Genomic DNA, 144,179 nt, shown 5'->3' with positions numbered 1-144,179 from the left:
GAGTGGTTGTTGAGCATGACGAGGACGAGAGAGGATAGTCTTAGCTAGTCCCATGATTATTGGGGGGTCTCGCTAAGACCTCTTAGTGAAGGGTTTTGTCCATGCTAGTCTCATTAATGTTAGTCCCAGCATTGAACAAACACAGTATTGGACTAACAGCTAGTCCAGTCCAGTCCAATCCCACTTAATGAGGGCAAACAAACGCCCCCTTAAAGAATCAATTGGATTGCAATCATTAACCCTACCTTATTCGCATTTTAAAATCTTTTTTTTCCTTTAATAACATACTACCCTCATTGGCATTGCAAAATTGTCTTTGGTTGATCTTACTCCATTTTTATCCAATACAACAATGAGTTAGTCATAATAATTAGGTTATAAACCTCAAGTTATGCGATTCAAACTTAAGATTTTTCACTTATAAGTATAGATATGTTATTAGACTGTAATATGCTAGTGACAGTCGATATCATTTTAGATTCTTCATGACAAAGAATACGAGAGAATGAAAAATCATTATGCACGACACATGGCTAATATAAAAATCACTAAGGCCAACTGAACGATAATTAAGATACTTACATCTAGCATCTTGTATCAAATAATTGTATTCTTTAGCTCTACTTTCTTACTTATCGATCCCTCAACCAGTGGTGAAGTCAAAGATTGTCGGCGGAGCGGGGGGGGGGGATTTAAAAGAGTGCGAGGTTACAAAAAATAGAGACAACTAAATTCTTTTTAGATGGTAGACAATATTAATGTCATTCATAATTTATCAATACAAACAAGCTACAATTGTTGCCTCAATGCTTCATGTCATGAAAATGTCGCATAACAAACTCATTATCAATAAAAGTAAATACATCTCTCTCAAATTAAACAACCAACAATCAATAATCATATATATTAAACAAAAATTCAGCTAGCTAATCAAACAACAATTCAACTAATCAATAATCAATCCAATTTTTTAGATTGTCAATTAGGGATTTAAATTTGAAATATTAGAGTTTTACCTCAAAAATTACGGTGGCCAGATGTGAGCCTGGTGGCTGATGACTAGTGGTTGGGGCAAAGGTGGGTTGCAACGAAGTGTGCTGGTAGACTGGCAATGGATGTGGTTTGTGGACCTAGTTGGCTGCTGTTTCCAAGTTTCAAATGGCTACTTGCTTTTGTCTGAGTACCAATTTTCTATTCGTGTGGTTGTGTAATGCCACCATCATCATGTTTTGGAGCAGTGGGCGAAGTTCGAGCGACTTTGATGAGATTGACCATACTTGTTCCGCAAGACACAAGAACCTGATAAAACATGGAATCAACCAAGTTTCCTATATTCTTGGAGTTCCTTCGATTTAGGAATTGGTGTGCACCACAAGTAATCACACTCCTAAGAGGATGCAATAAATACCCCTAGATATCATGTGGGATTCTCCCGACTTAGTACATGATTCTATCCTAAAAAGGTCTATCTCCTAACTGGTATAAATACACCATTCTAGGGCTCGTCTATGGTAACGCAATCATCACATTCTAATTTTCTTGCCCACTGCTTGAATCTTATACTTGCTTACTAACTTGACTATCGGAAAGCCTTTGGTTGGCACACCCTTAGTCTTAGGCTTGCTCATAGTTGTTTGCTCTTTTATAGGTTATTCAAATTTATGCATCTCCACCACCTTATCGGTGCACGAATTTAGTTCCAATAGTAACATTTCAGGATTCTTGCACACATGATATGATGGCCCATCATGATTACTGTCTTAATGGTATGACCTACAAGATTGCACACTTGAATCCAAACATCTCCACTACTTCACATCGGTAACATAATTGGATTGACGCTTGTATAAGAATTCTGAACAGTAAGATATTCTGATCTACTTCGAAAGTCATGGTCCTTGGGTAACTATCCATCCTCAAGCAGAATGCCTTTTCAAAAGCATAGTTAGTGGCATTGGTGGACCTTGAACTTTACTATGCTAAGTAAGGTAGATTGGAATACTAGTACCTTAGAAGTCCAATCATGGATGCAATGACTCCAATTGGATTAAGCTGCTTAAAGACCAACAGTGGCACCACACCCTATTGACTCTGGAATGGTTGGCGAGACCCGTAGATTTGTAGCAAGCAGTGTTTTGAAAAACTCGCCTCAGGGTGTGCCTAGGCGGCTGGGTTTTAGCCTCTGTTTTGTGGGGGTGGGTGTAGGGCAGCGTTGAGGTGCGCCTAGGGCGTTTTTTCCCTCCAAAATCCATGTTTGTTTCTAAAATGCAAGAGACTATCTCCAAATCTGACGTGATAAAGTCTAACTCTAACTCTTTTCTATTTTTTTTTAAATTGTTGCCCATTCAGATTCCGCCACCTAGCATTTTTGATTTGCCAAGTTTTATTTCTCGTCCAATGCCCTATAACTACTCCACTCAGCCTTTATTTTCCTTTAACTTCCCTATAATAATTGCTCCGCTATTTCCTTTTTAATCCCTTATAATTGCTCCACTCAGTCTTTATTTCATTTTAAATTCCCCTGTAATTGTGACATTCATCTTTTATTTTCCTTGAAATTCTCTATAATTGTGGTCACTCACCCTTATTTCTCTTGAAGTTCTCTATCATTGCTTACAATAAAATAAATAATACATAACATTTTAAGACATTTTGACATAGTTTCTAAGTACAATTAGACTTAGTAATAAAGAAGATGATATAATCTTTGATTTAGTTATAATTATATCTGTTTACAAAGAATTATATACATATATATATATATATATATATATATATATATATATATATATATATAAATTTTAGATACCATGAGGCGAGGTGGGGCTATCCATGGGATGCCTCGCCTACGCCTTCGCCTTTTAATACATTGGTAGCAAGACACGGAAACCTAATTCGTTCGGGGATTAGATTGGTTTCCTATATTCTTGGAGATTCCTACAATTTAGGGATTAATGTGCGCCGCAAAATCACATTCTTAAAAGGAAGTAAGATCTTATGCTAGATATCCTATAGGATTCTCTTGGTTGAATGCGGATTTTATATCCTAAAAGCACTCTCTCCCAACTAGTATAAATACCCAACTTAGGACTCGTCAATAATATTTTCATCGCATACTTTGCTCTCTAGCCACTATTTGAGTTTGAATATTTTATATTAACTTGGCCATAGGAGACCCTGTGGTCGGTACGACACTGGTACCTTAGGTTAACTACAATCGTTTGTTCTTGTCTGTAGGTGGGCATTCACGGACAATTCCTTCATTCACGATGGTACATAGATTTGATTCCAATAGTACTTCAGAAGGAGTCATTTTTCCTTACAAACAAATCACAGTCTGACATGTACATAAAATAAAAACTTTAATTAGTTACTATATATGTTATTCAGTCATAAATTCACGGTTAGAGAGGAACGACTCCATCTAGATGTAGATTGCAAACATTAAGGATTTGGGTAGAACGTGCTGACCGCCACTACAGCATCCCAAACCGTTAAAAAGTCCAACATAACTTTGTATTAGCGAATGATTCAAAAAGCCACTATGACGATAAGTCTGTTCCATAAAAGTTTGTCTCGCAAACAGTTGGTAATGCCGAACACACACGGTTGGAAATTCGTTGGTCGCTTGTATAATTGCAAAAGTGGATGTAGACTGCAGAGAGTTGGAAATTCCCAAAACATGTCCACTTTTATATCTCATAAATGTTTATACCAACAATCTCTTCACTGTTCTTGATGAAGATGGATTGTCTAAATGTCCGCTACTTACCATGCATTTATTCCAATCATGTGGCAAGACACATGCAGCATGTTCACGAAATGCGTACGGTGACTGTTACGTCTACATTTACCATTTCAACTTCACCAAAGAACATGTCAATAGTGTAAAGTTATGCTTGCATATCTCCTCAAGAGACTATCTTTGTTGAGCTGCCGCGTCAGATGTCTTCCGACGAGAACGGAAACCCAGATTCCATGGGACAGCTTGTGTACAAAGCAGCTTGATTTTCTCCTTTTTCCTCAGTCATTGTCGTTCATAAGATGAAATAACAGTAGTAATAGAACCTGAATTGTATCATTGGATGACCGTACAACTTAACAAAAAGGTCGAACAATAAATCGATCTTTCAATTCAAATACTTTGATAACATACACGAATTCAATACGAAAAGTTTTGGATATCGATTAAGTTACAAGTGTTTCATTTCTCCATATGTAAGTTCACTATAAACCTCGTTTATTTCTAGTAATTACATGCCCTCATAGCTCCCAGCAAATACATGGTTGAGGCTGGTTGTACCACTTATTGGTGATCTGAACTACTCTGTACTGACTTTATTGGCCCCCGTCATATGAACATGCATCTCTAGGGCTCAAGGACTTTAAATATGAAAATAGAAAATATTGTTCTAAATCGCAAGAACCCGAATGCTTCACCCAGCTTCCAGATAATCCAGCTTATTTGGAAAACTCACCCGCAGGCAGCTTCTGATGTTATCTCTATCACTTTGCTTGAAGAAGAACTGAGGAGAAGGGGGCCATGTTATAAGTGCCTTCAATGCCCGGGACGCCATCAGGCACAATGTCATTGGGAGACTCCAGATTCGTGTCAACCTGCAATCCACAGGACTTCTATTCAGTTGAGTTTAGAAATGGATGATAATGGTACATGAGGGATGATAATCAAAAGCAAAAACTAATTGAAGTGGCAATCTATGACTAAGATTATCTAAGGTCTATATATAGTAAAAATGCAGGGTTTTTTTATGAACACCGTCTAGAAAACAAAGGATTATGCAGAAGTGGGAATAAAACCAACCACACGAAACCATCTCCTCTTTACTGGTGGTGCCGGTATTGGAACTGTAATAAAACAGTCATGAGCATTGAATGCCAAATAGATGTCGCCTTCACTACTCTCATGAAACCTGCAAAACAAAAGTTTCAGTATATATGTTTCTGATGCATTTAACAGTCTTGAACTTTGACCTTGAAGGTTAAAGTTTCTATAAAGAGAAATAAAAATTGAATAAGAAAAAACAGAAAACGGAAAATGCTATACATCAAGCCATAGAAACAAGTCGAAGATCGTGCTGTTAGCAGAGAGGAAAAAATAAGGGAAAATCAGATGCTTTTCTAGGTGGTAAGTATCTAACTTAACAGCACATGCTCAAAAGTACAAAACCGCATTAAGGACCAACAGCCATCAAACGTAAGGACACCTTGAAGCAAGACACGATCACTTAAGAAAATTACTCATCCACTTTGTTTTCTAACTCAATAAGCAAGATCGTGATTCCAAGGCCAAATCGCACAATGAAAATACCATGCCACTCCCCTCATGAAATATCTTGAAAGAAAAATCAAACTTACGGTACCATCTATCTGTACTTTACAAAGAAGATAGGCATAAGTCCTTACGTAAATGCAAGGAATTTGCTCTCATAGTTGTCCCAGTTGTCTTCATGCCATGTCACATCATGCTACACAAATAATTGTTCAATGAGTCTTCCAAGGAAGTAATCTTTTAAGTTAAAATTAAAGCATGAATGCATAAGAAATAAAACAAAAAGAAAAGGAGAGTACCTTCTCAAGAAAAGCTTCACGACCAAATACACGATGTGCTCGTCTAAACTTTATTGCCTCCTTGAAAAACCTGAAGTGATTGTTGTTCCGTGCCTCCAACTGCCATGCCAAAAAGATTATTTCATGCCAGTCATAGATTAAAGTTGAACAAAAGCCAAACAAAACAATTTACTAGTTTCCAAAAAAAAAAAAAAAAAAACAAAACAAAACAATTTACCTGTCCCCACTGGAAATGGTTAAGAGCAGTATCATGTCCATAACTGTTGTTATTTCCATGTCGAGTATGCCCATATTCATCCCCCATCAGCATCATTGGGGTTCCCTGGTCAAGTGCATTCAGAAGCTTACATCAGCACTAAATGCGCTCAAGTGACAATATTGCAAATTAAGTATTTTAAAGATATAAATGCTGCTAGACCCGAAAACGAATTGTCTAGCAAGAGTACATGATCATACCAGAGGTTTAAGTCTATTTACTGCCAATCAACAGGCAGAAAAAAGGCCCCAGGTAGGACCCCGTTACAAGGGGCATAATAATTTTCAAAGCTTCCAGATTCGGAAAATATAAAGTTAAATCTGAATTTTGAGACCATGTATCTGAACTTAACAAGTCTAAAATAGTTCAAATGGACAAAATAGTGCGTGCATAAATGACACGTGAAGTTAGATTTTGAATAAACTTACCTGGGATATCATTAATGCCAAATGAAAATTTTTCATTTGGCGGGAGCGTATAGCTTTAATAGTAGAATCATCAGTTTCTCCTGTCCAATAAATGGAAAAATTGAAATTTCAACACATGCAAGAAACACAAACAAAGGTATACACAAACTAAAGCCGCAAGGACAAATTATAATATAATTTTTCAATTAAGCAGTACCCATTTATACACGACAATTGTAATTACAATTAAATATAATTTGTCATCTACACTAACTTCCTAAATGCCATGGTAGTTTAAGTTTTCGTCATTGTAATTACAATGATAGTACTAGAGGACTGCCATGTCCCATTTGCACGAGTAAGTTCATCTCCTCTTACAGAATATATGTGCAATACTCGAAATTGCACCTACACCATACTTATTTACTTTGTGGTTTTACATAACATGGAAATGGAAAGTTCACTAAACACCAAATCGAATGCCTTGATAGACCAAAGACAAAAGAGATAGGACATGAACTTTTATTTTTCAGCTGTAGTATTGGTACTAATAACCACCCCCTCCCAGGCCTTCCCAATACACTGACTAATACAATGCTAGCTTGAAATTGAAAATGATGGATCCATTTTGATACCCTGTGGCCTTGACTACAAATGTTCTGTCCTGCCAATACACTAAAGCTGGAATAATAACAAAATATATCAAGGAGAAAGCACCGAAGTTAGCCCTACCTTCATGACCACAATTCCAGCTCAAATTATCATTACTTCCATCATTTCCTCCTTCTCCATTAGCCTCGTTGTGCTACAAAATCAACAATGAAGGGACATAGTGGATGATGTAGCCTTAAATGAACCAAAAACACAAAAAAAACAAAATGATGTATTAACTGTTGAAGTACCTTGAAATTGTATGAAACAAGATCATATAGAGTGAACCCATCATGCGCAATAATAAAATTAACACTGTGATAGGGTTTGCGCTTATTCACCTGTGGAATAAGTGAAAATAGTGAGAAAATGTAACGAGACCTTGCATTAAATCCAAACAAATTCACAGATTTTGAACAAGAGCGAGTAAAATAATACAAATCCAGATTAAGATGTTGCTAAGTTGACCATACAACAACAACAACAACAACAACAACAAACCCTTATCCTAAAACAAAAGAAATAATAATTGTAGTTTAAGGTTGTGAAATCAGATACTCTACATCTTTCTATTATTCCAGATGATAGAATAAAACCATAAACTTAAAAAAGAGTTTTGGGGTATTGTAGAAACGAGAAAGGAAAAAAAACACATTCAATCATTTTAAGCATGAGCATGAGGGTACTTTGGTTGCATCACAATAAAAAGTTTCAGTAAGGAGGGTGATGAGACCAGATGCAATCAAGATAGTTTGTGGAGAAAAAGATCATTTTCAGAACAGAAAGATGTGTGGCTGCCTCAATATGAAATATAAGGCATTCCATTCTTTTGATTGTAATGGGGTATCACCAGAGACGATAAATCTTGGGGGATAAGTTTTTGATCCCAATAATGAACCCATCTCCATGTTCAATTTCATTGAATTTTAAGCTGGGGGCAAATCATCCCAGTTGAAATTCAAAACACAGAATAGAAAGCTTAACAAGTTTGCATGGCAAACATCAAGAATACCGAATTGATGGTTACAAAGAAAAGGAAATGATAGTAAACGGCAAACAGTAGTTAATGCAATAGTATTGATGAAAATACTTACTTTGTAAAGGTCAGCAGACCCAGAAACACGAGTTGCAAAACTTCCCTTCATACCAGAGTCGCCCTGTATAAAGGAAATTCAATGAAAAAAAATCTAAAAATATAAATAAATAGGTACATGTTTTGCGTATGTGTGTGTGGTTCTATGTAATTTACAATCCAAATGTTTCTTTAGCTTCCCTAAACACCACAATAAAATACAAGAAAGTGGTGCTAAGATGCTACAAATAATAACAACGATAAAAAGTTAAAATCATGCCAAGAAAAAGAGGGAGAGAAACATAAATGCAACGCTAAAGAAAAGGGATCATGGAAGTCAAAAGAAATAATGACTAACAGCATTGTATACTAAAAATTTATTCCATTGCATCAGTTTATGGAAAAGCTTCAGAAAGCATCCACCAATATAAATAGATGAACCCGTTCAATCTTATGCAAACCATTCCTTATCAAATTCAGCCTCTTTTGGATTCAATTGAGAGGAAATCCCTTTGATTTATAATCCATACACATACTTCAGTATTTGCTCTTATATCAGTTCTTGTACTTTGCACTAAAGTTAACAACGCGGATAAGCTATAGACCATCTAAGGCAAGTGTTGTTTCATGGGAATACCTTTATAAATCTCCTTAGATCATCACGATATTTCCCATTCCATTCAGCCCACCTGCATTAAAGGGATCTCATAAGTAACAGAGGAGAGCCATCCAAACTTTCGCAGGCATAGAAAGATCTTTACAAACAAATTGGTGCATAACTAAAGTTGATAATATCAGGTGCCTTATACTACTAGATACTTCATGGAACAGGCTTGCCATTTACCAGGATTTATAACATTGATGATGGGAAAAAAGAAGCTATAACTTCTTCAAAGGAAAAGGTATAAGGCCGAGTGCGCTTCAAAAGGGCAAAGGTAACATCAGAATCTCACAAATTAACATACTTTGTGACTCTCATTGATAAAGCTATAATTTTCAATCATCTATTTTTAGTATATCCCCGCAAAGAAACTTTGTCTGCAAAGCACTGATATTGGTTCATAGGTCCGGAATGTTAAAATTAATCTCTTGTATTGATTATGTTATTGTAACTAGGAATAGGATAAATGAGAGCTCCAACAAATTAATCCCTTCATAATGAGATGTATCGGATGGTTGCAAAGTCCTTCGTCCTAGACTCCTAGTGGATGCTTGCTTTAGCTACGAAAAAGTGTGTGTAACGTGTATTGGTGGAAAAGTGTTAAAGAAAACATCAAACACCAAAAGGGAGTGCAACGAAAATGTAACCAAGTTGGGACTTACTCTAATGAGAGCATAACCTCTGAAAAACTGTGAGGGCCAAAAGAGAAAAAGAGTGCCCACCATGTGAAAGAAACAAATTAGGACTTCCCAAGAAGAAGCCAACCTCTGAGTTCTTATATTGTGAGGGAGAGAACAATACGTCTCTACCAATATTGAAATATAACAACAACAACAAAGCCTTTTCCCACTAAGTGGGGAAAACAGCGACCCTTGCTCATTTATCACTGTGCTCGGGCCACACAACGCGCCACTTACTGGTGACGCCCTAGCTTTAGCTCGATTTCGTTTTGGATTCATTTTCATAAGGATTCGACGTAACTTAGGAGTGCCGGTTGTCTACTACCTGACGCCCTCCCCCTCCTCCTTTATCCGGGCTTGGGACCGGCAATGTAAGATAAAACCCTTAATCTTGTGCACTGGGTACGACCTTTTTTTTTTTTCCTTGTCAAAGTTCCAACTAGAAACCCACATTTAAAATCATCTGTTTGCTTTTCATTGTTTCTTTCTTGTGGCTGCAATACCACACTTGTTAATAATAATCTAAAATGCATACAGCCGATCCCTGACATACTCACGGATATGATAATGTTCGACATCTCTTGGATACAGTACATAGTAGATACAACTTGGCTAACAAAGAACAACGCCTTGAAAGTCCAAGATTAAACCTTTTGATGCAAGTCTATGTACAAGGGCTTGTTTATCCAGAGAGGAAACTTTGTGATAGTCTAGGAGTTGGTCGATTAAAGAAACAAATAAGCAAGTTAAACAACCAATCTGGTAGTAATCGTATCCAGTTTTTCTAAAAGTCTTAAGCTCTTTGATGTCTGTTACTAAAAGTACAGGTTTCAGACACGTACTCCTCTGCAAGCATTACAATGAATCTGTAATTTCCTATCAACCAGCCAGTAGAACCACATGTTTAATTGATGCATCAGTAATTGGTTATTTCCTAAACTTCAATTCAAAATTATCATGTTTTTAAGTTTAACTTTTACGCATATTTCTGATATTTCCACCAACATCAATATTTGCATCCTTAACCAAACAATAGAAACACCCCATGCACAACTCGTAACAATACAGACCAAGAAGTGGTCCTTAAATACAATGTGAAGCACGACAAGGAAAAAAAACATAATCCAGAAGCAAAAGACTCAGCTATTGATGGAGACAATGAATTGTTACATTTTCCTGGCAAGTCAGCTTTATTCACAAAGAAACAGAAATAAAATTAGAGGGTGTAACATAGTCTCCTCTTTTTTCTTTGAGAATAAAGTACTTTTATTTGTAGATATCTCAGGTTAACAGTGTCTCCAACATAACTATGATGAGGTGTACATTTGTAACATGAATTACCTGTCCCAATTTGGAAATCTTCCAACAAGATAAAGGCCTCCACAATCCCAAGGTTCGGAAATGATTTTACATCTTGATAGGATAGCATCTTTTGCAATAGCCTGGTCCAACAAACAAGGCTAAGTCAATCCTCACACAACTAAGTTTCTAGAACTCCACTCAATAACTAGAAGGCAAATCTACATAGAAAAGCACATATAATTATGCCCATAGCAATGGCCACAAACTTGTAACTATAAAAGTAACAACACATATTTTTAGGAATTCATAATAACAAAGATATTGATTTAAAACTAGATATATGAAGAGAACTTCCATATGGGTGTATTTGCAGATAACTTACCCTAATAACTGGTGGTGCATCAAGAGGAGTTCCATCTGTTCCCCGACAAAGAACACTGGCAAGGTCAAATCTAAACCCATCTACATGATATTCAACAACCCTGAAAATTTTTAAAAACGATAAAGTATGAAGCTTGATATGAACTACCTATTCAGTATATAAATCAATGAATAAAGACCATTTATGAGACAATGGATATTATATTAGTCAATTATGTAGACAATTTTAAACTCTTATATTGGAAATTCTAAGTTAGGGCTGCATGCTCTAATACTAACATGACACCAGAACAGGCAATTTTTATTGTCCGGCCCAATATGGTCACACATGCTCAACATCACCCAATTTTTTACATCTACTTGTTTGGTTGAGTCTAGCCACACGGACCGGGGCTTAATGAGAATATAAAATCCCAAATCGGGAATTCTAAGTCTTGCACCACAATATACAAACTCTTGGGCTTATTGCCAATTGGTTTTGGATTGGCTGACTTAAGTTCAACAATATTAAATTAAATTATGGGTCGGTCATTTTCGGCTAAATATTAATTCTTTGCCTGAATCATGGGAGAAGGTATAATTCCATGAAAGTACTAAGGAAAAAGAAGGTATTAGGGAGTAGGAAGGGGCTAAAGCCATAGACTTTTATGTCATATATGACATTTGGATAAGTTTATAAGTGTTACATGATAAAAGACATCACAAATACAATTAGGACATTTTTAACCAGATGAATAGAAATGACAACAGATTGAAGGTGGCTACACAATAGGTTAAAAAACATATACGTTGCAATCCTTTGTTCTTAAAAAACAAAAGAAGATAAATTAGTACTCTATGAATTGTGACCTTACCAATGTCTTAAGCTGTCAAGAATGAGCTCCATGACAACAGGATGGTTACAGTTTAATGTGTTCCCTGAAAACCAACAGAAAACAAAATCTTAGAACCTCACATGTTAACAATAATAGTTTTAACCTTTATTCAAGCACAAAGTCAAATCCTGTTTTGCATCCAAAATCCAGCAGTACAGTCCATAAATTTCGTCACTTTCAAAGTTTGCTTCGGTTTAGTGAAATACATATACTTGCCCTTCGTTGACATAACCATCCCATATGTATATAATGTATCACATCCATAGTATAAAACATTCCATACACCTTAACTTGATAAAAAGGCACCGTCAGAATATCCATCAATTGCAGATGAGACAGATAATTAATAAAAGAGAGTAGAAAGTTCATTTAATATATATCTCTATAGCAGCAGCAAGAGACAATTTACAGGTAAGAAGACAGTTAGAAAAGACATTTGAATTACCGCAGCCAGAGTAGTTCAGTAATTGGCCATTGTTGTTCATGTCCAGCATGTAGTAAACCTGTAGGCGTAGGACGCATCATTTATAAAGAATATCTGATATAATGAATACAATAACTTATTTTAAAATAGATGTCCAGTATTTTAAAGTTGTACATCCTGCCACAGCCAGAAATTTATTCGACAAGGGAACCATGTAGGTAAACTCCGAATTAGAAAATGTAGGTACACTCCAAAATTCAGAACCCTAAACAGTTGTAGCCTATCCTTATTAGCAAAATTCTAGCTTAGATTAGATGCACGATATTTATAAAGACTAAAAAGAATCAGTTCGCTCTTATATAGTTGACTAAATTCCAGTCTTTTAGACCTAGGAGGTGCAAGGAAATTTTTTCTCTATTTGATGGCAGTAAAATATAGTTTATCTCAGCCATAATTCCAACCGTTTGGGGATTAAAATTTAAAACATATGGTTTGGGGATTAAAACATATGGTCAGTTCATGAAATAATGTAACTTAAATAGTGTAACAGAAGTGTGACATCACCTTATTATCTATGCCACGAAATGAAGTTGTATAGGGGTTTGCATCGTCAGCTTCATTAGTATGATTGTAGACAACATCCAAAATGACCTGTCCAAAAGGATAAAGTTTCACTACTGCAATAACAGGAAAATTGCAGAAAAGACATAATTTACCTCTATCCCAGCACCATGCAAGGCTTTAACCATTTGTTTAAATTCCTGAGAAGCTTTAACGGGTCCTCCACCAGCACTTGCATAGCGGCTCATAGGAGCAAAGAAATTTATTGTCGAGTAGCCCCAGGTATTTATCTTCAAAGCAAAAGAAGCCATATACACACATTGGTAAACAAATTAGATCGCTTGCCAGGCTGACGGTTAATGCTTACAGGCTTTAAAATTCAGAAAAAGAAAAATACACAACAATTATTCAATGTTCAATTTATTGGAGTTCCTTACGTACAAACAACAACCAAACCTTATCCCACTAAGTGGGGTCGGCTGATTGGAGTTCATCATGTAAATCACAAAAAATAATCAAAATATCATCTTGTTGAAACATCTTGGATATCAAGTTTTAATTTCAGAACCACCCAGGGTATCCTACTTATCAGTCACTAGCATCTCTTCGTGACAGTGATAACATCCAGATTTTCATCTCCGACTATGAAGAGAAGTTAAAAGGAAAGCTACAGCAATGTATATATTATAAACTTCAGTAAACAAATGAAGAGAAGTTGATTTAAATACCATGTGATCTCTAGGATTTGGTCGCCTCTGAAACTCAAACTCATCAAATTCGAAGACAGGCAGCAATTCCACTGCATTGATACCAAGCTCTCGAAGGTGTGGAATCTAAAGATAAAATGGAGAGGAAATATCAGAGAAGTTCATCAACAGTTGAAATTGAAATATGAACCATCCATAGCATCTTCCTGAAAACAATTAAAGAGCGATCATTCTACTTAATGAATGATAAAAGGATAAGTCTAAGCACGTAAGGCAGTATATGTTGTCATTATTCATGATCTGTCTTTAACTTGCCACGCTTTATTGCATGTAAGAAAGCACTAGATGTATTCACATTGCAAATCAATTCTTTAAGCAAATTAGAACTAAGGGCCCCTTAGACAATTTCTTCTGAGGGCATAAAGGTTCACTAGTCTTGTCTCCTGGAAATCGTGCCCAGCAAGAACAACTTGGCAAAAAATTTAACTTTTATTAGACATACTTATGGTCAATTGGGCATCACTTCAAACAAATATAGAGCTCAAACAAAAAATCAAAGTTATTTTATTAAAAGTGAGGCAGCAGATAAAAACCTGAGATACTGTCTTTTCAAAAGAAAACAGGTCGTACCCAGTGCACAAGGCTCCCGCTTTAGGCAGGGTCTGGGAGAGGTGAATGTCGGCTAGCCTTACCCCCATTTATGGAAAAAAAAGATTTAAGATATCATTATACATGTCTCCATAGGTATCTCCTTACCATAACTTAGTTATAGTTTTCTGGTCAACGTTATCTATGGAAGCATGGCTTGGAATAAAAGGAAATAATCGAAATTTCAAAAAACAAAGCAAAATGTCATTGAATCAAGGTAAGGAAGGATACAGGGTGCATTCAGATAATTGATTCGGATATTGTACTTTGTATAAAGAGATGCTATTATATGGATAGATTGTCATTCGTCATGTTATAATCAATTAATACCTTCTCGATCATACCAAGGTAGCTACCACGAATATCTGGATCCAAACCACTGGATTCATCAGCTGTATATGCACGAACATTCATTTCATATATAACAAGATCCTTCTGAAAAAACGGCAGAATACATACAGGTTAAGATGTGATGCAATGTATTGAAGTCTACATTTAACTCAGAAACAAGATGGAGCATAAAATGATTAGTTGCGTAAAAAAAGAAAATAATTCAAAATTTGAAAATTAAATCATATCAACTATGAGCATATAAATAATACAGATATTAATAAAAATGTATTCAGTTATGATTTGCTCATAAACCATAAGTTGTGATGTTGAGGGGAGAAAGAGAGAGGAACTATCAAACTTGCATCTGATTGAACAAATCTATCAAGACAACAATTTATCATGTTCTCTGCATAACTTATTTACCTCAGGTATATTTGGGAGCTTGTAGTTTTCTCCCCAGTCAAAAGGCAAGCTATCAAAATCATAAGTTCCAAGAAATTTAGATAACTTTTTCGTGGTGTCTCCAAACATCCGACGGCCTTCAACTAGCTTTGCATAAGGATCTACAAGCACAATGCTGCTATCAAATCGATGTCCCTGATGCCAACCTTGTGGCCCATCCATACGATAACCATAAAGAACATTGCTCCGGGGCAAATCCTGGGAAGAAATGATTTCATTATCATGAGTCATAGTTCATGAAGACTACGCGAAGAGATATATTCTCATAGGAGAGAGACAGAGACAGAGACAGAGACAGAGACAAAGAAAGAGAGTAGTGTGTGTTCAAGCATAGAACTAATGCCATCATTAAATCAAGGACAGCTCAAAGACAGGTGGTGCTTTGAGTAACCTATATCAAAAATTACCTTGATGCATATGTGCCAAATGTCACCAGTCTTGTTAACATTAGGATCCAAAGGCAGCTCCATCATTCCACCATCCAGCCCTCCAAGCCTTTCCCTGACAAAAATTATATTTATCAAAAGTTGGTCTACAGAAGATGTCCATCTAGTAACAGCAATTAATAAATTGAATTTTAAACCAACAGGCATAAATCAATGAAACTTTTTAGAAAGACAGACATTTTTATAGGAAACATAACTTTTACTAAAAGAGAAAGAATAAATATCTCCAAAAAGGCTGCAGACGACTTCTATGATCCATCTACATCAACACTACAGTCTGTCCTTAAAAAAGAAATTAACTTCCATTCAGATCAAAGTCCCTCTAATCAAAGTTACATTCAGAAGATGTTAAAAATCTACTTTTTTCAGTTTCCTACACGCAAAAAAATGATCTAATCAGTTTCAAACAAAGGGAAACTTCCACCACCTTATCAAATAGCCTATCATTTCTTTCCAACAAAACTTCCACATTGCTGCTGAGCCCGAACAGCACAAAACAATAATTACCCTTGTGCTAGCCCCAACACTCAAGTACACTTCCACCCAAGAATGAAAATATCTAGACCAAACCCCGACCACTTCAAAATTATGCATAAACCTAAACCAAAATCGCATGGTGAATGGAGTCAATGGACAATGGGAAAAGGAATGATGAATGCTCTCTGCCGCTCTTTTATGCAAAACACACAATGTGGATATACACAAAGGCCCCAGTCCAGACCACAAGTTTCAGCAACTGAGAGAGAGAGAAGAATGAACCAAACATATGTATTCTCAAAGGAAACTAAAGAAACCTGTCTCTACAACCAGAGAGAACAACCCCCAGATTGATTTCCAAACTTACATTTTTAGATTGTCAATCTGTAACATAACAGGCCTGGTATATGGCAAGATTTTTACCCATAAATACAGATGTTCATATATACGTGAGTGTACACAATTGGATATTAGGCAATGAACAAAATGAAAATACGATGTTACCTCTCTGGAAGTGATAAGCAAAGTGTGACAGCAGTTGCATGCTGTGAAAAGATAGCAAAATTTATCCCATTGTCAACTTCTGATACACCCAGCGGAAAAGCTTGACCTGGGAAAGTTTTCCATGATGAGCTGGATTCTGACAGTTGGGGGGCTTCTTCCTATAACCACAAACAGTGAACACATGAAAATGTGGAATATTCCCATTCCGGCATTGGTAAGAAGTCGATTAGGGAAAAAAATCATCAATCAGTATATGGCTCTCAAGCATATAGATGAATCGCCACTGTTTTAGTATTGTATTTATGAATATTAAATAATTTGGAAGTATCAGCCAACAGATATAGAAAGCAAAATACATGATCCTACATGAAAAGAAATACCTCAAGCACACGTTCTTGAGCACGCTGACCGTAAGCATTAGCTGTGCTATGCTTTGCACCATCCCGGGTCTAACCTATGCCACAAGTCCATCCATATAATTACCAACAATGCAAAACCAAAACAAATACAAAGGCTGATGCATTATGGAAAGATAAACATGCCTTTCTGACAATTCCTTGCTGATTGCTACCCGATGCTTGTTTATTCCACTTCAATCTAATAAACCGTCAATGCCGAAATCAACAATAACTCGATTTCATCACAAATCAAAATAGTACCATAACATGAAACTAGTCATTCCAACAAAGAAGACAGCACTGTTCACCACGTATCATCCTAATAAAATGCTGGAAGATGCACTGCTACAAATGCATTTTTGGCACAATTTTGTATGATACTCTTTAAACTTGAAAGTTGAAAAGTATTCATTTTTATGAACTTAAAACATAACCCACCCAAGTTTAATCACTAAAATGGACCCAAGTGCGCAAAAAGTGAAAATTCAAACCAAAATACCGAAAATTCAATCTGTCATATAAAAAAAATAAAGAAAACAGAGAAATACAAAAGAATTACCCCATTTCAAGAACAGGAGAAGCTAGTGTGCAAGAAGCGACAGGGTGAGATGAATGGGGAGATGCAACGAGAGGGAACTTGGCGACATTTGAATCGTACAAATGTGGGGTTCGAAGCATCCTTGATCTTTTCGTTGGATTGCAAAGTGTACGATAAAAGTTCTGAGAGAGTATATTGAGAGCCAAAAGGGGATCGAATTTTCCGAGAAAGATGATGAATCTGAGAAAGCTAGGACCAAAAGGAGGGCACAATTTTAGTGACGTTTCGATTGAGCCAGCTGAAGCTACATCACGTGGAAGGGAAGTCGGAAAGTGGAAGAAGAGTGAGAGTGAAGAGAGAGAGGTTGTGAGAAAGAGAGGGAGAGCGGCATGGAAGCGGGATGCACTTTCATGTCCGCCACGTGAACGGATACGAGAGAGTTGGGTCAAGTTTGATGTTACAGACGACACGTGTTCGATAACAGTTCTTTTAACATGATTTTTATTTCTTTTGATTTTTGGACTTATTTGTGATGATTTCATTTTTATTGGAGACTTATTTGTGATACCACAAGTTTGGTGATAGTTTTTGGTTTTTTTTTTTTAATACATTTTCAATCAGTATTCTAAACTATATTAATAAAATTATTTTTATCAACTAAAAGAGTGTAAAAAGACAATTTTATCTTTTACCATAAAACAAAATTATGGACAGTAAAGCAAATTCCCAAAACTAAATTTTACAATTTTTTTTTCAAAGCCTCACCCAATGACGATTCTAACATCCTCTAATTTTGCCACTTAGTACTATAGTCTAGTGGTATTCATCTTCACTTGTAAGTGAGAGGTCTTAGATTCAATTATCGCCAAAAACAAATTTGAATCACGTTATTGTAGTACATTGTAAGGCTAAGCTCATTCTCCTCCCCTCAGTGATAAATAATATCAATTGTTCATAAAAACATCCTTTAATTTTGAAAAAAAATATATATATATAATCCTTCTCTTTCTAATCCACATTCCTTTTTTCTCCCTTTCTCCTTTCTATTTTAAAATAAAAATAAAAATTATTTTCACATAGAAAGTGTGGGCATATTAAAAAGACGTGATCTTCTTTCTTGATTGTTGAAAAGTATTCATTTCTTTTCTTAGAAAATTTCTATGGTACGAAGAAATATTCATTTTTATTAATTTAAAACAAAACCCACTAAAGTAATCACTAAAATCGATCCCAAGTTGTTCATATTTTTTGTTCTCGACTGTTATTTTAAAAAGATTTAGTTTTTGTTTTGAATAAAACATTTTTTCGAAAATGATTTTCTTGCTATAAACTTCTTATTTAAGTATGATTGTGTAAAGTTTAATTATATTTGATTCTAGGTATTCTTCCCTATTAAGACTTGTATTATGTGGAGCAGAATGATTTCTTCTCTCCCTTATTACTATAAATAAAGGCACTGCGTAGGGGCAATAAAACATCATCTACACAACCTTACAAACACATCTCTCTCTATATTTTCTCTGTGTCACCAGCCCCCTTTCCTTGTCAATTAAATATAGGCCACAACACATTATCAGCACGCTCCTACCGCTGCGCTTAGGCATTTGATTTGAAAATTATTCATCTTCAATTAGGGGAGTATTACGTTTCAATTATTTTTAATTGCTTAGATTTTGATTTTATTGATTCATATACTTTTATTAATTCAATTTAAATTTTTTTATGTTGAACGTGATACAAGCTTTGGAGATGGAAAGCCGAAATTGAAGAAAAAATTTCTGCATCAAACCAATTCATCAATATCATCACGCAATCAAGTTCTTCCAAAACAATGGTTTTTATCTCGATATTTTTGCATCCATAATAGCATGAACATTCAACATAATGCATGACCCAACTTTACGTTTTTCGAATTTTAGATTCTACATAAATTGTGTATGCATTATATTCATAAGGCTTTTTAACCAAAATAGTCCCTGAGATTTGCATAACACATCACTTTGGTCCCTAAGATTGAAAATCAATAGAAATGGTCCGTGAGATTTCCACCATCCATTATTTTAGTCATTCCGTTAAAAACTCCGTTAAGTGTCCCAAAGCTAATAGCCAGAAGTTTGGGCAATTTTCAAAGTTTCATAACTCAATCGTTTCTTAACCAAATTCTACCCATAATATATCAAAATGAAGCTAAGAAAGTGTAGAACAAGATTATACCCATTTGGAAGCTCAATGGTTGCTGGAGATGGCTGGAAAATAGCCTGAAAGGTGACTGGTCTGCGGGAAACTAGAGACAACCGTCGAGAAGTATGATTTTCATTTTTGAATCACTCGATTTCGTTGAGTATTGAAGAAGTTATGAACGTTTAAAGTTTACCCAGTTTCCAGCGAGTTTTTTAGTTTTTCCATGGATCGGTCATCTTTCAGGCTATTTTCCAGCCATCTTCGGCAATCATTGGGCTTCTAAATAAGTACAATCTTGTTCTACACTTTCTTATCTTCATTTTGATATATTACGGGTAGAATTTGGTTAAGAAACGATTGAGTTACGAAGCTTTGAAAATTGCCCAAATTTCCGGCCAAAAGCTCCAGGACACTTAACGGAGTTTTTAACGGAATGACCAAAATAATGGATTGTGGACAATCTCAAGGACCATTTCTATTGATTTTCAATCTTAGAGACCAAAGTGATGTGTTATGCAAATTTCAAGGACCATTTTGGCCAAAAAGCCTATTCATAATTGTTGAATTATGTGAATTGATATTGCTATGAATTGCATCATCTGCTCATGCATTGAATTATATGTTGAATATGCATTGAATTAATCTGGAAATTGAAAAAAAAAATAACAAAAAAAACTTCTAGGGTTTGTCGAACCCAAACCTGAGCTCACATGAGCTATTTTGAGCCCCAATGCATGGGGTAAAACCCCTAATGCTCCATCTAAGAAGACGATGCTATTTTGGAATTGATCCCATGAACCTAATGCCACTTGCAATCAACCACGGCCACACCGCCGTCTCTCTGGGAAAATCACGACTTGTTGTCGTGTTTTTGGGACCTAACCATCGTCGAAGATGATGGGTTTCTAGAAAAACCGATGAACATCGGTGATTTCTTGAAAGGATTCTTCGAATCCTCATTGTTTCTCAACCCCCCCCCCGACATCGAAACTTAGTTTTCTATCCTAAATTAGGGTTCCAATCGAACCCCTATGCATCGTTGTGCCATGACTGATCGAGGGAAGTCGCCTGAAACGACGCCAGAGACTTTTCTAGTTCGAATCCCACACCCAGTGTCGTTATGGTGTTTTGGTTTCCAAACCCAAGCCTTAGTGGGCCTCGAACACTCGGGCATGCATTGAACAACACCCTTTTTGGGCTGCTGGTTGCATTTGTTGCCACGACCCAAATCCAAACAACCAATTGGGCTAAATTGGACTATCGGCCCGCGAACGACACTAGCCTAATTGGGCTTTGGTATCCTCGTGTCCTTACCGTAGTTGAACCCAGCCCTCGTAGGGCTCCCCTAGTTCCCTGCACCGAGCCGCACTTGATCCTAGTCAGCAGCTAGTGATTTGGTGCACCTGGCCCGTAACACATTAGATTGCGTCCTCTAAGAACGTCTGCGCTACAAAACAATGGATCCGTGTTTCTTTATGGGCCCTCTTTGTCTTGGGCCTGTAGCCCAACCCAACCTAATTCTTGGGCCTAGGTCGTACGATCCAATTTGCTCAACCCGTATATGGGTTTCGGTCCTTATTTTTGGGCCCCAAGCTGAATTATTTATTTTTTAGACAATTTAGGTTTTAATTTTTTCGCCCAACTTTTAATTTTGGCCCGAAGTCCAAATAATTATTTCAATTATAATTCTAGACCTAAGGATCTATTTGCATATTTTCTTGTTGCATATTTATATGTATATATGCGTTTGTTTGTAGGTACTATGAACCTGAAGTTCATAAACTTATCTTGAAAAAATTAATTGAATGGATTTAAGTTTTCGAACTTTTATGCATGTGACTGGTTTAATTAATTTTATTCTAGGTATGACTAGTGGGAAAGTTAGTTGTTTGGTAGATAGTGCAACCACACACACCGTTTTGCGTGAACGCATCTATTTCATTAACTTTGTACCTAATAATACCTCTGACAACCCTCCCAGGTCCATCCAACCTGATCGAAGGATACAAAAAATCCTGTAAATGTTGTCCAATGGCACTATTTTGACCATTCAAAAGGCACTTTATTCTCCATGTTCCAGAAGAATGTTGTTGAGCATTAAAGTCAAGACAATAATTACCATGCTAAAACCTATGTAGAAAATGAAGTTGAATTTTTGTGCATCACTTTCAACGAATATGGCCAGAAGCGTATTCAAGATAAGATTGAGCATATCCCGAGTGGTCTGTATACTATGACCATGCGCCTTATTGAAAGTCACTATGTGGCCGACCCTATCTCTGGAACTGCACACGAAATTACACTTTGGCATGATCGTTTGGGACACCCTGGATGAACAGCGATACGTTGTATCCTCAAATCATTATATGGGCATCCACTAACTCGAAGTTTTGGTTCGATTCAAGGACATGTCAAACCTGCTCAATGGGAAAGCTTATTATTAAGCCTTTTTATGACAAGATTCACTCGAATCTTCCTATTTTTCTATAGAGGATTCAGAGGGACATTTGTGGACCGATTCACCCTTCCTGCGAACCATTTAGATATTTTATGGTTTTGGTTGACGGTTCCACATGTTAGTTACACGTGTGCTTGTTGTCCACAAGGAACGATGCATTCTCCAAACTGTTGGCTAGGTTATCAAGCTCAGAGTTCACCACCCTGATTATCTGATCAAATCTACTCGATCAGATAATGCTGGAGAATTCACATCCAAAACTTTTGATGACTATTGCATGTCAGTTGGGGTCAAAGTTGAACATCCAGTACCCCATGTTCACACGTAAAATGGAATGGCAGAGACATTCATTACGCGCTTATAAATGATTGTTTGATCGTTGGTCATACGTACCAAGCTCCCGATCGCTGCTTGGAGTTATGTAATATTGCATGCAGCCATGTTGGTCCGCTTGAGGCCTGTTGCAACCCAACCATATAGCACCCTTCATTTGCTTATCGGATACGAACCCGACATATCTTATATGCGTGTTTTTGGTTGTGCAGTCTATGTGCTAATTTCACCGCCCTTACGTACAAAAATGGAGCCTCAGTGAAGGATGAGAATCTATGTCGGATATGATACTCCTTCGATCATTCGTTACTTAGAACCTTGAACAAACGATATGTTTACCGCTCGTTTCACGAAATGTCACTTCTATGAGACAGTATTTCCGTCATTAAGGGGATATAAGAACATCATTGTTGTTGAAGAACGACGTAAATTATCGTGGATGACTCCCACTTTGTCTCATTTAGATCCCTGCATCGCTCAGTTTGAAACTGAAGTGCAACACATATTAGATATTCAGAACGTAGCTCAAAGCATGACAGATACTTTCACATATTCCAGCTGAGAATGTGCCTACAAAAGATGGATGTACCAAATGTACAACGGACTTCCCTCCTAGAGGCCAAGGATGCCACATTGGCCGATCTACATACATTAGCGACTAGCCAATCATCTGCCCCTACACACAAGTGTGGCATACCACTTGGTTTAAAAGATTCACACCCCTAGAAGAGGAAACACACAACACAACCCTTGAAGAGTCTACCGTGAATCTGACTATCGCCTACTTATTTTATCTAACTCATGAGGAAATTCTAGATTATAAAAACGTCATTGAAGAGAAGAATCCATCTCCCAAGAATCGTGAGATTTTGGTCCATTATGCTAGCTTAGATGATGTTTGGTGTAGAAATGAGATGATCGTCGACGATGCATTAGCATATGCAGTAACTATTAAGATCATGTTAAGCGATGATAGTGAACCCCGTTCTGTTGATGAATGTCGACGTAGAACTGATTGGTCAAACTAGAAACAAGCAATCTAAGTTGAAATCGATTCGCTTGTGAAATGTAAGGTGTTTGGACTTGTAGCTCATACTCCTTCACATGTGAAGCTCGTTGGCTACAAGTGGGTTTTCATTCATAAGCATAATGAGAAGAATGAAATTGTGCATTACAAAGCTCATCTTGTTGTGCAAGGTTTCTCACAACGCCTTAGGATTAACTATGATGAAACTTATTCACCTGTTATGGATGTAATTACTTTTCGCTACCTTATTTGTTTGGTAGTTTCTGAAAAACTGAGTATGGAGCTAATGGACGTAGTAACTGCGTATCTCTATGAGGATCTTAATACGGAAATCTATATGAAAGTTCCCGAATGACTTACATTGACTGGATCAAATATTTTCAAACCTCGGAACACACTCTCAATTCAGCTGAAGCTTTCACTCTACGGTTTAAAGCAATCCGGAAGAATGTGGTATAACCGTCTGAGTAGTATTTGACTAGTCAGGGATATGTTAACAACGAACTATGCCCTTGGGTGTTCATTAAGAAGTCATATTCCAATTTTGCGATTGTTGCAATATATGTCGATGACATGAATCTCATCAAAACTTCTGAAGAGCTCCAAAGAATTGTCACACACCTAAAGTCAGAATTTGAGATGAAAGATCTCGGAAAGACTCGATATTGTCTTGGTCTTAAGATAAAGTACCATACAGATGGAATCTTAGTACATCGAACTACACTCAGAAGGTGTTGCGCCGCTTTAACAAGGATAAGGCAAAGCCTTCAAGCACTCCTATGGTCGTTCGATTGCTAGATGCAAAACTAGATCCCTTCCGTCCGAAGAAGGATGAAGAAGAGATTTGGGAGCCTGAAGTTTCTTATCTAAGTGCAATAGGCGCTTTATTGTACTTGGCTTAATGCACTAGACCCAACATCTCCTTCACTGTTAATCTTTTGGCAAGATATAGTAATATACCAACATGCAGACACTAGACTGGTGTTAAAGACATATTCTGCTACCTTAAAGGTACAACGGATCTGAGCTATTCTACCACTATGAATCCTTGAGTGATGTCACACCCTCTTTTCTCGAGTCGATTCTCGTCTTGTTGGTTATGTTGACGCATGATACTTATCTAATCCACACAATGCATGTTATCAAATGAGTTATGTCTTTACCATTTGAGGCACTGCAATCTCTTGAAGGTCAACTAAACAGACCTTAGTTGCCACTTCGCCTAACCATGTTGAAATTCTCGCATTACACAAAGCAACTCGAAAATGCTTTTAGTTGAAAGCAATTGTGGACCATATTCGAAGCTTCTGTGATATTTACCTCGTTGTTGACATCCTGATGACTATCTATGAAGATAATGCAACATGCATTGAACAACTCAAGAAAGGTTACATCAAATGAGACAACACCAAGCACATTGTGCCGAAGTTCTTCTTCTCAAATCAAAAGCATCAGAAGATTGAAGTCACGCAAATTCGTTCACAAGACAATCTCATCGACCTCTTCACCAAATCACTATCGAATGTGATGTTTCAAAAGCTTGTTCAAGGAATTGGTATGCGTAAACTTTCTGAGTTGTAATATTGTTAGTTCTCTTTGAAATTGTGTCAAACTCAGGGAGAGTATCCTAAAGTATACTTGCTTGATCTTAATGTACTATATTTCCATACGATTATAAGCATTTTTTCCACTGGGTTTTTGCTACCTAACTAAGTTTTGACAAGGCACCCATCTTGGGTTAATCATATCCCTGATGACGTCCCGTAGACATTTCATTTAATTTTGCATTACTCATGTATTTTTCTTAGACTATGGATTTTGTCCCTACTCGGGTTTTTACTAGCCATAGGGTTTTTGTAAGACTTACTTCCTTATGCAAGTTCTTGCCTTATTTGAGACTAGTGTATTCCCATAATCAGTGCTGACGAGTCGACTTCCTCAACTCTACATAATGCCGAATCTACATGAGTATTTACACACTCAAGGGGGAGTGCTATAAACTTCTTATTTAAGTGTGATTGTGTAAATCTCATATTAGATTTGATTTTAGTTATTTTTCCCTATTAGGACTTGCATTCCTTGGAAATGAAGGATTTCTTTCCCCCCCTTATTACTATAAATAAAGGCAATCCGTATGGAGAATAACGCATCCTCTACACAACCCTACAAACACATCTCTTTGTATTTTCTCTGTGACGCCTACCCTTTCTCCTTGTCAGTTAAATGTAGGCCACAATATTTCTTCTATTTTGCAAAATTTTATTTTACTCCATAAATACTAACAAAATTACACAAGTTGTTCATGTATTATGGACCTTTTGTAGTTAAGTCTATTATCAATCTTAGTTCGCCTAGATTTTTTTTTTAAATTGTCACCAATTTTTTCCAGGTTCAGATTATATGCAAAGATTTTTTTTTTCTTGATAAGTAATATCCAATTTTTTGTATAAATGTCAGTGTTTGGTGCTAAAGGTTAAATTACATTTTGCGCCCTCAATTTTGGGTGCAATAACAACTTCATATCTCAAGTTCAAAACATTGCAAAGTCATAAACAAACTTACGAATTCATTACAATATCATATCTCCGTTAGTCGATTCGCTTATTTGACTATGAAATGATGAAATGAAAAGGATGGAACCCACATTTATGTTGGTGTGGAATTCATAAAAGTGTCACGTGAAAAAGAAACAATCAAATTAAAATGGTACTTTTAGGAATGTTATTTTAAAAAGAACATAATTCAGCCACTTAGTATTATGGTCTAGTGGTATTCCTCTTCATTTGTAAGTGAGAGGTCTTAGGTTTGATTCTCGCCAAAGATAAATTTGAACTACATTATTACTATCTTATTGTGAGGCTTAGCCCACTCTCTAACCGCTTAGTGTAGCTAATATTATTTGTTCCAAAAGAACATGATTTAAAAACTAAAAAGAAGAGAATAAATTTTGGAAAAATTTAGTGGGAACCAACCTTAGCCAACATGAAGTAGCTACTTTATCGTGACTAAAACGTAAGTTTACACATGTTAACCATAAATTTTATGGAAAACTAACCAAAACACCCTCAAAACTTTACTTTTAATCATCATGATAGATTTTTTCAAAAATACCGATCCTACCCTTCACACATATGTACAAGATTGGGTCAGTTTTCTGCAAAGTTCATGTGAATACATCCAAAAGAAGAAAAAGGAGATTGACATTTTCATAAAACATTTGTATGCAAAAGAATATGTGGCAAACATTGCAACAACCAAGACAATACAGATTCACATGCAAAAGAAAATGTGGCAAACATTGCAGCAACCAAGACAACATAAATTCACATGACATTCAAGCAAAGACAAGACAGCCAGCTTTCAGAAACAGTGCTAACAGGTTTCAGAAACAGTGTTGTCACTATTCAAAAATTGTAAATAGATGAAATGTTATTTTGTCTTTGAAGAATTAGATTTTGTATATAATGGAGTCTTTCCTCCCATACAGAACACACCTCTCTCAACATCTGAAAACATCATACTCACTTCATACACTCAAGCATTCGTAGCCTTCATAGCATCCTTGTAAACACTTCTTTGTAATCACTTTCTTGTAAACAATTATTTCTGTAAACATTCCATATATCAATAAAAGTTCAAGTGTACATATTCAAGCAATCTCCAAGTCTTAAGTAAGTTTTCTTTTCCTTCTTTAGTGTGTTTGTTTAATTAGATTTCTAGTCCAAAATAGGGAAACATTATTGTGGCTATATAAATAACTGACGATCATACTTTGTTCGAGCACTCTGTTATAGTTGAATGCTTGCCATACAAATAACTGGACATTAACCAGGGTACCTCTGAGTTCTTCGTACCTCTGAATTTAGCCGTTAAGGCCTTATACTTGTACCGTGAGTGGCCGTCATGCTGAAACATGTCGAGTTCCATGTGCAAGGTTCTATGTGTAGTTGCTATAATGGTCATCCGACTATTTAACCAAGCATGCGTTGCGAATTTGGAATCAGAGCCAAATTTAGCATTTTAACAGTATAATTATAATAGTAAAGTACCTTGAGGATAGAAGTCATTGATACAACTGATATTATATTTGTTTATTGTGTATGAACAACAGATATTATTGTCCCTGTAGACCCTGTCAACCACAATTACCAGGTATTTATTGTCCTAGACATCCGACTATAACTAGCATAAAGAGAATATTAGCATATATATCCAAAAGAATTATCAGTACTTTGAAGAAGCAAAAGTTTTATCTTGGCTATCTTGAACATCCTTCATTTATTCGTAAATATAATAACACAGAAGTGCAGCATAAAGTTTTAGAAGCAAAAAGAACAATAGATCAAGTTTTAGAGACCTTGAGAGAAGAAAGAGAGTTTTTAAGAAACCAAATAGCCATAACTCTAGAGAAAGATAGACTGTAGTTTATGATAGATTATCTTAATTTAGAAATTAGTGAACCTCAAAAAAGAAAAATAACTTTAGACCAAAATAGTTTAGTTTGTTATTTTCCATCAAGAAAGCATAATCATATTTTGCACAGTGAAGAAAATCCACAAGCCAATAGTATTGTAGATCTTATTATTAGTCAAGCAGAAAATATAAAATTAGAAAATAATAAGCATAATCATTTGTTAAACCAATTGTTAGAGCATTTATCAGAAAAATTCCATAAAAATAATTAGACAAAATTTAGATTATATTACATATCAGTTAGAAGATAATAATAAAAATATTCAGAGGTTTCCTAGCAAAAGAGAGATAAAAGAGCTTGTTGACCTTATAGATAGCAAGCCAAAGCAAGTAGAACTTAGATCATTAGAAATAGTTGAACAACTAAAATTAGAAGTTCAAAAAATTCAATTAGTACAAAAGGAGTTGAGTGAACAAGTAGATAAGTTGCATATAAAATAGATAAATTATTGGTTTAATGACAGATTCTAGAACTAGTAGAAAATATATACAAGCTTTGAAAGAAATCAGTAAGTTAGATAAAGAACCAGTAGGTTTAACAGATTTTTCAACACAATCCAGTAGTAATATTCCCATTAGGCAAAATAATTTGATTATTCAATTAGTTTTAAGTTTGGCTAAAAAATTAGATCAAGTTGAAGAACAAATAGTAGAAATAAACCAAGTTTTACATAACGCATCTTCATCACTTCCACTATCCTTGCTGGATAAATTAGAAAATTTAACTTTGAGTGAAAATAATAATAGAAGACCTAAGCTAAATCCTTCTGATAATAGAAAATGGAACTCTTTAGGAAAAAAAAAGGAAAAGAAGTAGTTAGAGCGGAAGATATTTATCCAAATGAAGAAGAAACACAAGAATTTATTCGAAGAGGTTTTGAGAGAACACAGAAAAATAAATATAACTTGTATCAATTAGGTTTATTTGAAAACAAAAGTAGAATTGTAAGCAGCATCAATCAACATGAAGTTAGCTGTATTGATAAAGAAGTCACATTTAATCTAATTAGTAAAGAAGCAGTTACTCATTTGAGAAAATCACATTTTAGTTAGATTCATATAAGAACAATATTAATTGGAATATCAGGATTAACCAGAGCACAAGTAGGTACAAAAGCTTTAGTATATATATATGATGATAGATGAGATAATCACCAACAAGCAGCAATATCAACAGCTGAAGTAGACTTAAGTTCAAACTTAGCAGTCATATGTTGTATTCCAAATTATGTTATGATGATTAATGAATTTAGTAAATATATTAAAGTGAGCATAAGAACAAAAAAATTATAATATGAAAGGAGAGTATAAAAATTTGTGTATTAACTTAATGTAAATAGGTAAAGTGTCTGATAGATATAATCATAAGTTTAATTAGAGTTTCAAAATTTAGTTCAAAAATTTGGCAGTAAATATGTAAATATGATAAAAGCAAAACCCGTAGATAATAGCTTTTTAGAAGGAACTCAGTGGACATTGCCTAATTTACAAGTAGCACCAAATAGACAACCAGATAAAGTAAAAATATATGAAACTAGTATAGGTCAAGCAACAATTATGTTTAGTAATTATAAGCAACTAGAAAAAATAGAAGAGAATGAGAGTGAAATCGAAAATGAGAGTATACATATGGCTTTTGATAATTTAGATATTAATTTAGTTGAACAAAAATTTGATCATATTGTAGATAAACTTATAAAAGATATTGATCATTTAGATGAAGAATAATATTTGGAAAAATATAAGACATATGATTTAGGATTACATAAAATTTCAGACGAATAAATGAAAATTTTAATCTTAGAAATAGGAGTAGAACATATTTTAGGATCAAAAGAATATAATAATTTATTAGAATTGAAGGCATAACGTAATCTAGCAGAAGAAAGTAGTACATCAGAAGTAGAAAATCCAGGACACGCAAGTAGAACTGATAAATAATTTTTGAGACCAACAAATGAACAATATAATGAAAAAGCAAAAGTAAACTATATTGAAGAAAGTATGATAAAACCTAGAAAAAATAGGATTCCATATTTGAGAGGGTTAGAACAAATTAATGTAGCTGGTAATATATTAAATTTAGATAATGTAGATCCACAAAATTGGGAAAGAACGATTGAGAGATGGGAAAAAGGCTGCGTACATGCAGCATTAATGTTAGATTTTAGTAATTCACAAAATATGTTAGATTACTTTGAGCATACTTTGGATGGTTTAGTTTTTTATTATTTCCAGTCATGAAAAGTTCAAAATCTAGAACAACATTAGGCAGCTAAAACACATTTTAATATTGATAGTTTTGTTACTTTGATTAAACAAGAGTTTTTAGATCATAATAGGTTAGATGGCAGAAGTGAACAAGAACAAATAAGAGCAATTACAAATTTAGAACAATTACAAATTTACGATTTACATTATATAGCTGAGTTTACCACAGATTTCTTTAAATATTTAGGAAGAACAAATAGAATTAGTTATATTAATTTATTAGATACTTATATGACAAAAATAAAAGGACCAATATGTGAAAAGATTTGGAATGAATGGCAAAAGCATCCGAAGAAAAATGATATTGCTATAGGACCTAGAATTCAACATGTATATGATATAGTCAGACAAGAGTGTAGTCAAATAAAAGCTAAGAGACAAATTAGGAAACAATTTTACATGTGTTGTAAAAATATAAATTTACCACAACAGTATGGTTGCCAGAAGAAAAAGCATAAGAAAATATACAAAAAGAAATATAAGTCGTATAAACCCTACAAACAACATAAGAATTTCAACATAAGACCTTTAAGAACATATAGGAAAAGAAAATATATTCCAAAACTATTTAGAAAAAGAAGTGGCAGACCTTGGATTAGAAAATATAAAGCATCAAAAGATAAGAGTAATTGTAAATGTTATTCATGTGGAGAAGCTAGACAAATTAGACCTAAATGTCCAAAATTAGGTAAACAATCGAAAGAAAAAATACATTTGATGGAGTTGTTTAAGTTAGAAGAAGATGAGGATATTCAGTCAATATACAGTTTAGATAAATTAAGTGATAATGAGAGTATTTATAGTATAGAGAGTATTAACATGATAGATTCAAACTCAAAAAATTCAAGTAACACAAATAGTGATCTAGAAGAGTATATGTGTGCATTCATAGAAGAACAGCATGAAGAAGAATATAAATACATCAATTTAGGTTGGCTAGAAAAATGTCATAAGTGTAGTAAATTAGTTGCAAATAAATACTATAATACATATTCAATATTATGTCAAAAACGTTATAATAATAGGTTATTAGAATTTAATTCAGCAAAATCACAAGAAAATACTGAAATATTAGGAAATATTGTTCATAGTATAGAAAAACCAAAAAATAGTTCTTTAATTACCATAAATTGTGAAATAGAATTAGCAAAAGAACATAAGATACAAACGATAGCTATGATAGATACAGGGAGTACAAAGAGTGTCATAAGATAAGAGTTAGTACCAGAAAAATATAGACAAAAATTAGCAAAACCAGTAAGAATAACACAATTTGATGAGAGACCAGTTTACTCAACACATTGTATAAATAATGAGTTTATTAAAGTAGAAAAACAACAATTTAATTTACCATTAACATTTGTTTCACCAGTAGGATCATATCCATTTATTTTAGGTTTAAACTTTTTGAAAAAGTTTGCAAGGTTTTTTATTTATGAACCTTAACATAACATTTTTCAAAAGAGGCATTACAATAACTAATCAAAGTAATATTGTAGAAGTATACAAAAACATAAGTATAGAAGAGCCTAGTGGCCAAGATAGTTATCATTTAGAAAACTCAAAAGAAAATGATGAGCATAATAACATAGAAGAGTTTGATGAATATATATTTGAACATGAATACCCGATTTTAGAAGAAGGAATATGTATAGAAATATTACAGTTAGATAGACCAAAGAGTTTAGAAGAATTGTTACAATTAGCAGAACAAACTAGGATTATAGGAGAAGACCTACAGTTACATTAGAGTAAAAATAAAATATTAGCAAAATTAGATATAATTAACCCAGATTTAACCATTAAGACAGCTGATATGCCTTGTAGTCTAATAGATAAACAAGAGTTTGAGCAGCAAATAAAAGAGTTGCTAAATTTAAAAGTAATTAGACCTTCTAAGTCTAGACATAGATCAGCAACATTTATTGTAATAAAACATTCAGAACTAAAGAGAGGTAAGGCTAGAATAATTTATAATTACAAGAGATTAAATGATAATACATACGAAGATAGTTATAAATTACCAAATAAGGATGAGCTTATAAATAAAATTCAAGAGAGTAAATATTTTAGCAAATTTGATTGTAAATCAGGTTTTTGGCAAATAAGATTAACAGAAGAATCAATTGAGTGGACATCTTTTACTTGTCTAGAAGGACATTTTGAGTGGCTCGTTATGCCATTTAGACTTAAAAATGCTCCATCGATCTTTCAAAGAAAGATGGACCAAATTTTCAAGAAATATGATAATTTTTGTAGTGTTTATGTAGATGATATTTTAGTACATAGTAAAAATAAAAATGAACATAGGAAGCATTTAGAGATAGTATTACAAGAATTTATCAATAATGGAATTGTGATTAGGAAAAATAAAATAGCATTAGAAAAGCAAGATATATAATTTTTAGGAATGTATATCAAGTCAGGTACAATACAATTACAAAATCATATAGCTAAAAAGGTGTTAGAATTTCCAAACAAATTAGAAGATAAGAAACAGTTACAAGCATTTTTAGAATTGCTAAATTATGCAAGAAATTTTATCCCTGATTTAGGAAGAAAAATAGCAGTATTACATAGTTAAACTAGCAAAACAGGACAAAAATATTTTAATAGTGAAGATATTAAATTAGTTCAAAAAATAAAAGAAGAAATTACTAAACTTAAGCCATTACAATTACCATTAGATGATAGTTACAATATAGTTGAAACAGATGCTTCATCATTAGGATGGGCAGGTATACTATACCAGAAAAAGCATAGGGAGTCTCCAAAATTTGACGAACAAGTTTGTAGATATTCCTCAGGAAAGTTTAGTGATGTACAGTCAAGATTACCATCAACAGATTTAGAAATTTTAGGGATAATTAATTAACTTGAAGCATTTTCTTTATTTTTATATAATGAAGTATTTACGATTAGAACAGATTGTCAAAATATAGTTTCTTATTATAATAAGATACATGCTAATAAACAGGCAGCCCGAAGATGGGTTAATTTTGTTGATTCAATTACAAGAAATGGTTTTAAACCAATTTTTGAACATATAAAAGGTAATGACAATACATTAGCTGATATCTTATCAAGATTAATTTGTTGAACATGTATGAAATATTGTGGACCATCATCAGCAAATAGCACAAGGCTGTAAGGCAGAAGAGTTTCTTTCAATGGCATGATGATGCACCATAAACCTCCACCATTAAGTGGATTCAAAATAGCATGAGCAGACCAGCATCACCACCAGTACCAACTTTCAACTTTAACGACAATATTGTTGAAGGAATCAGAAATCCAACTCTGAGATATAGGTCAAGGGTACCAGGGTTTTCTGATAGGCAGCAGGTTCTCTTAGATAATTTTTGGAATATCCAAATTAAGCAGCCAAACATGAGGTTAGGTCATGAAAAATTAATTAGAACCTTGGAACAAGAGTTTGATAGTTTTAGTTTTAATTTCCACCAAAACCAGTAGCATATTCATTCTCTTGAGCACAACCTTCATACAAAAGGCAAGTGACACCTTGAAAAGAGAATTAAAAATAGGTTTAGAAATTGATCAGCATAAGAATAAAGGAAAAGAGGTTATTGAACCCATAGAACAAGAGGTTAATGAGCCCATAGAAGAAATTAAAATTGAGCTCTTAGAAGAAGACTTTGAAATGGAGCAACATCAAAGTAATGAGCAACATCAGGTTATGAGTGACAAAGAAAAACAAGAAAAATATGAAAGTTTTCTTAGGAATATATCTTCAGACTTAATATTAGATGATGTTTTATTAGAAGAATTTTCAAAGGCAAAACTAAGAATAATGCCAACATATATGCAAAATGAGACCCTGAGCAGAGCATCACAGTCCATGAAAGAGTTACAATTACAATGCGCCTTGTATCAGTCCATCTTTGATCCGAAACCAGGGATGAATATTATTACAAAGATGTATCTTCCATGTCTTTGTAATAGTACAGAGAATTGTATTTGTAAACCAGAGGTTAGCGTAGCTGTGGCCAGGATTAACATGAGAGATTTTAAATCATGGCATTTTAGTTATAAGCATCAGAAAAAGCATAGTGTGGTAGAAGTTACCCCTGCCTTACTATTAGAGTTTGGTTATCTCGATAAAATATTTATTAACCGTATTTCTCAACTAGAATCATTCCTAAAAAACTTATAAAAGTAGCAGAAGATTATCTAGAAAGGTGGAAAGAAATTTGCATAAGTTTGATTAGTAGTCCTCCAGATTGGTATATACATATACATAAGGAGAAAGCTAGGCATATAGCCATGATCAATGAAGAGTCCTTTAGACTAACCCCTTTCTCCTCACATAGGTGGACTCATTCATACAAAGATATTTTAAAATTTAGAGGGATCCAAATGTTTGCCTTAGATAAGTTTGAAGATTTTAGGTATGACATGGTACTAGTAGTAGAAGAAGAAGAGATGTATGTTTACAACAAGACAAAGATCAGTCATCAGTCTTATTGGAAGCCCCAAAATTTCAAAGAAGAAACAGCAGAAATATACTACAAGATGAAAGAAGATAGAGAAAGAGATGCGGAGTTAGTAAAAGACGATGAACAGTACTAGAATAATTTGACAGAAGAAGAGCTGCATAATATCGACAATAGGATGGAAGCCTGAAGAGCTAGCTGTAAATTAGCATAAGTTTAATAGCATAATGTGAAATAATGTATTCCTAGACAGAAATGTCAACATCGTTGTGGACCCCGCTGTAATGGCATAAGAATAAATAAAGAAAAGAACATGATCCATTATGGACTTTTCATACACAAAATGTCTTTTTGATTAAGAATGAATAGTTCCAGGTCCTTTTCGTTATAACTCCCTAAATTTTAATGATTTACAATAATTTATTGACATATTCTTCATGCTTTATAATTTAGAAAAACAATTAATAATGGATTTTTATCACCAATAATTCTTGAGATTGACCAAACTCATCATTTTGGTCTCTCACTTTCAAAATCAATTAATGTCGTCCTTGACATTCACTATTGTACATGAATTTGGTCATTTCATTTAGATTCCATCAATTATTCCATTAGTATGTATGTGGTACCCACAAATCTAATAAAATGGTGACACATGGTTTACACAAAAGAAGAGTTTTTATCACAAATGATCCATAACATTGATAAAACTCTTCATTTTGGTCCATAAGTTTCAAAAATCAATAAATTGGGTCACTGACTCACTACCGCATATCAATTTAGACCTTTCGTTAAAATTTTGTCAATATTTTTTGTTATTGTGATAATATGGTCCCACTAATCAAATCATATGGCGCGACATGGATTAACTATAACAAAAACTATATTGTTAAGATTTAAAACTAGAAGTAAAATAAGAAATTAAAAACCAAAAAAAAAAAAAAGAAATCATCGTCTTCATCTTGGTATGCTAAAAAATAAAAGGAAGGCACTAGGACATCACTAAAGCTCTTGGCCTCCTTGAACTCACTACTCATTCTCTCTAGTTGGTTATAATCCTATGAAATTTGAATTGAATTTGGATTCGATTTTATTGAATTTGGATTGATTTGTTTTTTCCAATTGGGATTGTGGGATGTGAGATAAATGACAGCGCGAAATACTCGTCAGTTGGTTTACTCTAAAAAAATAGTTTCTTATAGTTGATCCACTTGGCCCCATATGATTGGATTAGTGGGATTACATCAGCATACTAACAAAAAATATTGACGAAATTTTAATGGAATAACTCAATTGATGTGCGATAGTGAAAGTCAGGGACCAAATTTATCATTTTTTGAAACTCAGTGACCATAATGAGGAGTTTGGTCAATGTTAGGGACCATTTGTGGTAAAAACTCTTCTTTTGTGTAATCCACATGTCACAATTTTATTGAATTTGTGGGTGCCACATACAAACTAACAGAATAATTGACGGAATTTAAATGGAATGACCAAATTGATGTGTGGTAGTAAATGTCAGAGACGACATTGATTGATCTTGAAAGCGAGGGACCAAAATGATGAGTTTGGTCAATCTCAATAATCGTTGGTGATAAAAACCTATTATTAATTGTTTTTCTAAATTATAAAGCACGAAGAATATGTCAATCAATTATTGTGATTAAAACCCATTAACAATAGACGAATTAATAACCTATGCAAAAGTAGTTTTTTTTTTTTGTCAAGCGATAGTTTTATTAAATTAGATATTTGATTAGCCAGAAATGAGGTTTGAACTCACTTATGAAATGACTCAACTCATTTTCATCACTGTGATAAAGCCACTTGCAACATATGAAAAGTTGATTGGAGACAACATAGAGGCAATATAAGGCGTTTTCTTTAGAACAGAAAACTTTAGAGCATCTTCAAGAGAGTTAACATATGTTTTTTTTTTTTTTTGTTAAATTTAAAGTACCACGTAGAATTTATTTGCTTCAACAGAGTTGATAAACTCACCCATCAAATTTAGGACCTTTGCTACACTCTACATTTGGAGACTTGCCATCCCTCTCTTCAAACAATCTTTTTATTATAATAATGTATTTCGTCAATCTCTCATCTTCATCAAGAAAAATAATATGATGTGGAAATTTATAGCATGTTGGAATGTAAAAATGTGAAGTAACCAAAATGTAGTGTTCAAACTGTCACATAGGTTAACAAATTTGTATTTAAAAATTTAAATTTATGAAGGCCATTGGAAATGCTCTTATCCATTGTGTTGCTTTGGTAACTTACAACCAAGCATGCATATAGATAGTGAAATATCTTAATTACTACCTAACCCAGTTCCACTACTCGTCCCTCCTTTCTCATTGGGCCGACTATCATCGCCACCATACGTTCAACAAAGTCATCGATCTCTTCTATCGAAGTTTTATTAATAAAAAAGAGGATGATGAAGGATTAGACAAGTTGAGTTGCATTCGGAACTTGGTCATCGGTTTATATAATAGTCTTACTCTCCAAATTGAACTCTGCTTCGTAATATTATCACTCCATTTAAGTAAATTCATCTTTATGTTCCTCGCCTTAATCAAATACCAAAGAACATGTTTGGTTCGATTTCTTAATTTATAATAAAAGCATTTGGGATCGAATCAATTTAGCCAGAATGTTTACTATAGCCAAACAACTTGTGGAGAACAAACCACTATAACCTTGGTTGGTAGATACTTGTTGTGCTGATAACAGTGTTTATTTATTTATTTATTTATAAATATAATAAAAATAAGAAGAGACATTTAAACTAAAATGATCGTGGAAAATCTGCTCTAAACAATGTTTTATCATGTAGGTAAGGTCTGCTTTTATAGATGATAAACTTTTTTGGCCCATTTGCTAACACTACCGATGTTATCTCCCGTTTAATCACCTATCACTAGGTGTGAGGTTTTATTATAAGAGATCTCAAAAATATTATCTTGTTGTTTATCTGATGTAGGACTCTATTCTCCAACATGCACTCTCATGAGTTGTCCCACACTGGTCACACGGAAAACCAATTTCAACATCAGGAACTAGTTAATTCATTATATCGGAGCTAACACAACTTCTAGAGAGCCCGATCATGCACTAGAGCCAACGTAACTTTTGAAAAGCCCAACTTAAAGACATAAATTTAAGCCTAATAAACTAAGACGTATTGAAAGAATGACATGCTCTAAAATTATGATAAATATTTGGGGCATTTAGATTGAGTGCCTCATTTTACTATTTCTTTATTAAACATCCGTGTGTTTTAGAATTTTGATCAAACTGCCCCCTAAAAATGTGGCGCCGCCTAGAGTATAGGAAGCCCATTTCTCTTTAAAAAGAAAATTACATAAGATGCCATTGCATTTAAATGGACCAGGAATCCTTCATGAATCATAATTGATATTTTTTAAGGAATTTTTTTTTGAAATGTCATATGAACTTGTTCACATTTTTCAATTTGTTATATAAACTAAAATTTTAAGCAATTTGTCATACCAACTTTTTGAAATCATTAATTTATCATCTATCCCTAACTCCATTAAATTTTCCATCCAATATAAGTCATGTGCGAGCACATGATTTGTGTTTATGGTTATTTCGGTCATTCTAATACATTACTTCCCTTTTATTAAGTTGTATTCAACAAAAAACTGTAGGGGTTTCTCAGGCAATGGAATAATATTTTCTATATGATAGCAATGAAATGGTCATGCAATGCACTTTCTTATGGTTATTCCAAATATGTAATGATAGACAAGTGGGAGTTTGCATTTTAGCATGTCACGAAGACATAATTTCATACGGGCTCTATAAATGAGAAATAGGTTGACGTTTTTTACCATAAATGGAGTTGTAGATACATATACACTAAAGAAAAGTAAAAAAAAAAAATAAGGTTTGTACTAAATAAAAGTTAAAAACTTGTGAAAAGATGTTAAAATGACCTAAATAACCCTGCATACAAGTCATGTGTCGCACATGACTTATATTGGATAGAAAACTTAACGAAGAGTTGGGATGAGATGACAAATTAATGATTTTGTAAAGTTGGTATGACAAATTGTTTAAAATTTTAGTTTATATGAGAAATTGAAAAGTATGTACAAGTTTATATTACATTTCAAAAAAAATAAAAAATAAAAAATTCATGTTTCTTAATTTTTGGAAGTTAATAATTTGTCACAAATTTTTTTTCCAAACGTCGTGCTTGGTTATGTATATACATGTTAATGGCTGCCACATTGTTCATACAATTTTCTCCCCTTTCTTTTTTCAATTTTATTCTCACATCTTACCATATAAATCTAATGTACAAATGTCAACAAAATTTAGAAAATGTACCCATATGTACATGTAAAACAAACGTACCCAATTTATTTTAACGTATTGAAATTTATAAGTTAATTTAAATAAACATACCACAAATGTACCACAAACATACCTAAAAACTAATGGTACATTTGAATCCAAACACACCAATATAAATAAATTGTGCCAAAAATGTATCACAAACCTACCTTAACTTATTGGTACATTTGAATTCAAACGTAGCAATATAACTCTCTCTAAATTGAGATGTAAAAAATATGAAATGTTAAAAAAACATACAGATTAAAAGTAAAAAAGCAAAAGACGACTATGCTTAAAGTCAATCATATTAATTATTAATAAAGAGATAATTAAGCTTGAAAGTTCCCTAAAATTATGGAAGTTTAATTCGGACAATATGTCTCCAGAAGGCCAAATTGGGAGATCAATCTATAGCATTTTGAGTGTAAAATATAAAAAAAAATGATATTTAGTTTATATAAATAAATAGATGCTGATGTGTAGATTAGTTAAAGCGCTTTAATCAAATTCTTAAAATGAATAACTGTTTAGTCTTAGAAAATATAAAAGATAAGTGGGGAAATCTAATTATTAGACTGAACATGGTACACCACCAATATCACCGATATTGTTCTTAACGAAATTACTAGATGTGGGATTTTATTTAAGGTCTTATGATATTATTTTGTTATATCTTGAATGTAGGCTAGAAAGGCCATTGGTTGCACATACTTATGAGGATCATAAATTACATGTATTTACACTACGGGTTACACACAAATGCTAAAGGATGAAATTCATGTGATTCGTTACGAAAAATGAATGTCTTAATAATTTTGTATTTGTCTAATTTTTTGCAAAAATAATCTATGAATTATGTATTAAAATATATACGGTTCAGAACACTAGAATAAAGTTTCGAAATGTTAACCACAAAAAAGTGTTAAAATATGTGTCAAAAAATGTGTACCTAATCCAGACTCATATATATACACACACATATATCATAATGCAATTTCAGACTTGCAAAGGTATTCTAATGCATTTCCATTCATACGATATAGCACCCGAAACATGTGCATCATGTTTTATCCCTACCTCCGAAACGAACAAAGAACAAACGTAAAATCAAACGAAACAAAAGGGTGTACTGTTTCATTGGAGGGTATATCACCCGGATCTAAGCACCGTGTAACAAAAACCATGTACCTCGACACTGTAGTTACAAACCTCGGTAAAGCTTTGTACGAAACACCTATCTGCATCAAATTGACAGATATCAGCTACTCGTGTAATTTATGGCAGTTATGTCAAGCACAAGCAGGAACTAAAGCGTTATGCCGACATCCTTTTATCGTTTGTTTTGATCATCTGCAGAGATCCTGGTGTTTACCTCTGAACAAAGCTGGAGCTGGTGTACAATGACCAACAGCAGAGACGAGCTAGCGAGCCAAATAATCAAACTAAAAGAAGCATGAGGTTAGTCGTTAGCAGCGTGATGAATTCTTCTATATACGCCATCCAAGCAAGTTTCTATCATCTGCTTTGTTGCAGAGCTGCGGAGGCGGCAGCTGCCTCTGCTATTAAGGAGACAGGTTGACGGGCCTGTAGACAAGCACCTATCTCAAAGGGGTGCAACTCAGAGCCATCAAAAACAAGATTAACACCAGGAAGGACTACTTCTCTGCTGTCAGCTTCTTCTTGCTCAACTTTTGTAGTGCTCACCGGAGGAGCTCCTTCAACTGGCCTTGTGGCAGCCTCGTAAACAGAAGCTAGAGCGTATGATCTAAGTACCAGTAAATACAAAGGAGTCAGAGCAAATTCTCTAATACCATCACACGCAAGAAGCTAGAACATATGATCTGAATACCAGATATACGAGGGAGTTACAGAAAACAAGCTGAATACCATCAAATACGAAGAAGATAGAAAATATCAACTGAATACTGTTAATTTACAAGGGTTCATTCATTATTCCTCATCCATGACTCATAGAAAACTTCTCCAAAGTAGAAACTGATTTACTAAGACACCTTAGAATACTGACACTCTTATCCATTCGTGTCCGACGCTCATTTCAATATTCCTAATACATGAATTATAGGTATTAGTGGGAAGTATTAAGATACTGTAAGTGGGAAATATCCTTGTGTCCACAGAAAAGCACAAACGTAAAAATGCGGTGTATGGTGAAAGTTACGATGATCATATAGCAAACAGTGAATACTATAAGAAGAAAATCTGGTTGTAATACTAAACATATAGATGTTAGGGAAAGGAATAAGATGCAAATATAGAAGAGAACATTTTGAGACAAACCTTAAAATGCTTCCATCAAAGCTCAAGACTTCAGTTTGGGAACGATGCCGGTTAGCAAGTTTTAGTCTCTGTTGCTCACTCGAGGCTCCTGAAATGGGAGAGGATGGGTCGACAAGTGGATTCCACCTTCCACTAGCATAATTCATGAGATGTCGTGAGAAGTCCTTTGATTGCTCTTTTTGGTAAAGAAGTTTAGCAGCAGAACCTGTTGCTTGGTACTCTGCACAAACATCACGCAACCTTTTCCTTAGGCTTTGCATTGCATCATGATGCTCAGTGAGTAAATCTTTTTCAAGTAATTGCGACGAGACCAATCTTTTACATATGTTATTACACAATTTTGGACTAAACAATGGCATTCCAAATTCGACGCTCAACGGGACCCATTCATACTTCTCATCATCAGGTGCAAAGTGTTCTGAATCTCTTTCTTTAAAAAGTTTCAATAAGCGAATATAGCCAACTGTCCACAACTCTATCTTGTTTCCCATATTTCCTAAGAGAGATTTCAGTTTTGACCTTTCCTTCTCACTCAGTTCCAATTCCTCCCCTATGCAACCAACTGAACCGTCATAGTTCTTTAAGGGTAATGGAATATCCATGGTGATGATTCTTCCAGATTTGTCGAGGTCATATCTACTGAGGGGCTGCACAAGTACAGCAGAATATTTCAGAAGTGAATTTAAACAATGTAAAAGTACATTTCCATTTACTAGACTTCTTTCGAACTTGCCCCCCAACCCTCCAATTGTAGAACCATCCCAAGACCACAAAAGGGCTTTCTCACAACCGGCCAGCGGGGCAGGAAGCAATCGTAAACATTGTCCTTTCATCAGAATAACAGATAGGGGTCCACATGCCACAGTTGAGTACAATACTAGTTTCATCCAAGGTGTCATGCATGAATACGAGGGAGGCCCAAAATTAATAGGACCTGCTGGTCCAGGAAGTACCGACGAAGGTGGAAGAGGAATAATAGATACAACAATATCATAGTCACGACAAAACAACCGATCTAAAGCTTCTGGTGCAAGAGACGCCAAGCTTTCACAGCGAAGGATATCCACTCGGAATTTCTTTTTCTTCTTTAACATTTCTCTTTCAACGTCTAACCCTTCAGCATGCATCGATTTCTCATTATTCTGGAGATTCAAGTCTGGTTTAGGGACTTCAGTTAAGCTGGTGATATCTTCTGATGGTGTACCAATTAATGTTCCATCACTTCCTCCATCACTAACAGGTTCAGCCAAAACGGAACCTTCCTCAGGTATCCCTGATTTCACAGAAATATCATCCTCGACCCCAACTTCATGTATTGCTAAGTGTTCTGATTTGTTAGTCAAGGTGGCATCAGCTATGAGTGTGGCCTCGTCATTGTTTGATGTCATCATATCCATGTTCTTGCAAACTTCTTCTGTTTTCACATCAGTTGCAACTCCTCCTGATTGAAGGCATTCCAAAACACAACGGAGGCTAAATGCATGATTTGCAAATTCCTGTAGTTCTCCTTCAAATTTTGTTCCCTCTAGCGTACTCAGATCCTTACAGAGATCGGTAATACTACCATGACCCAACTTTCCTGCTTCATACAATGTCACAGCATGCGATTTCAAGCCTAAAAGAAAATATGTGAAATCAAAATGCATATAATACCCAAGTATAAGATTCATGATTGGGAGAACGTATAAAAGCATGAAATGTAGATAATAAAAAGCACAAACACAACTTTTTGTACATAAATAAATAAAAATTTAATCTACAAGCCTTTACGCCATGCTTGATATTCTTCATGTAATTAATGCAAATTTAAATGTATAGGTCTATTTTTTGTAGTGTAATATTCATTGTCTTTGAACCTCTCTACATCATATGAACAATATCTTAGGTGTTATTGATTATGTCTTTTAGAGTCCTAAGCATATTAATTTTTGTCCAACAATTCATGTACTACTTTGTAAGCTTTGAAGTAAACAGAGAAAGAACTTAAAGCTCTTGTCAGTTTGAACTCGCATGCGAATGGTGAGTTGACTAGGCATGAGCCCAAGACACCATTGGCTCTGATGCCACTGTTTTTCCATTCTCTCTCGGAGTGAATCCAAAAAAATGAAAACTACTTGTGTGATGCCAAGGCTCAAATTGAGTCCAGATATCTCCTCTTCCTTTCCCTTACTCTCCATCCTGCATGAAACTTATACTACATGGAAAAACTAGGATCTATTTGATGCATAGCAGGTCCTCAATTTCCTTCGATCCATCAGGTCCACAATTTCCTTTGCTGCACATCATCAGCAACTCATGTAAAGTCACCTACAAATTCCATCTGGTTAACTCCTTTTTATAGATTGCTAGTTGGAAAGTGGAACAGATGCTTATAGCTCCAAGATGGGACAAGCCTTTAGCTATGAAATCCATTCACAATGTGCTTAAGTATTATTAAGGGGAAAGGGACACAAATTATTCCTTTACCCTGATTATGGTACCCGCACTTTATATCCATACCACATAATACTTTTGTCAACTGGAATGTTAAAATTCAATTTCTATCTCGCTTTTTACATGATTTGAAAATCATGCTCAAGACGAACTCGTGACACTATTAAGTCATGCCATTAAGTTGAAACTTAATCTGTTATCCTACTCATGAAAAATGGGGGACAAGTAATACATATAATGATGTTACAACTAACGCAAAATTAAAGTCAGTTACCATCCGACATTCCATGCAAGATGCCATGGATTGTTTGGCATAATGATAAAATATTAGGGTGTGTAAAGTATTATGCTTAAGTCAACTTCCAGATTGCAAAGAATTGAGGGTGACTGTTTAAACGTTCAAGTAGAAATATGGACATTGTTTAAAGACTTTGACGAAGTTGAATGAGGAAAACTAATAATTGAGTTCAAGAAAGTCTGTCTTTCTCCCATGTGCAAGCCAGATTCTGGGACGGAGTCTATGTCACTTGCCAACTCAAGCAGAGTCCACCAAAATGAGAATAACCTTCACTATTTTGCTTGAGAAACAGACATGTGAAAGACTCATCCCTATAGTACTTAATTCGATAAATTTAGGACATAAAAAAAATGAGTTCATGCAAACTGTAGTGCCACTTTGAGAAAAACCAGCACATAATACAAAAATTGTACGACACACTAAAGGTGCTAAGAGCTCGTAATGAACTGGTACAGCAGCTGTAAAGAATATGCCGGTGCCTCTTCTAGACACTTAAACTGATCTATCTTAACGTAAGGTTTCAAGCACAATTGCTTAATAGACAACCCTCCTTATCTATTTCAACCACATGACCAGTATGTCAGCAAAACTCAGATTGCAGATAAGTTGATGATATTCAATATAATAAACTAATTCAATCTTGCTTGAGAAGAAGAAACAAACCCGGTGAGACAGACCCCATCATAAGGTAGGATGTTATGTTAGCATCAACAACAAATGCAACACGATCATGCAAAGAGTTTCCTGTCCCTGAAACATCTCCTTGTAGACTAGCTTCACCATTGGCAAACATATTTGCTGAGCTTGTACTACGACAAGAAATATCTTCTTCATGGAGACTGTTTCTAGGAGATCCAGGTAAACTTGTATCTCGAAGCACAGATGCTGGATCTAATACTTTTACCGCCCATCCCAATTGACATGCAAAGGATGCAGCAGCCCGCAGCTGTGCAAGGTCAGCCTGTAATGTTGTTGCCAGTTCAGCAACAGTTGCATTCTCGCTTGAAACGACAAAAACTGCATATAGTAACCTGAACAACAGAGCGTAGAGTATTATGATCCTGGTTCCACTGCCAGTCAACAGAATTCAAATGACAAATTGACAATTATGGCATTTTTGTAATAAACAACTGCCTTACTCCTCTATAGGATCTTCATAAGATTGCTCCTTGTTTGAAACAAATCCTTCGAGCCTGGAAACTGAACCAGAACATTTATTAATATTTCATCACAATATTCCACCACGATATAGAATTTTGACTCCTTAGCGCAATACATTAGAAGTTCAGTTTCATTCTTAGTGGGGTTGGTGGGAGCTTGGCATGGATGTCCATTCACGGTTTTATTTAGAATAAATGAAGTAAGAGAGAAGGCACCCTAGCTTTTGGCTCAGATGGTAAGGAGTGGGGTGGAAGTACGGTTGGTCAAAAGTTTGGGCTTCACCAAATACTTCAAAAGTTAAAAAAGGAAGTACAGGATTATATGTTGAAACTTCATACTGGCTAACTATTAATATATAGACTGTATAGGACTAGAAAAATGAAGAATACAAATGCCAACACCAAATTTTAAAAGAAGAAAGTTGATCAATGAGTCAATGACCATAAACCATCTGTGTTTGGTTTTGGAAGGTAAAACCATGTAAATATTCGGGCGTCTAATCCAATGAGGCGGTAAACAAAGATAAAATCAGAAAGGCTAGACTCTGCATGCCAATTGTTCATCCATACAAGTTACCTTTAAAACGGTCATCAGGATACACAGGGACATCAAAGTATACTAATCCTCGTTGGTGAAGACCTTTAACAATATCAGAATTGAATAAAATATATAAATTTGCTTCCTCTTTACATATTTTATCTATTGTTGCCATTTCCTCCTCCGAGAGTTTCTACAAATACAGAAAATTACTGTAAGGTCATCCAAAAAGCACGTACCTGATGATATTTGTCGTTTCGTAAATTTCCCAAAACACCTAAGAAATTCAGTAGGCTAACACTGTTCAGAGCTCAAAGTGATTTTAGTCTCAGTTCTCACCTTAAATTCCTCCAGCGTGAAATTCACAAGACAAATTCCCCACCACGGTTCAATTGTAAAATCCACAGGTTGTGTAGGTAAAAGTTCTTTTGCAATTGACTTGTTCAGCTTCCACATGATTTTCTAGATAGCTCAAAATAAAGTAAACAACAGGTAAGACAATGCCACACACACGCAGCATCGAAACAAACAACCCCAACTCATGAAGTTCCATTTTGTTATAGTAACTCTATATAATGCCTAAAGATGACCTTGAAGCACTCTTTAAGGTAAAAATATGCATTCCCATCATAAAATTACATAGAAGAATCCAAATAGTATGTCTAGCATTAATAGGAATTAAATTATAAGGCAAATGACAGTGGATCCACAGCTCATTATGCATGACGAAAATCTATTTAATATTGTGATGCAGAGTACAGACCTTCATCTGAGAACTCTGAAAATTCATCTAACTTGGATGTAGAAATTGCAAGCAATGAACAGGAAGGAGATGCCAGAATTTTTTTTTCCCTAGGATGTCTTGAAGCAGAGAATGCTGGACGGAAAATTTAGTTTCTAAGACCAGGAGTAGTTGCTCTAAACTATACCAAAGAATTCATAAATTGTGATACTTTCATACATGTTTGGGTGCCATGCAATGTTTGTATCCGATCCAGATACCAGGTATGCATGCACCATAATGCGGACCATAAAGAAAACGAGCAGATTGATTAATACCTTAGATCTGCACTTGTTCATTATATCAATAAATTCATTTCTCCCTATCCCTGTAAGGCGCAAGGCATCTGCTGCACTAAAATTGGGGATGCTGTCATAAGGTTGTTCTGCAAAAAATGTGATATGCATGAGAATAAGCATAAGCTGATAAGTATCTCGGTGAATAAACATTTCACAAAACACACTCTTAGCACACACGTGTTCAACTTGATCAAGCTGTATCAGCACCAAATTCTCTTTTATATTCGTCTTTTCTTTTTGCAATGCAATGTAATGAGAGGCATATTCTCAGTTAAATTTTGTATATCTAACGAGAAAATACTGCAATGTTTTGTTGCGTCTTTTACTCACAAACTAAGCAGTCGCCTGTAAGACAAATTAGCTCTTTCAACTTATTGTTTTTTCTAGATCTCTAGTGCATTCAATCCTTTCCAAAAAAACAAAAACATCCGTAATCTAATCCCCGTGAAGTATGGATACTCCAAAAATTTTAGATCTGGCATGTCAGATACGCTACCCCACCAGATATTTCCTGGATATATCCGACACTTCAAATCCCAGTTGCTAAAGTAACACTATCCCTTTCGCATACCTTTATAAATACATATACAGAGACTTTTAAACTAATAACCTCATCACCCATTTAAGTCGCATCTTGTAGCCAAATTCACGCCCTTACAAAAAGTTTCTTGCATAGAAGTTAAAAAACATCATTAGCATAATGTACCTATGACTTGTGTTAAGTTTGAATCTCAGGTCTCCAATAATTTAAATTGATACTGCATAAGCAGGATGCAAAATCTTTGAAATCCAAATTAGACAACAATTTATGGTTCCAACACAGTTTATACACATCATTGCTCCGGCAGACGAGGTCCACAAACTATACCTTCAATCAGAAAATTATTCTAACAATTAAAAGTGTTGCAAAAATGAAAAATGGCTAAGACACCTACTTTCTAGGAGAAACTGTCATACAAATCACAGTAAAATAGAAGGAAAATTCAGCATACTAAGAAAGGATTTGGTAAAGAAGCTAATACCATACCATTTCTCATAACTTCAAAAATCATATCGCAGTAATATCTGAATGGGGAGACCCTCATTACGCGGCAAACATATTCCGCAAGGTGATAGGGAAATAGCTGCAAGTAATAAAACAAACATGTTAACCGCAGAAATCTATGATTCAAGCATTGGATGACATAATACTGCATGTAAATAAAAAAGAAAAAAAATTATATTGCTTTGATGGCTAAATTTATTTCATATGAAAATGACTGGATGAAGCTACTTAGCAATTTCATCCTACTTGTTCAACAAGAACAATCTTACCAATTCACTGTACTATACCCCAAAAGTATAGTTCAAGCATATCAAATGCAAACGATGACACAAACAGTTTTTACCCAATAACAATGCAAAATTAAAATCGAAACTTCAAAACTTAAATTTTCTCCAGTTGGACTCCAAAACGCTGAAGTTGTAAATGGCGTGGTTCTTTCATTATCTGGAAGAAATAGGTTTTCGTAGCATGTAAACTATTAATGCAATGCAGTTCAAACTAATTCAACGAATGGACTTCCACCCAAATTCAAAAGTAAGAAACGCACTGCTAAATTCCTTCGTAAGTACCGCATCATGTCTTCATAATATTCACTTTCTTTGCACACTTGCCGAGCAAAGCAAGTGTTCCATGGAAGTCTTTTCTTGACGCAATGCTCAATTACCCTGCACACGGTTAGCAAACTTAAGCCAATACCAAAAAACCAAGTAGGAAACCACACTACTAACTGCAAAAGCATTAGCTACTGTAACCTTCTGTGCCATTCTTCTTTGGAAGACAATGCCACTTGAAGGCGTTTCGGGAGACTCTCCCACGGGCACTCTTCTTTGATTGCTTTCAGTAACAACTGTTTCTCGATCGTCGCCGGAGCACGCTGCATTTGCACTCAGTTTCCTAATACATTGAAAATCAATCACTCCCATATCAAACAATTCAAATCATAAACCCAAAAATAATGAAAAAAAACAAACAAATAAATAAAAGATCCATAAAAAAATCAAATTGAAGTGCTTTTTTTACAAACTTCTCGATTGAAATCAACAATGGCGACAGAAAACGATCGCATTTCTCTGAGAACGTTGGATTAGGAAATGGCAGTGATGGATTAGTGGATTGAGAGAGTGAATGAAGTGAAAGAGGAAGATTAGAGGTACCTGATGAAGATTTGAGTGCGGGGGGAGCACCAAATTAAATTTGAGTGCTGCGTTCAGCTGCGAAGATCTGAGAGGAAACGCCAATGTCCAACTTTCTGAAATTTCGTACGTCTGACAGGGGTGACCTGTTTTCGCTACTGTGACCGTTACGCACGTTGGTTTCCCGGGCTGTGAACAAGTGACCCGTATGTCATCTTTTCCGCTAAAATTTGGGTCGGTACTGGGTCGGGTCAATATAGGGTGTCCTTTTTAAGAAAAAACGATAACATTAACTAGTTAAATAATTATGTAAGAGGTATAAATGTAATTTTAAATCTAAAGCCCTTATATCAACATCCCGTGCCAAAAGAGCATACCGTACAAAATGGCAGAGACCACAACACCCAAGAAGCTCAACGGCAAGGTGGCCATCGTCACCGGCGCCGCTTCCGGCATCGGTGCAGTCACAGCGCGCCACTTCGCCGAACACGGCGCGCTTGCTGTCGTCATCGCAGACGTGCAAGACAGCAAGGGGCGAGAACTCGCCTCGTCCATCGGTACCAACCGCTGCACCTACATCCACTGCGACGTCACTGACGAGGAACAAGTTAGGTCCCTCGTCGACTCCACCGTCCATCTGTACGGACGCCTCGACATCATGTTCAGCAACGCGGGGATCGTCAGTGGGTCCCACCAGACCGTGCTGGACCTTGACCTGAAACTATACGATAGGGTCATGGCGGTGAACTCGCGGGGGATGGCGGCGTGTGTCAAGCACGCGGCGAGAGTGATGGTACTGCTTATTTTTGTGTTGTTTAGCATAATTTCGGAGTGTTGATAATATAAACCTAATAAATTTCATGTATTACTAACAGATCGAGGGGCGGGTGAGGGGGAGTATTGTGTGCACGGCTAGTTTGACGGCGGAGAGTGGGACAGAGTTTGCGACGGACTACACAATGTCGAAGCACGCAGTGCTGGGGCTGGTGAGGTCCGCAAGTAAGCAGCTGGCGGCGCGTGGAGTGCGCGTGAATTGTGTGTCACCTGGGTCGGTTCTGACACCGCTTCTGTGTGATATGTTGAAGGTTGGGATGGAGGATCTGGGGAAGATGATAGCGCCAATGTATGCTAGGAGCGGTAATGGAATGCTGACGGAGAAGCACGTGGCGGATGCGGTGGTGTTTTTGGCTTCTGAGGAGGCTGAGTTTGTGACGGGACATAATTTGGTTGTTGACGGTGGCGTCAATCCCCTATGAAATATATTTCTTTCAACAACAAAATAAAGATAAAAGAAAAAGGTAGAATTTTGCATAAATTTGGTTGTTGATGGTGGTACTTGTTGATGGTTTGTACCTGTTTCTTTTGTAAATTCCGAATGAGGATCCTCTTTGGGGTGATCCTAAAATCTTTGAATCGTATTTATTTATAGTAAATTACGTGATTAAAAATTATTTTAAATATTTTTATTTAAAATTAAATATAAGTAATATTAGATGAAAATTAATCTCATAATATATGATAAACAGATATAATTTGAAAATTTTCGGTATAGTTACAAAGATATCCTCATTACCTCGTAAAATTTGGAGCCACTGAATTATGAACACGTGAAGTACGATATATTGGCTGCCACAATAAAATATTCAGGGAGATTTAATATTGTCATCCCTCATTATTGGTGGGGCCTTATGCCATGCCAGCTAATTGCAACAAGTATAATACCTATGAGTGCATTTGTATTATAAGACTATCTTAGACTGAATTAGTTTCGCAAATTAAATTGAATTAGTTTAAAACAGATTGTGAACTGGTTTGGTATTATTGTGCTTTGAAAAAAAAAAACTATTTCTGTTGAGAATAAGCTCATTTTGCTATTTCACATTTTCATTTTTTTTATCTAAAACTGTGAAAATAAGCTGTTTTTAAGTGTTTACCAAACATCTTTTTTAGCTCTATTTTTTATACCGATTTTTTATAAAAGCACATCAGTACCAAATCAGCACCAAATTTTATTGTTGTAGAATTGATTAAACTAAGCCCATAGTAAATATAATAAAAATTTTCTTGTTTTCTTTTGCTTTTGCTTTTCATTTTCTAGAACTCTCTATCTGTTTCCTTATTTTTGTATTTTTTTTTTCTAGAACTCTCTACCACCCCCAACCCTTTTCTCCCGTTCTTCTTTTTCCATTTTTCTTTTTCTTCTTCTTCTTATTTCTAGAACTCTATTCCCTCCCCCTCAAGTTCTCTATTTGTCTTCCCCCAAATTAGTTAAAGTGCACAGGTTGATCATCACAAAATGGAGACATGCCTCCCTTTCAATTCTCAATTCCTAATTTTTTTTCCCCAAATTTCCAATTCTCACCAAAAACCTCAATGACTCCTCCCATTTCCGTTAGCTGCCATGGCAAGTTTTCCCGTCCGACAATCTATCTCTTTCCTTTGTTTTCCCGTCTAAATCCATTCGGTCAAATCTCTCTCTCCCAATTCTGTCGGCGGCCATGGCGAGTTTTCCCATCTAGGTGGTTCTGATTCTAAGATTTTAGGAGGTTTGGGTCATAATCGGATTCTGGGTGAGTGATGCAAGCCTGCAGTGGTGGGTCAAGGGGTCTAGAAAGACAAGCGGCAGTGACATAGTCCCAACTAATACCAAGCTTTTGGTCGGGGTTAACTACTGACACTTAGCAAAGCCTCGAGTCAAGGCGAGTATGACCTAGCGTCATTTAAGTTAATCTCTTGCTACACCAAATGTAGGACTACAAGGACTATTAGGCCATCTCCAACCGATGGCTGGCCAGAAGGTTTATTTTAGCCCTTTGGCCCTCCAAGATTCTCCAAGATGTTAATATTTTAATGAACAGTACAGGGTCATATTTGCCTCCGTCTCCAACCGAGGGCCAGAGGGCTCGTTTTAGCCCTTTCATAAAAAACCGTCTCCAACCGAGTGCCAAAGGGCTAAACATAACTTAGGGGAGCACTGTTTGTACCATACTTGACCAATCCCGAAACTATTGAGCACCGATCAACGTCATACCGTCAAGGACCCAGAAGAGCTTCCTTTCAACCAGGAGGCCAATCACAATGCGACACGTGTCGACATCAGAAGCCAATCACAGCGCGACACGTGTCAACATCATAAGCCAATCACAACACGACACGTGTCAATGTTAGAACAAAACTAGAAACTCTCTTCTATAAATAGGGATCATTCTCCCACAATAATCTCTAATGTCATTTTGTACTAAACTATTCACTAGAACTCACAAAATGAGAGCTTGAACCTATGTATTTGTGTAAACCCTTCACAATTAATGAGAACTCCTCTATTCCGTGGACGTAGCCAATCTGGGTGAACCACGTACATCTTGTGTTTGCTTCCCTGTCCCTATTCATTTACATACTTATCTTCACTAGTGACCGAAGCAACCAAGCGAAGGTCACAAACCTGACATTTTCTGTTGTACCAAAGTCCTCGCTGATTTTGTGCATCAACATTTAGCGCCGTCTGTGGGAACGACACTTATTCTCGCTTTCTTCAGCTTTGTCAAGCTGGTTTCCACCGCTCGTACACTCTTTTGGCCAAGCATCTCTCTCCGACATGGGGAGCGAAAGAAGCCATAGCACACAGAATGACACCCCCCTTGGACCTAGTATGAAGCAACGAAAGCAGGAAGGAAATAGAGTTGCTCTTCAAGCTAAAGTCGATGAGCTAGAGGTTCAGAATAACAAGATAGCGATGAAGAATGAGTTCCTCCAGGAACAATATGAAAAACTTTTTGAGATGCTTCACGAGGCTAGGCATGCTCAAACACATAAGCTCGTCGCCTCTGTTGAGGTTAACAATCATCTGAATGCCCCCCAACATGGAGGGTCACCGATATCCAACACGGACATCCCTGATAGGGATTGAGCTACACATCAATGTGATAATCAACATGAGACTTCTCTCAACCCATCTGCTTCAACCCGAAGCAGAAGAAGTAGAGGAAAGCACATCTTCACAGAGGGAGTGGAAGGATCAAAAGCCGTCTATCGCGATTGTCGAGACTTCCTAAAGCAACGTCGAGAGAATCTCATCCACATAAGCTCGAAGATCAATGACACAAGAGTTTCTGAAAGACTCGGTCCTCTTCCATGACCCAGGCCAGCAGCCAATCTAGGGAATGGGCAACAGGTCCCATAAAAATATGAAGGTACAGGGGACTCGGAAATATTCTGACATACTCACTCTAGGAGTCAGTGTGGCGAGTCCAAGGAAAAATCACACTATCTTGATCAAACTTTCCTACTTACAAGAGGCGATGAGGACTTACGGAAGAAAACTTCAGTGGTGCACAACTCCACTCAGGACCCCCTTGTCCTACAGCTCCTAGAGGAAGTAAACAAGTTGAAGGCTGAACGTCAAGCCGAGATCCTCAACACCCCCCTCCAAGCGAAGACAAAGCACAAGCTTGACTTACAACTCTATACTGGAAGGGAATACTCGATTGAACACATTAACCTCTTTGAGTCCACCATGGTATATCGGAGACACACCGACGAAGAATGGTGCCTTCTCTTCCCCTCCACCCTATCTGGCGGAGCTTTAAACTGGTATTGTCGTCTTCCACCTGAAACAGTAGACTCATTTGAAGAGTTGAGGAAGCTGTTTGTCTCTCAACACATCTTCCAGACCGATCGCTTGCATTCTGCAGATGACTTTTACACTATTCGCCAGAAGCCGGACGAGTCATTACGAAAGTATGCTGGCCACTTCAGCCATGAGTATTCTCGCTGCGCTGAGGCAGATGACAAGACCGCCCTCAAGGTCTTCACGGCAGGCTTACGTGACTGTTTCTTCAAGTACATGATCAACGCCAACACTTGGAAGACTTACTCTGAGGTGATGGCACAAGCTTACAACCATGCCTCCGCCGAGGCAAGAACATATCAAGGGAAACCCCCTACAGTCACCCCTTATCAGCAGGTAGAGAGTGGAGGCCAGATCCAACCAAATGAGAAGACCTCAACCTTCCAAACGGTAACAGCACACCCCCTGCCTCATTTAATGCTTCGCCAAGTCAGCAGACATATCAATCCCAGGGCAAAAGGAAAGATTTCCATCCTCACCAATCTCATTTTAATAAAAAGAATAAGGGGCACTATCACGATAACTCAGGATATCGTCACAATAACGCCCGTCCCCAGGCAGTCAACGCAGTGGACCAATCACGTGCCAAGACAGGCCCTACCCCAAGGTATGAGACATACACACCTTTGAACACTACATGCGCGTCCATCTACCCCAGTATAGCTCACCTGATACCAAAGCCAAAGCCAAGACAGCCAGATTACAAGTCCACGAAGAACACGGGCGTGTTTTGTTGCTACCACGACTATAATGGCCACGATGGCGGGAAATGCATCATCCTCCGTGATCATATTGAAGCTTTGGCACGTGACGGAAAAATTGATCAGTTCCTCATTCACCCTTCAAGGGATAAATGTAACCAACGCCAGGTGAATGTGATATATTCCATAAGCGACGGCACACCCATGTCTGAATCTTCCAATAGGGCCATGAAAAACAGTGAACGAACTTTGAGACCTGGCCATCAAGTGTTTCACGTGGAAGACATCAGGGGAGGCAAGTATCAAAAGCCTAACTGGGATCCAATATGTTTTTACCCTGAGGAAGAAAGAGGTATCATCTACCCTTACAACGACCCGCTGATCGTGGAGGCTCACATAGCAAATTTTGATGTGAAACAAATCCTGATAGACACAGGTGCTTCAGTCAATATCATGTTTGTTGAAGCTTTCAAGGCACTTAATGTAGCTGAACACTTGCTCGATCGCTCGATTTCTCCTCTGATAAGCTTCTCTGGCGATATCGTACAACCTTTAGGGAGTATACACTTACCCCTCACCATTGGTACAGGCCCCTACACAGCTACTATTACCACTAACTTCCTAGTGGTCAATTGCCCAACGATATACAATGTCATCTTTGGGCGCACAGGCATCAATGATCTCAAGGCCATGGTATCCACACATATGTTGTTAATGAAGTTTCCAACCCCTTTCGGCAATGGATACATCAGGGGAGATCGACTTAGTGCTCGATCATGTTACAACACTTTAGTTAAGCAACAACACCTGCATGTCCCCAAGGAGACCCTCTCTGTACATAACCAGGTAGTAAAGACCAGTCAAGATGAAGCCAACTCAGATTTTCATGATAGCAATAGTCAACCCGACGACCCTTGAGATGACTCATTCACCCAGCAAGCACAACCCGCTGAAGAGTTAGAGAATGTCTCTATCTCCAAAGACCATCCAGATCGCATGGTGAAGATTGGCACCACTTTGTCACCACCCCTTCGGTTGTCGCTGATCTCATTTTTACAAGAGAACGCCGAGGTCTTCGCTTGGTCATATAAAGATATGCCGGGCATCTCTCCCGATATCATCTGTCACCACTTGAGTATTGATCCCAAGACAAAACCAGTAAAACAGAAGTGAAGATCTTATGATGTTGAACGATACGAGGCGATGAAAGCAGAAGTTGAAAAACTCAAGGACATAGGTTTCGTCCGTGAAGTCAATTACCTAACATGGGTAGCAAATGTTGTCCTTGTTAAGAAAAATCCGACCAAGGAAAGTCTCCTGCTTCAAAAGGTCTTGTGGAGAATGTGTGTCGACTACACCGACCTAAACAAAAGATGCCCGAAGAATAGTTTCCCTCATCCTCTCATTGATAGACTTATAGACTCTACGGCAGGGTGTGAGCTCTTGAGCTTCATGGACGCTTATTCAAGATACAACCAAATCCTCATGAACCCTTTAGACCAAGAACACACGACCTTCACTACTGACAGGGGACTATATTGCTATAAAGTCATGCCTTTCGGCCTAAAGAATGCAGGAGCAACTTATCAGAGACTGGTCAATTCAATGTTCGCCGAACAGATTGGGAAGAGCATGGAAGTTTACGTTGATGATATGCTAGTCAAGAGCAAACATGCTGACCAACACATCACCAACCTATCTGAAACTTTCACCATTCTAAAGAGGTATCGAATGAGGTTGAACCCCAACAAATGTGCCTTCGGCGTGGGCTCTGGCAAATTCTTAGGCTTCATGATTAGCCAACGAGGCATTGAAGCTAACCCCGAAAAGATCAAAGCAATCCTCGACATGAAAGAGCCAATAACTTCAAAAGACATCCAAAGCCTTACTGGTAAGGTGGCAGCCTTAACCAGATTCATCTCTAAGGCCACAGACAGATGTGCTCATTTCTTCAAAGCACTCAAGGGAAATAAGAAGTACATTACATGGACGGAGGAATGTGCCAAGGCATTCAGGAACCTCAAAGAGTACATGAGTAAAGCCCTTCTGCTCTCCAAACCAGAAGTTGGTGACACTCTCATTATCTATCTATCGGTTTCGGCTTCAGCAGTCAGTTCTGTTCTTATTCGAATGGACAGTGGGGTCGAAATGCCCGTCTACTACGCTAGCAAGACCTTACAAAATGCGGAGACACGATACTCCAACATTGAGAAATTAGCTCTAGCATTGGTCATGTCTGCTCGAAAACTTCGCCCTTATTTCTAAGCACATGCCATCATCGTGTTTACCAATCACCCTCTTCGACAGATACTCCAGAGTCCTGACACGTCTGGGTGAATGATCAAATGGGTGATAGCATTGGGTGAGTTTGACATCTCCTACCAACCAAAATCAGCCGAAAAAGGTCAAGCAGTAGCAGATTTCATCGCCGACTTCACGTATCATGTTGACATTGCTTCTACACCTGAAGCAGTAGCTTCATTACCATCGGAAGCTTAGAAGATAGAATCAACAACCCCAGCATGGAGTCTATATGTTGATGGCTTATCCAACCAACAGGGCTGCGGAGCAGGATTAGTCTTCACTACCCCCGACAAAGTGGCGATGGAATACGCTATTCGTTTCAAATTAAAGGCATCAAACAACGAGGCCGAATACGAAGCCTTTCTAGCAGGCTTACGTTTGGCCAAACACCTCGGGGTTAAACGAATTGATATCTTCAGTGACTCCCAATTAGTGGTCAACCACGTCACAAACAACTTTGATGCTAAGGATAGCTCCATGGCAGCATATCTTGCGCAAACGCGACTTTTGCTCAAGCACTTCCCTTACCAGATCACCCAAGTTCCTCGAGCGGCAAACAGTCATGCAGACGCTTTGGCTCGCCTCGCCTCGGCAGTGGAAGACAAGATTGGGAGAAAAATTCATGTCGAATTGTTGGTAGCACCAAGCACCATGGTCGCGGAAGTGTGCAATTTACAACAAGAAGATAGTTGGATCACCCCAATTTATAAATTCCTTGCTCATGGTACCCTCCCAATTGACAAAGTCCAAGCTAAGCAGATTCGATACAAGTCTGCCCGCTATCTGATCATTAATGACCAACTCTACAAGCGCGGTTTCACCCTGCCATACCTAAGATGCCTTACACCTGCGGAGGCGGAAATTGTCATTCGGGAAATACATGAAGGAGTCTGTGGAGATCATGCTGGGTCTCGATCCCTAGCACACAAGACTTTTCGCCAAGGATACTATTGGCAAACACTCCACCAAGATGCCATTAGAATATCTCGCTCGTGTGATAAGTGTTAACGCTATGCAACTATCCCTCACTCCCCTCCCGAGCCGCTCACTCCTATGATCAGCCCTTGGCCCTTGGCCCAATGGGGACTTGATTTGATCGGCCCAATGCCTGCAGGGAAGGGCAAGGTTCGCTATACAATCGTTGCAGTTGACTACTTCACAAAGTGGGTTGAAGTAGAACCCTTGGCAACCATTACTGAGGCAAAAATAAAAGACTTCGTATGGAAGAACATCCTCTGCAGATTCGACATTCCCAATGCGATAGTCACGGACAATGGGCGGCAGTTCGACAACAAGAAGTTCAGGATGTTCTGCTCAAAGTTCAACATCAACTTATGTTTTGCCTCTCCAGCCCATCCCCAGTCTAATGGACAAGTCGAGGCCGTTAACAAAATAATCAAGCGCACTCTGAAAACTAGCTTGGACAAAGCTAAAGGTTGTTGGCCAGAATTCGTACCCCAAGTTCTTTGGTCATACCGCACTTCATATCGAACTTCCACAGGAGAAACTCCATTCTCACTTGCTTTTGGTACAGAAGCAGTTGTCCCGGTTGAGCTTGAGCAAGCAACATACCGAATCCAGAACTACATGCAGAGTGAGAACGACAAACAACTCACCCTCAACCTGGATCTAGTCGAGGAACACAGAAATCAGGCTTACATGAGGAATGTCGCCTACAAGCAACGCATTTCCAACTACTATGACTCAAGGGTCAAACCTCGCTCTTTCAAAGTGGGAGACTGGGTATTGAAGAAAAGATTACTCTGTGATAGAGTCCCGAGTGAAGGAACACTCAGTCCTAACTGGGATGGACCATTCGAAGTCGTCGGCATCAGCTGCCCTGGCTCCTACAAGCTCAGAAGCTCCGACGGCAAGACCCTTGGCCATCCATGGAATGTTGACCACTTAAAGTACTATTACAAATAGACTCACATTGTACAAGTGTTAAGCTACAGCCGTTCGGCATCCTATGTAACAAAGACCATTTGGTATGAATTCAATAAAGAGGTGATTTAGCCAACTCGGCCCTAAACTCTTTTACATTCTGAGCAATGAAACACTCAAGTGTTGAAGCTTCAACGCAAATGTTTCCAATACAAAACAAAATCTAAGTATGTGTCAACAAGACTATACAAAGGATCTACATCATACATTCCAACACATTCATACATAAACATCATACATTCCAACACATTCATACATAAACATCATACATTCCAACACATCCATACATAAGCCAACTGTGCTTCGAAAAGGTTTCAACACACTTTGTGTCATTCGACATTTGCCACAATGTGCCTCGACACCTTGCCCTTATTCTCACTAACTAGGTGATGAAGGAACTCACCTTCGTGCCACCAACTAGGTGATGAAATGTACAACCCGTACTCTAATATTATTTGGAAACTTGCCACCCTTATCACCAATCAGGTGAAGAAGGAACTCATCTTCATGCCACCAACCAGGTGATGAAATGTACAACGCGTACTCTCCTTCATGCCACCAACCAGGTGATGAAATGTACAACGCGTACTCTCCTTCATGTCACCAACCAGGTGATGAAATGTGATGAAAGGTGATTAAGGAATTCACATTCGTACCACCAAGCAAGTGATGAAAGCAACCCACCATTCATTCCACTAACCAGAACACGAGTGGTACAACTTGTACATGTGCACTCCTAACATTCACAAATAATCAAAAACCCTCAAGCTTTACAACTCAACTAGGGGAGCACTTATGTCTAACAAGAGCTATAGTCATCAACAAAGTCTTATTGCAAGCCAACAATGGCTTCAGTGCATGGTATACGAAGATCAAGCTCTTCAGCCCTCTTGCATCTGCTTCAGACATTTCTCCTCTCTAACAATGCAAACACTACAACTCATAGAAAGCTTCACACGCTCTTGATCAAGACTGTTCGAAGCAAATTCAATTTATATGGTTCATCCAAACCTTCGACTACTACAAGATGTGGCTTGCATCACAATCTCTTGCTCAACAGTGTGGAAGCAAAATTTGTATACGTTGTCTCTCCCACATTTTCAAATTTCTAGTTTTCCAAAAAAAATAAAAAATAAAAAAGAGGAAATTGGAAATTAGGAAATTCAAAAAAGCTTCATCAATGGAGGACAAATATCAATCTCAAAAGCTTCGCACTATCTTCATCAAGATAGTGTGAAGCAAAATCAATTTATGGTGCCACCAAAACTTCACCTACAATACTAAATTTCAACACCAAAACATATAAAAGCTTCACACACTCTTCATCAAGATAGTGCGAAGCTAATTCCAGTGGAGCTGAATTTTGGACATCTTATAGTTCTTGAGCAGATGAACAACTTTCACAAAGGAAATGTTTCTATTTGAGCGACGGAAGTTAGAGTGTTGAAGCTCCAAACATGACGGTCAGATTTCTGCAAGCTTCAAAGCTGCTGCGGTGTTTCGAAGATCTGGAAATATTCAACCGTTAGTTTGTTCTGAATTTTTGATATGTTATGGAAGAGATGATGAGGAACAACTTCGATGAAGAAAGTATGTTGATCTGAAAGAGAAAATGGAGTTTCGAAGCTCACAACAAGTCTGACGGGTTAACAGAAAAATGATGAACAGTTACTCATCATACCTGAATGTCTGGAGTTGTACTACTCCGATGGATCTCAAATTTGGATATGTTGTAGTTCACACGCTAAGGAACAATTTTCATGAAGAAAATTTTGCGATTTGAGCTACAGAAGATGGTGTTATATTGAAGAGCTACTGCTCCCTCTACGCTGACTCCCTTTGGGCTTGCCATTTTGGGCCACACAAAAATTTTGGGCCCTCGCAAAGCTAAAACCAGCTTGAAATATTTTTGGATAAGGCATATATGAAGGTGTGATATCAAAACAAGGCTTCGTTACTTTGACAAATTAGTAGCAAGCAGGACACCTCATTCGGCAACTTTCCTCGCCTGAAGACTTGGGGGACTCCCACCATATGCTACTGCACCTTGATACTCGGAAGTCTCACAACCACTCAGTGACTTGGATTTTTCAAGTCTCCAACCGAGAAGTTTTCCTCACTCGGGAAACTAAGGGAACACTACCTCAAACTACATGTTTCACTCACAAAGCTTCAACAATACAAGTTTCGACAAAAGAAAAAATTCAGAGAACTTTCTGAAGAAGGCTTTGGTGTATTTAACACAATACGTTGAAATGAAGTAAAATTTATTTATTAATATTTCCGATAAGCTACAAATATGTACATATACATGAGTCAAAATAAACAAACAAGAGGGAGCCTTCACAAAGGTTGCTTAGGGGAAGTCTCAGCAGTCGGTAGAGCCCTAGAAAGAGAAAGCACCGGATGATGGTTATCCGGAGCCTCAGTACTGGACAGAACCCCAGAAGGATGAGGCATCAGAGGTTGATCATTTGGAGCTTCATTACGCGGTACAGCCCCAGAAGACGACGGCAATAAATACCTTTGGAACAAACCCACAAACCGCTGATGATCAAGTAAAACCTGACCATCAGATTCCTTCATCTGGTCAAGCTTCCTCTTCATGTTTGTAACATAGTCATGTGCGAGCCGGTGCAACTGTTTATTCTCATGCTTGAGCCATCTAATCTCCTATTTGAGACTCATCATTTCAGCAGCCAATGATTCAACTTGGCGGGTTCTAGCAAATAGGCGTTGGGCCATATTAGACACAGAACCTGCACACTGAACACTAGGAGCCAGAGAATCCTTAACAGCCAACTCATCAGACCGTTTGGAAAGTAGTCTGTTATCTTTGGGAGTGAGAAGGTTCCTAGCAACCACCGTAGCAGTCATATCATTCTTCATCACAGAATCCCCAACGGTAAGAGGACCAGTAGGGGATATGAAGGATGGGCGCCATATGTTGTCTGGAGAAGGCGTGGCTGTCTCTTCTCCAAGATTCAAGTCAAAACGACGGTCGGAGGGGCCAGACATTTTCAAAGGTGTTGAAGAGGGAAGAGGTCAGACAAATCAAGATCTTAGAAGTGCAAGAATGGAGCTTCTACTAGTGGAGATTCAAATATGCTGTGGAACTTAATACCAGCCTCTATAAAAATCCGCACTCGACGGAGCTTCAGAAATCGAAGAGGCATTTGTTTTCTCAAAAGCTAGGCTGCTCAGAGACCACGAGGGCCGATCTCAGAAATCGAAGAGGTACTTGCTTTCTCAAAAGCTGGGCTGCTCAGAGACCACGAAGGCCGATCTCAGAAATCGAAGAAGCACCTGCTTTTTTAGCCTTGTCAGCACATGTCACATGCATACTCAGCTTTGTGGAAATTACGGGCAATTTGTCGAAGATTTCTGGTGAAGTAAAAAGAACATGAATCTTATTGTTCAATCACCACTCTCTACATGCAACATCAATTCCTCAGGTAGCACATATAACTTTGCCAAAAATCTCTGACAAAGTTTAGGCACGAGAATTTCGAAGTTCCAGCTACCCTACTATTACCCACAAGGGTAAAGGAACAGCACCACTGCTTGATAACTGGAAAGTCCCTATGTATGTCGACCTCCGTGATCTGTGGCAAGACGGACTGGTAAGAATGTCCAACCTTTACTCACATTCGAGAAAAGACTCCTAACATAATTACTTTCTTAAAAGCCGAAGCGGCACCGCTTTCTGAATCTCGAGAGCCAGATCCCCGACGGGATTGCTTGTTCGAAAACCGAAGAGGCACAGCTCTCAGAACTTCGAGAGCCAGATTTCCTTAGATAAAGCTTGTCTGTAATCTTCACACGCAACATCAGCTTTCCAGATACAACATACATCTTTTTCAAAGTGCTCTGACAAAGTTAAAACACGTGAAGCTGGCAGCTCCCACTACATTGCTGTGACTAAGAAGGGTAAAGGAATAACATTACTACTTGCTATTGGGAAATTCCTATATATGTCGACATCCCTCCTCCACGGACAGACAAACCTGCAAAAATGCTCAACCAAGAACAATGGTATCTCATATCATCAGGGTTGAAAGCAAGAGTATCCCATATCATGCTTTCTCCCTGTCTTTGTCTTTGTCCTTATCCACACCTGCAGGACAAGGAGAAAGAGAGCAATCAGTCGGAACCTGAAATCAAACCTTCAATCTGGAACTGACTGCCTGGAACATTTGCCTGGTTGCTTACTTAGCATTGCTCTCGAGTACTCATCCTCAACTGCTGTCAAAGTCACGAATTCCACCGGCAAATACCTCATGATAGTTGATCAGATATTGGCTCTTTACAGTGAAGATGCCAAGCGTGGATGAGTCACTATGAAGGAATGTTTTGAAGGACCATTTAAATGCAAAGGTTGCACTCCACTTCTGCCATGCAAAAGATTGAAGCAGAAGGGTCAACGATGAGCTAAAACAGATCACTACAACACGACACCTTTCCATACCACATTCACTATTCTGTCAACAGCAAGAGTATCCCATATCATCAAGGTCGAACGTACTCTAGATTTGATGGACTTGTTTTGACCCTCAAATTCTTGAGTCGGCCTTATACTCTGGAGGGAACCAGAAAACCCTCCAGCACAGTTCAAGAATAAGCCTGTGGAAAGTTACTTCTTCAAAAGCAAAAGTATCTCATATCATCTCTTGTCCATTTGCTTCTCTTTATCCTGGCAGTTGAATGAGAGACAAGGAGAAGGAGAACAATTAACCGGAAGCCGAAGTCGAACCTCTCATCCTGGGTTGCTTGCTTGGAAGTTTGACTACTTACCTTGTCTGTCACCTCTTTCGGTAGATCTCCTAGCTCGGCGACTTGGAGGACTCCTACTATAGGGTTTGTATCGCACTTGACCAAGCCCGAAACTACAAGTAAGCTTCAAGTGAAATTGATACATTACCTTGTGTATCTTTATCGGTTAAAGATACCACCCCTGGATGGAGGAAAAGTACTTCCAGAGAAGATGCCACATCTACATATGAGACAGATAAGGCAAGTGAAAATGATACCACACCTCGGTACTTAGAAGTTTCGTGATTACTCAGCGGCTTGGATCTTGCAAGTCCCCAACCGAGGAGCTTCCCTCACTCGGGAACTTAGGGGAGCACTGTTTGTACCATACTTGACCAATCCCGAAACTACTGAGCACCGGTCAACGTCATACCGTCAAGGACCCAGAAGAGCTTCCTATCAACCAGGAGGCCAATCACAATGCGACACGTGTCGACATCAGAAGCCAATCACAGCGCGACACGTGTCAACATCATAAGCCAATCACAACACGACACGTGTCAATGTTAGAACAAAACTAGAAACTCTCTTCTATAAATAGGGATCATTCTCCCACAATAATCTCTAATGTCATTTTGTACTAAACTATTCACTAGAACTCACAAAATGAGAGCTTGAACCTATGTATTTGTGTAAACCCTTCACAATTAATGAGAACTCCTCTACTCCGCGAACGTAGCCAATCTGGGTGAACCACGTACATCTTGTGTTTGCTTCTCTGTCCCTATTCATTTACGTACTTATCTTCACTAGTGACCGAAGCAACCAAGCGAAGGTCACAAACCTGACACTTTCTGTTGTACCAAAGTCCTCGCTGATTTTGTGCATCAACATATTTAAAAACTACAACTAAAATTTAAAAATGACAAATTAAATTTAAAAACTACAACAACTTAAATTTAATATCTATAATCATTATTATCTTCACCATCCGCCATCGTAGGAATATAGTCTGTCCCAAACAACTGTCGTCGGCTCATAATTTCTTTTTTTTTTCCTATCAAAATAGGTCTTACTCATTGGAGTGTAATTCGAAGTGTTCCTTTCCATATTCTTATCATCCATCTTTTCTTGTATTTGTTTGGCCCGTTCTTCATGCCTACACTTCCTTTCTTCCGCCTCAAGGGCATTTTGCTCCGCCAATAATCGCAATGAGGGCGCCACTCCATGTTGAGTGGCATAATCAGCATTTGCCTTGCCATTTTCCCTCAACCTTCGGGCCTTGTTTCGTCCCATAGCCCTAGGTAAAGAACTTTTGGACAGAGTCGGATTTTCTACCCTTATTTGTTGAATGGTAGGAGATCCATCTTCATTCATATCTACAAATGGGGATGCAGCTCCCAAGGGATCCACTCTATGTTGAGGTGGATCTTCAAATAACACTCACCCTTTACAAATTTCCCAACAACCGTGAAATTGAAAGGGTTTTGAGCTGCCCTCCATATACAATTCCTCCACTTGGCGTACCTAGAAAATATAATTACAAAAATTTTAGGAAATTAATTCATGAAATTAAATGTAATATAATTAAACATTTAAAATAAACTGTGAAAACACTAACTTCGTCATAGTAATTGGCGTCGCTTTCATGTCTACTTGCGGCTGATAATAGTGCTTGATGCCATTTATTCAAACTTGGATGAAGATGTTTCTTCCATCTTGAAGAACAACTTTCGTGGTTTCGGGTATTCGGTGGAATGGTGCATTCGTAGAACTCGAAGTATTTTTTGGACACACGAGTCCAAACACCTTCACTTGTTTGAGAATTCCCCCTCACACTATCTTCTGAGACCCATCTATAAGCCTTGCAAAGAGCTTCATCTTCTTTTTAGGTCCAAGCCCTACCTTTCATTGCAGATGATGCCATTTTTTTTGAAAAAAAATGAAGGAAATATTGAAAGAAATTATTGAAAAAATATTGAAGGAAATTATTGAAAAATTGAAACAAATATTATAGATGAAGGAAATATTGAAAAATATATTGAAGGAAATATTGAAAAATATTGAAGAAGGAAATATTGCAAATGAAGTGAAGAATTGAAAGAACTTCACCATATTTATAGAAGAAAAGAAATGCTTAAATTAAAAAAAAAAAAAAACCCAACGACTAGCTGACTCAGCTAGCCGTTATATTAAAAAAAAAATTCAAACTATTAGTGTCGGTTATAACCGACACTAATAGTAAATAAAAAAAATTTGCCTATGAATACCTATTACTGTCGGTTATAACCAACAGCAATAGGAAAACTATAAAAAAAAAAAAAAAGCCAGCCAGCTAGCCCTTTGGCCCTTTGAAATTCCGTGGGGCCCTCCCATATTCTTGAGCCCTCTAGCCTAGCCCTCGGTTGGATACGGTTTTAGGGCTATTTTCGGCCCTCTAACCCTCTGGACCCTTTGGTTGGAGATGGCCTTAGTCCAGTCTAGTCCAGTTAATGCTAACGATGGCAAACAACACCCATATTTTCATGTAGGGACTGCATATATCCCTTCATTTTCTAAGAAGGCATTTCGATGGTATAAATTCAATGAATAGAATAGTTTAATTTCTTAATCTTTATTTCAAAATCACTTTTATAAAAACAAATCATTCGAATTGGAAGGTATTTAATCGTCTAAACTTATCAAATAAATTTGATTGTTTATCATTTGGTATTTACACTGCTGGTTTGTTTAATACATTTTGAATAAATGATCGTAGATTCAAGTGATGTTTGTAGGATTAATTTTCAAATGAGGACTAATAAAGAGTAATGTTAAGGAGATTAAATTTAAAAATAAAATTTATAAATTAAAAGATGTGTTACTAATAAAAATAAGCACGTTTAAATAATAAATCAATCATCAATTTTTATATTTTTTAATTTTTAAAATTTTATTTATAAATTTAATTTTTGTAACACTACTCATTAATAAACTGTAGTTTTGTTCGTAGAATTTATACAATCAAGAATCATTATTTATAAAGAATGAATGAGCTCATTCCTCAAAAGGAAATAAAAATATTATCCTTGCAAAAATGACGAATCTCAAAAAGTAGGTATGAAATGAATTGCAAAGATTTTGTCAGATTTTTTTTTTTGTTGGTTTTCTATTAGTAGTGCGTTGTAACCAAGGAAGAAAATATCGATAATATCGGCGAAATATCGCCGATATTATTGTTTTTTTAGTGGTCCGAAATTTTTTTAACTATCCATATGATTTTCGTCAAAATATCGCGATATTATCGATAATATCACGATATTATCGAAATTATCGATAATATCATGACATAATACTAAAAAATACTTAAATATATTGAGAAAACTCAACACATACTTCACTTGATCATAGCCCAAAGGGCGACCAAGATATGGCTTACTTAGCAGGGGAATGTGGATTTTATAGGACAAATTGCGAGGGCAGTGAGCAAGCATGGGCGATGTGGGACTCTCCCAATAGGAGAAAATCAGAATTTCGGCCGAAAATTTACACCCACTTTAAACGGCCATAACTTTGTCAAAACTCAACGAAATCAAGCAAGACAAAAACGAAATTTGTAGCCCTCGAAGATACGAAGAGAATGGTACCTCACAAGACGTCTGAATCATCGTGGTTTGGCCGGAAACTGCCTCGAAAGTCACTGAGATTGCCGGAAACTGGGTAAGATTCAAATGAGTATAACTTTTTTAATACTCAACGAAATTGAGTGAAACAAAAAGGAAAGTTGTACTACTCGACGAGACGAAGAGATTGATACCTTTCACGCCGGACAAATCGCCGTGGTTTGGTCGGAAATTTCCTCGAAAGCCACTGAGGTCGCCGGAAATTGGGTAAGATTCAAATGAGTATAACTTTTTCAATACGCAACGACATTGAGTGAAACAAAAAGGAAAGTTGTAGCCCTCGAAGAGACGAAGAGAATCGTACCTCACACGACATCTGACTCATTGTGGTTTGGCCGGAAATTGCCTCAAAAGCCACTGAGGTCGCCGGAAACTAGGTAAGATTCAAATGAGTATAACTTTTTCAATACTCAACGAAATTGAGTGAAACAAAAAGGAAAGTTGTACTACTCGACGAGACGAAGAGATTGATACCTTGCACGCCAGCCAAAATTCAATTGACACACTCCTGGCTTTCAAAATTCAATTCTTTTACTTTATATAAACTTGAAAAAACATAATCGGCATCCAAATTAAAGTTTAGTCTTATTCTTATGTGTAAGAAATTTAAAGTGTCAAATTCGGCACATTATTCTTCATCATTTTATTCACTTTCCTTTTTTTTTTTAATATCCTAAATAAAACCTCCAAATATTGTACTAATTAATTATATATAAATGATTATGGTGTGTTTAAACTTCTTTCATTAATTACTACATATTTTCTACACTCACAATGTTTGCCAGCTCGCTATATAATCAACTTAAATCAGTTAAATCCATCATGCAATGCATTTCCTTCCAATTTTTTGTGATAAACTAATAGATAATTGACTAAATAAACATCCTACAAAGTTTCATTAAAAATTTCCAAGTTTTTCTTACAATTTCCGTGGTTTCCATGTAATTTTTATCGATATCGATATTATCCCGATATTTCCATCGATATTTCCGTGTTTTCGGACTACCGATATTTCCGATATTATCGACATCGATATTTTCCGATATTATCATCGATATTGTCGATATTTGTACGATATGCATATGGATATGTTCCGAAATATCCATGATTCAAAAAAACCGAAATATCCTCGATATTTCGTCGATATTATCGATATTTCAGACTATAGTTGTAACAAACCAACAAAACAATCTCAATTGAAAGTGACACACTAGCTCAAATGAGATGATTGTTTTTTTTTAAACAAATTTAACAAATAATATTATCTATTTTAAGAGAAAATTAATGTGTTTAACTTAACAATGAGTTAATAATATCGATTGCATTAAATTATCATTTTATATTTATAATCATATCTAATGCATTTGTTAACTAGGGGAAAGGATACTCTCCGAAGCCGGCTCCATCGGAGCCTCGAGATCCTCCTCCTTCCTCTTCTTTCTCTGCACTTTTTCGGCCCCGGAGTCGGGGTCATGCTCCCCCGGAGTCGGCGTCGTGGGCTCCCTGGATCAGCAACGTCGTAGTAGTCGTCACCGACAATGTGGTTTTGAAGATTTTCGATAACTAGCTCTGGGGATGCCATGATGCAGATTCCAACCTATGCCCACTCCGGGGGAGCATGACGCCGTCTCCGGAGGTCGAAAACCTGCAGAGAAAGAAGAGGAAGGAGGAGGATCCGATGGAACCGGCTCCGGAGAGGATCCTCTTCCGTTAATTAAGAGCACCGAGCACTTATGTATATATAGTGGAAAGTGTTGTAAAAAGTAGGTATGTATGCCCACATGCATACAGTGAACTTTTCATATGATTAATAGTGTAATTTGTTTGTTTCCAAGGTACTTGCTCTATAAATAGAGCATTACGAGTGTTAAACAATAACAAGAACAACAAGAAAAGAAAGAAAGATAGAATATTTTCAGTATCCTCTTATTTCTCTCTTATCTACAATCATGTTATAATATTTTACTACAGCCTCACTCCTGTCTCTAGGAAAGGTTATCTCTCTAACTTTTGCCTATTTATAACACGTTATCAGCACGACTCTCTAACCCTAAAACATTTCTCATTGCTCTTTGCTGAAAGAAAAAAAAAATGTTTCCCTTAAGAATTTTACTGTTCTTCTTCTTCCTCTGCTTCAACTGCTGGGTATACCATCGTGAAGAATTGTTTGCACCATGTCTGTTTTTAGTTCTCAACATAACAGTTACTTATATCTTTGATTTCTTGTTTGGTGTAATCGCCTATCCTATCTTATTTCAATGAGAATGGTGCGGTACAATCACCCTCCTCATTTATCATGTAAATCTCGAGCCTGAAGTTTCGAGTGCTCATCATTTTGGCCTGAAGATCAAAATGAAAAATTTGTAAGAACCAGAAGTTCTAACAATATGTTCCTTCAGAATACATATTATTGCAAGTTCTTACACACCTCATTTTTCTTTAAGAAAAGAAAATGGAAAACTTGGCAAAGCTTGATTTTGTTGCCTTGGATATTACTGGGAAGAATTATCTTACCTGGGTAATGGATACCAAGATTCATCTGGAGGCAGCGAATCTTGGAGAAACTATTTAGGAAGATAACAGTGCATCCTCTCAAGATCAGGTGAAGGCTATGATCTTTATCCGTCGCCACCTTGATGAGGGATTGAAGAGCGAGTACCTCATGGTTGAAGATCCACTAACCCTCTGGAAGGCACTAAAAAATAGATACAATCACTAGAAAACGGTGATTCTTCCGAGGGCTCGTTATGAGTGGGCTCACCTAAGGATCCAGGATTTTAAGACGGTGGTTGAGTACAATTCTGCTATGTTCATAATTACCTCCCAGTTGAAGCTCTGTGGAGAAACCATTACTGAGGAATACATGTTGAAAAAGACTTTCAGCACTTTCCATGCCTCCAATGTGCTCTTGCAGCAGCAGTATAGAGAGCGAGGCTTTACTTAGTATAACCAGTTGATATATGTGCTCCTTGTAGCTGAGCAAAGCAATTAGCTTCTAATGAAGAATTATCAGTCCTGGCTTACTGGATCAGCACCATTCCCATAAGTGAATGCTGCTTCCCTTGAAGGGAATACCACATCCTCTCATGGCAATAATTACAAATGAGGACGTGGCCAAAAGCGAGGCCTAAAGGGCAAGAACCATGGTGTCCATTTTCACAACTAGGTTCCAAGGCATAATACAGGTCTGAGCTTTAAAAATGCAAATCGCCAGAAAGGCAAAGCTCATATGAACACTCATAGAAATCCTGAAGAAGTTTGTGTTGGAAATGTGCCCTAAAGCCAATCATGTGATGATACTTTACAGACATTTCACATGTTAAACTAATCTAGTTTAACATATAAAGGGCATACATTATTGTTTGAGCCGTCTCATATAAATGTTATATGCTTAAACGATAAAGTCCAAGGAATATGTGATTGGGAGAATGTAATCTAATGAAGTTAGATTCATGAGACCATTCTTTCGTAGACACATCCTAAACGTTCCTGATCATAGGATTGCCAATTGGGCGTTGACAGTCCGTTAAGATCAGTACGTACTATGTCTTCTCTCAGGGAGAGTGATTAGTCTCGAATCATTGGTGTGTGTGACATCAAGACAAGTACGGTAGGTGCTCAATAGAGAATGAGTTCACTGAACGCGATCAACGAAGAGTTCTCATATTCCATGTCACATGAGAACTCATGGTTGGGATAATGCAAAGTAGTCCTTTGACCTGAGGCATCATAGTTGTCTTGTGGTTAAGACCTTGATCTTTGATTATGTCAAAGTCATCCCACCAGGAGGGTGTCCACGGCATCGTTGGGGTCAAGCCGCTTAGCTATGGAGACAAGTGAATGCGCAACAAGGGATCTCTAACCTTCAAACCGTTTGAAGGAGAATACTCTCTGATATGATTTGAATCTCTGGCCAGAGTATGAATGAGATTTGGGAATGCGTTCCTAATCACATTCAAGGTAATCATATAAGCACAAGACACACATTGGATAGTAGACATGAGAAAATAAACTATCAAACCAAACAATGTGGTCAAGAGTATTAGATTAGAGAAGGACCGTATTGCATTTGTAATCTCGAACTGAATAGGTTCTCTAACCTCTTCTGATTGGCTTGGGTAACCATGATATGCTGCTAGGTGTCACTCATGGTTTGTGGAAGCCCTAGACGTGTATAATCACTAAAGGGAGAATTGAAAATAGTTTCAATTCACAATCGATGTAAAATGGTTTTAATCGCCCACTACCTCGCTAAAAGGAACCTAATGGATTGCACACCGTGAAAGGTGGAGATTGGAGATTAAACGGAAATGAGTAAGAATGATTAAATGGTTTAATCATTTATTTATGGCAAGGATTAATTAATATGTTAATTAATCAAACGAATAAGTTCGTTAAAGACTTCGGGATAGTTTTGGACCTTAAGGCCCAATGGGCTTCGAACGTCAAGCCCATTAACTTAAGTTGTATGACAATTTAATGAATAAAGATTCATTAAAGCCCAAAAGCCCAAAAATCCCCTAAATGGCCAGCCATGATGAAATGAATTAGGGTTTTGGTTGTTTAGGTCACTTAAAGAAGTGACTATATAAATGACTTTATAGCCAAATATTCATTAAGTGAATTAAGTGAAAAAAGGGTTTATTTTGGGGGAAAATTGGTGAGAATTGTCTCTCCATTTCTCTCTAAAGAGGCCAACACCTTGGAGGGTACATCTAGCAATCCTACTACTCCAAGGTCACTCATTTCTTCTACAATCGAACCTTGGTGTCGAGAATTAGAGGTTCTCAATTTTGGGAACTTGGAGAACCTATTCTTCCATCCAAATCCATGGATCTAAGAAGCAAGGAATGAAGGCCCTTATCTCTTTGGGTGATTAGCCTTTGCTTATGCAAAGAGGAATCTACAAAGGTATTAATTTCAACTCACTTTGTTTTTGAGTTGATTATTGGTTCACCAATCTACTAGGCTTTGAATTTCATGGTCATGTTTTGTTTTTGAGTACATACAAGCATGATTCCGCCTTTAATTGTTAATTGCATGCTATATGATGTTGCTCAAATGAACATGTTTTTCCAAAATAATCCCTTTAAGTGGTATCAGAGCCTAGGTCTAGTAGTTGGTGAATCCTTTTGTGTTTTGTAGTTCATAAGTTTGTGATCTAAAAGTTGTAATTGTTACAAGCTTTATTCTTGCTTCTTTGAAAGTAAATTTTGTTGGAAAATTTGCTATCTCAAATGTTGTAGATGTTGTTCATATGAGCATGAATATTAGAGCTAAAATTTGGTGCCATGCTTTTGGGAAAATTCGGCCAAAATCAAAGGGTGAATTTTTGGGTTCTTGTTTGACTTGTTAAAAGTGTTTTAATGTGTTCTTTGAAACCCCTAAGTACCCTAGTTTGGTTAGATGTTATTTCCCTTAAGTAAGAATGGTTTTGGAATGTTTTTGTGTGGAAAAAGTTCATGGAAAAATTTAGGTTTTTCATGAATGTTCTTCATTGTTCTTGATGTTCTTACCAAGAACAAAAAGGTTTGGTGTTTTGATTCAAAGTTTTGATTTATTTCATAAAGTATATGTGATATGTTTTTAAATGGTTTATCATGTATTTAAAGTGTTAATTATTTGTATAAATGATGATTGAAATAATAATGATTGAATTATTTCATAAACATATCCTTTTACATACACTTGCATGTTTTTTGACAAAACTTACAAATCAACACACACACCACTCTTATCCTCTCCCTAAAACAGGCCACTCCCTCAAAGGGAGTACTTTTGGGGCTTTTATGCAATTACATAAAGTTTTGATACTTTTGTGTATTTGCACTTTGGCCCAAAAGTTTACGTTTTTACGTTTAGGTCCAAAAACGCTAAAGGACAAATTGTTTTGATCCTTTAATGATGTTTTTGCATTATTAAAAGTTTGGGTTCTAGTTGTATTTACATGAAGTTGTGACTTTTGTGTATTATACAAAGTGACCCCAAAAGTTTTTGTTATTGCAATATGGCCCAAAAGTTGAGGTTAATTGCATGATGGCCCAAATAGGATGAGAACAAAATTGTTTTGTCTCTTTAAATGAGAATTGGATTTTCATTTTGTTTAGCTCCATTTAAATCAATTTTATGGATACAAAAACCAAATGAAAATGTTGCATTCATTAATTAGTTAAAGTGTTAATTAATTAAAGGGTGATTATGAACCTAAGCCTAATATAATTGAGCTATGTGAAAGGCGTTTCAAATTTGTTTGAACCATGGGAATGTGTAGATTAGATTTTGGTTGTAATTTGATTTGATCAAATGTTGTAAAAGGGCTTAAGCTCTTCTTTACTTTAAAGTAATTTGTTATATGCAAATGTTGTAATGAGCATAAGCTCACCTTTACTTTGAAGTACTTCTTTCTTGCTTTATACGATATGCATGAAAATGAAGTAGTTGGGTCCAACGCCCATAAGACAACACGCCTTAATGTGATTAAACGCGTAACTAAAATCAATCTTCATTCCTAGACCGAGGTTCAACACAAGGCTCGTGTTGAATCTAAACAAAGGTTCATAATCATCCTTAGGCCCTAAGGCAACTATGTAGTCCATCAAATGAATGCAAAGTTTATGTTAGTAGTATCATATACTCTTGCTTTAAAAATCGTTTTAAAAGCATAGTGGGAGTATTATGTACAACTAAAACAAAGGGATGGACCAATAGTTGTAATAGGACCAAAATAGTTTTAATAGAGATTAAAATGTATGTTTATATGTGATGAGACCTAAAACCCTCAACCAAACCAATATTAAGTTGATAAGCGAGAGATGTTTAGAATATCTCTTCGTGGCCTTCCACCGTGGTGGGATCCAATCGTTTATGACTTGTACACCGGCTTCACCCTATCATGGGGGAGTACAAAGTGCATGCTTATACTCAGGAGGAATCCATATACATATGATGAGGTGAGTGTAGGCAACGAGGATAGCTATACATCGTATCATCGTGAGGCTATTCTTGAACCCCTTCACACACTAAGCATGGTGGGAAGAACTTAACTAAGTGAAATGGAGCCAACATCATATCATTGTGAGGTGACATTCTCTAGAGGCCAAATAAGATGGGTACTTGCATTAGTTGCAAATGAGTAAGTGTACTCTCTCATTATTATTATTGCTAGCCATACATCGTATCATCGTGAGGTGGGCTTGGTAATAGTGAGCCTCCCATAACCTACTAGGAGTTTCATCCAAAACTCTCGAATTCCTATGAGGGATATGGAATTTGCCAAAAATAGTGGGTGGTGCTATTTTGATTTAAAGACCCGAATCAAATGGCTTAAAATCAATCAATTTATATTCGTTATGTATTTGTTTACCAATATATTTGCAAACGCTATCCAACACTTGACAAAACCGAATGTTTTAGTTTCCGGACTTAGGTACCACAATCCCAAAGAATGTCTTAAAAGGATTGCATATGTATCTAAGTAGTCTCATCCTCACAATCTTCCTATTGATAATGTATCATTAGAAGAATATGTTAGAAAAGGTCTATCATAAAGAGGACAACACTTTTAATGTCATAATTCTTCAATTACAATTTGTTGTATGAAGAAATAGGAGTTGCTTTGAACAACTCTTAGTCAATGCAAACACTTAGTGCTTGTTTCTTTGTTAAATGAACAAAGAACTTGAGAAGAAAGCACAAAGGCATGAACACTTAAATGTGCCATGATTCTTCATTTACAAATTGTTGTATGAAGAAATGAGAGTTGCCTTGTACAACTCTTGAAGGTTTGTAATTATGTTTAGAACATAATGGTTGGTTGACAAAAATAGTCCATTAACATGGACTTATGATGATTTTGAATCATTGAATGTTGAAGTGATAAACCACTTAAACGAGACGGAAACTAGGCAAGGACTTCACCTTTGTTTCCCTATCCTAATCGTTCACTAAGTTTATTGTAAAACTATATAGTGGACAATAACCACATACTCTCCAAAATGTTTGATGTGTATAACACAATTGAAAAAGGTTTCAAGAGAGATAGTGGGAGTTTAGGGACCATGACTAATGTAGTCAAAGGTGAAAGTCAAATAAAGAAGATAAATAACTCCAAGGGAACAAACTTTCTTTATGAAAGGATGGATATTGGAAGGGGTATTTGCAAGAAATGTCTTGCAAGTGTCAAGGACACACCTTTCGAAGGTGTTGTAAATTGTTCTTGAATAGTTCAAAACAGTTGGTTCTTCTACTTGAATGCATGATTCCGTATTAGTGACTATGTTTTACAATCGTTGTAAAAGTGTGGCTAATAAGAAGTAGAAGATTAATGAGAGAAGAGAAAGTACTTCACATTCGAAGCGTGAATCAAATGTAGATCTCTGCGAAAGCAGATGGTACTTACTTCCTCATATGAACTACCAAAGAAATTGGAAAAACATAGATTGTCTTTGTATTCCAATTTTAAGGAACTAAATTCCGTCACTATGTGAAATGGATAAATGTTTTGTTTGACAAAACAATGTTCTTTATTAATCAATGATTGGATTATGGTAATCTAATTAATTATCTCTATAGTAGAGATAATATGGTAGTGTTAACTGTTTAGAAAATAATGATGCTTAAAACCCAAAAGGTTGCAAGATAGTGACTAATCCCAACTAAAGTTGTGATACCTCTAAAACATAAATTACGAGTTGGTCATAGATGGACGCTTTGGATCGTTAGATCCGGATCCAATACCTTCTTGTTAAAATTGTATGGAGGCGAAATGTTCGAATCTTTATTCTTTTGGAAAGAAGAAAGAATCACAAAGTTGTTGAGGTTAATTCACTTAGATGTTAGTGGCACTTGTCCACAAACATAATACTACTCATGTTGGATAACATTCACCGAAGATCACTCTCGGTTGGACTATAGTTTATTTTGAATAAACACAAGTCCGAATACTTTGAAAAATGTTTCAAAGAATTCAAGTAATGTAAGTTGATGAGTAAGACATCTAAAGTATTTACCTCCTTAGATTTGATCCAAGGAAAGATAACACTTTAGATAAGTTTCCTTGAAAGATATCAAGGAAAATAGCATCATAAGATAATATATTTCTCCATTAGGAGAAGAACGAACTCGAATAAGATTTAGTTCGTTAGATGTTATCTATTACCCATATATAGGATATATACTTCTAAAAACAATATGATTGTCAATGAGAAGATCTTCCAATATTTTCATGACTCAATAAGATGTAGTTGGAAAAGAAAGACAAATCTTAAGAATGTTAAAGATTTGGGGTTGTGTGCTAACAAGCAATATTTGTTTGATAACAATCTTGTAGGATATCCTTAAAATAACTTTTGGATATCGCTTCTATAAACCAACTAACAAATGTTGTTTTGTTGGGTAGTTCATTGTAATTCTACAATGTGATTTGCCTAAAAGCAAATGAACGAGAGATAGAACTCAAAGAATGGGTTCTTTGAGAGACAAGATAGTAATCAACTAATATAACAACCTAGTTCCTATACCACAAGCTCCAAGGTAGTCGATAAGGATTTATAAACCGTCTCAGTTGAATGGTTTTGAACTTTATGACTATGTCATAGAGTTGCACCTCTTAATTCGAAAGAAATAAGAATGAAAATCCTTATGACTACATTGAGTGCATATACGATATATACTCAAGGAAATGGTAAAGTACCATTTGAATCGAAATAATGAAACCTTCATAGCTAATTGGTAGCTTAAGGTGACTACAATCAAATAGAATGGTTGACTTTAAAGGAACCATTTTTGACGTAGTCTTAGTTTCAATAAATTCGAAGATTGCTAGCTACAACTAAATGGTGATTCAATGTTTTGACATAATATGGGTTTCCGAAACCATTATTAAGATAGTCTTGATAATATATGTCTAAAACTATAAATCACAAGACATGTAAGTTGTAGAGATCCATCCATCATGGATCTTAGCAAGATAGTGGGAGCTATTTGCATTTTATGAGAAAAAGGATCAAATCGTTTGATTTCTCATAAAGATGTAAATGAATCTTTTGTTTACTAGTTTTACAAAAGATTAGTGGGAGTTAATCATGTTCCTAAAAAATTTAAATATATATGATATATTAATTTTGGAAATGAAAAGAATACTTCTTCGTTAAAGTTATGACTTTAATACATTATATGAAGATAAAATGTATATGGGAGATATAGTCTATGTACATGGGATGGAAATCTATAATGATATATTTCATGATATAATTGGATTATATCAATCCCTAATAATAGACAATGGATGCTAGGAAGTTTCTCATATGATGATAAACTTCAATTAGAAGGACGATTCTAGTGAGACTAGCAAGTTGCCCTTCTCAAAGGGAACGTACCCTTTGACTCCCAAAGAAATAATGCGTAAATAGAATCCTTTATGCGTAAGCAGAAAGGTGATTTATGTATTTCATATTGTATGAAAAACATTGATATGAGTTGTACCTAGAAACGATACAAGACGATATCAGTGCAAGCCCAGGATCAGAACCATGGCAACTGTCAAGTGAGTCCTTAAGTATTTAAGAAATACTAAAGGATAGATTCCTCAAAGAATGAGGAAGAATTAGAGTAACGAAATGGAAGCGTAAATGTATTAGATTATGAATCTAATCCATCATTGGACGTTTCTTCATTATGAATGAAGAGATAAACGAATATCTCTTTATTATGACTAAAGAGATATTTGGATGGAAACATTAAAGTAATGACTTTAGTGTGTTCCATTATGAATGCAAGATATATTGCCATATAGAAGTTTACAACAATGTTGTTTGGATGGGAAAGTTCATTTATGAACTCTCTATTCGATTCCAACCAGAAAGTGTATGACACTAATGGGGCGATAGCTCAAGCTTGGGAATCAAGGTCTCATCAAGATCCGAACTCAAATGAGAGACTGAACCACATGATTGAGAATCATGTATAATGGTGACGTCGTTATTCTCAAGGTTGCTTCTTTGGATAACACATATAGATATCCACTGTCTAGGCCTACTATTCAGCCATTTATGAAATGACTACAGAAGAGGTATCATCAAGATGACCAAGCTGATTGGCTCTAGTGCAAGTGGGAGATTGTTGGAAATGTGCCCTAAAGCCAATCATGTGATGATACTTTACAGACATTTCACATGTTAAACTAATCTAGTTTAACATATAAAGGGCATACATTATTGTTTGAGCCGTCTCATATAAATGTTATATGCTTAAACGATAAAGTCCAAGGAATATGTGATTGGGAGAATGTAATCTAATGAAGTTAGATTCATGAGACCATTCTTTCGTAGACACATCCTAAACATTCCTGATCATAGGATTGCCAATTGGGCGTTGACAGTCCGTTAAGATCAGTACGTACTATGTCTTCTCTCAGGGAGAGTGATTAGTCTCGAATCATTGGTGTGTGTGACATCAAGACAAGTACGGTAGGTGCTCAATAGAGAATGAGTTCACTGAACGCGATCAACGAAGAGTTCTCATATTCCATGTCACATGAGAACTCATGGTTGGGATAATGCAAAGTAGTCCTTTGACCTGAGGCATCATAGTTGTCTTGTGGTTAAGACCTTGATCTTTGATTATGTCAAAGTCATCCCACCAGGAGGGTGTCCACGGCATCGTTGGGGTCAAGCCGCTTAGCTATGGAGACAAGTGAATGCGCAACAAGGGATCTCTAACCTTCAAACCGTTTGAAGGAGAATACTCTCTGATATGATTTGAATCTCTGGCCAGAGTATGAATGAGATTTGGGAATGCGTTCCTAATCACATTCAAGGTAATCATATAAGCACAAGACACACATTGGATAGTAGACATGAGAAAATAAACTATCAAACCAAACAATGTGGTCAAGAGTATTAGATTAGAGAAGGACCGTATTGCATTTGTAATCTCGAACTGAATAGGTTCTCTAACCTCTTCTGATTGGCTTGGGTAACCATGATATGCTGCTAGGTGTCACTCATGGTTTGTGGAAGCCCTAGACGTGTATAATCACTAAAGGGAGAATTGAAAATAGTTTCAATTCACAATCGATGTAAAATGGTTTTAATCGCCCACTACCTCGCTAAAAGGAACCTAATGGATTGCACACCGTGAAAGGTGGAGATTGGAGATTAAACGGAAATGAGTAAGAATGATTAAATGGTTTAATCATTTATTTATGGCAAGGATTAATTAATATGTTAATTAATCAAACGAATAAGTTCGTTAAAGACTTCGGGATAGTTTTGGACCTTAAGGCCCAATGGGCTTCGAACGTCAAGCCCATTAACTTAAGTTGTATGACAATTTAATGAATAAAGATTCATTAAAGCCCAAAAGCCCAAAAATCCCCTAAATGGCCAGCCATGATGAAATGAATTAGGGTTTTGGTTGTTTAGGTCACTTAAAGAAGTGACTATATAAATGACTTTATAGCCAAATATTCATTAAGTGAATTAAGTGAAAAAAGGGTTTATTTTGGGGGAAAATTGGTGAGAATTGTCTCTCCATTTCTCTCTAAAGAGGCCAACACCTTGGAGGGTACATCTAGCAATCCTACTACTCCAAGGTCACTCATTTCTTCTACAATCGAACCTTGGTGTCGAGAATTAGAGGTTCTCAATTTTGGGAACTTGGAGAACCTATTCTTCCATCCAAATCCATGGATCTAAGAAGCAAGGAATGAAGGCCCTTATCTCTTTGGGTGATTAGCCTTTGCTTATGCAAAGAGGAATCTACAAAGGTATTAATTTCAACTCACTTTGTTTTTGAGTTGATTATTGGTTCACCAATCTACTAGGCTTTGAATTTCATGGTCATGTTTTGTTTTTGAGTACATACAAGCATGATTCCGCCTTTAATTGTTAATTGCATGCTATATGATGTTGCTCAAATGAACATGTTTTTCCAAAATAATTCCTTCAGTTTGCCATAATTGTGGTGATAATGGGCATTGGGCACTTACCTGTCGTACCCCAAAACATCCGGTGGATCTGTATTAAGCCTCCCTTAAGGAGAAGAGTGTCGAGACCAATTTTCTCGACCAGGCTAAACAGATGGATATATTTGACCCAATGTTCGATTTATCAGGACAATTGAACGCAACCCACATAGATGTTTCAAACTTCATTATTGAAAAAGAGAATGAAGTGTTTGGGTCCAATTAAATCATTTATGTTTGATGTACTCTTATTATTTGTACTTGTGATTTAATGCTTCATTTTTCAATTCAATAAAAATAATAATCCAGTATGAATAAGCTGCTTTTAACTGTAATTTCCATTACTCAGAGAGCATGGATAAAAATTATGGTTGTTCTCAAAACAAGAGTAATGGTGGAGATTTTTGTCTTGCAGACAGTGCAACTACGCATACAATACTTCGAGATCGAAAGTATTTCTCGAACTTGATACTTGCAAAAGTAAAGGTAACAACAATATCAAGGCAATCAGATGTAATTGAAGGCTCAGGAAAAACCCATATCATGTTGCCAAATGGAACAATATTGTCCATACAAAATGCCTTGTACGTTACTCGATCCACTCGATCGAAATTTGTTGAGTTTTAAAGACATACGTCTAAATGGATACCACATTGAAACGAAAAGTGCAGAAAATGTGGAATATCTATGCATTACCTCCAATGATACCCAGAAGCGTATATTGGAAAAGTTGCATGGTTTATCGAGTGGATTGTATTATACATACATAAAGACATATGAGGCACATACGGTCATGAACCAGAAGTTCATTGATTCAAAAGTTTATATGCTTTGGCATGACCGTCTGGGTCATCCAGGATCCATCATGATGCGTAGGATCATTACCAACTCTAATGGACATCCATTATTGAGCAGACACATTAATGTCTCAAATGATAACCCTTGCAAGGCTTGTTCCCAAGGGAAGTTGGTAATTATACCATCACAACTAAAGGTTGATGCTAAATCCCCATCATTTTTGCAAAGAATTCAAGGGGATATCTGTGGGCCTATTCAACCACTTTGTGGACCATTTCGATATTTTAAGGTTTTGGTTAATGCATCTACCCGATGGTCACATGTTTGCCTGTTGTTTACTCGAAATGTAGCGTTTGCAAGACTTCTCGCTCAGATAATTAAGTTGCGAGCACAATTCCCAGATCATCCCATTAAGTCAATTCAACTTGATAACACTGGTGAATTTACATCTCAAACCTTTGATGATTACTGCATGACACTGGGCATTGATGTTGAACATTCTGTTCCTCATGTCCATACTCAAAATGGCTTAGCAGAGGCATTTATCAAGTGGCTTCAATTAATAGCTCGCACGCTACTCATGAAAACAAAATTGTCAATCTCTGCATGGGGACATGCCATCTTACATGCTGCATCATTGGTTCGGTTGACACCCATAACCAACCACCAATACTCATTAATACAACTCGTGTTTGGGCATCAGCCAAACATTTCATATTTACGAGTTTTTGGTTGTGCTGTTTATGTGCCTATTGCACCGCCACAACGCACTAAAATGAGACCTTAGCGCAGATTGAGAATTTATGTGGGTTTTGATTCACCATCTATCATTAGATATTTGGAATCCTACAAGTGATATGTTCACATCTCGTTTTGCTGATTGTCACTTTGATGAGACAGTATTCCCGTCGTTAAGGGGAGAAAATACCGTTCTAGAAGAGCGACAAAAGCTGACATGATTTTCCACAACTGCAGTAAAGCGTCATCTGCGTTCGGGCATAAACACTCCCTAGTCACTTGGGCTTACTCCAAGTCCAAGGATTTTTTTAAGATTATAAAAAACGCTAGACACTAGTCAGGCGCGGCAGTGGATTTAAGTAAATTTATTAAATATTGTATAAATAGGTGCCTCAAACACATAATTGTATTGGGATACGTAAATTGCAAAATAAAATGACATATATATTATAAAGTATCATAACATATTGAAAACATGAGGAACAAACCTATAATGAGTGTTTGTCTAAGTATTCAATAAGTCTCTTACGTTTTATTGGCAAAATAAAATGCAAAATAAAAGTATCAATTTCCCATATAAGTCATAGTCGCAACCTAGACGGCCTAGGCGGACGTCTAAGCGGGTCTAGCCGTATTTTCTTAATTTTCAAATGCCTGTGGACTAATCAAAGTAATGGTCAACAGTCTAACGCCTAAACATTGCTTATGCAGAGCTAGGCGGAGATTTTTAAAGCAGTTGGTGAATGCAAGTCCAAGGATTTAGATCCCCAAAGCTTGACCCAATGTGAACCCAAACCAAAGTTCAAAATACCAAAATCCAAAATTCAAACACCCAAATCTACTTTAAAAGGCGAAGAAGCAAAAGAAAAGGAAAAAGGAGTAGAAAAAAATCACCGAAAACGCGAAATGGTACAAGTAGAGTACGCGCGCGACAAACGTCAAACTTCAGCGCAAGACCCGCCCTTCAATCCTATATAAACTCAGAATCCCCACCGCCCGCGGCTTTGCAAAACTCAAAACTAAAACAGATAACAGAACACCACAAACACCGCCGGCAGCGGCACACAAAGCTCCACCGCTCGCTGCCCTTATACGCTGCCTTATATTCCAACTATCTTCTTCTTCTTGCTTTTGTATTCTCTGGGTCACTCTCTACGGTCATTACATTACAAGTTAAGGTTTTGGGTTTACTATACCGCCATAAAGCTGCTTCCCTCATTAATAAATTCTTCCCCAATGGCACTTCGTTTCGAGGTGGGTTTCGAATTCCAGGACCATGGTTTCTCTAACTGTTTTTTTCTAATTCTTATAAACTTAAAGTTTTGAACTTTCTCGCCCCCAAAAGGCACTTTTTTTTTATTTTGTATTTTGCATAGGAATATGAATGGATGAAAATCGATAAGCTCTTTATCTCCATTCATTCGAAATCGATACAATGTTTGTTGGTTCGTTGGGTTGTTTCTGTTTATTGATGTGGGAAGTTTGTTTTCTCTGTTTTGTAATTCAGGTTTTGGGGAGGTTTAACCGTGCTCGTGCAGCTAGACTGACCCTGCCTCACTTCGTGTGCCAGACACCGCTTTTCATGCCCGTTGGAACGCAAGGTTATTGCTTTAAATTTCATTCATTTTGGTACTAAATAGATGCTATTCCTCATGAATAAATTAATCTTTTATCTGAGCTAATTAGCTTTCAATTAAATTGGTATTTGATATGTAAACGACTTAGGTATCGAGGATTTGTTGCCTCAGGAACATATTTTTGTGGGCTAGCTTTAGGTGCTGACATTTATAAAACATTATCAGTACGTGCATTGTGTGTAAAATCTTCATGCGTGTGTGAACACACACGTTCATTTTCGCTTCTACTGTCCATATTCAATGGGTTGATAATTTTTTCTTTGTTCATAATAGATATTGATGTGCATATATGAACAACATTCATGGATGCCCTTGGCTTTGTTGTATGGAGTAATCAATGATATGGATGAGGTTTTCTTGGTTTCAGGAACTATAAAAGGGTTGACAACTGAACAGCTTGAAGATATTGGAGCTCAAATAATACTTGGGAATACGTATCATTTGGCACTTCGTCCAACCTCCGAGCTTCTTGATGAGTTGGGAGGTCTCCACAAATTTATGAACTGGCCAAGAGCATTGCTTACTGATTCTGGTGGCTTTCAGATGGTTGGTTTCCCTCAGTATTACATATATGTTACATATTGATTTAATTGAATTGTTTTTTCATCTTAAATTGTTTCCACATATATAGTTTTGTTGATGTACTATTGAAAGACAAATCCATCTGGAACTACTTATGCAACACGTCCAATGGATGCTTGTGCATTTTGATGAATTTATTATCTAATCCTTCCGCTTCTTCCCCCTCCATCTTTTCCATTCTCATTATCCAGGTTTGCTGCTAATTTATGATTCTTACTAGTTATATTGAAATTTATGTTACTATAGTTACGCTTTCCCTTATTTAAGTATGTTGCATTTGTCCAGGAGGCATGGAACATATCAATATCTACTGTTCCAATGACTTGCTTGCTTACTGTACTTTGTTAATAAATAACTGAATGACATATCAAAGATGGTGTTTTTAAATAGAGATGTAGTTACTAGCCAACTTACTTTTTCTATTGTATGCTATGCTGGAAGTAGAACGGGCTTTCTTTCATAATGTGTAGGCCAGTTTTTGATAATTCTTCTAAGCTTTGATTGACGAACTCATGCTATTGGCTATGGTTGTTTTGTTGGCTAGTTTCTCAATGCTGTTTTCGTGGACTCTTTTTTTCTGCGTCAGTAATAATGTATGCAGTGAACTCTTACAATTCATTTTGTGTTTTCAGGTATCATTATTGCATTTAGCTGACATCACCGAAGAAGGTGTAACATTTCAGGTAATGTCTTATTTTGTCAGTGTATTTTGCAACTTAGGTGTTGCTGAATAATGATTGTGTAATTCACTCATGTTGAGCTATTATGGGTCACCGGATCAAGCTCTGTCGAAATTTTACAATCACCAACAAGTTGTCTCCATTATCTTCTTCCATGAATGAAAGGAGAAACATAAAGCACCGAATTTGATTGATTTGAAATGAAATGTAGGTATTTGTTGGGATGAACAAAGCCACTTTTGTGTAGTGAAAGAGTTACTGTCATCGATTATTTCTTCTTTTGATTGCATTCCGAATATCAAATACATGTGAGTCATACTGGCCAAATGCAATGGTGGACATGGGGAAAGAAGGGTGATGTTGTTCTTGTTTGTTTTGGTGTACTTGGAGAGAACCGAACGGAACAGCTGAGGGCATGGAGATACCTCTATGCTTAACCTTTTGTGCTCGTACTTATTAGTGACTTGATTATCGTTTCAGCCACCTGCCCCAGTCTTAAGGGCCAATATGTCATTATAAACTTTCTAAACAATTGCATTTGAAGTAACTTTTCAATTGTTTGGAAAAGAGTGAGTGATGTAAATACTTTGTGTGGTCCATAATGCTATATTTTATTGGAAATGTGGGGTGGGGGGTTGATGGAGACGGTAATAAGCGGATATCAATTTGTTTTGCCAATGAACAAACATTTATCTTCATCTTTCGTAGATTACAATAATTGTTTCATACTTTGGAAAAATGTTGTATATCAAACTTTAAAAATTCATTTTCTTATATTTTTGCATCTTATTTTGCATAGGTGGGCGTTGTCATTTATTCTATTTAAAAGTCAACGCTTTGTTTATTGTCAATGCTATATTACTATTTTTCATATTGTACTTATATGATTCGTGCTGTTTTATTATGTGTATTCAAGAATATTGTTATTTTGCGTTTGTCCATGAGGACCATAACTGATTATTTGCCTACTTCAGTCACCAGTTGATGGAAAGCCAATGCTCTTGACACCTGAGGAGTCAATTCAAATCCAAGTATGTACATCTATTTCATTTTGGTTTTAGTTATCTGGGGACAATTTTTGGGTTAATTAACAAGGTCTTATCACTGGGTGTCTGAGGCATACTATGCCATTGAATGTCCTGCATAGAGATGTCATAATGATATCAATGTAGCACTAAGAGATGGAATTATAGAAAGAAGAGAAAGCAAAATAGAACAAACTTTATAAAAAAAAACCATCATAGAACTTGTAACAGTAACATAATACTTCAGTACTAGTAAACTTCTGTTAGTTAATACTGCAATTCATAGATCTCATTAAGTGCTTCCCTCTACCTTCCCTTACGCACCTTCAATGATCTGTGCAGAACAGAATTGGAGCAGATATTATTATGGCCCTCGATGATGTAGTCAAAACCACCACCACTGGTCCAAGAGTTGAGGAGGCTATGTATCGCACTATATGATGGATAGATAGATGCATTGAAGGTGAAATATATTGTAGTGATGGTCACTGGTGTTTCTTGTATATGTATATGCATGCATGTGTATATGTTTACTCATATATAATCAACTCATGTATGATAAGGCTATGCTGACAATCTGCCATAAGGGCCTAGATTCCTAGAAGATTCATCCTTGGGCTTTAGAGCTACTGTGCAGTGCTAAGTTTATTCAATTAGGTGAAAGCCTGTTTTGATGGTCCAATGTAATTGATAATAGTGAGTTTCTTACATTTACAACATCATGACTAGGCAAGTTTCTCATAGTAGATTTATACGATATGTTATGCTTACATCCCAACTATTTCAATAGTTATCTTTGTGGAGCTATTTCTTCTTCGGTTCTTCCTTAGATCCCCAAGTCATCCATAATAGGCGTATACATTCTTAGATTGTGCGTACCTCTTTCGTTTTATTGCCCTAGCTTCATTTGTTATCCTTTTGTCCTGTTTATTGCATATTATTTGTTCTCCATTTTTATGCTTTCGAGTCAGCTGGTCAGCATTGTTCTTATAACTGCATTGCGTTAATAACAGCTCACAAGAGACCAACGGAGCAGAACTTATTTGGTATTGTACAAGGTGGCTTAGATCCTGTACTAAGGTGAACTTCAACTGAACCTGTAATCTTCCTGCATTATGTTGATCGTTTAGTGCATTTCTTTGTTATTACTCTGTTCCTTATACTAATAATATCTCTGTAACAACTAACAAATTGCTTTATGCCATGACTTGTGAACAGAGATATATGTGTTAAGGGCTTGGTGAATCGAAATTTACCCGGGTATGTGCTCTTTGGTGGCTGATTTGTTCTAGGTTGCTTTATCCAACACATTGATATCCCATTCTAGTTTTTGAAGTTAACCAGTAACAATAATTGTTGAATTTGTATCATAGCTTATAATAAAGGGATTGGCGACAATACTTACATGTATTTAATTTAATCACCATCTGATGGTCAGGTATAATTCATGTGAATATATGTATTTAATACAATCATCATTTGACCGTAGGGTGGTGATTGTATTGAATACATGCAGTTATTAATTTTGCATATTTAAAATTAATAAATATTCTTCATATTTAAAATTTTTGATCATTTATGTTAGTCTTTTAGAAAGCTAAAGCTTATTAATTATATTTTGGAGTGTACTTCAAGTGTGGAAGAAAAAAATTTAAAACTCTTCTTTTCCTTCCAACGAGAAAAAGAACTTTTCTGTATAATTCCTTAATTTCAACTTTATTGGTTCAAACTCTCTGCGGAATTAGCAACTTGTTTTCACTTGTTTTAATAGTTAATGGGATTTGGAAAATTTTCCACTGAAGGGAAAATTTTGTAATTCTACACATGCACTTCTGTTTCATATTGGTGGCGTGGGTAACTACTGATAGCAACTGAAGTTTTCTTGTTGACAGAGTTTTCTTCTGTGACAGCTATGCTATTGGCGGTCTTGCTGGCGGTGAAAGTAAGGATTCATTTTGGCGTGTGGTTGCACAGTGCACTGCTGCATTGCCTGAGGAGAAACCACGATATGTTATGGTGCTGTAGACTAGTCATTTTTACTACTTTCCTTTAGGTCTTTCTTTTATGTTTCCTAAGTCGTGATATTTATTTCACATCTTTCAGGGTGTTGGTTATCCGCTGGATATTGTTGTTTGCAGTGCTCTAGGTGCTGACATGTATGACTGTGTTTATCCTACACGTACTGCTCGCTTTGGTACAGCTCTTGCACCCGAGGTGATTACTTAAACATTGTGATCTACATGTTTACATTTTTATTGGATATATTTATGTATTCCGTCTGACTGGAGTAATTGGTTATCGTCATAAGTAGCTAATCCTGAACCATTACATCTATGATTAAAATAGTCCTTTCATCAGGATGAATAGTTATTTATTTTAGTTGCTTACTAGAGAGAATGAGTACAACCAAAAAATTAATTATTTATTTTAGGTGCTTACAAGAGCCCCTCTATGCGTGTGTGTATGTGTACTAAAGATTTTTACATGAACGATTTATATATTTGAACACTTCAATAATAACCGTTGGATTGCTGATGCCATCAAGTTTGCATCTAAGTGTGGTTGTTTGGTCAGGATTATTAGTTTGAACTCTGAACTTCATATATCATTGTTGTTTCTTTCTTAATTAGAATGGGTGAATAATTCCTTATTAGATACAAATTTTGATTTTGCATGGATGCTTGCTTCTTGTTCTATCAGCTAAAGCTAATTGTTCTCCTAAAATTTGTTATTATATGAATGTGACAAATACGCTTACTTCTTTTTCTTCTGAACGAACTTTGTACTTTATAGTGCTCATGCTTGAAACAAGTTGGTGTTTTTTCAAAGCTTTCCAGCTACTGTTTCATGTTTGCTAATGCACTTAGAACTGTGTCATGCAACGTTCATGCGGATATTGCCAATCAAGTGTACTTTTATTAGGCGCCTCTATACGGTATAAAGGGGACTAAATTTTCTGTTGATATGTGGATGCATAGCTCAACCGTAGGAAAAATATCTTATGTGATGTTTATTTCAGGGAGTGCTGAAACTCAAACACAAAGCGATGGCTGAAGATACCCGTCCTGTTGATCCTACATGTGATTGTATGGTACGTATAAATGGGCCAATCTTTTGCGTGAAATACTAATGCAGAAGTTGATGAAGGATGCATAACTGCTTCTTTCAATTTCTCCAAATGTAGGTCTGCAAAAATTATACTAGAGCTTACATTCATTGCCTGGTTACAAAAGATGCTATGGGATCTCAGCTTCTGTCATATCACAATTTATATTACATGATGAAGGTTAGAACACAAAGGTACTTATAGTTTATTTTCCCATTTATTTTTTCATATACAATATATAACTAAAACTATCCCACCTGCTATTGTTTCCCTTTTTAAATGCAGCTGAGTAGAAATCTGCACTCTTCAATAATCGAGGGAAGGTTTCCAGAGTATGTTTGCCTTTGCTTTACCCTTCTCAACCGTAGTCTTTATTTGTTGTGTAATATACTTACCGTCATTAATTTTATTATTTGTCGAAGTTATTTCCCCGGCAAGATGTTAATATGCATAACTGTCATTTGGACTATAATATTTTTTTTTTTCAATTGAATTTCTCACTTGTTCTTCTTGTTGCTAGTGTAACCCTTCTATATTTTTTTTTTACTTTTTTTTGTGTGCAGGTTTGTATGCAAATTTCTGCAACAAATGGTAGTTTCTTTAGACGCCCTTCATCTTTTTATATCCGCTTGTCCAAATTTTCACTCTCCCTCTCTCTCTCTCTCTCTGTCTCAACATATTCCCGGTGCACCCAACATTTAGCATTCATGTAATCATCTTCGAGGAGAAGTTGAAAATTATATATTTGATAAACGATAATGTAATTAGCCAAATTATTGTAATCTCCATATAATGTTTCTAACAAAAATCGAATGTTCTTGTGAATAATCTTAAAAGGAAAAGTTAAAAAACTATATATTGCACCAACCATTTTCAGAATCACTACTCTCTTCTAGTTGGCTACTATGCCATTTGCTATTGGTATAAAACGATTGTGTATACAACGATTCTCTCGTTTCTTCTCTGTTATTGTTTGCTTAGAGAGCCTTGTGCATTTGTTTCCCCTCTGTGCAATACCTACCACATAGCTTTGAAATGTGTCACATCTTATTGTCTTGTAGTTTCCGAAAGGTGATGTGCCCGAGTGGGTGTGTGATGCCATGGAGGTTGCTGGAATCGATATTTCTTCCTGCTGCACTCCATTTTCATCGTCCCAAGATTAGAAGTAGGAATTTACAGCGCACACAGGTTCGGCTTAATCAAATTTTGCTAGAGAAGAGGTTGACATAGAAGAAAGGTAAACTAGGTAAGGGAGGCGTAAAATTGTTTGCCCTTGATTTGTTTCACTAGAAATTACAGGATGATCTCCTCCAATTTTGTCTCTACTAATTGGTCAAACACAGAGCTGCTAAAAACTGCAAGATTTGGAGTGCTCGAAATTTGTTTTAGAACAGGACCTAACAAAGATTACCTTTCCATTTTTGTTCCCTGTCTTCACTTTTTGTAACTTAAAACAATATGAAATCAAATGCAGTTAAAATACTAAAGCTTGTATTGTGAAATTTAAAATTTTTGTTCATTGGTCCTTGCGTGGCCCAATTACATACTGACACACGAGGTTAGGTGGATCTCTTTCTCATTTTAAAATTTCTTTTCTTAGAGTTTTATTTCACATGTAAATACCTCAGTGAACATATGTCTAGATGTGAGAAACTCACCTACATTAGAGATGTCATTGTGGCAGTATCTCAAGTGAATCATGCACTGCCATGCGAGGACACTACTGTAGTGTATCCAAGCATGGTAGTGCATGCTTGATTTGGGATACCTCATTAGAAGATGATCAGAACCTCAGAACACAATAAGGCTGGAAATTCATATCATTTCTAGATTGAAAGTTGAGAACTTAACTCAAAAGGGAAAGGAAAATCTGACTCTGGCAGAAGTGAGACTTTGGGACAAAGTGCCCTTAATCCCAGTGGCACGAATGAAGTGTCCCACAAGGAACCTATTTCTTGTTGGCATGTTATGGCAGAACCCCAACCTGCAAGGCAACCAGATCATACTTTAAGGGAAACCTACCCATTATCCTCTACCTAAATCCGTTGAAACTGAGAGAATGAATGTGCCTTCCTCTCCTTTAATGGGTGCTCCCCATAGCCAACAGAAGTTGAGCAACTGTTGGTTAATTAAGGCCATGGCTTGCGTCCATTTTCTTATCCATATTTTTGTTTCAGTTATATTCAATCAGATGTTTTTTCTTTATGTTTTAAATTTTTAAATGACTAAACAGTTTCAATTTAATATTTAGGATGAAGAACCTAATACTAAATCACATTATCGAGTTAGCCCTAAGACGGATGTGCATTTAAAAAAAAAAAAATACCAGGGAAATTGACCACTATAGAAGGGGGTAATTTAGACATTTCATCCTATCAATATGTTGTCTATATTGTTGTTCGTGTCTATATTTCCATTTTAGCTAATCACTTATGAAATTATAGGATAATGGCCAATTTCCCAAAAAGTCATAAAGGATATGCCCTTTCATCTCGAGTTATAACCCTTTACATCTCCTTATTATTTCCTAAAACTGATATTTTGGTTTAGAATCACCTTATACTGACCATGTACAGTTACACCTCTATAAATTAATAGCCTTGAGACTACAAAAAATTTATAAATTTGGCAAAATATTAAATAATTGGTAAATTAATAAGTTATTAATTTAGTTTCTAACTAACAATTCTATTAGTTTAACAAAGTAAAATTCATGAATCTACTTTCTCAATGAAACAAGTTCGAGGAAGGCGGCCATAGTAACTTAATGGCCCCATTCTGTAGCCGTACGGTGATGCTGACAGTGACACATGTCCAGCAACAACATCATTCTGCGCGTACAAAAGCTGGATTCCCAACTCCTTCACCCGGTAAAAATCACTCATCTCCACCGAAACACGTACACATTCCCTTTCCTTGCTTTGAAATTGCATATGGCAAAGCCACAACACATCTCCATTCTCAGTTGGCAAACCTACTGTGAGTACCGAATGGGTCGACCCAGTACTCCCCCCCATCTCATGAAAAACTTGAACGTGAATCATATTTAGTCCACTGGCTTTAATCTGATGTTCATTTTTGGCATATAAAACAGCTACATTCAAGCTTTTGCCATTAGGATGTGAAGGTGGAATAAATGACAGCACAGGTTTATGTGTTGTGAAGTCAAATCCATCTGGAATCTTGCTTGCATGAAGGAAAATGCTATATGTGCGACCGTGAAAGAATACCTGTTTCATCAGGAATCCACAAGTCAAATTTAATTATTCAAACAGTTAGGCCCAACTAACTCATAGATATAATAATAAATAGAACAACTATACATGAGAAAGGAGACAAGAGAGACCTGGACAGGAACCTTCCTGGTTGTATCGGTCAAGTTGTCGAGCATTTCGTCATCAGTGCTTGCTATGGATTCCATATTGAACAACATCAACGTTTTTTTATTCAACAAGCTTTCAACTTCAATTAACAGAGGGCAACAACCAAAATTCAAATCCAATTTAAACAAGTTCGGTAAATTTGTTAATCTTTTCAATGATTTACAACCATGTGGTACCAACGATTCCAACCTTGCTGGGAGCTCTGGAAGCATTTCGAGGTTTGTGCAATCTTCTAACGAAAGAGTCTCAAGCATAATAAGACTCTTCATGTTTTGTGGTAGGCACAAAATTGGGTTACTATTTAGATTCAAATGCTTCAACGAAGATAGTGTACACAGATCATTGGGAACCTCTGACAGATTGCAATCAGACAGATTTAAGCTTCCCAAAAAACGTGGTAAACTTGCCAGTGAGAAACTGGTTGATTGAAGAGTCTTTCCCGGCCATGCCCACATCCTCCAAGCCCCGATTGGTGTCCATGATAAAGTTGACAACAGTCTAGGTCTATTCATATCCCTAGATATTGCGTGTAAATGAATAACTGTGGCACTGTCATGAAGCACAAGCTTTGAGCAACCGCTAAGATTAAGTTCCTCAAGAGACCTCAACATGATCATTCTTTTTGGAAGCTTCGTAAGGCTTTTGCAGTCTTTTAGATTCAAGAAAACAAGTTTCCCCAAGTTTCCAATGGATTCATCAACATCAACCAAATTAATGCAATCCTTAAGAATTAGTTTCTCAAGGTTAGTGAGCATGGACAAATCAGAGGTTGTCCTAAGGCCATGTGAATGACTGAGATTAAGAATTTTCAATCTTTTAAGATTCTGTATCAAAGAGAGGTCATTAGTTGCTATGAATACAGTTTAATTTCACTGAAATCTATTTTTATTTGTGTGTATTAAGAGAGAGAGAGAGAGAGAGAGAGAGAAATTAGAACATACCTTGGTTCCTCTCCAAACATGTTGCAGACTGCTCTTCCGTAAGTCAAGAACAACTAGATTTCGCAAACAAAAATTGGCTGGTATTGATTTTAAAGAGAATCCTCGCCAAGACAGCAATATTAAATTTTTTGGAAAATCTTCATAGCTTCCACTCAACTTTACATTATCAAGCAGAAGTAGTTCAAGATTGAGCATCTCTGTAAATGCCTTTGTTTCGAAACCTTCCTCATTTAATACTGGGGATGAATCTGTTGAGGGAAAGTTGAGCATGAGGCCCTTGATACTTCTCGTACCCTGCTTACAAATAAGAGGACTGGATAAGTTACTAATCACATGCAGAACACCATTGCAAATATATATAGACAAAGATCATGTATCTTACCGTTAATTTTCTCAAAACGTTAATTGCATCTTTATGCCACAGTCTAGTGCGTTTTCCAGGGTCCTCAGGTGATTCTTCGCGAATTATTGCCCTTCCCATGTCTTGAAGCAATTGATGCATGGTTAACTTGTTGTAGACATTAATTTCCACAAGACATCTATCAACCAGACGTTGAAGTCCAACCTTTGTGGCAAAATCACATTCGTCAAGGATTGTAGTTGTAAAATCCTTGTTCTTTCCCACGAAGAAACAGGCTATATTGAGGAATAAACGTTTATCATGATCTTGTAAAGAATCAAAACTTATGCAAAGAATCTTTCGAATTTTTCCCTCAGTAAACTCGTCTAAGTTGTGTATTGCATTTTCCCATATATCTGCTGTTTTTCCAAATAGAGAAGATCCCAGAACTTTAAGAGCTAATGGAACCCCTCCACAATGTTCTACTATGGGTCTTGAAAGCTCCATGTAACCTTCTTGAGGACGGGGTTGTCCAAAGGCGTGCCAACTGAAAAGCTTAAGTGATTCATCCTCATGCAATCCTTCAACCTTAAACCTTACAACTTCATGAGCCTTTAACAAATGTTCATGCCTAGTTGTTATTATAATTTTACTTCCAGGATAGAACCAGTCTCGCATTCCAAGAATTGCATTGAACTGCTCCGAGTTCTCCACATCATCAAGAACAATAAGAACTCTTTTGCAACGTACAACCCGTTTGATCTTTACTAGACCTTCAGGCCCGTCTATTTTTTCCATTTTCCTCTTTTGGATATCTGAAAGAAGTCTCCTTTGCAAGCGAACAAAACCATTGGCTTGTCCGGAAGTTTCCCTAATATCTGAAAGAAAGCTGCTAGCTTCAAATTTATTGAAGTTCTGGTTATAAGCAATTTTAGCAATGGTGGTCTTGCCTATTCCACCCATTGCATGGATGACAGCTACTCCAACATCATTTGATCCATCTTCCAGCCACATGTTTAGTCTTTTCACATGATAATCTCTTCCAATCACATAGGGCTCAACTCTTAGTCTCCAATTTGTCATGTAGTCCAGTTTTTTTCCAACAGCTTCAACAATTTCTTGGATAAACTGCGACTCGTACCTATATGTTATTGATATAAAAATATATCATACAAAAAGAAAAAACACAAGCAAGTTATTTATTTATTTTTTCAAAAAAAAAAAAAACTAAAATTTTCACAAGCTTGAGACTAGCATCTGATCTACTTGACTGAATATAGGAGAGAATGAAAAATTACCGGTCTTTTAAAACCATCCCTCCCAAGTCTGCAACATCTCTAAGAGCTCGCCTCCACTCCTCCACCTTGTCTATCTCGTCCTTGAATTGTTCTTGATGTCTAGTAAATGATTCTGCAAAACTGCCCGTCTGCTTCCTGACATCTGATGGTTCCACATAATAGAAAACTGGGATAACCATGTGTCCATCTGTTCTTTTACGTTCCATGATGATAGCAAGTTCATTCAGGCACCACCTGGAAGAGGCGTAGTCCTTGGAGAAAACAATGATTGATACTTGTGACTCTTGTATTGCTGTCTGTAGCTCCTGTGCAATGTTTTCTCCTCTCTCAATTTCATCATCATCCCTAAAAGTGTGGATTCCTGCTAACTTCAAAGCATTGTAGAGGTGATCTGTAAAGCCCTTGCGTGTATCTGCGCCTCTGAAACTCAAGAATGCATCATATGTGCACCGGTTAGAAGACGAAGAAGGATTCTGCTGCTCGTTGCTCATTGCAGCTATTGAATAGAGTCTATCTGTAGCAGTGAATGCATGAAGAAGAGTTATTATATACAAATTGGAATGCAAATTGAGAATATATTCTCCAGCTACCAAACATATCGGATTTTACACTGAGATGCAAATGATATTACAGGTCTAATTTTGGAAATATGTAGGAAATGATAAACATAATAATAGTACAAGAGACCAATTATTGGTTACCAAGTCACAAGGCAAATTCTTCTTAGTTGTAAAATGTGAATAGAAATCGCGTTGAAACATTGGCACGGCATTTGGGATCTCAAAAATTGATGCAAAAACTAATAAGTTGGAGTCTCGAGTAGCACTCAGAAGGAAAAAATAAAAAACAAATTGGTGTCTAGTAAGAATAATTCGTCATGCAAGAATATTATTGGTTATTTTATTTCCTTTTTTTTTGTGTGGTAAAAATGGACTAAACTTTTGTTAGAAATGTACATGTAACTTGGCTCTAGTATGCTTACTTGTATTAGGAATGAAGGTCTGATTCGAGATGGAATTTTTCAAATACTCTCTAAGTTTTAGTGAGGAGCTCATTTAGGGCTCTTAACCACCAAATAATTTAGGGGGGGGGGGGGCATTTTGATCTAGATGCTCGGTTTTTGAATTTCTTAGACCAAATATCTAAGGGTTTTTTTTCAATATATTGTTAATTTATATCTTTTTATTTCAATATATTTCAAAAGAATAAAAAACAATAAAAGTTCTATAAAAACAAAAAAAGTTGAATTGTTTATCAAAAAAAATCAAAAGTGATATTTTAAAAGTACCAACGTACTTTAAAATTCTAAACGATATTATATATATATATCAATGCTTTTATTTACTAAATGTAACGTGTCAATAATTTAGTAGGTTATTGGCATACTATGTAATTCAAATTTGTGTACAAATTAGTTTTGGTATGTTATGTAATTTTTATTTAAATACATAGAAAACTATCGGTACATTTATATTATCATAAATTTGGTATGTAAAAAGCTAACGACACATTAGAGCAGTTACACCGTGTCTAAGGCCCCATAGGGCTATCAAATATGCTATCCATCCAATAAACAGTAATTGTCTTTAATAAACAGTAACCACATTTTGCATCTCTACCCCTACAGTAAATAGCTGGCAATTAGTAATAAAATATTAGTATTTTTTTATTTATAAAATAATACAAAATAATTTTATTGTAATTTTGGATAAAATTTTTAATCGTTGCGTCACGCGTTATTATTTACATTATGGTCAGCAGACAAGTTAAAGAAATTAAGCAAGCAACCTAACTACACACTTCAAAAAAAAAATATTGAAACTCCACAAGCAACCACAAAAGCCAGAAATTCAAATATACAAAGGAAATGCAGGAAATTAATAAAGGTTTAATCAGTCAATACGCACAAAGCAAGATCCAAAAAAAATACCCATTTCAAAAACCCTAGAAATCCGAACCCAGATGGAAAATGCGACCATAAAAGACATCAGAGACGGAATATACCATCATCGAAGTCACTCTCGTCGCCGTCGTCGGCTTCGTCAGCGACGTCTTCGAAGAATCTAAGGACGCCGGGGTTGCTCTTCTTCCGGCCACCACCGGACTTGTCATCGTGCTTACGCTTCCCGCCGGAGAATCCACCTCCTGCGGCGATCCCCTTACCCTTCGACGCCATCACAATGTGAAGGTTTCAGAGAAGGAATGCCTCAATCGCAGGCAGCGAGAGAGAGAGAGGTGCCACTGACGTCGCCCGACGTCAGCCCACGTCAGACAGCCTTCGACGTCGCCCTGACGTCAGCCCACGTCAGACAGCCTTCGGGCGCTCGGGCCGGCACGAATCCACGGGCCTCTCCCTCGGGCCTGCTAGGGCTCGCTCGCCAGCACACGCTGGGCTTTCATCACTCGGGCATTCAAGCCCTGTTCGTCAGCCTGTCCCTCGGGCTGGAGCTGCTCTTATGTGTAATCCTAAAAGAAATTCATATTAAAACTTTATACAAAAATATATTCCATCAATTTTTAATAAATTAATTATTAATATAATGACTCATATTTATTTTAAGAAGAAAAAAGCGAAAAGGACTAGATCATTTTTCATGAAATGGATTTAGTTCACGTTTTGAAAAGAAAAAAAATTGAAGTCTTACAAAATAATTTCCATGAATTTAAAGCCTTTAGATCTTAGTTTTAATAGGAAAATATTAAAAAGAAAAATAAAGATAAGAAAGCAAGAGGATCCAAAGTTAATGCATTTGACTCATCGGCCATGAAGATTTCAATTGAAAGTTAATAATACAAGCAGATGTATGTTTTCACAAGAGGGGAGCTTGGAGGTACCTCGCACACACCAGAGTTGTGTATTGTAAGATGCCGAAAGCTGTTGGATGAAAGTCCCAACTAGTTTCTTCAAAAAGACACTGTGAAATGGACGATTTCACAAATCAAATTTTGCTCACTCACAACCTTAAGTTGATAACTATAGTTCCTCTCCACCATGCTCAAATTTTCAAGGATCTGAACAGGCGTAGGTCTTAAGAGTTGATGAAGAAGAGGAGGTGGGAGATGCTACCAGAGCAGCTGAAGAAGAAGGACGAATCTTTTGCTTTCTCTTTTCTTCTCCTTTTTGGTATATGAGGGTGAGGAAAAGATGGGGAAAAAGAAAAGGAAAAAAGATAGAAAAAGAAAAAGAAGAAAAAGTGGTGGTATGTTTGAGGTCCACACGGAAAAGAAAAAATTGGAAATTGGTTGAGGTTTTGGCCCACACGTTTGTGTTTTGTGAAGTCTTTGAGGCCGACGCGAGTTATTGGCTTGTTTGGGAGCTTCGAGTGAAAGTGTTGTTTTTGTTTATTCATTGCTGTAATTGAAATATGAAAATCTTATTTGTCTAGTGACGGTGAGCACTCATTTACCTTCTTTTTATACTCTCAACATCATTATGTCTAAATTAAAATTTACTTGTTGGCAAACTCATGTCATATATCCTTTTGAATTTGACGAGTGTTGAAAAATTAATTATTTGATTATTTGGTTTTGCTGGTTAGTTTATGATTTAGGCTTATCCTATTTGAATTAGGGTTTCTTAGATTTTGCTCCCCACAAATGTAGTTTGTTTAGATGGATAATAAGTTGGTATGTAGTTGAGTGTAGTCATCTCGACAATCCTGTTTCTTTGTTGTTTTGTTAGTCAAATATATTCAATAATTTGTAATCCGTTTGTTCGTATGTTTGTTATTTGTAATCTGTTTCTGCTGTGGAAGACATAAATTTCAAAAATTAAACTTATCAAACTGTAATAAAAATATTGTGACCATCACCATTACTTGAGAGCAGTGAGTAAAAATGCCTCGAACTTATCCTGATGTATGCTATCCACACACTTTTAGCTTGATATATGTCCTCTCACATAACTCTAGTTAACTTTTATCATTATTAGTATTTTATGTCATAAAAATTCTAAAATGTAACCGTACTATTCTCTCTCGCTCCTTCTCCCATCTCTCTCCAATCTCCTCTCTGTTATTTGAAAAATATTGCTAGTCCAAGATCCCAAAACATCTAAATTGGGGTGGATGCACAGATGTGTAGGTGTGAGTAAATAATGAGAACTGACCCCAGCCCACCTACCCCCACCCGAATCATGGACAAATCTCACGCCACTTGGTCTAAAGTTTCGTCTGGAAGTTAATGATGAGTTTAATTTTTCTTATTTTTGTTTGATTTCGATGAGGTCCGCATGCAAAGAAAAAGATATGACTAAAACAAAAAGGAAAAAGAGAGAAAAAGAAAAAGATGAAAAAGTGTGGTACGGGTTCTTGAGTATCTCAGGTCCCTCGTTAGGTCATCCCCAAGTTAATTTGGCATTTTTCTAATATTTTTCTCACCAGCTGCTGCTAGTCGTGCAAAAATTAAGAAAGCATGAACCTGAGCTGCTACCCACATTTTGGTTCACATGTATTGCTCAAATGAGTGATCTAGAACATCACAAATACTACAGGCACCAATTTGTTCGTTGTAGATCAATGAGGTTTCTAGTGAGCATAAACATAAAAAACCAATTATATCACCTTAATTGGGATTTAAAGTTAGGATATAATTTTGGGCCACTAGGATTATTGTCTGGAGTAGTACTATAGTAGAAAAAGGCAGAAAAATATTAGAAAAAGGCCAAAAAAGAACAATAGGATTTAAGTTTTGCGGACTTTCTCTGAAAATATAGAAAAACGGAGTTAAAGTCCGCCATAAAAGGACTAAGCCATAACATATGAGAAGTTAAACGACTCAACTCTAGCATAATTATTCTGATATAGCTGACTCTTTTTGGTACTTAAATATTTCTCAACTGTTATAGTCCGTTTACAGTTATTGCTTCTGTTAACATGGTAGCTAAAACAATTATTAGGCAATGCAGGTGCTCAAGATTCGTTTGTAAGGAGTTTTGGAGGGAAACTAACTGTAGGATTTTCAGAAACATATGTTGCCCCACTGCTGTTACGCTCAAGTTGGCTTTGCTCTATAGGGGGTTTAAAACTTCATATGCAAACTCTGTTGGAACAGTATTAGAAAATATGAAAATAATACAAGAATTCTAATAATAATAATAATCACATAGAAATTCACGACATCAATTATGTATGAGATTAATATAAACAACTAAAGATAAAGTTAGAAAAACTGATAAACCTGGAGATTGAGGCTTTCATGAATGTAATGTCCTAAAGATAGAATATCGCTCATACTCTTGTGCTTGTAGTTTGGTAGTTCGGTAGGTGTCTATCTCTCAGGATTCAACAATCTATAATCCGAAGTCAAAACACTTCAATCTTTGAACTCTGACGAACTTTATATATTCCGTACTCTCAAGACACGACTTGGAATTTGACACACAAAGCATGAGAGAAACAAAGTGGGGAAACCCTATTTCTCAAGAGTAAAAATTAACTCTAATTTTCTATATTTAATGATAATGGTTTCATGAGTTTAAATAGAACCCAAGTACTTCTTGTTAGGAGATGTAACTTTTCATCTATAAGTATACATTATTTAACAAGGGAATGCACCTAAATAACATAACATTTCTAAGAAATATGGTTAACACTATTTTTTCATTCAATTATTAAAATTATATATTACAATATTTTATACTATAATATATAATTTCCAACAAACTCATGCAGACTGTTCCGGTTTTTTTTCCTTGATTGCTCTTTATGACAATAAGCAAAAAGCGCAACAAATCCAACAAAGCCATGAGTATATACTCAGAACGAGAACAAGAAAGAACAAAACGACGATACTCACCAAGGAAAATGATGCTGGTCTTTCTTTCCAACCATAAATGAAATGACTGATGTTGGACAAAGAACTGAGGATGTTTCTCTTCATTTTCGCCAAAACAGATTACGAGAAGCAGATGGGGAATCTGCTGGACATCCTCTCGCAATATTTTCCAATGGTCCTTGGGCCTTGAATAAGTTGTGAACCATTGAGCCTGATGAGTACGGTGCCTATGATTACTGAGAAAGTATTTTCCTGTCCACATTTGGTACTCTTATGCTGACATTGACACATCTCCAGCAACAACATTATTTTGGCTAGATGGAGATCTTTCGACACCAGTGCTTGATATGGATTTCAAACTGCACAGGCCCATATATCTTGTCATTTCTATGTCAGCATTTCTCAGCGGTTTTATATTCAACAAGCTTTCAACTTCAACTAAATGCTCACAACCCCAAAAAAGTGATTCCAATGATCTGAATAAGTTTGGTAAATTTCTTAATCTTTTCAATGAAGTACAATATTTTGCTTCTAACCTCTTCAACCTTGGTGGGAGCTCTGGAAGAATTTTGAGGTTCGTGCAATTATCTAACAAAAGAGTCTCAAGCATAATAAGACTCTTCATTTTTTGTGGTAGGCACAAAATTGGATTACCAATTAGATTCAAATGCTTCAACAAAGATAGTGTACACAGATCATTGGAAACCTGACATGTTGCAGTAAGACAAACTTAAGCTTCCCAAAAAAGGGGGTACACTTGCCAGAGAGAAACTCGTTGATTGAAGAGTCTTTCCTGGCCATGCCCACATCCACCAATACCTAATTGGTGTCCATGGAGAAATTTTTCCACGTGACGGGTACATTTGCTGACCCGGTGTTCCACCTATTAACATCTGACATCTAGGTTGACATCATCTTTTATAATGACAATTAACATTTATTTTAAGAATATAATTTAAATTAATTAAATGAAGAACACAGATTCCTCTCTTTTCCATTCTATTACGCCCCACCCGCATCCATTCCACCCTTTTCCATCATCTGTTCATGTTTTTTTTGTTTTTTCTTTCTCTGATAAAACTTGTGAATTTGATTGTTTTTGTTGGGGTTTGATTTGGATTTTTGATTAAGTGGTGGTGAATTTTGATGGGTTTTGATCAAAAACCCAAAATTGCATCAACCCATCACCGAAAATGGCCACCACCCCATCCCCATCACTGAAAATGCCATAAACCCACTTAGGAGTCTTGGGGCTGGCAAGCCTGCCATCATCTCCTGAAAGCGTCTTCGTCGACATCGGAGAAGTTCTCGAAATCGTCGTAATTGTCCGAATCTGAATGGTGCGGCGCTGTGGTCGGTGGGTTCCTCGAGGAAGCTGAAATCTTTTTCGTCGTCGTCAATTGGAAGTGAGTCGCCGTTGGGTTGGTGGGATCGGCCGCTGGGAGGGTGACTTTACACCTTCTACAAGTTTTTTCTTTTTCTTTTTATTTTTTATTAAACAAAACTAATCTATGCAGCTGTATGTGGCATCATGTAATTGGAGGGGAACTCCAGCTCAACAGTTGTACCGGTCATCTGGAAAATTTTCTCGTGTCGATGATATAATTGATAACAGTCTAAGTTTATTCATATCCCTAGATGTAGAATGTAAATGAATAACCGTGGCACTGTCATGAAGAACAAGCTTTGAGCAACCAGTAAGAATAAATTCCTCAAGAGACCTCAACATGTTCATTCTTTTTGGAAGCTTCATAAGACTTTTGCAGTCTTTTAGATTCAAGAAAATAAGTTTCCCCAAGTTTCCAATCAAATTAATGCAATCCTTTAGACTATCTCCAACCTTGGGCTAAATGCCAAATTTCTCCCCCCAATTCCCCTCCCCCAAAATCCAATCCAACCCAAGCCAAATCTTTGGGCTAAAAGCCAAATGCCAATTGAGGGCCAAATTCCCCCCAAGAAATAGCCTACAAACGTGTTGACTCTCTCTTTCCCAGCCCACTTTCGGCCCGGTCACTCACACCACTCGCCCCACGCGGGCGTTAGCCTTCAGCGCCCGACAGAGTGGGACCCACTGTCAGGGCTGCTGTCGGAAGCAATTATAAGCCCAACGACTCTTTTGTTCATCGGACGGTTGACATTATTGGACCGTTGGTTGATCCAACGGTCCAGATTCAAATTTAATTTTTTTTAAATGTTATTTTAAAATACATTGAATCCAACGGCTGAGATCGAATATAATCAAATCTAATGGTAAAAAAAAAAAGATCTAATGGCCCAAATTTAAATCCAACGGCTAAAATAATTTAAAAAAAATGAAGGCTTGCTTTGTGGAAAAATTTAGTGATTTTTCAATATTTATCGGAATTTAAATATTTTTAGATTAAAATGTTTATAAAATTAATTTACGATAGTCTACATAATTATTTAAAAAAAAAAGAAGTTAATTTAAGAAAAAAATTAGCCTAAATTCATTCTTTAATAATCCCGGGCTAAAATTTTAGACCAGAAGGATTGGAGCAGAAAAGTTGTTTCTGGGCTAAAAGCTAAATTTTCCGGACTAAAAAATTTAGCTTTTAGTCCAAGGGTTGGAGATGGTCTTAGGGAGTTCGGACAAATGTTGTCCTAAGGCCATGAGAATGACTGAGATTAAGAATTTTCAATCTTCTAAGAAACTGTGTCAAAGAGAAGTCATTAGTTGCTATGAATACAGAGTTTAATTTCACTGAAATTTATTTTTGATTGTGTGTATTTTGAGAGAGAGAGAGAGAGAGAGAGAGAGAGAGAGAGAGAGAGAGAAAGAGAGATTAGAACATACCCTGGTTCCCTTCCAAGGCTGAACCGTTAATCTCAGCCACTCACATGGCCTTATGACAACCCCCAACTTGTCAGAAGTCCCAAACCATTAGCAATTGACTCTCAAAGATTGCTTCAATTTGGTCGAGGTTCATGACTCCAAGTAACTTTCAATGGGATTGGCTTGCCCGAAGGCATGTCGCTTGAAAAGCTCCAGTGTTTCATATTCACTCAGTTCTTTAATCTCAAATACTGGATAAATATCATGAGCCTTTTACGTCTAGTTGTTACGGTAACTTTACTTCCCGGGTGAAAACACTATCGCATTCTATTGGAAGAAAGCATGGGTGTATGGTGACCTTTACTTTTCCATGTTTTCCTCACCTTTACTTTTCCATGTTTTCTGCTCCATGTTTCCTTACTTTTCCATGTTTTCCTCACCTTTACTTTTCCATGTTTTCTGCTCCATGTTTTCTGCTTGTCCTCCCTTTCTTTCGGCTTCTGTTTTCTTTTCCTTTCTTCCGCTCATTTATATGAGCTTTCATTGTACTTAGTTTTACATAATACAAAATATAGACATTCAAAATTCAATATGGTATCAGAGCAGTGACCCTAACCGGCCTGTCTCTGTGATGTTCTCTTGAGGGATTTGTGAGCTTCTTGTCCTTCAATCATGGCTGAAGAAATCTTAGTAAATTTGGAAGGAGACGGCTTTCATGCTACTCCACCATCACCACACTCAGATATTGATATCAACCCAAATCAACGTCTTAGTTCTGTCTTGCTAAATGAGTTTAACTATCTTTCATGGGAGAGAGCAGTTTCTCTTGCTCTGGGAGGACGATCAAAGCTTAGTTATGTTAATGGTGCTATTCCAATGCCTGAGACTACCTCACCGGAGTATGATGCTTGGCTATGCAAAGACCAGTTGGTCATGTCGTGGCTACTCAATTCCATGGATCGTAAGATTGCAGAAATTTTTAGCTATGCTGAATCCTCCATGACTCTTTGGAAAAATCTCAAGGAAATGTATGGAAATCAGAACAATGCGGCTAGAGTGTTTCAGTTAAAGAAGGACATTGCTGGTTTGCAACAGGAAGGAAAGCCATTTGTGCAACATCTTGGAAAGCTGACCACTATATGGAACGAGCTGAATGTGTATCGACCACACACCATCGACGCTGCTGTGCTAACTAAAAGAGCCGAGGAAGACAAAATATTCCAACTCCTAGCAAGTCTGAGTCCTGAATTCGAAGATCTTCGAAGTCATATCCTCATGAATCCCGACCTGCCTTCTTTTTCAAGTGTGTGTGCCACAATTCAAAGAGAAGAGGTTCGAAGGAAAGTCATGACCATGGACATGAAGGCAAATATACCAGAAGCTAGGGCTTACTTTTCTAACCAAAAACTTGGTGAGGAGAGAGGCTACAAAGGAAAGAAAACTGGCTTAAAATGTAGCCATTGTGATGCTGGTAGGCACTCAAGAGATCGATGCTGGATTCTTCATCCAGAGTTAAAACCAAAGTTTCCTAGGGATAACAAAGGTGTCTCGAAAGGCTCGTACAACCCTTCTTACAAGGCAAATCATGTTGCCACAACTTCTTCTAATAGAGCACTGAAGTTCACCACTAATCCAGCTGCACTGATCAACGAGTTTGCTATGTTTCTTCACAAGAAACAAGGTCTTGGAGATAGTGAAGGACCACTAAATCAGTGTGACAACAATCAAACTGCACTACTAGGACAGTTTGCTGGCTTCCTGGCTGGAAATGAAGGCGTGGTACAAAGGGACATCCTAGGTATCTTACACTCCTTCTCAACTGTTCTCAACATTGGTAATGTGCATGATTATTGGATTATAGATTCTGGAGCCACTGATCATATGACTAACAAATCTACAAACTTGCATAAATTTGAAAATTTTTCTATTCCATCCCAAGTGTCAGTTGCCAATGGAAAAAATGCTATGGTTGTGGGAAAAGGAAAAATACATTTGATCTCAAGTGATGTCGAGTCTGAGGCTCTTTATGTTCCCTCATTCCCTTTTCAACTTTTATCTGTTAGCAAGATCACAAACTCATTAAATTGTCTTGCCATTTTCTCTCCCAAAAATGTGATCTTTCAGGATGTAGTCACCAAGAAGATGATTGGTGAAGGATTTTTCTTAAATGGTCTCTACTATCTTTCCAAGCATATTCAAGTTCCCAAGGTTTTTCAAGTCACTTCAAGCTTAGCTCAAGAACAACAACTTTGGCACCAACGCCTAGCACATCCTTCTGAAAAAGTTCTATCCACCTTGTTCCCAAATATGTGCAAAGTTACAAGTCCTTGTGATGTTTGTCATTTTTCTAAGTTTACTAGATTACCATTTACTTCCTCTTTGTCTAGGGCTAGTAACCCTTTTGAAATTGTGCATTCTGATGTTTGGGGACCAACTATAGAGTCTTTTGATGGATACAAATATTTTGTAACTTTTGTGGATGATTTCACAAGGATTACTTGGTTGTATCTTTTGAAATTTAAAAGTGAAGTGATGGAAGTTTTTCAAGATTTTCATAGACTTGTGGCCACCCAATTTGCTTCAAAAATTCATATTTTACGATCAGATAACGGCACAGAATATATGTCTCATAACATGTCACACTACTTGAGCACGCATGGTATATTACACCAAACAAGCTGTGTTGGAACACCTCAACAAAATGGGGTGGCCGAGAGGAAGAATAGAGATCTACTTAAGAAGACTAGAGCTCTTATGTTTCACATGAATGTGCCTAAAAAGTTTTGGTCTCAAGGAGTCCTTACTGCGGCATATCTCATCAATAGATTGCCTAGTAAAGTGTTGAATTTTAAATCACCTTATGAGGTCTTGAAAAATAGAAAGATCAACTTTTCCCATTTGAGAGTCTTTGGGTGTACATGCTTTGTTCACATTCAAACTCAAAATCGTGACAAGCTAGACCCAAGGGCTGCCAAATGTGTCTTTCTAGGTTATTCATCTACCCAAAAAGGTTACAAGTGCTATAATTCAACAACTAGAAAAATGGTTGTTTCAAGGGATGTTAAATTTGAAGAACATGTTCCTTACTTCTCACAATCACTGGATTACTCTAGACAGGGGGAGCATTTGATGGACTTATTTCCTTTTCCATATCCAAACGGAGAAGATGCAACATGCACTCCTAGTGATCATGTGCCGGATGATGTTAACCTTCACTCGGTGGAACATCTTGAAGATGAAAACCCTTCCTCATCAGAGATTCACACTGCACCCTCCAGTGATCCTTCCAACCATGATGTTGTTCAAATACCTGTAGTTCAATCTCCTATAGTTCGTCGCAATCCTGCACGAGAGAGGAAACTTCCATCCAAGTTGCATGATTATGTGACCTACACTGCCAGGTATGCCGTGACTGATGTTATTGATTATAGCAAAGTCTCATCTTCTTTTGCTACATTCCTAAGTGCCATTAATGAAGCTCGAGAACCTCAAAGTTTTCAAGAAGCCAATCTTCACAGTGAGTGGAGAAATGCTATGGCAGAGGAGCTTCAAGCCCTCCATGAAAATAACACATGGACTATAGTGAAACTTCCAAAAGGAAAGAAGGCAGTGGGGAGTCGTTGGGTGTACAAAACTAAGTTTCATTCAGATGGCACAATCGAAAGGAATAAGGCTCGCTTGGTTGCTCGAGGTTTTACACAAACCTATGGCGTCGATTATAAAGAGACATTTGCTCCGGTGGCAAAAATGAACACTGTTAGAGTATTGTTGTCGGTTGCAATTAACAATGCATGGCCTCTCTTTCAAATGGATGTTAAAAATGCTTTCCTGCATGGTGAACTTGAAGAAGAGGTTTACATGAAGCTACCCCCAGGTCATCCTCAATCAAACAATCCAGAAATGGTGTGCAAACTCCATAAATCCATTTATGGTCTCAAGCAAAGTCCACGTGCATGGTATGCCAAACTCAGTCATGTTCTGGAAAGGGTTGGTTTTTGTCGAAGTATTGCGGATTCTTCCCTATTTGTTCGTTCCAGCTTAGTGGGTAAACTAGTTGTGCTCATTTATGTTGATGATCTAATTGTGACAGGTGATAATATGTCAGAGATTAATGCTCTTAAACAGTATCTCAACAACAAGTTTGCTATCAAGGATCTTGGCACTCTCAAATACTTTCTGGGCATCGAGATGGCACACTCTCACAAGGGTTTCTTCCTCAACCAACGCAAGTATGTCATGGATCTTCTTCACGAAGCAAAAATGACAGATTGCAAGCCTGCTCGTACCCCCTTGGATAGCAACTTGAAGCTAAAAACTCACGGTGATCCAGTTCCCAATTTAAGTTACTATCAAAGAATGGTTGGCAAACTCATTTATCTGACTATCACACGTCCTGATATATCATATGCTGTCAGCATTGTTAGCCAGTTTATGCACTCTCCAAGCATGGATCATTTGAAGATTGTTCATCGTGTGCTACGTTATCTTAAGGGTTCCATTGGTAGAGGAATTCTTATGCGCAACAATAGTCACACTCAGATCTCAGGCTATACCGATGCTGACTGGGCAGGCAATTCTCTCGATCACAAGTCTACCACTGGGTTTTGTACGTTTGTGGGAGGCAACCTAGTTACCTGGAAAAGCAAGAAACAAAGTGTTGTTGCACGCTCTAGTGCAGAGGCAGAGTATCGTGCTATGGCGTCCACTGCTTGTGAACTTATTTGGCTCAAAATCCTTCTGTTGACTTTAGGTTTTCCTCATCAACAACCCATGTCCCTACACTGTGATAATCAGGCCGCGATGCACATTGCATCGAATCCTGTATTCCATGAGCGAACTAAACATATTGAAGTTGATTGTCACTACGTCAGAAATCAAGTTCAGTCCAAGGTGATCGACACTCACTACACGCGCAGTCATGATCAACTTGCGGATATTTTCACAAAAGGATTACCCTCTGCTGATTTTCAACGTCTTTTGTTCAAGCTTGGATCAATTAATCCCTTTGATCCAGCTTGAGGGGGAGTATTGGAAGAAAGCATGGGTGTATGGTGACCTTTACTTTTCCATGTTTTCCTCACCTTTACTTTTCCATGTTTTCTGCTCCATGTTTTCTTACTTTTCCATGTTTTCCTCACCTTTACTTTTCCATGTTTTCTGCTCCATGTTTTCTGATTGTCCTCCCTTTCTTTCGGCTTCTGTTTTCTTTTCCTTTCTTCCGCTCATTTATATGAGCTTTCATTGTACTTAGTTTTACATAATACAAAATATAGACATTCAAAATTCAATACATTCCAAGATTTGCATTGAATTGGTCCAAATGGTTCACATCATCAAGAACTATAAGAACTCTATTGCAACCTACAGCATGCATAATCTTGATTAGTCCTTCATGTTTGCTTATTTTCTTTACTTTCACCCTTTGGATATCGGAAAGAAGATTTATTTGCAAGCCAATATCTGCAAGAAAGCTGCCGTTTCCTTAAAATTTTGCAAGGTTCGTCTTATTAGCAGCTTTGGCAATGGTGGTTTTGCCAATTCCACCCATCCCATAGATAACCGCTGCACCAGCATCACCCGAATCATCTTCTAACCATCTGTTGATTCCGTGCACACAAATATCGATTCCAACATCATAGGGAGCAACATTTACTGCCACGCGATCCAGCTTACTTCCAACCTCTTGAACAATATCTTGGATAAACTGCCACTCATACCCTATAAGCTAACAATAATGTGCCTAATAAACAAGTTATAAAAGGTCATATATAGATAATAATTTCAAATTAAAGAAAATGTTTTACGAAATTACCGATCTTCTAGAACCATCCCTCCCAGATTTGCAACATCAGTAAGCGCTCTTCTCCACTTCTCCACCTTGTCCATCTCGTTCTTGAAGCCTAGGTTGCACGGACACTCCCAAACCTCAAAGTGTCAGACACTCTGACATGCTGACACGCCCTGCACACGGTTTGAACACGGTAAACAGTTTCGACACTGTCAAGACTGCCAATGCTTTTTTGTGAATATAAAAGACAAAGTTAGACAGCACACTGATGGCTAGGGAATAAATGGACCCAGACTGACACATAGTTAACGCGCAGAGGTCCCTCGCACCAGCTGTAAGTCGTGCAAAAATTAAGAAAAGCATGCCTTTGCTGGGACTCAAACCTGAGCTGCTCCCAACATTTTAAAAGTTCAGGGGCATGCTAAATTTCCCCTTTTTTCAAGTTAAACAGCTTTTTGGTTCACATGTATATCTCAAATGAGTGATCTAGACCACCAAACATACTACAGACACCAAATTATATGACGTTAAGTGGGATTTAAAGTTAGGATTATTGTCTGAAAGAGTAGTACTGAGTACTACATGCATCAACTACACGAGTTCGTAGGCCTTTCCCCTCCTTTTGTTTAATATATTCATTCAATTAACAAATCAAAGCAATAAACAAAGAGCAACAAATCCAACAAAGCCATGAGTTTATATTCAGAAAGATATAACAAGAAAGAACAAAAAGACGACACTCACCAAGATAATTGATGCTGATCTTTCCTTCCAACCATGAACGAATGATGTTGGAAAAAGAACTAAGGAGGGAGGTTTCTCTTCATTTTCTCCAAAATAGGTGAGTAGAAGTAGATGGGGAATCTGCTGGACATGCTCTAAGTTTCAAAATATTTTCAATGGTCTTTGGGCCTTGAATAAGTATGAAGCTGATGCTTTGGCTCAAACGAAAATTCAATATGTGCTGGATTCTCCTGTCTCTTTCGGAATTGAGTTTGATGAGTACGGTGCCTATGATTAAAGTATTTTCCTGTCCACATTTGGTACTCTGATGCTGACATTGACACATCTCCAGCAACAACATTATTCTGGCTAGAAGGAGGTCTTTCCTGCTCGTACACAAGCTGGATTCCGAACTCCTTTATCCAAAAATCATGCATCTCCACCGAAACACGTATTTGGTCCCCATACTCCAATTCATTGTTCCCAATTTGAAAATGGCTTAGCCATAACATATCTTCCTTCTCAGTTGGAAAACCTACTGTGACTGGGGAATAGGTCCACATAAGACCCTTGGTCTGATTACTGACTTTAATCAAATGCTGAGCACTAACAAGATAGTCATCAATTGCCAAGCCCGGTTCTATTGCATATAAAACACATACATTCAAGGCTTGGATTTTGAGATTAGGATGTGAAGATGCAATAGCCGACAGCGCTGATCCATATATTGTTGTGAAGCCAAATCCATCTGGAATCTTGCTTCCAGGAAGGAAAATGCTATATACGCCACATTCATAGACTCCCTGCTTCATCAAGATTGCACAATTCAAATTTAATTATTCAAACAGTTAGACCCAACTAGTTCATAGATATAATAATTAGAACAACTATACATGAGAGAGGAGACAGAGAGAAAGACCTGGACAGGAACCTTCCTAGTTGTACTGGTCAAGTAGTTGATCATTTCAACATCAGTGCTTGTTATGGATTTCAAATTGAACGGGCCCATATATCTTCTCATTTCTATATCAGCGCTTCTCGACGGTTTTATATTCAACAAGCTTTCAATTTCAACTAATTGCTCGCAACCCCAAAACAGTGATTCTAATGATCTGAACAATGGTAAATTTGTTAATCTTTTCAATGATGTACAATATTTTGTTTCCAACCTCTTCAACCTTGGGGGCAGCTCTGGAAGCATTTCAAGGTTTATGGATTTATCTAACAAAAGAGTCTCGAGCATAATAAGACTCTTCATGTTTTGTGGTAGGCACAAAATTGAGTTACCAATTAGATTCAAATATTTCAAGGAAGATAGTGTACATAAATCATTGGGAACCTCTGACACGTTGCAGTAAGACAGACTTAAGCTTCCCAAACAACGTGGTAAACTTGCCAGTGAGAAACTGGTTGATTGAAGAGTCTTTCTTGGCCATGCCCACATCCACCAAAACCTGATTGGTGTCCATGATATAGTTGACAACAGTCTAAGTTTATTCATATCCCTTGATGTAGTGTGAATATAAATAACCATGGCACTATCATGAAGCACAAGCTTTGAGCAACCGGTAAGAATAAGTTCCTCAAGAGACCTCATCATGCTCATTCTTTTTGGAAGCTTCATAAGACTTTTGCAGTCTTTTAGATTCAAGAAAACAAGTTTCCCCAAGTTTCCAATGGATTCATCAACCTCAACCAAATTAATGCAATCCTTAAGAATTAGTTTCTCAAGGTTAGGGAGTCCGGACAAGTCAGATGTTGTCCAAAGGCCATGTGAATGACTGAGATTAAGAATTTTCAATCTTGTAAGAAACTGTATCAAAGAGAAGTCATTAGTTGCTATGAATACAGAGTCTAATTTCACTGAAATTTATTTTTATTTGTGTGTATTGAGTGAAAGAGAGAGAGAGAGAGAGAGAGAGAGAGAGAGAGAGAGAGAGCGAGAGAGATTAGAACATACCCTGGTTCCTTTCCAAACACGTTGCAGACTGCTCTTCCGTAAGTCTAGAGCAACTAGATTTTCCAAACAAAAATTGGCCGGTATTGATTTTAAAGACAATCCTCTCCAAGACAACCATATTAATTTTTTTGGAAAATCTTCATAGCTTCCACTCAACTTTACATTATCAAGCAGAAGTAGTTCAAGATTGAGCATCTCTGTGAATGCCTTTGTTTCGAAACCTACCTCATTTACCGGAGATGAATCTGTTGGGAGAAAGTGGAGCATGAAGCCCTTGATAGTTCTCGTACCCTGCTAACAAATAAGAACATTGGATAAGTTACCATGCAGAACACCATTGCAAATATGTACACATAAAATTCATGTTTCTTACCGTTAATTTTGTCAAAACGTTAAATGCATCTTTATGCCACAGTCTAGTGCGCTTTCCAGGGTCCTCAGATGATTCTTCATGAATTATTGCCCTTCCCATGTCTTGAAGTAATTGATGCACGATTAACTTGTTGTGGACATTAATTTCCACAAGGTATCTATCAACCAGATGTTGAAGTCCAACCTCTGTGGCAAAATCACATTCGTCAAGGATTGTAGTTGTAAAATCCTTGTCCTTCCCTACGAAGAAACAGGCTATGTGGAGGAATAAACGTTTATCATGATCTTGTAAAGAATGAAAACTTATGCCAAGAATCTTTTGAATTTTTCCCTCAGTAATCACGTCTAGGTTGTGAAATGCATTTTTCCATACATCTACTGTTTTTCCAAATAGAGAAGATCCCAGAACTTGAAGAGCTAATGGAACCCCTCCACAATGTTCTACTACAGGTCTTGAAAGCTCCATGTAACCTTCTTGAGGATGGGTTTGTCCAAAGGCATGCCAACTGAAAAGCTTAAGTGATTGATGCTCAGGTAATCCTTCAACCTTAAACCTTACACAAACTTCAGCCCTTAACAAATGTTCATGTCTAGTTGTTATGATAATTTTACTTCCAGGATGGAGCCAGTCTCGCATTCCAAGAATCACATTGAACTGTTCCAAGTTCTCAACATCATCGAGAACAATAAGAACTCTTTTGCAACGTACAGCCCGTTTGATCTTTACTATACCTTCATCATGGCTGTATATATTGTTCACTTTCCTCTTTTGGATATCGGAAAGAAGGTTCCTCTGCAAGTGAACAAAACCATTGGCTTGTTTGGAAGTTTCCCTAATATCTGATAGAAAGCTGCTAGCTTGAAATTTAGAGAAGTTCTGGTTATAAGCAATTTTAGCAATGGTGGTCTTGCCTATTCCACCCATTCCATGGATGACAGCTACTCCAACATCATTTGATCCATCTTCTAGCCAGGTGTTCAGGCTTTCCACATAATAATCTCTTCCAATTACATAGGGATCAACTCTTAATCTCCTATTCCACATGTTCATGTAGTCCAGTTTATTTCCAAAAGCTTCAACAATATCTTGGATAAAGTGCGACTCGTACCTATATGTTATTGATATAAAAATATATCAGAGGAAAACAAAAAACACGAGCAAGTTATTTATTTAATTTTTTTATTTAAAAAAGAAAAGCTAAAACTTTCACAAGCTTGAGACTAGCATCTGATCTACTTGACTGAATATAGGGAGGGAATGACAAATTACCGTTCTCCTAAAACCATCCCTCCCAGGTCTGTTACTTCTCTAAGAGCTCGTCTCCACTCCTCCACCTTGTCTATCTTGTCCTTGAAGCGCTGTTCATGTATAGTAAATGAGTCTGCAAAACTGCCCGTCTGTTTCCTAACATCTGATGGTTCCACATCATAGAAAACTGGCACAACCTTGTGTCCATCTGTTTTTGTACGTTCCATGATGATAGCAAGTTCATTCAGGCACCACGTGGAAGAGGCGTAGTCCGTGGAAAAAACAATGACTGATACTCGTGACTCTTGTATTGCTGTCTGTAGCTCCTGTTCGATGTTTGCTCCTCCCTCAATTTCATCATCATCTCTAAAAGTGTGGATTCCTGCCAACTCCAAAGCACTGTAGAGGTGATCTGCAAAACCCTTGCGTGTATCTGCACCTCTGAAACTTAAGAATGCATCATATGTGCACCGGTAAGAGGACGAAGAAGCATTCTGCTGCTCGGTGCTCATCGTAGCTATTGAATAGTGTCCATCTGTTGCAGTGCATGCATGAACAAAAGTAATTATATACAAATTGGAATGCAAATTGAGAATATATTCTCCAGCTGCCAAACACATCTGATTTAACACTGAGATGCAAATCATATTACATGTCTAATTTTGGAAGTATGTAAGAAATGATAAACATAATAATAGTGCAAGAGACACCAGTTAATTGTTAACAAGTCACAATGCAAATTCTTATTTGTTGTAAAATGTGAACAGAAAATGCGTTGAAACATTGCCACGAAATTTGGGATTTAAAAAAATTGATGCAAAAACTAATAAGTTGATGTCTCTAGTATTACCCAGAAAAAAATAATAATACTAAATAAAAAATTGGTGTTTCTAGTAAGTATGCTAACTTGTATTAAGAATGAAGTCTGATTGGAGATGGAATTTTTCATATTAGTATAGTCTAAATTGGGGAAGAATTGGCTCTAGGGAAATTTTATTTAAACCCATCTAACATCTTTCTACATCCAACTTAAATTTTAAATATTAATTGTCTATTTTACCCTATTGCATAATTACTATTAAGTACAAAATGAAATTAATAATAAAAATCAAATTTATCAATAGACCCACATACTATAACTAAACTCTAGCATCACTCTTAGTTTATCCTATGTTCATTCCAACTAAAACCCTAATAGTTCTGATAGAGAAAAACAAGCTTTTCTATTGATGGATGGTGATTTTGAAGTTTTTAATCCTTCAACTAAGGTATGACTCGATTTATGGATATTTTGTTTGTTTGCTTCTTCCTTGGATTAAATTTCATACCTTTTATATTATATTGTATTTGTTTCTCTATGTCGTCTATATGCGCCCCAAAACACCAGTGCAAGGATTTTTTATTAGTACTGCAAAAACATAAAACTTGGTTCTTGGTACAAATAAAGATTGCTCAACCTTAACCACGAACTAGCCGGTGGCATGTCTTGCACATTTTTTTATTCAAAATAGCTCCAATTTGTTTATTTGTTTATTAACATAGCAGCAAAACACCCATCCCTATGTCACTTCAAAGTTTCTTAAAAAGTACATGAAAATGCTCGATTTAAAAATGACTGAACTGAAGGTTGCATAGCATTCTCTTGGCAAATTCAAGTCTATGGAATGATCTCTTGGATCCCAAGTCCATGAATGTGTTGTGGTAGCAGAAGGAAAAAAAAAACAGCCATGGAAATGCTAGTCCTATACGGCAAATGCAATTATAGGGGCAAAGGATGCCTCTTTGAAGAAAAAACAACATTCAATTAGAGATGTTATTTTATAAAGAAAATTGGTGAAAAGATAATTTTACATTTTGAATTGGGTTTGAAAGGGTAGTTTAGGTAATAAATTTGGGTTTAAAGAGATATTAATTCTTTAATAAAAAACAATATGGGTGAAGAGAGTAAGTTTGGTATAGAAAGAGGTTAGATGTGTTCAAATAAAATTTCCTTAGCATTATTCATAAGCTACAGTGACTTTTGCTGCATTTCACTTTATTTACGAAACTGCCACTCTTCTGAAAACAATTAAAGTGGCTGGGTTTATGGATTTGGACTGGGAGTGGGCTGTGGCTTTAAGTTTGAAGGCGTTGGTACGTAAAAAGCTAATGACAACCCTAAAAGAAATTCATATTAAAACTTTATACAAAAATATATTTTATCAATTTTTAATAAATTAACTATTAAAATAATGACTCATATTTATTTTGAGAAGAAAAAAAAGAAAAGGACTGGATCTTTTTTCATGAATGGATTTAGTTCACGTTTCTGAAAAAAAAATAATTAAAGTCTTGCAAAACAATTTCCATGAATTTAGAGACTCATATTTATATTCTTTAAATTTATATAACATATTGAGTTAAAATTAAGAAAAAAACACATGTAAAGTTAAAGCGTTTAATCAAAATTCAAAGAACTTGAATAAAAAACTAAAAACCAACTAATGTGTAATTATAAAATGTAGCACTTGAATCTAACTATGTCAATAAGGGATGATATGTGGAGTTTATTGGATAAGTTTATGATTTTTTTTCATAAAAAAAATAGAATGACCCACTAGCTTAGAGAAAATTTTCAGTGTAACGGCGGTGCTTTAAGTGTGAGTTAGGGACTCAAAACAAATTTCATAGGACAATATTAAAAAGAAAAATAAAGATAAGAAAGCAAGAGGAGCCAAAGCCAATGCATTGATTCATCGGCCATGAAGATTTCAATTGAAAGCTAATAATACAAGCAGATGTATGTTTTCACAAGAGGGGAGCTTGAAGGTACCTCGCACACACCAGAGTTGTGTATTGTAAGATGCCGAAAGCTGCGAGTTTTCTTTCAGCCGATAAGCTGTTGGATGAAAGTCCCAACTAGTTTCTTCAAAAAGACACTTTGAAATGGACGATTTCACAAATCGAATTTCGCTAACTCGCAAACTCAAGTTGATAACTATAGTTCCTCTCCACCATGCTCAAACTTCCAAGGATCTGAATGGGCGTCGGTCTTAAGAGTTGATGAAGAAGAGGATGTGGGAGATGATCATGCTACCAGAGAAGCTCAAGAAGAAGGGCTAGTCTTTTGTTTTCTCTTTTCTTTTGTTTTTCTTTATTTTTTGGGTAAATGAGGGTGACAATTATATATGGCTTTGCCAAAAAGTACTCAAGGTACGTACGTGTATAATTCGCGTTTTCCACGAAAATTGAGTAATCATTTTTTATAGTCACAAAAGAGTCACTATAGAGCGACTATAATGCAAAATCTAAAGATTCAATCATAAATTTCTCCACTTATAAAAAAAGAAGGTTTTAGATTCGATTTTCGTTCGGTGTGAAATTATGACGTGTGACTTAGCTCAAATTCTACTCTTGCAATATCATTTAAAAAAAATAAAAAAAGACAAATCAGTTATTATAATAATTAAATTAAAAGATAATTCAGTTATTAATTTTCTATGGCCGTTCTTCCTTAAAGAGACAAATCAATTATTAATTTTCAATGGACTTGTAACTCAAAGTTGATAAAAGCCTGCAGAGGCCCCCTCCCCCGACACCAGTTGTTTAAAAAAGAAATGATTCGGTTCAGACACAGGCAAATTCAATCTGCACGAAACAAAGAAAGATTGAAAAATCCTCTTCATTAATAAGAATTAACAAAATTGTCGTGTTGGGGCAACAATTATAGAGATCTGTAAAAAAGAAAAAGAAAAAGAGGGAAAAAGGAAAAGAAAAAGGAGAAAAAGTGGCGGTATGTTTGAGGCCCACGAATTTAGTTGAGATTTCGGCCCACACGGGGAAAGGGCAAAAAGAGATGGGCTGTTTGATTTTGTTTGAAGTCTTTGAGGCCCACACGAGTTGTTGGCCTGTATGGGAATTTTGCGACTGTTATTTAAGTGTTTGGACTTGTGATCACTTGAGTGATAGTATTCTTTTTGTCCGTCCATTGCTGCAATTGGGATATGAAAATCTCGTTTGTTTAGTGATGAGGAGCACTCATATGCTTTCTTTCCATACCCTCATGCATTTCTGAAACATAATCAGTTTGCCCATTCACAAGTCAAGTCAAGTCCAGCCTAGCAAAGCTTGTTTGCCTGCTTGTCCACCTAGTGAAGCCTACATTGACATTTTCTTGTTGGTAAACTCATGTCGTGTACCACCATGAGTTTGACGGGGGTGTTGGAAAATTAGTTACTTAATTATTTGGGTTTGCTTGTTAATTTAAGATTTGGGCTTAGCTCATTCAAATTAGGGTTTCTTAGGTTTTGTTCTCTATACATATAACTTATAATTTAGTATGATAATAAGTTGATTAAAATGTAGTCTTTAAGTGTAGCCATCTTGGCAATCCTATTTCTTTGTTTTTTCGTTAATCAAATAATATTCGTAATTTATAATATGTTTGTTCGTATGTTTGTTATGTGTACCTGATATTCTATTATGGATAGATACAAATTTCAAAATTTAAACTTATTTAACAATGATAAATAAAATGGTGGTGAGCAAAATTGCCCAAACTTAACCCCTAGTGTATTCTACCAACATAAATTCAGCTTGACATATGTCCTCTCACATAACTCTAATTAATTTTTATCATTATTAATGTTTATGTCATAGCAATTCTAAAATCTAACCATCCCATTCTCTCTCGCTCTCTCTCTCTCTCTCTCTCTCTCTCTCTCTCTCTCTCTCTCTCTCTCTCTCTCTCTCTCTCTCTCTCTCTCTCTCTCTCTCTCTCTCTCTCTGTTATTTGAAAAATATTGCTAATCCAAGATCCCAAATCATCTAAATTGGGGTGGATGCATAGATGTGAAGGGTGAATGAATAGATGAGAAGCGACCCCAACCCAACTCACCCAACCCAAATTATCTAACATTTGGACAAATCTCACACCGGGGTGAGGAAGTTGACGAGGGTTGGGTTTCTATTTATTTTTTTATTATTTAATTTTAGTGTTTTAATTTACTTTTTTGTTTGTTTTGAATATACGATATTATCTACATTAAGAAGCGAGAGGGCTAAGTGATGAGAATCGAATATAAGACATCTTTCACTTATAAGTTGTTGGTACCATATTATATGAGCCTCGTTACTTGGGCTTCCAGACATTGAGCCCGTGATTTATGTAAAAGGGGATGAGCCCTTAGTCTATAAAAGGGTATCCTCACCCTCACAATCTTGAGGCCTCACGTCCCCAAACAGAGAGTCTCATATTCAGAGCAACCCTTCTACAAACACATAAACTCTCTCAACTTTCTTCCTCTGTGAACCCAACAGAGGGCAATACCCTCACAAACACAACAACACTTTGTAATCCATACATACAGTTACAAAGGAATACAATCAAGATCAGTGTGAACGTATCCCAAACATTAGGGTGAACCATGATACATCTTTGTGTTCTTGGGCGTTTGCATGATTCACGATCGGATTTACGTTGTTCCAAGACCTTCCGGTTTTGTGCATCAACATTTGGCTCCGTCTGTGGGAAACGACACGAAAAGCTATGTCAGTTCTCTTTCATTTTTCCATCTCACCACTGTGAAAACTTGACAACCTCCACCGTGAATCTGCAGAAACCCAAGAACCCAAAGCTTTCCCAGAAAACCCACGGAGCCACCTCTTTCTCTCTCTCAATTCTTCCCTGCAAAACTCTCACTTTGAAAGGCCTATACTGTCAGCTGCTGCGACGTCGTTTAACTGATATGCATTCAGAACCCAGCAAAAGGACTCATATCTGCTAAAAGTTTGAAGCTTTCGGCTTCAATTTGAGGAACCCAGCAAGAAATGGCGCTGAATTTGCCCATTTCTTGTCTAATTTTTACGCCACCATTGAACTTGAGCCCCACCCACAACGCGGCTCAGAACCACCCGCCAACGGAGGTTCGATTCGCGTTGTGGAACAACGCCAACGCCGAGAAATTCAACCAGCGTCGGAGGGCCCAGCAAGAAATCGAGGATGATATTCGTCGGGAGCGCCGATTCGAGTCCGCCACCAGAATTGTCACTCTTTCCGACTCTGCCACTAACATATGCACCTGTTGCTAAGCGAGGGGATTGGTGGAAGTTGGCTGCTTGTTTTTTTTTTATTCTATCAGAAAAAAAAAAACTCATCAAGTAATCAAAAGCCCACATGTATCCATTCATTCAACTTTGATGTTATCCATAGAACACCGCAGAAAAAGAAGAGTCTGAAGCGGCCATGGAAGCAAACCAAACCTCCATGAAATGGAAGCAGCCTTCACCTGTAATGGCGGATCAGCACTTGCTCGGATGGATCTTCACCGCCGTGCTGGGAGCCTTGTTTCTTTACAGAGCGCTGGCGAAAAGAAGCGACGAGAATGAGAGAGGTTTGGAAAGGACACAAGTAATGATTTCAAAGATGTTGGCCACAGTTCCACTGCTAGAGCAATGATGGACGAACAGAGAAGATAAGAACTTTATCATGACCGATGACTTTTGTCGACCACCAAAGAAGATGCCCACTCCATTGTCTAAAGATAAGTTTTTATTCCGTCTGCCATCTGCCATCATTCTATTATTAATCCTATAATTACTGTCTGCCATCTGCCTGAAAGAAAGCCACCAACCCCTTAAAAAGATAAGATGCTCTCCTTTAATATCCCTATGTTACCTGCCACTTTAAAAAATTACCGTTGGTATATATATATTATATGCTTAATATATTGTTGATTTATACAACATATGATTTATCACACAAACTGAATAAATCATTTATTCACAGAAGGCACATAATGCAATATTTTGCCTTGACAAACTTTGTCAATTTGATTTACTTATTATACGGTCATACTTATACTGTCATTTATTGTCAGAAATTATTAAGCAACTAGATCCACTGATCAACATTGTTGCTGATTAAAGAAGTCTACCAACTTATAGATTGATGAGCCACGTGCTCATGGTGATCTCTTGTCTGACCGGACACCCACTTGCTCTGACATTTGCTTATTGGGACACCTATGTGCCTGGACCTAACTCGATTACCCTACAGATAGCCCCAACTCGATGACCCTACGTATGGCCCCAACTCAAAGACCCGACTTGCGGACCCGATCTGCGGATCCTACATATAGACCCAATATGCGAACCCGACAAGCGGACTCGAGTCATGTTGAGAATCAACTCATACTGAGTGCATGTCGACATAAAGTAGATACTTGCAATGAGGAATACCACGAGCCGAGCCACTTCGTAGCGAGCATAGCCTTTAGCCGAGCCGCCTCGCAACGAGCATCGCCTCCAGCCGAGCAAACGCCTTGCCGCGAGCATAGCCTCTAGCCGAGCAGCCTCGCAACGAGCATCGCCTCCAACCGAGTAGTCTCGTAACGTGTGATACCTCTAGCCGAGTATTGCTTTATGTTGAGCATTGCCTTGGGTTGAGTACTGGTTCAAGACATCTAGCCACTTCGGCCCGTACATGAATTGGATTTGAAGTCTCCAGCCAAAAGACTCTCTTGACTGAAGACTTAGGGGACTACTGTTGGTACCATATTATATTGGGCCTCGTTACTTGGGCTTCCAGACATTGAGCCTATGATTTATGTAAAAGGGGAGGAGCCCTTAGTCTATAAAAGGGCCTCCTCACCCTCACAATCCTGAGGCCTCACATCCCCAAACAGAGACTCTCATATTCAGAGCAACCCTCCTACATACATAGAAACTCTCTCAACTCTCTTCCTCTGTGAACCCAACAGAGGGCAATACCCTCACAAACACAACAACACTTTGTAATCCATACATACAATTACAGAGGAATACAATCAACATCAGTGTGGACGTAGCCCAAACATTGGGGTGAACCACGATACATCTTTGTGTTCTTGGGCGTTTGCATGATTCACGGTCGGATTTACGTTGTTCCAAGACCTTCCGGTTTTGTGCATCAACATAAGTAAAGATGAATATTACTAAACCCTAATAATAAGTAGCTTTTAATTTATTTTTAAGAAATAAGAAAAATAGAATTTAACCAGAAAGTAGCTACGGTTATGTGATAAAGAAAGAGCAAAAACATAAGAAGAAAAAAATAAAGAAAGATTGGAGCAAAAACAAAAAATTAAGAAGAAACGGAAAAATAAACAACGGGAAGATCTGCCCGTCTGATTGTTAACTGTTAAGTTGGATTAAACTCCTTTATTCGCTGACCACATTGTTAATCCGCTGAAGGAGCTCAGATAAGAACCAATATGGAGCTCAGATATGAAATCTACATCTAGTGTTTTTGAACCCTTGCATCCTTTGTACAAAATATTGAAAAGATCGAGTTAAGAAGATTCAATTATTCAAACAAAATGCATATATAGTATATTCTATACAAAGAGAAACAGAAAATAAGACTCACAAAAGAAAACAAACCATGATCTTTTCTTCAACGCCCGATGATTAGCACCGCAACTGGATAGTGCCCAAATCTACACTTCTTTTGAATAGACGCAGTCGATAATCATCGCCTTCTTTATCTTTTATTCTCTTGTAAAATCTTACCCTTTCGGGTGGCAAAACACAACAGTATTCATCGTCCTCCTGAGGAAACTCTATGTGCTTAAGTAAGTAATGATTATTAAAATAACAGCCCTCTGGATCGTATGAAGAATCAAGATGAGCCAGGTTCTTCTGGTTCTTTCTGAAATATGAACTGAGGATGATAAGTATGGTCTAGACTGTGATTACACACAAAGCATTTGCCTTTCCATATTTGATACTTTGATGCTGACACATCTCCAGCACTCACATTTTGCAGTCTTAGATTCAGGAAAACAAGTTTCTCTAGGTATCCAATGGAGTCATCCACCTCGACCTAATTTAAGCAATATTTGAGAATCAATTGTTCAAGGTTAGGGACTTGTGACAAGTTAGGGGTTGTCATCACGCCATGTGAGTGACTGAGATTAAGGATTTTCTGTCTTGGAAGACACCGTTTCAAAGAGAGGTAATTAGTTCCTGTCAGGAACATAACGATCAGCACAATGGCGCACAATAATGTCATGATTATTGTAATCTCCATATAGCGTTTCTAACAAAAATCGAATGCTCTTGTGAATAATCTTAAGGGATAAGTAAATAAGCTATATCTTGAGAATCATTACTCTCTTCTAGTTGTCTGCTATGTCATTCGCTATTGGTAGAAAACAATTGTGTATACGACGATTCTTCTCTGTTATTGTTTGCTTAGAGAGCCTTGTGCTTTTGTTTCCCCTCTGTGCAATACCTGCCACATAGCTCTGAAATGTTTTACATCTTATTGTCTTGTAGTTCCAAAAAAGTCATGTGCCCGAGTGGTCTGTGATGTCATGGATATTTCTTCCCGCTGCACTCCTTTTACATTGTCCCAAGATTAGAATTAGGACTTTATAGCGCGCGCAGGTTAGGCTTATACAAATTTTGTAAGAGAAGAGGTTGACAAATTTTGTAAACTAGGTAAGGGCGGCGTAAAATTGTTTTCCCTTGATTTGTTTAACTAGATATTACAGGATGATCTCTTCCAATTTTGTCTCTACTAATTGCTCAAACACAGAGCAGCTCAAAAGCTGCAAGATTCAGAGTGTTGGAAATTTGTTTTAGAATATGATCTAACAAAGATTATCATTCCATTTTTATTCCCTGTCTTCACTGCTCGTAACTTAAAACAATATGAAATCAAATGCAGTTAACAAATTACTATAGCTTGTATTGTGACATTTAAATTTTTTGTTCATTGATCCTTGCGTGGCCCAATTACATACCGACACACATGATTAGGTGGATCACTTTCTCATTTTTAAATTTCTTTTCTTAGAGTTTCATTTCACATGTAAATTCCTTGGTGAACATATATTTCGGGGAGAAAAACTTACCTACAACAAAGATGACATTATGACGGTATCTCGAGTCAATCATGCATGCCATGCAAGGACATTACTATAGTTTATCCAAGCATGGTAGTGCATGATTGATTGGGGATACCGTAGTAAATGCAAGTGAGACTTAAGGCAACCATATCAGACTCTTTAAAGGGAAACCTACCTAGTGTCCTCTATCTAAATCCATTAGACCTCTATAAATTAATAACCTTGAGACCAAATTTTTTAGCAAAATATTAAATAATTGATAAATTAATATGTTATTAATTTAGTTTCTCATTTTACGAACTAACGATTTTATTGTTTAACCAAGTAAAATTTTGAATCTACTTATTTTCTAAAAATAGATTGTACATGGTTCTACTATGGAGCCCGTTTCCCGAAAAGAAGTTCTCAAAGCGGCGATGACATTGAATAATTTTTTGTTGAAGTATGAAAAAACCACATTATAACTTCTTATCATGTTAAGAAAAATATAAGATCCAAGGTATCAATTTCAAGAAAAGAAAAAACAAACAATGATTGAGTCATATTTTAGGAAGGCCTCATTGTCGAATCATAAGCACATGTATCAGGAAATTATTAATTTACATATTATGTGGAATCTATATGAATTTTATATAATGTATTATCTTATGAATTTAGCGAATTATTAATTTTATATAATGTATCAGGAAATACATGTTTTCAATATCTTATTGATCGCGCGCTTTCTAATCCGAATGCATAATAATAGAATAAGAAAAGTTTGCTCATATAAATGTGTCCAAATAGAAGTTACCCCAAATACCACGTCGCAGGAATTCAAGATTCGTTTGTAAGGAGTAGGCTTTGGAGGGAAACTAATTGCAGGATTTTCAGAAATACATGTTGTCCCACTGCTGTTACGCTGAAGTTGGTTTTGCTCTATAGGGGTTTTCAAACCTCATCTGCTAACTCATGAGGACTGTTCCGGTTTTGTTTCCTTGATTGGTCTTATGACCTTGTTGTTCTGAGTTCATAGAGCTTTCCCCGCTTTTTGTTTAATATATTCATTCAATTAACAAATCAAAGACAATAAGCAAAGAGCAACAAATCCAACAAAGCCATGAGTATATATTCAGAAAGAGATAACAAGAAAGAATAAAGGGACGATACTCACCAAGAAAACTGATGCTGATGTTTCTTTCCAACCATAAATGAATGATGCTGGATAAAGAACTGAGGAGGTTTCTCTTTATTTTAGCCAAAATGGGTAAGGAGAAGCAGATGGGGAATCTGCTGGATATGCTCTAAGTTTCACAACAGTTTCGAATGGTCCTCGGGCCTTGAATAATTTATGAAATAGAAGCTCTGGCCCAAATGAAAACTCAATATGTGCTGGATTCTCCTGTCTCCTTCGGAATTGAGCTTGATGAGTACAGTGCCCATGATTACTGAGAAAGTATTTTCCTGTCCACATTTGGTACTCTGATGCTGACAGTGACACATCTCCAGCAACAACATTATTCTGGCTAGAAGGAGGTCTTTCCGGCTCGTACACAAGCTGAATTCCGAATTCCTTTACACGGACAAATTCATGCATCTCAACCGAAACACGTAATTCGTCCCCATACTCCAATTCGTTGTTTGCAAATCGAAAATGGCTTAGCCATAACATATCTTCCTTCTCAGTAGGCAAACCTACTGTGAGTGGGGAATAGGTCCACATAAGACCCTTGGTCTGATTACTGACTTTAATCAAATGCTGAACAGTAAGACGATATTCCAAGCCTGGTTCTCTTGCATATAACACACATGAATTCAAGCCTCGGATTTTTAGAAAGGGATGTGAAGGTACAATAACTGACAGCACAGATCTATATATTATTGTGAAGCCAAATCCATCTGGAATCTTGCTTCCATGAAAGAAAATGCTATATATGCCACATTCATAGAGTACCTGTTTCATCAAGAATCTACAATTCAAATTTAACTATTCAAACAGTTGGGCCAAATTAGTTCATAGATATAATAATTAGAACAACTATACATGAGAGAGGAGACAGAGAAAGACCTGGACAGGAGCCTTCCTGCTTGTACCGGTCAAGTAGTTCATCATTTCGACATCAGTGCTTGCTATGGATTTCAAATTGAACAGGCCCATATATCTTGTCATTTCTATGTCAGCGCTTCTCACCGGTTTTATATTCAACAAGCTTTCAACTTCAACTAAATGCTCACAACCCCAAAAAAGTGATTCCAATGATCTGAACAAGTTTGGTAAATTTGTTAATCTTTTCAATGAAGTACAATACTTTGCTTCTAACCTCTTCAACCTTGGTGGGAGCTCTGGAAGAATTTCGAGGTTTGTGCAATTATCTAACAAAAGAGTCTCGAGCATAATAAGACTCTTCATTTTTTGTGGTAGGCACAAAATTGGGTTACCAGTTAGATTCAAATGCTTCAACAAAGATAGTGTACACAGATCATTGGGAACCTCTGACACGTTGCAGTAAGACAGACTTAAGCTTCCCAAACAACGTGGCAAACTTGCCAGTGAGAAACTGGTTGATTGAAGAGTCTTTCTCGGCCATGCCCACATCCACCAATACCTGATAGGTGTCCATGATATAGTTGATAACAGTCTAAGTTTATTCATATCCCTAGATGTAGCGAGTAAATCAATAACCGTGGCACTGTCATGAGGACCAAGCTTTGAGCAACCAGTAAGAATAAGTTCCTCAAGAGACCTCAACATTTTCATTCTTTTTGGAAGCTTCATAAGACTTTTGCAGTCTTTTAGATTCAAGAAAACAAGTTTCCCCAAGTTTCCAATGGATTCATCAACATCAACCAAATTAATGCAATCCTTGAGAATTAGTTTCTCAAGGTTAGGGAGTCCGGACAAGTCAGATGTTGTCCTAAGGCCATGTGAATGACTGAGATTAAGAATTTTCAATCTTGTAAGATTCTGTATCAAGTAGAAGTCATTAGTTGCTATGAATACACAGTTTACTTTCACTGAAATTTATTTTTGTTGTGTGTATTGAGAGAGAGAGAGAGCGAGAGAGATTAGAAGATACCTTGGTTCCGTTCCAAACATGTTGCAGACTGCTCTTCCGTAAGTCGAGAACAACTAGATTTTCCATACAAAAATTGGCTGGTATTGATTTTAAAGAGAATCCTCGCCAAGACAGCCATATCAATTTTTTTGGAAAATCTTCATAGCTTCCACTCAACTTTACATTATCAAGCAGAAGTAGTTCAAGATTGAGCATCTTTGTAAATGCCTTTGTTTCAAATGTTGAGGGACAGTGGAGCATGAGGCCCTTAATACTTCTCTTACCCTGCCACCAAATAAGAGCATTGGATAAGTTACTAGTCACATGTAGAACACCAATGCAAATAAATACAGTTAAAGATCATGTTTCTTACCGTTAAATTTCTCAAAACGTCACTTGCTTCTTTTTTATGCCACAGTCTAGTGCGTTTTCCAGGGTCCTCAGGTGATTCATTGTGAATTATTGCCCTTCCCATGTTTTCAAGCAATTGATGCATGGTTAACTTGTTGCGGGCATTAATTTCCACAAGGCATCTATCAACTAGGTGTTGAAGTCCAACTTCTGTCGCAAAATCACATTCATCAAGGATTGTAGTTGCAAAATCCTTGTCTTTTCCTATGAAGAAACAGGCTATATGGAGGAATAAACATTTATCATGATCTTGTAAAGAATCAAAACTTATGCAAAGAATCTTTTGAATTTTTCCCTCAGTAATCACGTCTAAGGTGGGTACTGCATTTTCCTTTAACTTGCGTACTACATTTTCCCATACATTTGCTGTTTTTCCAAATAGAGAAGATCCCAGAACTTGAAGAGCTAATGGAACCCCTCCACAACATTTTACTAGGTGTCTTGAATGCTCCATGTAACCTTCCTGAGGATGGGATTGTCCGAAGGCATGCCAACTGAAAAGTGTAAGAGATTGATGCGCATGTAATCCTTCAACCTTAAACCTTACACAAACTTCATGAGCCTTTAACTCATGTCTAGTTGTTATGATAATTTTACTTCCAGGATGGAACCAGTCTCGCATTCCAAGAATTGCAGTGAACTGTTCCAAGTTCTCCACATCATCAAGAACAATAAGAACTCTTTTGCAACGTACAACCCGTTTGATCTTTACTATACCTTCATCAAGGCTGTATATTTTTTCCATTTTCCCCCTTTGGATATCTGAAAGAAGCTTCATTTGCAAGTGAACAAAACCATTGGCTTGTTTGGAAGTTTCCCTAATATCTGAAAGAAAGCTGCTAGCTTGAAATTTATTGAAGTTCTGGTTATAAGCAATTTTAGCAATGGTGGTCTTGCCTATTCCACCCATTCCATGGATGACAGCTACTCCAACATCATTTGATCCATCTTCCAGCCACATGTTTAGGCTTTCCACATAGTAACCTCGTCCAATCACATGGGGATCAACTCTTAATCTCCTATTCGTCATGTAGTCCAGTTCATTTCCAATCACTTCAACAATTTCTTGGATAAACTGCCACTCATACCTATATGTTATTGATATCAAAATATATGAGGCACAGTAATTTCTTTATTTTCAGACCAAAAGAAAAGACACAAGCAAGTTATTTATTTATTTTTTCAAAAAAAAAAAAACTAAAATTTTCACAAGCTTGAGACTAGCATCTGATCTACTTGACTGAATATAGGAGAGAATGAAAAATTACCGGTCTTTTAAAACCATCCCTCCCAAGTCTGCAACATCTCTAAGAGCTCGCCTCCACTCCTCCACCTTGTCTATCTCGTCCTTGAATTGTTCTTGATGTCTAGTAAATGATTCTGCAAAACTGCCCGTCTGCTTCCTGACATCTGATGGTTCCACATAATAGAAAACTGGGATAACCATGTGTCCATCTGTTCTTTTACGTTCCATGATGATAGCAAGTTCATTCAGGCACCACGTGGAAGAGGCGTAGTCCTTGGAGAAAACAATGATTGATACTTGTGACTCTTGTATTGCTGTCTGTAGCTCCTGTGCAATGTTTTCTCCTCTCTCAATTTCATCATCATCCCTAAAAGTGTGGATTCCTGCTAACTTCAAAGCATTGTAGAGGTGATCTGTAAAGCCCTTGCGTGTATCTGCGCCTCTGAAACTCAAGAATGCATCATATGTGCACCGGTTAGAAGACGAAGAAGGATTCTGCTGCTCGGTGCTCATTGCATCTATTGAATAGAGTCTATCTGTAGCAGTGAATGCATGAAGAAGAGTTATTATATACAAATTGGAATGCAAATTGAGAATATATTCTCCAGCTACCAAACATATCGGATTTTACACTGAGATGCATCATATGAATCATATGATAAACATAATAATAGTACAAGAGACACCAGTTATTGGTTACCAAGTCACAAGGCAAATTCTTATTAGTTGTAAAATGTGAATAGAATACGCGTTGAAACATTGGCTCGCCATTTGGGATCTCAAAAATTGATGGAAAATCTAATAAGTTGGAGTCTCGAGTAGCACTCAGAAGGCCAAAAAAAAAGATAAATTGTTGTCTAGTAAGAATAAAAAACAAACAAATAATGTTAATTTATATCTTTTTGATCTAGATGCGCGGTTTTTTAATTTCTTAGACCAAATATCTAATTTTTTTTCAATATATTGTTAATTTATATCTTTTTATTTCAATATATTTTAAAAGAATAAAAAACAATAAAAGTTCTATAAAAACAATAAAAGTTGAATTGTTTATAAAATAAAATAAAGTTAAACTGTGGTTGCAAAAAACAAAAAAAAATCAAACGTGATATTTTAAAAGTACCAACGTACTTTAAAATTCTAAACGATATTACATATATATATATATATATATATATCAATGCTTTTATTTACTAAATGTAACGTGTCAATAATTTGGTACGTTATTGGCATGCTATGTAATTCAAATTTGTGTACAAATTTGTTTTGGTATGTTATGTAATTATTATTTAAATACATAGAAAACTATCCGTACATAAATATTATCATAAATTTGGTATGTAAAAAGCTAACGACACATTATGTGTAATCCTAAAAGAAATTCTTATTAAAACTTTATGCAAAAATATATTCTACCAATTTAAAAAAAATTAATTATTAATAATAATGACTCATATTTATTTTAAGAAGAAAAAAACGAAAAGGACTAGATCTTTCTTCATGAAATGGATTTAGTTCACGTTTCTGAAAAAAAAAAAAAAATATTGAAGTCTTACAAAATAATTTCCATGAATTTAAAGACTTTAGATCTTAGTTTTAATAGGAAAATATTAAAAAGAAAAATAAAGATAAGAAAGCAAGAGGATCCAAAGTCAATGCATTTGACTCATCGGCCATGAAGATTTCAATTGAAAGCTAAAGCAGATGTATGTTTTCACAAGAGGGGAGCTTGAAGGTACCTCGCACACACCAGAGTTGTGTATTGTAAGATACCGAAAGCTGCGAATTTTCTTTCTGCCGGCAAGCTGTTGGATGAAAGTCCCAACTAGTTTCTTCAAAAAGACACTTTGAAATGGACGATTTCACAAATCAAATTTTGCTCACTCGCAACCTTAAGTAGATAACTATAGTTCCATGCCCAAATTTTCAAGGATCTGAATGGGAGTCGGTCTTAATAGTTGATGAAGAAGAGGAGGTGGGAGATGCTACCAGAGCAGCTGAAGAAGAAGGACGAATCTTTTGTTTTCTCTTTGCTTTTTCTTTTTGGTAAACGAGGGTGAGTAAAAGATGGGGAAAAAGAAAAGGAAAAAAGATAGAAAAAGAAAAAGAAGAAAAAGTGGTGGTATGTTTGAGGTCCACACGGAAAAGAAATAATTGGAAATTGGTTGAGGTTTTGGCCCACACGGGCAAAGGGAAAAATGAAATGGGCGGTTTGTTTTATGAAGTCCTTGAGGCCGATGCGAGTTATTGGCTTGTTTGGGATCTGTGAATATTCGAGTGAAAGTGTTGTTTTTGTTTGTTCATTGTTGGAATTGAAATATGAAAATCTTATTTGTGGTGAGTACTTATTTACTTTCTTTTTATACTCTCAACATCATTATGTCTAAATTAAAATTTATTTGTTGGTAAACTCATGTCACGTACCCTCTTGAATTTGACGAGTGTTGAAAAATTAGTTATTTCATTATTTGGTTTTGCTTATTAGTTTATGATTTAGGTCTATCCCATTTGAATTAGGATTTCTTAGATTTTGCTCCCCACAAATGTAGTTTGTTTAGATGGATAATAAGTTGCTATGTAGTTGAGTGTAGTCGTCTCGACAATCCTGTTTCTTTGTTGTTTTGTTAGTCAAATATATTCAATAATTTGTAATCCGTTTGTTCGTATGTTTATTATTTGTAATCTGTTTTTGCTGTGGAAGACATAAATTTTAAAAATTAAACTTATCGAACTGTAATAAAAATATTGTGAGCATCACCATCACTTGAGAGCAGTGAGTAAAAATGCATTGAACTTATCCTGATGTATGCTATCCACACACTTTTAGCTTGATATATGTCCTCTCACATAACTCTAGTTAACTTTTATCATTATTAATATTTTATGTCATAAAAATTCTAAAATGTAACCGTACTATTCTCTCTCGCTCCTCCTCCCTCCTCACATCTCTCTCCAATCTCATCTCTAGTATTTGAAAAAGAGGTATGATATTCACACACCCCATTTTACTTCTCACACACCTTTATAATTTTCGGCCGTCAGATCGGATGAATTGAAGAAGATCAACGGACAGAAATTATCAAGGATGCGTGAGAAGTAAAATGAGGTGTGTGGATATCACACCTCTTAAAAAATATTGTTAGTCCAAGGTCCCAAAACATCTAAATTGGGGTGGATGCACAGATGTGTAGGGGTGAGTAAATAATGAGAACTGACCCCAGCCCACCTCCCCCCACCTGAATCATGGAAAAATCTCACACCACTTGGTTTAAAGTTTCATCCGGAAGTTAATGATGAGTTTAATTTTTCCTTTTTTTGTTTGATTTCGATGAGGTCCGCACGGAAAGAAAAAGATATGACTAAGACCTAGTTTGGGAGTGAGGTGCTTAAAAAAAAAACACCCATGAAAAAAAACTGTGAGGGTTTTAGGTGTTTGGTAAACTGAAAAAAAAAAGCTTATTTTGGAAGCTGCTGTGAGAATAAGCTGAAATCAAAGGAAAAAGCTGAAGCTGCTATTTGCAGTTTTGGAAAATTGGCTTTTTTTTAAAACACACGGAGCTACAATGCTTCTTTAATGAAAAGACCCACTATTAGACTGCTTTTTTTTCCAAAAGTATTTTTACAAAAAAGTTTACCAAACACCCTGCTGATTTATTTCACAGCCGCTTATTCTTACAGCACACCCGCTTATTTTCACAATAATTTTTTTTCAAAACACAGCAATACCAAACCAATCCTAAAACAAAAAGGAAAAAGAGAGAAAAAGAAAAAGTGTGGTACGGGTTCTTGAGTATCTCAGGTCCTCGTTAGGTCATTCCCAAGTTAACGTGCAGTAAATGGACCCAGACTGGCACGTAGTTAACACAAGGAGGTCCCTTGCACCAGCTGCTAGTCGTGCAAAAATTAAGAAAGCATGAACCTGAGCTGCTACCCACATTTTGGTTCGCATGTATTGCTCAAATGAGTGATCTAGAACACCACAAATACTACAGGCACCAATGAGTGATCAATGAGGTTTCTAGCGAGCATAAACATAAAAAACCAATTATATCACCTTAATTGGGATTTAAAGTTAGGATATAATTTTGGGCCACTAGGATTATTGTCTGGAGTAGTACTACAGTAGAAAAAGGCAGAAAAATATTAGAAAAAGGCCAAAAAAGAACAATAGGATTTAAATTTTACGAACTTTCTCTGAAAATATAGAAAAACGGAGTTAATGTCCGCCATAAAAGGACTAAGCCATAACAGATGAGAAGTTAAACGACTCAACTCTAGTATAATTATTCTGATATAGCTGACTCTTTTTGGTACTTAAATATTTCTCAACTGTTATAGTCCGTTTACAGTTATTACTTCTGTTAACATGGTAGTTAAAACAATTATTAGGCAATGCAGGTGCTCAAGATTCGTTTGTAAGGAGTTTTGGAGGGAAACTAACTGTAGGATTTTCAGAAACATATGTTGCCCCACTGCTGTTACGCTCAAGTTGGTTTTGCTCTATAGGGGGTTGAAAACTTCATATGCAAACTCTGTTGAAGATTAGAAAATATGAAAATAACATAAGAAATGTAATAATAATAAGGGATAATTTGAAATAGGTCTAATTTTTTAACCTATTTTTGAAACAGGTCCAATTGGAGATTAATATAAACAACTAGAGATAAAGTTAGAAAAACTGACAAACTTGGAGATTGAGGCTTGCATAAATGTAATGTCCTAAAGATAGAATTTCGCCCATACTCGTGTGCTTGTAGTTCAGTAGGTGTCCATCTCTCAAGATTCAAAAATCCATAATCCGAAGTCAAAGCACTTCAATCTTCAAACTCTGACGAACTTTATATATTCCGTACTTTCAAGACATGACTTGGAATTTGACACACGAACCATGAGAGAAACAAAGTGAGAAAACCTTATTTCTCAAGAGTAAAAATTAACTCTAATTTTCTATATTTAATGATAATGGTTTCATGAGTTTAAATAGAACCCAAGTACTTCTTGTTAGGAGATGTAACTTTTCATCTATAAGTATACATTATTTAACAAGGGAATGCACCTAAATAACATAACATTTCTAAGAAATATGGTTAACACTATTTTTTCATTCAATTATTAAAATTATATATTACAATATTTTATACTATAATATATAATTTCCAACAAACTCATGCAGACTGTTCCGGTTTTTTTTCCTTGATTGCTCTTTATGACAATAAGCAAAAAGCGCAACAAATCCAACAAAGCCATGAGTATATACTCAGAACGAGAACAAGAAAGAACAAAACGACGATACTCACCAAGGAAAATGATGCTGGTCTTTCTTTCCAACCATAAATGAAATGACTGATGTTGGACAAAGAACTGAGGATGTTTCTCTTCATTTTCGCCAAAACAGATTACGAGAAGCAGATGGGGAATCTGCTGGACATCCTCTCGCAATATTTTCCAATGGTCCTTGGGCCTTGAATAAGTTGTGAACCATTGAGCCTGATGAGTACGGTGCCTATGATTACTGAGAAAGTATTTTCCTGTCCACATTTGGTACTCTTATGCTGACATTGACACATCTCCAGCAACAACATTATTTTGGCTAGATGGAGATCTTTCGACACCAGTGCTTGATATGGATTTCAAACTGCACAGGCCCATATATCTTGTCATTTCTATGTCAGCATTTCTCAACGGTTTTATATTCAACAAGCTTTCAACTTCAACTAAATGCTCATAACCCCAAAAAAGTGATTCCAATGATCTGAATAAGTTTGGTAAATTTCTTAATCTTTTCAATGAAGTACAATATTTTGCTTCTAACCTCTTCAACCTTGGTGGGAGCTCTGGAAGAATTTCGAGGTTCGTGCAATTATCTAACAAAAGAGTCTCAAGCATAATAAGACTCTTCATTTTTTGTGGTAGGCACAAAATTGGATTACCAATTAGATTCAAATGCTTCAACGAAGATAGTGTACACAGATTATTGGGAACCTGACATGTTGCAGTAAGACAAACTTAAGCTTCCCAAAAAAGGGCGTACACTTGCCAGAGAGAAACTCGTTGATTGATGAGTCTTTCCTGGCCATGCCCACATCCACCAACACCTGATTGGTGTCCATGGAGAAAATTTTCCACGTGACGGGTACATTTGCTGACCTGGTGTTCCACCTATTAACATCTGACATCTAGGTTGACATCATCTTTTATAATGACAAATAATATTTATTTTAAGAATAGAATTTAAATTAATTAAATGAAGAACACAGATTCCTCTCTTTTCCATTCTATTACGCCCCACCCGCATCCATTCCACCCTTTTCCATAATCTGTTCATGTTTTTTTTTCTTTCTCAGATAAAACTTGTGAATTTGATTGTTTTTGTTGGGGTTTGATTTGGATTTTTGACTAAGTGGTGGTGAATTTTGATGGGTTTTGATCAAAAACCCAAAATTGCATCAACCCATCACCGAAAATGGCCACCACCCCATCCCCATCACTGAAAATGCCATAAACCCAGTTAGGAGTCTTGGGGCTACCAAGCCTGCCATCATCTCCTGAAAGCGTCCTCGTCGACATCGGAGAAGTTCTCGAAATCGTCGTAATTGTCCGAATCTGAATGGTGCGGGGCGGCGGCGCTGTGGTCGGTGGGGTCCTCGAGGAAGCTGAAATCTTCTTCGTCGTCGTCAATCGGAAGTGAGTCGCCTTGGTGGGATCGGCCGCTGGGAGGGTGACTTTACACCTTCTACAAGTTTTTTCTTTTTCTTTTTTTTTTTTATTAAACAAAACTAATCTATGCAGCTGTAGTAGGATATGTGGCATCATGTAATTGGAGGGGAACTCCAACTCAACAGTTGTACCGGTCATTTGGAAAAATTTCTCGTGTCGATGATATAATTGATAACAGTCTAAGTTTATTCATATCCCTAGATGTAGAGTGTAAATGAATAACCGTGGCACTGTCATGAAGAACAAGCTTTGAGCAACCAGTAAGAATAAATTCCTCAAGAGACCTCAACATGTTCATTCTTTTTGGAAGCTTCATAAGACTTTTGCAGTCTTTTAGATTCAAGAAAATAAGTTTCCCCAAGTTTCCAATGGATTCATCAACATCAATCAAATTAATGCAATCCTTTAGGGAGTCCGGACAAGTCAGATGTTGTCCTAAGGCCATGCGAATGACTAAGATTTAGAATTTTCAATCTTCTAAGAAACTGTGTCAAAGAGAAGTCATTAGTTGCTATGAATACACAGTTTAATTTCACTGAAATTTATTTTTGATTGTGTGTATTTTGAGAGAGAGAGAGAGAGATTAGAACATACCCTGGTTCCCTTCCAAGACTGAACCGTTAATCTCAGTCACTCACATGGCCTTATGACAACCCCCAACTTGTCAGAAGTCCCAAACCATTAGCAATTGATTCTCAAAGATTGCTTCAATTTGGTCGAGGTTCATGACTCCAAGTAACTTTCAATGGGATTGGCTTGCCCGAAGGCATGTCGCTTGAAAAGCTTCAGTGTTTCATATTCACTCAGTTCTTTAATCTCAAATACTGGATAAATATCATGAGCCTTTTATGTCTAGTTGTTACGGTAACTTTACTTCCCGGGTGAAAACACTATCGCATTCCAAGAATTGCATTGAATTGGTCCAAATGGTTCACATCATCAAGAACTATAAGAACTCTATTGCAACCTACAGCATGCTTAATCTTGATCAGTCCTTCATGTTTGCTTATTTTCTTTACTTTCACCCTTTGGATATCGGAAAGAAGATTTATTTGCAAGCCAATATCTGCAAGAAAGCTGTCGTTTCCTTAAAATTTTGCAAGGTTCGTCTTATTAGCAGCTTTGGCAATGGTGGTTTTGCCAATTCCACCCATCCCATAGATAACCGCTGCACCAGCATCACCCGAATCATCTTTTAACCATCTGTTGATTCCGTGCACACAATTATCGATTCCAACAGCATAGGGAGCAACATTTACTGCCACGCGATCCAGCTTACTTCCAACCTCTTGAACAATATCTTGGATAAACTGCCACTCATACCCTACAACATATGGTCATTAGACATCAAATCATATGAAGACTATGTAATTTTTATCTAAAGAAAAGAGTAATTGATGATTGACATGAGTAATGCAGGTAGATTATATATAAGACATTGAAAAATTGACTTGAAAATTTGAATCTTCTAAAAAATATTGCTGCACAGGTACATGAAAGATAGTATAAAGTTATAAACCCAAAATCCGTCAACTCCATATGGCTTTACTATCATCAACCTAATAAACAAGTTTTTTTTTTTTTTTTTTTGTCAACAAACGATATTATCTACCCTAAAAGAAAGAGGGGTGGCCTTAGTCTCCAATAAGCTAACAATAATGTGCCTAATAAACAAGTTATAAAAGGTCATATATAGATAAAAAAAGGTCGTACCCAGTGCACAAGGCTCCCGCTTTACGCAGGGTCTGGGAGAGGTGAATGTCGGCTAGCCTTACCCCATTTATGGAGAGGCTGCTCCCAAGTCTCAAACCTGAGACCTACCGCTCATAGGCGAAGGCACTTGCCATCGCACCAAGTGCGACCTCTAAAAGGTCATATATAGATAATACTTTCAAATTAAAGAAAATGTTTTACGAAATTACCGATCTTCTAGAACCATCCCTCCCAGATTTGCAACATCAGTAAGCGCTCTTCTCCACTTCTCCACCTTGTCCATCTCGTCCTTGAAGCCTAGGTTGCACGGACACTCCCAAACCTCAAAGTGTCAGACACTCTGACATGCTGACACGCCCTGCACACGGTTTGAACACGGTAAACAGTTTCGACACTGTCAAGACTGCCAATGCTTTTTTGTGAATATAAAAGACAAAGTTAGACAGCACACTGATGGCTAGGGAATAAATGGACCCAGACTGACACATAGTTAACGCGCAGAGGTCCCTCGCACCAGCTGTAAGTCGTGCAAAAATTAAGAAAAGCATTCCTTTGCTGGGACTCAAACCTGAGCTGCTCCCAACATTTTAAAAGTTCATGGGCATGCTAAATTTCGCCTTTTTCCAAGTTAAACAGCTTTCTGGTTCACATGTATATCTCAAATGAGTGATCTAGACCACCAAACATACTACAGACACCAAATTGTATTACGTTAAGTGGGATTAAAAGTTAGGATTATTGTCTGAAAGAGTAGTACTGAGTACTACATGCATCAACTACACGAGTTCGTAGAGCTTTCCCCTCCTTTTGTTTAATATATTCATTCAATTAACAAATCAAAGCAATAAACAAAGAGCAACAAATCCAACAAACCCATGAGTTTATATTGAGAAAGATATAACAAGAAATGTTGGAATTCATGCAAGTCATATCTTTTGTTAAAATGCATGCATGAAATAAACATGTTGGATGACTAGTGAAGTTAGGCTAGTCAACCTTCTTTGTGTAAATTAGGCAAGTTAGGCAAGTTAGGAAATTAGGCAAGTTAGGCAAGTTAGGCAAGTTAGGCTTATGTTCTCTTTCTTTTCCTATATAATGTTTCATCTTGTAATTGTTTTGATATGAAATACACATCAAAAATTCAACAAGAAAGAACAAAAAGACGACACTCACCAGGATAATTGATGCTGATCTTTCCTTCCAACCATGAACGAATGATGTTGGAAAAAGTACTAAGGAGGTTTCTCTTCATTTTCTCCAAAATAGGTGAGTAGATGTAGATGGGGAATCTGCTGGACATGCTCTAAGTTTCAAAATATTTTCAATGGTCTTTGGGCCTTGAATCATACAAGCTTCAACATACAAGCTTCAACAAAAGAAAATTCAAAGAACTTAGCGAAGAAGGATTTGGTGTATTTAACACAATACGTTGAAATGAAGGAAAGCTTATTTATTGATATCCCCGATAAGCTACAAATATGTACATATACATGAGTCAAAATAAACACACAAGAGGGAGCCTTCACAAAGGTTGCTTAGGAGAAGTCTCAGCAGTCGGTAGAGCCCCAGAAAGAGAAGGCATCAGAGGGGGATCATTTGGAGCCTCAGTACTGGACAGAACCCTAGAAGGAGGAGGCATCAGAGGTTGATCATTTGGAGCTTCATTACGTGGTACAGCCCCAGAAGACGAAGGCAATAAATGCCTTTGGAACAAACCCACAAATCTCTGATGATCAAGTAAAACCTGACCATCAGTTTCCTTCATCTGATCAAGCTTCCTCTTCATGTTTGTAGCATAGTCATGTGCGAGCCGGTGCAACTGTTTATTCTCATGCTTGAGCCCTCTAATCTCCTGTTTGAGACTCATCACTTCAGCCGCCAATGATTCAACTTGGCGGGTTCGAGCAAATAGGCGTTGGGCCATATTAGACACAGAACCTGCACACTGAACACTGAGAGCCAACGAATCCTTAACAGCTAACTCATCAGACCGTTTGGAAAGTAGTCTGTTATCTTTGGGAGTGAGAAGGTTCCTGGCCACCACCGCAGCGGTCATATCATTCTTCATCACGGAATCCCCAACGGTAAGAGGACCAGTTGGGGAGACGAAGGATGGGCGCCATATGTTGTCTGGAGAAGGCGGGGCTGCCTCTTCAACAAGGTTTAAGTCAAAACGACGGTCGGAGGGGCCAGACATTTTCAAAGGTGTTGAAGAGAGAAGAGGTCGGACAAATCAAGATCTTAGAAGTGCAAGAATGAAGCTTCTACTGGTGGAGATTCAAGTGTGCTTTGGAACTTAATGCCAGCCCCTATAAAAATCTGCACTCGACGGAGCTTCAGAAATCGAAGAGGCGTTTGCTTTCTCAAAAGTTGGGCTGCTTAGAGATCACGAGGGTTGATCTCAGAAATCGAAGAGGCGTTTGATTTCTCAAAAGTTGGGCTGCTTAAAGACCACGAAGGCCGATCTCAGAAATCGAAGAGGCGCTCGCTTTCTCAAAAGCTGGGCTCCCCAGAGACCACGAGGGCCGATCTCAGAAATCGAAGAGGCATCTACTTTTCCAGCCTTGTCAGCACCTGTCACACGCACACTCAGCTTTGCGGAAATTATGGGCATTCTGTCAAAGACTTCTGGGGAAGTAGAAAACACATGAATCTTACTGTTCAATCACCCACTTCCCACACGCAACAATAGCTCATGGGTACCACATATAACTTTGCCAAAGTTCTCTGCCAAAGTTGAGCACGTGAAGCTTGCAGCTCCCACTACATCGCTTTGACCAACAAAGGTAAAAGAATAGCAAAGAAACAACACTAACAAAGTTTAGACCCATAAATTTTTGAAGGTCTAGCTACCATATTATTACCCACAAGGGTAAAGGAACAGTACCACTGCTGGATAATTGGAAAGTCCCTGTGTGTCAACCTCTGTGCTTCGTGGCAAGGTAGACTAGCAAACATGCCCAACCTTTACTCACATTCGAGAAAACACTCCCAATAAGATTGCTTGCTCCAAAATCGAAGAGGCACCGTCCTCCGAATCTAAAGAGCCAGACTCCCAACATGATTACTTTCTTAAAAATCGAAGAGAGGGTAAAGGAACAGTACCATTGCTGGATAATTGGAAAGTCCCTGTGTGTCAACCTCTGTGCTTCGTGGCAAGGTAGACTAGCAAACATGCCCAACCTTTACTCACATTCGAGAAAACACCCCCAACAAGATTGCTTGCTCCAAAATCGAAGAGGCACCGCCTTCCGAATCTCGAGAGCCACTCTCCCAACATGATTACTTTCTCAAAAATCGAAGAGACTGCTCCCCGAATCTCGAGAGCCAGACCCCCAGCATGATTGCTTTCTCAAAAATCGATGAGGCATCGTTCTCCGAATCAATCGAAGAGGCGTTCGCTTTCTCAAAAGCTGGGCTGCTCAGAGACCACGAGGGCCGATCTCAGAAATCGAAGAGGCACCTACTTTTCTAGCCTTGTCAGCACCTGTCACACGCACACTCAGCTTTGCAGAAATTATGGGCATTCTGTCGAAGACTTCTGGTGAAGTAGAAAGCACATGAATCTTACTGTTCAATCACCCACTTCCCACACACAACAATAACTCATGGGTACCACAGATAACTTTGCCAAAGTTCTCTGCCAAAGTTGAGCACGTGAAGCTTGCAGCTCCCACTACATCGCTCTGACCAAGAAAGGTAAAAGAATAGCAAAGAAACAGCACTAACAAAGTTTAGACACATAAATTTTGAAGGTCTAGCTACCATATTATTACCCACAAGGGTAAAGGAACAGTACCACTGCTGGATAATTGGAAAGTCCCTGTGTGTCAACCTCTGTGCTTCGTGGCAAGGTAGACTAGCAAACATGCCCAACCTTTACTCACATTCGAGAAAACACTCCCAACAAGATTGCTTGCTCCAAAATCGAAGAGGCACCGTCCTCCGAATCTCGAGAGCCAGACTCCCAACATAACTACTTTCTCAAAATCGAAGATAGGGTAAAGGAACAGTACCATTGCTGGATAATTGGAAAGTCCCTGTGTGTCAACCTTTGTGCTTCGTGGCAAGGTAGACTAGCAAACATGTCCAACCTTTACTCACATTCGAGACAACACTCCCAACAAGATTGCTTGCTCCAAAATCGAAGAGGCACCGCCCTCCGAATCTCGAGAGCCAGACTCCCAACATGATTACTTCCTCAAAAATCTAAGAGACACTGCTCTCCGAATCTCGAGAGTCAGACCCCCATCATGATTGCTTTCTCAAAACTCGAAGAGGCATCGTTCTCCGAATCTCGAGAGCCAGATACCACAGACCACTTTTTCAAAGTGCTCTGACAGAGTTAAAACATGTGAAACTAGCAGCTCCCACTACCGTGCTATGACCAAGCAGGGTAAAGGAATAGCATTACTACTTGTTGTTAGGGAGACTCCTATATATGTCGACCTCCATCCCCAACGGACAGGCAGACCTGCAAAAATGCTCAACCCTTCATCATATCTGAGAGGGCACTCCCAACGAAGCCTTTCGAAATATTCAGCTTTCTTTCCCCCCGATAATACCTCTGCAAACAAGCTATACTAGAGCAAGAATATCTCATATCATCAGGGTTAAAAGCAAGAGTATCCCATATCATGCTTTTTCCCTGTTTTTTCTTTTGGCCTTGTTTTTACCTGCAAGACAAGGAGAAAGAGAGCAATCAGTCAGCACTTGGAATCAAGCTTCCAGCCAGGAACTGACTGCCTGGAACCCCTTACCTGATTACTTACCTGGCATTGCTCTCGAGTACTCATCTTCAACATCTTATGTTTCCAGGGAAGATTCCGCATCTGCTTGAGGAACAGATAGGGCATCTCCACCAGCTCGGCGACTTGGGGGACTCCTACTACATGGTTTGTATCGCGCTTGACCAAGCCTGAAACTACAAGTAAGCTTCAAGTGAAATTGATACATTACCTTGTGCATCTCCACCAGTTAAAGATACCACCCCTGGATGGAGGAAGAGTACTTCCAGAGAAGATGCCACATCTACCTATGAGACAGATAAGGCAAGTCAAGACGACACCACACTCCGATACTTAGAAGTTTCGTGATTACGAGATCTTTCTCCCACAATATTTCCTAATGTCATTTGTACTAAATCATTCACTTGTACTCACTAAAGGAGAGCTTGAACCTATGTACTTGTGTAAACCTTTCACAATTAATGAGAACTCTTCTATTCCGTGGACGTAGCCAATCTGGGTGAACCACGTACATCTTGTATTTGCTTTCCTATCTCTATCCATTTATATACTTATCCACACTAATGACCGGAGCAATCTAGCGAAGATCACAAAAAGCGATCGTTTTCGCTACCTAGGATTTATCTTGCAAGAGAACGGAGAATTAGATGGAGATCTCAACCATAGAATACGAGCTGGATGGAAAGAGTGCATCCGGCGTGTTGTGTGACCGTCGTAGGCCATTGAAGCTCAAGGGAAAATTTTATAGGACGACAATAAGGCCAGCGATGTTGTATGGCACAGAATGTTGGGTGGTGAAGCATCAACACGTACACAAAATGGGTGTAGCGGAGATGAGGATGCTTCGTGGGATTTGTGGGCACACGAGAAATGATAAGATTGGGAATGAGGATATCCGAGGTAAAGTAGGAGTAGCCGAAATTGTAGGAAAGATGAGAGAAAATCGGCTCCGGTGATTTGGACATGTGCAAAGAAGGCCGACTGACGCTCCGGTTCGAAGATGTGACTACGGGACAGAGGTTCAGGGCCGAAGGGGTAGAGGAAGACCTAGGAAAACTTTGGAAGAGACTCTAAGAAAAGACTTTTAGTACTTGGATCTAACGGAGGACATGACACAAAACCGAGCGCAATGGCGTTCTAGGATTCATATAGCCGACCCCACTTGGTGGGAAAAGGCTTTGTTGTTGTTGTTGTTGTTGTTGTTGTTGTCTTTGGGCCTTGAATAAGTATGAAGCTAATGCTTTGGCTCAAACGAAAATTCAATATGTGCTGGATTCTTCTGTCTCTTTCGGAATTGAGTTTGATGAGTACGGCGCCTATGATTACTGAGAAAGTATGATCCTGTCCACGTTTGGTACTCTGATGCTGACATTGACACATCTCCAGCAACAACATTATTCTGGCTAGAAGGAGGTCTTTCCTGCTCGTACACAAGCTGGATTCCGAACTCCTTTATCCAAAAATCATGCATCTCCACCGAAACACGTATTTGGTCCCCATACTCCAATTCATTGTTCCCAATTTGAAAATGGCTTAGCCATAACATATCTTCCTTCTCAGTTGGAAAACCTACTGTGACTGAGGAATAGGTCCACATAAGACCCTTGGTCTGATTACTGACTTTAATTAAATGCTGAGCACTAACAAGATAGTCATCAATTGCCAAGCCCGGTTCTATTGCATATAAAACACATACATTCAAGGCTTGGATTTTGAGATTAGGATGTGAAGATGCAATAGCCGACAGCGCTGATCCATATATTGTTGTGAAGCCAAATCCATCTGGAATCTTGCTTCCAGGAAGGAAAATGCTATATACGCCACATTCATAGACTCCCTGCTTCATCAAGATTGCACAATTCAAATTTAATTATTCAAACAGTTAGACCCAACTAGTTCATAGATATAATAATTAGAACAACTATACATGAGAGAGGAGACAGAGAGAAAGACCTGGACAGGAACCTTCCTAGTTGTACTGGTCAAGTAGTTGATCATTTCAACATCAGTGCTTGTTATGGATTTCAAATTGAACGGGCCCATATATCTTCTCATTTCTATGTCAGTGCTTCTCGACGGTTTTATATTCAACAAGCTTTCAACTTCAACTAATTGCTCGCAACCCCAAAACAGTGATTCTAATGATCCGAACAATGGTAAATTTGTTAATCTTTTCAATGATGTACAATATTTTGCTTCCAACCTCTTCAACCTTGGGGGCAGCTCTGGAAGTATTTCAAGGTTTATGGATTTATCTAACAAAAGAGTCTCGAGCATAATAAGACTCTTCATGTTTGGTGGTAGGCACAAAATTGAGTTACCAATTAGATTCAAATATTTCAAGGAAGATAGTGTACATAAATCATTGGGAACCTCCGACACGTTGCAGTAAGACAGACTTAAGCTTCCCAAACAATGTGGTAAACTTGCTAGTGAGAAACTGGTTGATTGAAGAGTCTTTCTTGGCCATGCCCACATCCACCAAGACCTGATTGGTGTCCATGATATAGTTGACAACAGTCTAAGTTTATTCATGTCCCTTGATGTAGTGTGTATATAAATAACCATGGCACTATCATGAAGCACAAGCTTTGAGCAACCAGTAAGAATAAGTTCCCCAAGAGACCTCATCATGTTCATTCTTTTTGGAAGCTTCATAAGACTTTTGCAGTCTTTTAGATTCAAGAAAACAAGTTTCCCCAAGTTTCCAATGGATTCATCAACATCAACCAAATTAATGCAATCCTTAAGAATTAGTTTCTCAAGGTTAGGGAGTCCGGACAAGTCAGATGTTGTCCAAAGGCCATGTGAATGACTGAGATTAAGAATTTTCAATCTTGTAAGAAACTGTATCAAAGAGAAGTCATTAGTTGCTATGAATACAGAGTCTAATTTCACTAAAATTTATTTTTATTTGTGTGTATTGAGCAATGTTTTAAAAAACTCGCCTCGAGGCGCGCCTAGGGCGCCCTTGAGGCTGGGCGCCATGGCTAACGCCTCAGTTTTGTTGGAGTGGGCGAAAGGCTTCGCCGGAGCCGCCTAGGCACGCCTCAGTGAGTTTTTTTTTTTTTTTTTTTTGTCTTGTCTTTACTCCCAAACCCAAATTTTGGGTAGGATTTTAACTGCCTCATACCTCTTCCTTGCACTTTTGTCTCTATGCCTTTTTTCTGATTTTTATTTTTTATATAATGGATGTGTGTTGTTTGCGTGCATTGTTATATATGTGCTCATTGTGCTTTTCATCCTCTATTTTATGCATATATAATATAATATATGTATATATATGTGTGTATATATATATATTTATAATATATGTGTGTGCTCAGGGTGATTATTGATTAATAATTTTCTTATTTTTAATATAAT

The 144,179-nt window shown here is 37.0% G+C and overlaps 8 protein-coding genes, 2 long non-coding RNA genes and 1 pseudogene across 21 annotated transcripts; 3 read left to right on the top strand and 8 right to left on the bottom strand.

Annotated features, from left to right (window-relative positions):
* Positions 1 to 4,113: 4,113 nt before the first annotated feature.
* On the bottom strand, positions 4,114 to 17,827 carry LOC103405334 (isoamylase 3, chloroplastic-like). Its single transcript, XM_008344300.4, has 24 exons — positions 17,394 to 17,827; positions 16,979 to 17,033; positions 16,817 to 16,885; positions 16,437 to 16,594; positions 15,417 to 15,510; positions 14,971 to 15,207; positions 14,545 to 14,649; positions 13,588 to 13,692; positions 13,015 to 13,149; positions 12,863 to 12,949; positions 12,320 to 12,377; positions 11,854 to 11,917; positions 11,001 to 11,100; positions 10,658 to 10,758; positions 8,613 to 8,664; positions 7,998 to 8,060; positions 7,155 to 7,244; positions 6,985 to 7,057; positions 6,274 to 6,353; positions 5,807 to 5,911; positions 5,590 to 5,688; positions 5,425 to 5,486; positions 4,823 to 4,931; positions 4,114 to 4,617 (listed from the first exon to the last, which is right to left on the bottom strand). The coding sequence occupies exons 1-24, from the start codon at positions 17,510 to 17,512 to the stop codon at positions 4,507 to 4,509; spliced, it is 2,331 nt and encodes a 776-aa protein (XP_008342522.1). The 5' UTR covers positions 17,513 to 17,827; the 3' UTR covers positions 4,114 to 4,506.
* A 22,118-nt stretch (positions 17,828 to 39,945) lies between these two features.
* LOC114821527 (uncharacterized) lies at positions 39,946 to 49,444 on the bottom strand. Of its 5 annotated transcripts, XR_011576202.1 has the most exons (13): positions 49,306 to 49,444; positions 48,950 to 49,194; positions 48,548 to 48,865; positions 48,343 to 48,460; positions 47,778 to 47,874; positions 46,730 to 46,836; positions 46,010 to 46,132; positions 45,710 to 45,863; positions 45,112 to 45,172; positions 44,636 to 45,003; positions 41,242 to 42,856; positions 40,316 to 40,708; positions 39,946 to 40,181 (listed from the first exon to the last, which is right to left on the bottom strand). XR_011576202.1 is itself a non-coding variant. In XM_029093978.2 (11 exons), the coding sequence occupies exons 2-11, from the start codon at positions 48,673 to 48,675 to the stop codon at positions 40,459 to 40,461; spliced, it is 3,021 nt and encodes a 1,006-aa protein (XP_028949811.1). In that variant the 5' UTR covers positions 48,676 to 48,689; positions 48,950 to 49,194; the 3' UTR covers positions 39,946 to 40,458. The 5 variants fall into 5 exon arrangements, 1 of the variants encoding a protein (XP_028949811.1); XR_003768939.2 differs by lacking the exon at positions 49,306 to 49,444 and having other exon boundaries at positions 48,548 to 48,689; XM_029093978.2 differs by lacking the exon at positions 49,306 to 49,444 and having other exon boundaries at positions 39,946 to 40,708; positions 48,548 to 48,689.
* LOC114821528 ((+)-cis,trans-nepetalactol synthase NEPS1-like) lies at positions 49,313 to 50,379 on the top strand. The gene is made up of 2 exons (XM_029093984.2): positions 49,313 to 49,721; positions 49,804 to 50,379. Exons 1-2 carry the CDS (start codon positions 49,314 to 49,316, stop codon positions 50,182 to 50,184), a joined length of 789 nt encoding a protein of 262 aa, XP_028949817.1. The 5' UTR covers position 49,313; the 3' UTR covers positions 50,185 to 50,379.
* A 32,045-nt stretch (positions 50,380 to 82,424) lies between these two features.
* On the top strand, positions 82,425 to 89,935 carry LOC103432190 (uncharacterized; annotated as a pseudogene).
* A 1,129-nt stretch (positions 89,936 to 91,064) lies between these two features.
* LOC103432191 (disease resistance protein RPV1-like) lies at positions 91,065 to 97,627 on the bottom strand. Of its 5 annotated transcripts, XM_070814867.1 has the most exons (8): positions 97,246 to 97,476; positions 96,725 to 96,876; positions 96,415 to 96,686; positions 94,411 to 94,924; positions 93,155 to 94,253; positions 92,773 to 93,066; positions 91,795 to 92,655; positions 91,065 to 91,678 (listed from the first exon to the last, which is right to left on the bottom strand). In XM_070814867.1, the coding sequence occupies exons 3-8, from the start codon at positions 96,584 to 96,586 to the stop codon at positions 91,160 to 91,162; spliced, it is 3,459 nt and encodes a 1,152-aa protein (XP_070670968.1). In that variant the 5' UTR covers positions 96,587 to 96,686; positions 96,725 to 96,876; positions 97,246 to 97,476; the 3' UTR covers positions 91,065 to 91,159. The 5 variants fall into 5 exon arrangements, with proteins under 5 accessions (XP_070670968.1, XP_008368587.2, XP_028949598.1 ...); XM_008370365.4 differs by having other exon boundaries at positions 96,415 to 96,876; positions 97,246 to 97,627; XM_029093765.2 differs by having other exon boundaries at positions 94,411 to 94,830; positions 96,415 to 96,876; positions 97,246 to 97,557.
* A 2,364-nt stretch (positions 97,628 to 99,991) lies between these two features.
* LOC139192595 (uncharacterized) lies at positions 99,992 to 103,216 on the bottom strand. Its single transcript, XR_011576808.1, has 2 exons — positions 103,001 to 103,216; positions 99,992 to 100,544 (listed from the first exon to the last, which is right to left on the bottom strand). It is a non-coding gene; the product is annotated as an uncharacterized lncRNA (long non-coding RNA).
* A 435-nt stretch (positions 103,217 to 103,651) lies between these two features.
* LOC139191968 (uncharacterized) lies at positions 103,652 to 105,110 on the top strand. Its single transcript, XM_070813009.1, has 2 exons — positions 103,652 to 104,991; positions 105,104 to 105,110. The coding sequence occupies exons 1-2, from the start codon at positions 103,652 to 103,654 to the stop codon at positions 105,108 to 105,110; spliced, it is 1,347 nt and encodes a 448-aa protein (XP_070669110.1).
* A 3,330-nt stretch (positions 105,111 to 108,440) lies between these two features.
* Positions 108,441 to 108,927, bottom strand: LOC139192594 (uncharacterized). Its single transcript, XR_011576807.1, has 2 exons — positions 108,792 to 108,927; positions 108,441 to 108,683 (listed from the first exon to the last, which is right to left on the bottom strand). It is a non-coding gene; the product is annotated as an uncharacterized lncRNA (long non-coding RNA).
* Positions 108,928 to 109,583: 656 nt separating this feature from the next.
* Positions 109,584 to 116,211, bottom strand: LOC103405336 (disease resistance protein RPV1-like). Its single transcript, XM_029093766.2, has 6 exons — positions 115,884 to 116,211; positions 113,093 to 113,606; positions 111,824 to 112,931; positions 111,451 to 111,741; positions 110,410 to 111,303; positions 109,584 to 110,293 (listed from the first exon to the last, which is right to left on the bottom strand). The coding sequence occupies exons 2-6, from the start codon at positions 113,581 to 113,583 to the stop codon at positions 109,664 to 109,666; spliced, it is 3,414 nt and encodes a 1,137-aa protein (XP_028949599.1). The 5' UTR covers positions 113,584 to 113,606; positions 115,884 to 116,211; the 3' UTR covers positions 109,584 to 109,663.
* Positions 116,212 to 124,030: 7,819 nt separating this feature from the next.
* LOC114819246 (disease resistance protein RPV1-like) lies at positions 124,031 to 129,811 on the bottom strand. 4 transcript variants are annotated; one of them, XM_070814861.1, is made up of 6 exons: positions 129,375 to 129,811; positions 127,658 to 128,171; positions 126,352 to 127,477; positions 126,000 to 126,263; positions 124,991 to 125,887; positions 124,031 to 124,876 (listed from the first exon to the last, which is right to left on the bottom strand). In XM_070814861.1, exons 2-6 carry the CDS (start codon positions 128,146 to 128,148, stop codon positions 124,172 to 124,174), a joined length of 3,483 nt encoding a protein of 1,160 aa, XP_070670962.1. In that variant the 5' UTR covers positions 128,149 to 128,171; positions 129,375 to 129,811; the 3' UTR covers positions 124,031 to 124,171. The 4 variants fall into 4 exon arrangements, with proteins under 4 accessions (XP_070670962.1, XP_070670963.1, XP_028949603.2 ...); XM_070814862.1 differs by having other exon boundaries at positions 129,386 to 129,515; XM_029093772.2 differs by having other exon boundaries at positions 124,733 to 124,892; positions 129,375 to 129,589.
* Positions 129,812 to 135,234: 5,423 nt separating this feature from the next.
* LOC114821793 (disease resistance protein RPS4-like) lies at positions 135,235 to 143,705 on the bottom strand. Its single transcript, XM_070814865.1, has 5 exons — positions 142,767 to 143,705; positions 142,031 to 142,650; positions 137,239 to 137,402; positions 136,275 to 136,423; positions 135,235 to 135,676 (listed from the first exon to the last, which is right to left on the bottom strand). Exons 1-2 carry the CDS (start codon positions 143,469 to 143,471, stop codon positions 142,048 to 142,050), a joined length of 1,308 nt encoding a protein of 435 aa, XP_070670966.1. The 5' UTR covers positions 143,472 to 143,705; the 3' UTR covers positions 135,235 to 135,676; positions 136,275 to 136,423; positions 137,239 to 137,402; positions 142,031 to 142,047.
* Between the last annotated feature and the right edge of the window lie 474 nt (positions 143,706 to 144,179).

Source organism: Malus domestica, chromosome 15 (assembly GCF_042453785.1).
Source record: "Malus domestica chromosome 15, GDT2T_hap1".
NCBI classification, from domain to species: Eukaryota; Viridiplantae; Streptophyta; class Magnoliopsida; order Rosales; family Rosaceae; genus Malus; species Malus domestica.
The sequence above is the reverse complement of the archived record's forward strand: the minus strand, read 5'-3'. Positions and strand labels throughout refer to the sequence as shown.

What these genes read in the sequence shown, in the direction of transcription:
- LOC103405334 (XM_008344300.4), bottom strand. Translation starts at nt 17,512, where the DNA reads ATGCTTCGAACCCCACATTTGTACGATTCAAATGTCGCCAAGTTCCCT. An exon ending in AGCTCCCAAATATACCTGAG is followed by an intron (nt 14,650 to 14,970) that starts GTAAATAAGTTA and finishes CCGTTTTTTCAG; the next exon opens with AAGGATCTTGTTATATATGA. An exon ending in GTGAAGCTTTTCTTGAGAAG is followed by an intron (nt 5,487 to 5,589) that starts GTACTCTCCTTT and finishes TTATTTGTGTAG; the next exon opens with CATGATGTGACATGGCATGA.
- LOC114821527 (XM_029093978.2), bottom strand. Translation starts at nt 48,675, where the DNA reads ATGCAGCGTGCTCCGGCGACGATCGAGAAACAGTTGTTACTGAAAGCA. An exon ending in AAAGAAGAATGGCACAGAAG is followed by an intron (nt 48,461 to 48,547) that starts GTTACAGTAGCT and finishes AACCGTGTGCAG; the next exon opens with GGTAATTGAGCATTGCGTCA. An exon ending in TCCTGATGACCGTTTTAAAG is followed by an intron (nt 45,173 to 45,709) that starts GTAACTTGTATG and finishes GTTCTGGTTCAG; the next exon opens with TTTCCAGGCTCGAAGGATTT.
- LOC114821528 (XM_029093984.2), top strand. Translation starts at nt 49,314, where the DNA reads ATGGCAGAGACCACAACACCCAAGAAGCTCAACGGCAAGGTGGCCATC. An exon ending in AGCACGCGGCGAGAGTGATG is followed by an intron (nt 49,722 to 49,803) that starts GTACTGCTTATT and finishes TATTACTAACAG; the next exon opens with ATCGAGGGGCGGGTGAGGGG.
- LOC103432191 (XM_008370365.4), bottom strand. Translation starts at nt 96,586, where the DNA reads ATGGCGTCGAAGGGTAAGGGGATCGCCGCAGGAGGTGGATTCTCCGGC. An exon ending in CGAGAGTGACTTCGATGATG is followed by an intron (nt 94,925 to 96,414) that starts GTATATTCCGTC and finishes TCACTGCTACAG; the next exon opens with ATAGACTCTATTCAATAGCT. An exon ending in ACGTTTTGAGAAAATTAACG is followed by an intron (nt 93,067 to 93,154) that starts GTAAGATACATG and finishes ATTTGTAAGCAG; the next exon opens with GGTACGAGAAGTATCAAGGG.
- LOC139191968 (XM_070813009.1), top strand. Translation starts at nt 103,652, where the DNA reads ATGGCTGAAGAAATCTTAGTAAATTTGGAAGGAGACGGCTTTCATGCT.
- LOC103405336 (XM_029093766.2), bottom strand. Translation starts at nt 113,583, where the DNA reads ATGAGCACCGAGCAGCAGAATGCTTCTTCGTCCTCTTACCGGTGCACA. An exon ending in GGGATGGTTTTAGGAGAACG is followed by an intron (nt 112,932 to 113,092) that starts GTAATTTGTCAT and finishes AATAACATATAG; the next exon opens with GTACGAGTCGCACTTTATCC. An exon ending in CTAGGAAGGTTCCTGTCCAG is followed by an intron (nt 110,294 to 110,409) that starts GTCTTTCTCTCT and finishes TTGATGAAGCAG; the next exon opens with GGAGTCTATGAATGTGGCGT.
- LOC114819246 (XM_070814861.1), bottom strand. Translation starts at nt 128,148, where the DNA reads ATGAGCACCGAGCAGCAGAATCCTTCTTCGTCTTCTAACCGGTGCACA. An exon ending in GGGATGGTTTTAAAAGACCG is followed by an intron (nt 127,478 to 127,657) that starts GTAATTTTTCAT and finishes AATAACATATAG; the next exon opens with GTATGAGTGGCAGTTTATCC. An exon ending in ATGTTTGGAACGGAACCAAG is followed by an intron (nt 125,888 to 125,999) that starts GTATCTTCTAAT and finishes TACTTGATACAG; the next exon opens with AATCTTACAAGATTGAAAAT.
- LOC114821793 (XM_070814865.1), bottom strand. Translation starts at nt 143,471, where the DNA reads ATGAAGCTTCCAAAAAGAATGAACATGATGAGGTCTCTTGGGGAACTT. An exon ending in CTAGGAAGGTTCCTGTCCAG is followed by an intron (nt 142,651 to 142,766) that starts GTCTTTCTCTCT and finishes TTGATGAAGCAG; the next exon opens with GGAGTCTATGAATGTGGCGT.